At 40.4% G+C, this 142268-nt stretch overlaps 7 protein-coding genes across 12 annotated transcripts in view; 4 read left to right on the forward strand and 3 right to left on the reverse strand.

The window, feature by feature from the left end:
- Positions 1 to 12858: 12858 nt before the first annotated feature.
- SLC7A13 (solute carrier family 7 member 13) lies at positions 12859 to 24183 on the reverse strand. The gene is made up of 4 exons (XM_063327133.1): positions 23343 to 24183; positions 20465 to 20596; positions 18419 to 18783; positions 12859 to 17690 (listed from the first exon to the last, which is right to left on the reverse strand). The coding sequence occupies exons 1-4, from the start codon at positions 24064 to 24066 to the stop codon at positions 17445 to 17447; spliced, it is 1467 nt and encodes a 488-aa protein (XP_063183203.1). The 5' UTR covers positions 24067 to 24183; the 3' UTR covers positions 12859 to 17444.
- A 5080-nt stretch (positions 24184 to 29263) lies between these two features.
- Positions 29264 to 50146, forward strand: LRRCC1 (leucine rich repeat and coiled-coil centrosomal protein 1). Of its 2 annotated transcripts, XM_063327134.1 has the most exons (19): positions 29264 to 29393; positions 29556 to 29761; positions 30108 to 30173; positions 30955 to 31122; positions 32803 to 32972; positions 33072 to 33281; positions 34055 to 34257; positions 35563 to 35749; positions 36090 to 36238; positions 37424 to 37628; positions 40675 to 40814; positions 42120 to 42321; positions 43297 to 43482; positions 44724 to 44898; positions 45647 to 45810; positions 46699 to 46907; positions 47094 to 47231; positions 49148 to 49283; positions 49866 to 50146. In XM_063327134.1, exons 1-19 carry the CDS (start codon positions 29335 to 29337, stop codon positions 49986 to 49988), a joined length of 3096 nt encoding a protein of 1031 aa, XP_063183204.1. In that variant the 5' UTR covers positions 29264 to 29334; the 3' UTR covers positions 49989 to 50146. The 2 variants fall into 2 exon arrangements, with proteins under 2 accessions (XP_063183204.1, XP_063183205.1); XM_063327135.1 differs by lacking the exon at positions 29556 to 29761 and having other exon boundaries at positions 49866 to 50145.
- A 2664-nt stretch (positions 50147 to 52810) lies between these two features.
- E2F5 (E2F transcription factor 5) lies at positions 52811 to 68193 on the forward strand. Its single transcript, XM_063327136.1, has 9 exons — positions 52811 to 53521; positions 59553 to 59662; positions 60349 to 60510; positions 61758 to 61801; positions 63232 to 63296; positions 64966 to 65233; positions 65942 to 66142; positions 66570 to 66614; positions 67959 to 68193. Exons 1-9 carry the CDS (start codon positions 53390 to 53392, stop codon positions 68066 to 68068), a joined length of 1137 nt encoding a protein of 378 aa, XP_063183206.1. The 5' UTR covers positions 52811 to 53389; the 3' UTR covers positions 68069 to 68193.
- A 485-nt stretch (positions 68194 to 68678) lies between these two features.
- Positions 68679 to 73750, reverse strand: RBIS (ribosomal biogenesis factor). Its single transcript, XM_063327137.1, has 3 exons — positions 73594 to 73750; positions 69892 to 70008; positions 68679 to 68813 (listed from the first exon to the last, which is right to left on the reverse strand). Exons 1-3 carry the CDS (start codon positions 73711 to 73713, stop codon positions 68745 to 68747), a joined length of 306 nt encoding a protein of 101 aa, XP_063183207.1. The 5' UTR covers positions 73714 to 73750; the 3' UTR covers positions 68679 to 68744.
- An 899-nt stretch (positions 73751 to 74649) lies between these two features.
- On the forward strand, positions 74650 to 95664 carry LOC134512090 (carbonic anhydrase 13-like). Of its 3 annotated transcripts, XM_063327139.1 has the most exons (9): positions 74650 to 74752; positions 81214 to 81411; positions 81761 to 82549; positions 83108 to 83172; positions 85339 to 85457; positions 88640 to 88735; positions 89844 to 89906; positions 90840 to 90995; positions 93190 to 95664. In XM_063327139.1, coding segments are annotated over exons 4-9 (549 nt in total). In that variant the 5' UTR covers positions 74650 to 74752; positions 81214 to 81411; positions 81761 to 82549; positions 83108 to 83171; the 3' UTR covers positions 93304 to 95664. The 3 variants fall into 3 exon arrangements, 2 of the variants coding, with proteins under 2 accessions (XP_063183209.1, XP_063183208.1); XR_010070046.1 differs by lacking the exons at positions 74650 to 74752; positions 81761 to 82549; positions 83108 to 83172 and adding an exon at positions 74968 to 75130 and having other exon boundaries at positions 93190 to 94508; positions 95151 to 95664; XM_063327138.1 differs by lacking the exons at positions 74650 to 74752; positions 81761 to 82549; positions 83108 to 83172 and adding an exon at positions 74968 to 75130.
- Positions 95665 to 109774: 14110 nt separating this feature from the next.
- On the reverse strand, positions 109775 to 118019 carry LOC134510796 (carbonic anhydrase 1-like). 2 transcript variants are annotated; one of them, XM_063324025.1, is made up of 8 exons: positions 118006 to 118019; positions 117247 to 117359; positions 116843 to 117040; positions 115677 to 115795; positions 113684 to 113779; positions 112715 to 112777; positions 111552 to 111707; positions 109775 to 110356 (listed from the first exon to the last, which is right to left on the reverse strand). In XM_063324025.1, the coding sequence occupies exons 1-8, from the start codon at positions 118017 to 118019 to the stop codon at positions 110246 to 110248; spliced, it is 870 nt and encodes a 289-aa protein (XP_063180095.1). In that variant the 3' UTR covers positions 109775 to 110245. The 2 variants fall into 2 exon arrangements, with proteins under 2 accessions (XP_063180095.1, XP_063180096.1); XM_063324026.1 differs by lacking the exons at positions 116843 to 117040; positions 118006 to 118019 and having other exon boundaries at positions 117247 to 117283.
- A 23048-nt stretch (positions 118020 to 141067) lies between these two features.
- The window catches only part of LOC134510797 (carbonic anhydrase 3-like), an 11093-nt gene continuing 9892 nt past the window's right edge, over positions 141068 to 142268 (forward strand). Inside the window, exons 1-2 of one of the 2 annotated variants that reach the window (XM_063324029.1) lie at positions 141068 to 141121; positions 141199 to 141396. In XM_063324029.1, coding sequence (XP_063180099.1) covers positions 141085 to 141121; positions 141199 to 141396 — 235 coding nt within the window. In that variant the 5' untranslated portion in view covers positions 141068 to 141084. The other variant, XM_063324028.1, reaches the window with a different exon arrangement.

Raw genomic sequence — 142268 nt, forward strand, 5'->3', positions numbered from 1 at the left:
CAATTTTACCAACTGTATAGCAGAGAGAGATGTTTTGTTCTTAGGAAGCCAGTAATTGGTAAGAAATGCACAGGACTCCAAACATACTAATTCCACATCCTATTAATTTGTCTCTGAAAACATTCAAAGCAGCTTCTTCATGTGTCTAGTAATAGAAATTCATTGTCTCTCTGAGAATTCTGCCTTTCTTCAGATACTCCTATCAAGAGTCACCAGGTTCTCTAAAACTTGTTATGTATTCACAGTTTCATAACGAGAGAAATTGCTTTTGGTGGTTCTGTCTTCTTATTAAGGTCAGAGATTATATAGGAGATTACATATTTGTCCCCAAAGAGAAAGTGATTTATAGCCTTTGCCAGTGAGGTGTAAAAAGCTGGAATATATTTTCTTTCTTCTTTCCAATCCAAAGTATTAGAGGAGAGTTTTAAAAAGTGATACTGGATCTGTGGACATGAACAATATTTAACCATTAACAGCAATATAATAATACTACTACACTACAGACCTTCTATATGACAGACTCAGCTTTTCACAACCGAAATGCAAAGCTAATAATGCCCTTTTTGCTCTTCTCTGGGGGTCTTCTTTTTCTTTTGAAATGTTAGTTTTCAAGATGGCATTTTTAAAGCAAAATGTCAGTTCTTGAAGTAGTTACGAATAAGTCGTAACCTATTTATTTCTTTAAATTCTAGCATTGTTCCATAGTCTACGTTGCACATTAACAGCAAGCACATGTGCAGGCATATTAGGTGGAGAAGGCATGACCTGGAAACAGACTGCTGCCTGATGAGGGAGTAAAAGGTGTAGAAAGACAACTGACCCATCCATACTAACAACCCTTGAGGACCTAAGAGATGGCTATATGTTCAAGGCCAGGCTGGATGGGGCTTTGAGCAGCCTGGTCTAGTGGGAGGTGTCCCTGCCCATGGCAGGGGGGTTGGAACTACATGATCTTTAAGGTCCCTTCCAACCTGAACCATTCTGTGATTCTGTGATTCTATAACTACAGTCTGTCAGGGAAGGGACATGAGCACCAGTGGGCCCACTAGGCTCTGTCTGGACAGACACCCCCACACCATGACGTGATGCACAGTGCCGGCACCAGGAAGGCACAAACTCACAGTAGTTTCTGGCTGCCTTGTAAGCCAAACACATTGAATTAAGTTGCTCACATTAGCAAAAAAGTTAAAGCACCTGCAGGAAAAGTATACACGTGGGAGGGCAAGAGCCATGAACACCCCCACACATGACAGAAGCTGCAAAATGGGATAAAGGTGCATTTCACAGTTGCTACAGGGATTAATCTCATCCCACAATTAGTGGGACATCAAATGGAAAGTTCCTTAAGAACTTTAATGGCTTTTGATCCCGGCCACATAGAGGAAAAAACTGTGGGACTCTGTAAATCCTGATTCAGCTTTTGTTTAGTATGCTCGAAGAGTATGGCTTCATATGCTCGAGTTAATTGAAAGCACATAATGTCTCCAAGTTGCCTTTTTAAATTGGCTCTGCTACTTTTATTTAGACGTTTTCACTGAAAAGCAAAGGAAAAACTGTCTCGCCATTGTATTGATAACACAAAAGAAATCACTTTCATAGTGCTGAAGGGGACTATAGCTGATGTAAAAATTGAAGCATGTACTGACCTTAGGAAGAACACTGTCATTTTCAGTATCAGAAACACAGTGTCCCCCAAAAATCTTTTTTGGCCACAGAAAAGCTGTCACCAACTATTCTGAAGCCCTTCCTCTAACTTAATAGAGCTTATAAGCTAAAAGTCTGTTCACGGAAGGGGAAACTTTGCTGATTGTGAACAACAATACTCATAATATAGCAAAAAGGCTAAAGAGATTTCTTTTCTTTTTTTTTACTTCCCTGCAGGAGAGGTTTCAGGAGGATTAAGACAGTGAATCCCTATTCCAAATTGCCTGTTCATAATATCCCCACTGAACTTTATTATAAAGTCATCTCACATCTTCCCATTCACACCACTGGAATTATGAGGTGGACTGGTGTTAACAGGACAAAACTGGTCTTTCTGTGGAGGATGTAGAAAGCCATGTATCATAGTCTTTTGGACTTAATTAAATTCAGGAGAAAAGAAGTATGAATATTGTAAAAGTGATTTTCAGAAGAATCCAAAACATATATATCAGACAACTGTATTGGACCACCAAAGGATATTCTAGCTCCTGGTGTCCGACCTCCAATGCTGGCCAGTGGCAAATGCTTAATAAAAAATATAAAAAGGAGAGCAAGCATGTTATGAATATTTTCCCAGGGTACCTCCTCAGCCTCTAGCAATCTGTAGCACTAGCACTTACTAAAATTGAGATACTACTTCTAATAATACACAATGGATTTTTCTTTGTTAATTTTCCCAATTGTTTTTCTGAATCCTGGTAATATTCCATCCTCCATAAATTCCAGCGGCGAGAAATTCCACAGATTAACTATTCATTGTGTGAAAAACACCTTCATTTTTGCTTCCGCTGCCAACCTATAATATAATTTGATATCTAGGAGCTATTGTCTTGAAAGATACAGAGGAAAAAAATGTTCCCTGTCTACTTTGTCTATGCCATTCATGGTTTTACAAACCTCCTTTTGCATTTACACTCAATCGTCTCTTTTCCAGGCTGATGAATTCTAAACTGCTTAGTATCTATGACTAGTAAGGAGTCAGTCTTTGTTTACCCTTACAACCCTTGTATCTTTTCTCCTCTTAGTATGTCCTTCTGAAACAGGACTGAAACTGCACATACTGTTTTTTAATTTACAAAAGGACATCATGCTGTGCTCTGTTTTGTTCTCTATTTCTTTTCTGATCATTCCTCCAGAATGGTATTTGCTTCATTCTTTTACTGCTGCTGGGCTTGGAGCTGTTATTTTCATCAAAAGGACCTGCTTCAACCCCAAGGTCACTTTCTGAAGCCTGCTCATATCCCGTCGTTTCCCAACATTCTAAAATAAGGATGATTTTTTTACAGTCTGCATCATTTTATTATTCTCATTGTATAGAAGGCAAACTACATACTGGACTCCTTTATGAAGACCGTGGCCAGAAGACCAAGGAAAGCTGCTTGCCTGTCTTCTCAGCTCCGGGGTCCAGTTTGAAGCTCCCCAGTTTAAGAGGGCTGAGAACGGGGCAAAGCAGGGGAGGGCTGTCAAGGGGCTGAGAGCACCATGAGAAGGAGCTGCAGGAGCTGGGCAAAGAGGAGATGCTGCAAGAGCAACCTGCAGCTACTTGAAAGGGAGTCACAAAGGTGACAAAGCCAACAGCTCCTCTGTAGTGGCAAACGATACCAAAAGGGGCCACACATTGCAGCACGAGAGACTGAGGTTGGACAAGAGGAAAAACTTTTACACTGGGAATGTAGTGCAGGTTACCCTGAAAGGCTGTGAAATCTCCATCCTTGGAAATTTTCAAGATTTGGCTAGACAGGCACAGTGGGTTTGGTCTAGTGTTGGTAATAATCCCTTCATGAGCAGCAGGTCGGACCTGATTGGACTGCATGAGGTTCTCCCAAAGAACGTTGTGAGTCTGTGATCGAATGACTTCACAGTTTTTACATTGTGTACGATATTTGCTGATCTGTTTCTTGAGTTAATGGTGTAGCAAAGCCATCTGAATATCTTAATGAGCATTTAGCTTAATTAGATGTCTTCAGTTCTGCATTCTGGCTTTAAAAAGACAAATCCCTGAGCTTTAGAGTATCGTAGAAGCAGCAATGAAAAATCCCGCTGGAATTCCGTATTATTTCATACAGCTCGCTCAGTTGCAGTAAAAATTTGCTTGAATTGACAGTGATTCATTCCTAAGATTTCACATCTTTAAAAAATATTCATGCTAGAGCATTTGTGTCTTTTCGTCTTCAAAAAAGAAGAGAGAGCTCTTAAAAGAAAGTGTGTCTTTAGCACTCAACCACTGGAATTGATCAGCTTGACTCAAACAATGTGATTCAGACAACCAGCCAGGCAGACCAAGGGATCCCGATCCCCTTTGTTGGCTGATTCAGTGCATTAGAAGCATGGGAGACACTGAAGACTTTGAAACCCTCAGGGAGAGATGAAATGGGAGTAAAAAAGTCTCAAATGTTTTAAATATTAGAATATTTTTCCATCAGCTCTTTCCCAAGAGTTTATATTGCATTTAATAAGGTTCATGGACTCATGATTTAAAAATAGCTGTCTTCTTTCAATAATAAAGAAAAGGGACAGTAATATATCAGGTTTATTTCCAGTAATCAGACTTCACAATCAGTTTTATTGTGTCTTATTCACAATATAAAATTTATTTTTCTGTCTTCTTGCTGCTTTTATTCTAATTCCCATTGCAGCGAAGAAGTGACTAGCAAAGCATTTCTATCATAAATTCAAGTGTGAGTGCAAAAAACCCTTGTTCTGGTTTATATCAGTGAAAAACAACTTCTCCAAACATTGATGTGAAGAAAGCAAATTTTACAGAAAATACTGCAAAGTGCATGTTTGAAGATAACTACGTTAAAGTTTGTAAGACACATTTAATGTGTGCAGCTTTACGAATATACAACCAAAAATGTTTCGTAAGTATAAAACTGGCTATATTATATTAAGGACAAAGTAAAGATTTTACTGACCAGGACAGCAAAATATTTTTCAAGGAAAATGTCCACAATATAGGCCCTGTGCCTGTTTGCTTGGAATAGCACTTCACTCCTAGGATCATAATTCATTGTCAATAATGCAGTAAATATTCTTACTGTCTGAATTTTTTCAGCTCCTTTCTTGGTTTCTTTTTTCACACTAATTTCCAAAGTTCTTACAAATTCAAGAAGAGCAAAAAATTGATCATACTAATGTTTTGACTGAGCACGGTATATTTCATTATCTGACTTGATTATTATACCCTTTAAAATTAGGTTCGTGGTGTGAATAAAAGCAGGAGAAAATTCAAAATTCATTTATTAAATACACTGCAATGTTTGCTTAAAATTAGCTCTTTACCAGACAGTTCACTTGCCAGATAAATATGGGAAATGCAAAAGCGGTGCAGATAGGAACAAGACAAAATAACTTAAAAACGAAAATAAAAACATATGATGCTATTCTATTGTGACCTTGGACTCAAGGACTTCATTCAGATAAAAGCAAATACTTCATAAGTACATAATAAGTGGCACTGGCAAGAAGAAAAACTTTAGTGACATGTTATGCTTTCATACTTTTGCAAAATGCAGGAAAGCTATTGCAAAATGATGCATCTAAATGATAAATCCTGCTGTTTCTCAGGTAATAGAGGTGGAAATGGCCCTCAACATAATTTTCGCTAGTTTAAGCTTTACTCTAATTGCGTTATTTCACATAGCAGTGAGATGGTGTGGAAGCCCATGCCGGCATACCTTGGCAGCCAAGGATTCGATTAAGGAGGGGGAAACACTTCTCTATCTCTGCACACATTGAAAGAGCAAAAAACAACTGCCTGCTTTGTTTCTTGTCAAGCGAATGAGCCAGTAATGTGGAGATTTAACAGGACAGTCATCTCACCCACAGTCCCTGGAAAGGGTCTTTTCTCCACCTCCTTCACCCCTTTAAAAAACACATTCTGATGGGAGGCAGCAGTTACCAGCCACACGAATCAAGCCTGGCCCCTTCTACAGGACAGCATCACACCTTCAAGGGTGACGCTGATGATAGAGACGTGGACAAAGGCTAGGAAAGCCCTGGCAAACATGCGGCAAGTGTTTCTGGACCAGAAACGACAGAGCAGGAAAGCAGGTGCAGGCTGGAGGCTGAGGGACCGTAAAGGGAGAGCTCCAGCCTCCGGCGCTGCCAGGGCAGCGGCCTTGGGACTGACCTAGGAGAGAGCACGGGGCCACCTGAGCCACACCGAAGCTTTCTGCTCCATTCTCTCCTCCAAAATACCCCGTACGCAGCGACAGGGCATGGATGATGCAAAACTAGTGAATTTGGCTTTTTCCCTGTGTGTCAGTAGCAGCGGCAGCTCCCTTGGCAGCAGGTTTCCCGCTGGCTTGCAGAAATGAAGCACCTGCAACGGGGGCTTAAGGGACTAAAGGGACACCAAATTCTGCGGGAAAGGAAAGCTCAGTTAAAGCTGCTGCTCTGATTCCAACTCAGGCTGCTGAAACAGTAGGACAGGCCACAGGAAAAAGAAAAAGGGCTCATTCCTGCTTTTTCGTCGTGTCGATCGGTGTGTTTGTGTCACAGGCTTTCAGTTTGTCTGAGAATCCCACGCTGTCCTGCAGTCCCCTTGTTTTGGGAACACATGCACAATGTTTGAAAACTCCCATTATTTATCCAGAAGAGCAGATTACAGCAGCTATTGGTTGCATGAGGATGTCAAAGAACAGTGGTGGAGTAATAAATACGGTGGCAGTTACTGCGGGTCTTCAGTGAAAAGAAGAGATGTTACATGCAAGTACAGTAAGAGGAAAAGAAAGCTGAAAATTCTAAAAAAAATACACTAAGAAAAAAATTCAAGAGACAAATTCTGGTGTCAAAAGAGACTACTGCAATAAGTTAATTTTAAACAATGTCATTTGGATTACTAGAGTATGAAGGGACAAATGCTCTTTTTTAATATGTGAAAATGTTCTAAATGATGCATTTTAATAAACTTAAAGAAAATGTTTTAGAAACTTAAGAAAAACATCCTCAAAGGATCTTCAAGGAGTTAAAATGTAGGCAGGCTGTTCTTAAATGCATTAACATTTATGTGGAATGAAAGTTCAAACAAGACCCTTCCATTCTATGTGTGATTCAAACCAATAAAGAAGTAAAACCCTGCTGGGTTCACGGGAGCCTATCCATTGGTTCCACTGGGATTTCACTCCAGCAAGCCTCAGATATAGTCCTACTTTAATTTAAAGTTGGATTTGCAAACTCAGATCAGTATTTTTTTATCCGAGGAAGATTTCTTATACTGTGCTGAAACAAGATAAATGCTGCTTTCCTGCCTGTCTCACAGTTTTTCACTTTTTATGTGCTTCAGATCAGCTCACAGGCAGCTGCTCACTGATCAGCATCACTCTGTGGTTACCAGCAGGTTTATTTCTGCCTGTTCCTCTTCCAGATCCCTGATCTCTGTTCTGTACTGTTGGCTTACACTAAATTCACCTTACCCCAGCTTGGGTCTGGGGCAGAAAAGCCTTCTGGCTCCAAGGGACTCAACCTGTCCACCTGTTTGACTACCTCAGCTAGTTTCAGGTCGCAATCAGGGAAATGATGTTTCTTATAACAAATGCACAGAGGATGGGGTCAGACACTGCGGCTGCAGTCACTTATCTAGGGCTGCTGGTTCCTGACACTGGTCCCAGGAAACCTCCTCTCAGAGGGCTTCACTGCCACCTCAGCACCCTCACACAAAGTCCCAGACAAGGAAGATGCAAGTACCGATACCCACCCTGCCTTCAGGCTGAAGTGGCTGGAAAGGTAAGGGGAGCTTGGAGAAGTAGCAAATTTGTCCTTTACACCTATATTAAGTAAATTCATTGACTTTAAGGATACATACGTGTTTTTCTGGATTACTGTTAGTGCACTTGGAAAGCACAGCTAAAGGCTGCAAGACTAACATCTAAATGAGTGAGCTTTCCAACCAGTCAAGTGTGGGATGAGACAGGGAGAGCGGCATCTCTGTCCCCAGTGCCATTTAAAAGGAAGAGTGATTCTCCTTTCCACCTTCACCTTGCTGTTGCTGGATTTCTTTGAAGAAAGACCTTCAGCATTTAATTGAAGACCATTATGTTAACCATGGATGAAGGGAGATGCTTCCACTAGACCAGACACAAAGGGAACTGTGACCTGAGACATACCCTTGTCTGTGACAGTTGCTGCTGACACCTCCTACCTGAATGTGCTGGTTTAGGCGGATCAGTCAAAGGTGGCCAAGTTGCACCATTAAGCACGCAGACACTATTGTGGCAGGTTCCTGATACGAGGCAGGTCCTGCTACGAGGCGGAAAAGGACTTGGGGCTACTCATGGATGAAAAGCTGGACATGAGCCAATGCGCGCTTGCAGCCCAGAAGGCCAATCGCATCCTGGGCTGCATCAAAAGAACTGTGGCCAGCAGATCCAGAGAGGTGATTCTCCCCCTCTACTCTGCTCTCGTGAGACCCCACCTGGAGTACTGTGTCCAGCTCTGGAGCCCTCAGCACAAGAAGGACCTGTTGAAGCGGGTCCAGAGGAGGGCCACGAAGATGATAGAGGAATGGAGCACCTCTCCTATGAAGACAGGCTGAGAGAGTTGGGGTTATTCAGCCTGGAGAAAAGAAGGCTCCGGGGACACTTTATAGAGGCCTTCCAGTACCTGAAGGGGGCCTATAAGAAAGCTGGGGAGGGGCTGTTTGCCAGGACATGTAGCGACAGGACAAGGGACAATGGTTTTAAACTAGAACAGGGCAGGTTTAGATTAGAGATTAGGGAGAAGTTCTTTACAATGAGGGTGGTGAGACACTGGAACAGGTTGCCCAGAGAGGTGGTGGAGGCCCCATCCCTGGAGACATTCAAGGCCAGGCCTGATGAGGCTCTGAGCAACCTGATCTAGTTGAAGATGTCCCTGCTTACTGCAGGGGGGTTGGACTAGATGACCTTTAAAGGTCCCTTCCAACCTAACCGATTCTACGATTCTGTGATTCTATGATTTAAAACTTTTTCGGACATCTCCACATGATGGTGAGATCTCAACAGACCTTTCCAAAAACCCACATCCCAGGTCTGCATTACCTGATCAAGATTTTCAGAAGAAATACTGTGACATGATCAAGGACTGGATGCATTTCACCTAACTTCACCAGTTAAGGTTATGAACCTGATACCAGCTTTATAATGCCTTTGCCACTTAAGCATAGGAATCATTCTGTCTAACATCTGGCCAGTATTGTTATGCATGCAAGTTCTGAAAACAAAGAGCAAAACCAAAATGAGTCCTTAATTTAGGCCTCAAATTACGTGTCTGATTTAGAAGAGTTGAAGAAGAACTACAAGTTGCCAAGCATTTTAGGAAATGAGGACTTGTGAGGCTGAAAGATCAATTAAAAATCTGATCTTTACGTTCTCTTTTTTTGCCTTACGGAAAAGCCTTGTCTCTAGGGGTTAGTGTTGATATTGATTATATATAAAATCCCAAAGATTAATTACGGTCATATTGATGATGCCCTAAATACCAATTCTTCTGTTTGTGCAGGTTTTTAAAAGGCTGTAAGGCTGAAGTTAGTAAGGCAGAAGTTAGTACTAAGCAGGGAATGTGTCAGTGGGTTGCAGCTCCAGAGAGTATTTAGTACTTCCTCCAACCAAAAGATCAGCATTATCTCGATTACAGGAAGAAGGCTAAAAAGAGCCCATATCAAAATACCTGGATGCCACAAAAAGGATCAAGAAGCAGCAGAGTTTTTCCTCAAAGTATACAAAGCCAAATTTTTGCAAGCACAATCGGCTACCACAAATGCAATGCACTCTTCTATTGCACTGGGAAGGGGATTATGAACTACGTACAGGATCCCCCAAGTTAAATGTAATAGTAACAATGCAAAAGGCTTATACTTTTTTAAGGTAATTGATTCAGTTTTACTTTATGTTTCAATTGTAAAAACAGGAATTACTCAAAGCTCCCACATGCTAAATGGATTAAAACCCATTAAATCACAAAATGTAATTGTGAACAAAGATGTGCATCCTCAAACAGTTGCATTCCTAGTGGAGTCCCTCATGCATCAACTTTTGGCCTTAGGCTCTTTAAAATATTTTATCTAACCTGGAAAAAAATCCACGAAGCTACCCCTGACATACTTTGGGTCTGACAAAGCTGAGGAAAATCACAGGCAATGAAAAGACAAGCTGCTGCTACAAGGCATGCTGAATAATCTGGACTCAGACACGGAAATACTAATTTCTGTATCATCCATTAAAAACAAGAAATCCAAGTCATGGTTCCAGGACACGGGAGCCTCTCCTGAGAACCCCTGCTTTGGAGCAGATAACAGAAGCCTCAGCAAATAACTAGCTAAGAATAACTCCTTAAAGTGACACTGCAGCCAGACTTGGAATATAATTTATGCAGTCCAAGCACAAATTTCTCGGTTTCACCCTACAAGAACTCTACGTTACATCATTTGACTGCTTCTCGGATATTAAGCCCAGTTTTAGTGTCCTCAGAGAATGCTGATCAAGCTCACTTAAGAGAAAATGAAGAAAGAATCACATAATCAATCTCATTAAATAAACTGAAGAAAATCCCTAATTTTAGTGAAGGTTCCCCCTTGTGAACAAGAAAAGTTCTGTAATGACTTGGTCAGGCTAATAAAATCTATACAATGAACAGAAATTCAATAACAGCAAACAAAGAATGAGCTAAAAACAAACCAGAAAGTCGAAGGAGACAAATTCAGAAGGGAAATACTTTTCCCAATGCATTTTTTAAACACCAGAACAATTATCCAGGCTTAAGTATTAGTGGAAACAAAAACTTAATCAACCAGCAGGCGTAAGATAACAGGCAGTAAACTTGCATGGCAACAAAAGCGCAGAGGAGATGCCATTTTTGACAGCAAATTTAGAAACTTCTTATGCTGGAGAAAAAGCTGAAGACCACAACTCAGTGTCCTGCGTGTTTTCACATTTGGGTGACTTTTTAAGTATTTCGCATGCCCTTGCTGCAGCAGTTCTGCCGAACTAGTGCAACCACTGTTTGGAACGAGGATAAACCACAGATCAGAAAGGCATCTTTAAACAAAGACTGAAATACATATGATCAACTGACACGTTTTGGCAGATGTCTTGTTTATCCTCAGCAGTTTTTGAAAGTAAATTCAAAACGATGCCGTAATCTTTTTGGCTTAGAATGAGCTCAAGACCACGAAGTGAAGTGATTAGACAATTGTGAAAAAAAAAAAATAGAGCTGTCTAAATGCGCTGCATAAAAGAAAATTTTAAACATTGATAGGAATGGCTTTGACAGAAATTTCTGCTGGAAAGTATGTCAAAGGCTGCAACTTAGTTGCTGCTAAAAGGAATGAAGAAGAAATGGGAGAAATAAAAGTTATTCTCATGTTTCCTAAATATATTTTTATTTTTAACAAGGTCTGAATGAACATATTTAGCCTATATATATGTATATACATATATATGTACTTCAAATTTTGTCTGAATTGCTTCAACTTTCAGTTCCAGGATCTTGCTGTATTTTTATCTGCAAAATTAAAAAGCCTATTAGTAATATTTTGCTCTGCATCAATTAAAACAATTTCCATTTGGCTAAGCTAAAATATCCAAGTTCCAGCTATTGTTCGCCGTTGGTTTTGTGTCATTAACTGCCTGCTGTTGGAAAGGATTCAGGGAGAAATCACAGCCACTTCTCCCATTGTGGAGAAGGAACCGGAACCCGTTCTTCAGAGGAGGTCTAAGCATCGCTGCCAATGAAACACAGATAAGCAGGATCTCAGTGAAGCTCAGTTCAGTTGACCTTTCATGACTCTGGACCACTTCTCACAGCCACCGGCAACAAAACTGATCTAAGCGTGCTGCCACGAGAAAGGGGACAGTGGCCTTGGCTATTACACGTATGACCGTAACTTTTGCAGAGCACATCGTTTGCTTCTACCCAGCTGATCACAGAATCCTGATTTTTTTGGCTCTGTGCTCTGTCACCTTAATTTTTATTTTTATTTTTTTGCCATTTTCCATTCTAGTCATATATAAACTTTTTCAGCAATAGCTCCATTTTTACAGACCACTGACAGGCACATGAAAGAGGGTCGAATCAAGGTCTGATCTCTGTGGGGCTGCTTTAGAGATCCCTTTTCACAGGTTAAACTGGAATCTCATTTGCCAGTTTCTGAGGAATTTAATGTGTGTCATGTTGATTTTGTCATTTTCCAGATATTTCATAAGACTTTTCTCATCTCGTTTCAAAGAAAGAAGTTTGAGTATTATACATCAACATTATTATCCTTTAATCAACTAAAATTACAGAAAATATAATGTGAAGCTGGTTTGATAGGATTATTTTCCATAAACACAAATGAACTCACATTAATTATGCTACTTTCTTTTAATTCTTTATTAATTCAGTTTTGTATTAGCTGTTCCATTATTTTTCCAAGGATTTATGTCACACTGACAAGCCTGTAATTACTTAGGTCATCTCTTTTAGTCTTTTTAAATACTGGCATGTTAACTTTCTTTTGCTCCCCTGAAACTCCCCCTGTGTTGCAAGAGTTATTGAAAATCAACATTAACAGTCAAGCTCCTCAACGGTGCCTTTAAACCTGTCGGATACAGGTTATCCAAACCTGCTAATTTAAAAATTTTTAATTTCCTGTTCCAAAGCAGAATAGAAACAGCTGCAAAGTTCCTGAAGCACATACAGCTCTTACCCCTCCAAATCAAGCCAGGAAGAACTGGCAGTGCTCGGGGTCCCCCATCACTTGGAAAAAGTCATAGAGGGCAACGACAAGAGTAATTTCTGACTGCAATAGAGAAGAGAAGGTGACAAGTGAATACACTTAGACCTGAAAGTTGTTTAAATACAATTGTTTCTGTTTTAGCAGAGGTGGAAACTGAGATGTGGGGAACCTTAGCAAAGCCCACATAGAGCACGTATCAAACCTAATATAAGAAGCCAGAAGGTCTGAGCCCCTCCACACCTAACAGCTACAGGCAGCTCCTCACACACCCTCCCCTGTGGAAACCAGAGGTTCCAACCAAAAATCACCACATCAAAGCACAAACAAAAACGTACAACTGTTTATCATTAGTTGATTTTCTTTTTATTGGAATTACAGTTAACAATAACTCTGAAAAGGGAAGTGAATCAATTAATTGCTGATTTTTTTCATTTCTTCTCTAGAATTAATGGGTTTTGCCTCAGAGTGGATTTTTTTTGTAAAGCAATCAGCACACATGGAGTTAGCATGACATATAACCACAAGTAATTTTTAAAATAAGACTGATTATCATTTGGACTTCTACATTGTCTTTTTATGGAGATAATGGGGGAAAAAAATAATTAATGCAGACATACAAACAAATACTGTGTTAAGAGCCGAGAAAAACAGCTTGGGAATTTACATGCCAAACTGAGCCAGTACAGTATTAAAAACCAAATATCCACATTTTAAGTTTATTTGTTGTAAGGTTGGACTTCTGAAACATGCAAGTATGCACGAGCTTAAAAGAATTATGAAGTCAAAGGCAAAAAAATAAATTAAAAATTTAAATAGATGTCTGATACAGTCTAGTACTAAAACAGTCACACTCCTATATAGCATTTTCTGAGATATGTTCAAGTAGGAAGGCAGCTGAGACCAACTAGTGTCACTGAAAACAAGCTATAATGTTAAAATATTGAATTGCTCTTGGCCAGAGTAGCTAATACGAGTTATAAATTTGAATTCTGTTCCTTTATGCTTAGCACTTGGAAATGTGGAATGATCCAGCAACAATGAGAAATCTATATAAATTGAATACTGTATTTGCGTCTTTGTGATTTAGCATTCTAAAACACTCAAGGCAAAAGAAAGGCTGCATTAAGAGAAGTTACATATATTCTGCTATTATCTATTATATATATAATATATATCATATATTTGATTATTATGTATTCAGCAGTTAGGCAATACCATCTCTGAGATTGCTTTTATAATGCTAATTCAGCTCAGCTGTGTGAGTCCCTTTCCAAACAGTGGGTCATTTAATGAGAGCCTTATTTTTCAGAGGACCTCTGTCTCACTCAGATCTGGGAATAAATTGACAGTTTGTGTTGAAGAAGACGCTAAACTGAGGTAGCCAATCCCTTATTTGCTGTAGTAATGGAATTTGATGTAGTGAACAAGGTGGCACTTGCAGAAGGGTTGCTGGATTAAGGAATTTGAATATTGCCCAGAAGAATTCAAACTTTTCTTTCCCTATAAAATTCCAGGGTCATACTGGAATCATTTAAACCACGATTTTTTAAAATGTCATTAAATCTGTTTTCCTCATTTTCTGTACCCCATCTTAAATCCCCGGCTTGATTTGGTGTAATTTTAAACTCTCATAGCTGTAATTTAACATTTCATAGACTGTATGTCTTAAAGGAATTGCAGCTGCCCACAGTTAGTCAGAAGCTGGGTTATAGGATACCTGCTGCTCGTCTAAACCAAAGCGACTGTGATAATTTGTCCTTCTTTCCTTTTTTACTATTATTGGAACTTAATTCCAGGAGACTACAGGCACTTGGAATTTATTAATTCCTATGAAAAATCAGGTCCAAGGTACCTCAGCTTAGGCATCCAAAGTTAGTGAACAATTTCGGCATGCTTCCTTTGTTTCCATCTAAAAGATGCGGAAGAACTGAAATCTGTATATAGTGCCTGAATATCCATACAAGGCGTATATTCACCAATTGTCCGGCTCTTTGCCCTGCTTCCTAAGAAAAAGAACATCCATAGCTGGACCTGAATCTCCATCAATGGCTCTCCGCTGGTGTGCTCGATCTGAATTGAAGGATTACAGGGAACATCACTGTGTAGGTTGCATAATAAATGCATTTTGTGATGTTCCCTGAACTGGGAAATTAAGCAAAGATGCTACCACTGATGCAGCTCATGAGAGTAAAGACAAATTAGTCGGTGAAGTGCTCAGATGCTGGCATGAGGAACACTCTGGAAAAGTCTGTAAGAAATTAATAACGTCTACCAAAAACAGCATCTGAGCAGAGAGTGACAAACACAGTGCAAGGTCACATGTTGAAATGGGAAGAAAATAATAGTGAATTATTTGGGCACCATCCATTCTGTCCAATAAATGAGATAAGGGTGTATTGAAAGAACAGTTTATGATCTGATAGTCAAAGGCCACTGTAAGGTGCTTTCACAGAGGGGGCAGGTTAAGTTTGCACAGGCAGTTTTTATTCTGACCTGTTCTAACTGTTCTCGCCTTTGCTGATCCTTTGGCAATAACCATTGAAACTGTGGGGTATATACTTGCCTGTTTATGTGCCATGTCCTAGATTTTTGTTAGAAGAAAATCTATCTACTTTGAATTATAAAAAAAGATACATAGATGCAATTTATTTCATATTACGTTTCATTGGGACTTTTGAGTTGCCTAAGTCGCCGAAACTGTTAAACCTCTAAATTCAAAGTGTGTATCATTATCAGATACATGGTCCAATTACCGAAACATACCCTGACATATTTATTCACCAGGTACCCAACTCCTTATGGAATTCAAGTGTATAAACAAGCTCAAGTACATCTACTGTCAAGAAATTACACATCCAATTGAGCAACGTCCCCACTGTATCTGCTTTTTCTAACCATGTGGTCCACAACACAGTATTACTGTCCCATACACATTTTTTTTTTCCTTATGACTTCCATTTTTACTTACATATTAAAACATAGCTTTAAATAATGACTTGATCAAGGTCAGTTGAAAATCTGTGGCACTGCCAGGCACAACACCTGCATTTACAAACCCCTGCTTGGTGCTTTTGTCACAGTAAAATTCTCCCTTTCTTTTAATACTCTGCCTAAAATTCACTTCTTAAAATATTACTCCCATAAAATTTTATTGAGTCTTTTGATTTTTTTGAATTTAAATAGCAAGAGCAATGTTTTTCCAATAGCATTATTGGGTGAAATCAAACATTGATTCCCGCCTCGCTTTCAGCAGGACCGAGTCTCCAGCTCAGCTGTACTCACTTCACTCCTTACTTGCGTGGACTTTTCTCCTGACAGCATTTTAAAAGACCTAATTTTACTTCAAATTTTAATTCTGTGTACATCAGTAGCTGTGAGAAAGGACACTTTCTTCATGTACTTGTTTTCCTTTGGGGGCTTGTTCCAGCACAAAGTCAAAACTGGCTCCCAGCATTATTGACGGGTACTCTATACTTTCGGTAGCTATGTATAAAGTCTTTATCTATTATTCTGACCTCTACACTTTTGACATATCAGAGAATTGAATCGTCTAGCAAGATTTTTTTCATTCTACTGTGTTATAATACAGTGCTCTGTAGAACTATTTCTCTCACTAATACAACATCCAGCAACCCAGAATATCACGGTGTAAGAGAGATGTTAGTCTGGAGCCATCTACTGGTTGTATTGCTCAGCTTTAATAGATAGATTTGAAAAATTACTTTACACATGCAATTTTATTGTCATTATAAAAATAACGGCATATATTAATAGATTAATCACCTAAGTATGTGATGGTTCTTGTGGTTTTTGTGTGATGTTCTTTGTTTGTAAGTTTAAATACTCAGTGAAATTAATATGGCCCAATTACCAAAATAAAAAAGAATTTCTCTTGCTTCCATGAACAAAATAAAAATAGGGCGGAGGGAGCTCTCATTTATCAATAACACCAAAAAGAAACCAAAGAATAATGTAATATTAATGCTAAAATGTAAAAAATTTAGTAGAGTAATCCACATATCTTTAGTTTTATTGCTGTGATGAAGAGGATAAATAATTATTACTGCCCTATTTGATGCTTCATAAGGTTTCACCCTGAATTTGTATGTGTTGTACTAAAATAGCTAAGATGCACCATATACAGTTTTTGGGGGATTAAAAAAGTTCTCAGTCAATTTTATGACGTTCTTCAAAGGTTTTTATTAAAAATAAATTCAGACAAAAGAGGTAGCAGATGAAGAAAAGTATAAAGCCTTTAAAGCCAGGAGTTCTAATAAACAAACTACTATAAACTAAAAATAATCCAGACAATTTAGTTTGGAGACCAAAAGCATATTTATATAATGATCATAGAATCATAGAATGGTTTGGGCTGGAAGGGACCTTAAAGACCATCTAGTTCCAACCCCCCTGCCATGGGCAGGGACACCTCCCACTAGACCAGGTTGCTCAAAGCCCCATCCAGCCTGGCCTTGAACACTTCCAGGGATGGGGCATCCACAACTTCTCTGGGCAGTGATCCTGTTAAGTATGTATTTAGTCATTTATTATATGATAATATTGATAATTCTTTGTGCTGTAATTTAGCATTATTTCTATTATTGCAATATATGCAACTTTAACTGTGTCGTCAGGAGCAAGCGCGAGCATTCTACAGATTTACCAGTTTAAGAGAGATTCTTTGCGCCTATTAAGTATACGTGTACATCTAGATATGTGTATGTATACACACAGACACACGAAAATATATACATATTAACTCATTGTGCTATGTCTGTACATACATATGCATATATGTAGATATACATATATGTGCATGTACATCTACATATACGTGCATATATATACACATATATGTATATACATGTATATATGTATGCAATAGATGTATATTCATCTATATATGTGTATACATACACACACATGCATGCACAAGCATGCGCGCCTATATATTACATCTAACATCTAACCTGTACCTTCTACCATCTCAGTTAAACAAAATCCTCTGTTGGCTGCTGGTTGTACTGGGATTAAACATTTGCCATTATTCACATTTGCCCTCAGCAGATCCATCAGCAGGACAGACTTCCAGCAGGAGCTGTAAGTGGCAAGTAATTTTATCAAGAAAGGCAAAACGCAATTTAAAATGTATAAAAGGCAGATAAACAATAAGACTTCCCAGCATAAACAGGAAAGCATAGACATATTGCAGGTTCGGAGACCAGACTATGGGAGCTAAAACTAGGAAGACAGACATTGCCACCATCACAAATGGAACTGGCAGAAAGACCTGCAAGAGAAAGAAAAAAACCAAACATTTTAGGAAATAAACTGACCACCTGTGACTTTATGCCTCATTCATAAAAGTAATAATGCATTCTTTGCCATGCTAGAGTACTGCTTCTCATTCATCTGACCTAAAATGGCCTACAAGATGGGCAATTTTTCTCAAATACTTGTTCAGGCTCCGTCTATTGTCATGGAGGAGGGACAGGAAGGCCCTGAAAACCATTTGTCCACATCTGATACCATGGGCTCCTGAAAGAAACTCAGGGTTGGGGGCCTACAAGAAGCCATGACAACAAGCATATGTTTCTAACCCATCTTTCTGACAGCTAGATTGAGATGAAATTAAACCTATCCTTAACATCTGCGGTCGTGCCAGGAAAGTTGAGAGTAGATGAAGGTTTAAGTAACCAGGAATGGCTAGTCTGGATCCCACACTGTTCTGGTTACTGCTCCATACTGGTATGGTTTCACGTTGTTTGCACATCTGCCCCATTCTGCATATATCCACCTCTTGTTTTGAAGCGCAAGCCCTCTGGGGCAGAGACCATCTGTTTCTTTTCCTTCTACAGTGAGGCAAAGTTTTTGAATAAGGGTCTAAAGATTGTGATTATTACTTGTATTTTATGAGTGACTATCCACTTTTGACTTGCACTTGTTCCATAACTTTTGCATGCTACCCATGACTCAAAAAAAATCTGCAAAAATATTTTATAACTTATTTCCATTTACTTTGTATGGTCGATGTAGATGAGGTTCCCGGTACCGAAGTACGATCAGGCTTGCACAAGTCAATCCAATCATAAGCCAGGCAGAAAATCCAAAGTAATTTGTTAACGTAATAAGGTCAGAGGGGATTATAAAAATGGATGCAATGGTGGTTGAAAAAATCATGGCTGGCGCTGGAGTACAGGTGTGGACATTAAGCATGGATATTAAAACAGGTAAATGTCCTGACTGACTTCCAGCGTAGCTTAATCGACCCAGAGTGAACATGCTGCTGTTGAGGGCGCCGAATATTGAGACAGCGACAGAGAGAGGAACGATCCAGGCAACAGAGGGGATCACTCGATCAGCCCAAGTGACTGCCACAGCAACTGCAAGAAAGCAAAGCATTAGTGGTAGCGTAGGCACCGTGTTCCAAATTACTGACAAACTCAACAGAAATGAAACTTAAAATACACGAAATGCCCATTATTTACCAGTAATGCCTGGTTTTTGTTACGGTAGTCAAACATGACTAATCTAATCCTAAGGGGTATTTAATTCAGGAGCTAAAAATGTCATGGGGGGCTGACAGGAAGAAGGAGTGCTGCCTGCCGGAGCAAGGCGGGTAAACCTGCTGGGGCCAATGCCACGGTAATAGACTGACCAGCAGGAGCAAGCTGCATCTCGCCGCCATGAATCATAAAGGCACATGCGTGGGCAAGGCCATGCAGGGAAAGAAAATGAGCCCATTAGTCCCCGGCGTGACCGCACTGGTGACATGATCTACGGTTAGGAGGAAACTGCCCACATGAGTGCGTGTGACGGGTCAGCGAGCGCGTTATTAATGAGGTTTTGCTTTGAGTGGAACTGGGAAAAGTGAAGGATTGTTCCTGAAGAAGAGATATTCAGTATTTCTTGAAATTAGCTATAGCCCATTTTGTAGCAAAGACTAATATTTAGTGAGTTGTTATTTTATAACCAACTGCCGCAACAAATGTAGGTCTTTTAGTGATCTGCACAGCATAGGAAGTTATTAAAGATTGGGAAAACAACTTCCCCCCCAAAAAACAGTAGTGAAAGAACAAGAACCGCAGCAATGCATAGCAATGTTTGAAACAAGAGCTACAATTTCAAGGCTGTCTCCTCAGCTGACACAGATAAGCACAGCTCTGCCGGTATGTCTGGAGCTGCTCGTGCCAGCTGGGCAGCTGCAATTCAGGGATGCTCTGGTATTTGCTGCCTCGCTCATTGTAGGATGGATCTGCAGATGTATGCATCTCTCCCAACAGATAGCCTGATAATGGCCGAGAGATAATACAAGGTTGCTGAGTGACAGACACACTGCTCCCATTTATGCTATTGAGCTGTTCTCACAGGAAAAGAAGTAATTAATCCATCCAAATGAGGTACGTTTTTTGTCACTCCTGGAGGCAAGGTCTGACAGCTCAGTCTCACTACACTGGTATTTAAAAGGTGCTGTTTGGAGAACTGAGGAGAAATACAGCTCCTCTTGCACCTTTTCATGGACAACTGATTGGTGCAGGATCTGAGAATGGCTTTGCATACATTGGACTTTTGTACAGGCTCTTCTAAGGAATCGCAATATTTATCATGAATAATCCCCCCAAACACACCCAAAATGGCTACATTTTTGTGCCCATAGTCTTTTCTATGTTACTTATCATGGTAGACTTGCCCACCTCCTAAAGTAATGGCTTCATCCTGAGCCACCATGAGGTAAGGAAGGAAGGAGAAGAGAGGATTAAAACCACAGAAAACAAAGGCCTTCTCTATACCTGCTTGATTTCCCAGGTTTTAATATACTTCTGATTTCTTTTTAGACAGTGCAGGTATAAGCCAACATTTTCAACATCTAATAACATCTGTCTGCATTCAGTCCAACCTGTGTCATACAGCAAAATTAAACAAGAATTCTCTGTCAAAACTTAGAATGAAACCCAGACTTCCCAACTGTGAAGTTAGATGAGCAGAAGTAACCCAGTGAATTGGCATCACATGGGTATGCTAATGGACCACACCTTTTTAATTAAAAAAAAATCAAATCCATACCTGAAGAGACAATTTCCTTAGGTGTGAGGACAGTCAGATACGAGATGTTCACCAGTAAGTAAAAAACAATCACTGCCGGAACAGCAGTCATCACAGTTAAGGGGATATTTCTGCTAGGGTTTTTCATCTCCTCTGAAAAATACAATTTGAAAAGATTAATAAAGCAAGCAACACAGCTTCTGCGAGTGCGTTTCAGCAGCGAATCTGCGCAGAACTTGACAAGACCGACAGCAAAGTCCTGCCCAACCGCTAACCATGGCTACATTGCTGTGAGGTTCTACAGTTGTTCTCAAATAGTTTATTATCAAAGAAGTCTAAACAAAATATTTTTCATTTTTTCAAATCTTCTTTCTTATTTACTACTTTTTAACTATCTTGGAAGGAGGGAGAGATAGAGACCTGATAGACTGGTAAAAAAAAAATAATGATAAAAGGACTGATAATTAGATTAGATATTAGAAAGGCATTCTTTCCTGTGAGGGTGGTGAGACACTGGAACAGGTTGCCCAGAGAAATTGTGGATGCCCCATCCCTGGAAGTGTTCAAGGCCAGGCTGGATGGGGCTTTGAGCAACCCAGTCTAGTGGGAGGTGTCCCTGCCCATGGCAGGGGGGTTAGAACTGGATGATCTTTATGGTCCCTTCCAACCTGAACCATTCTATGATTCTATAACTTTTATCCTATTTTACAAATATTTGACTTAGATTAGAAAATTGATTCACTAAGAACTTTTCAAGTAGCCATACTTTTAAGTCACAAGCTTGAACATCAGACTCTACAGTGAGTTTATGTATCCTTACATCACCTCATGAGTCCTGATCTGAAACTTTCTGAGTGTTTTTTCCTATTTCTGCACAAAACCTTTCTCCTTGCAGTTCCATCAGGAAATACAGAAAATGGAAGGGGATGAGACTGAAGGTAGTGACAGAAAAGCAGTAATGCAGTGCCTTTAAAAGAGGGCCATTCCCAGATGGGTTCTGCTGTTGATCACCTTTTCCAGGGCAAAGCTGGCGGAGGAAAACTGTTTAGCACCAAGCCTGGCATCAAACTTTGCATCTGAACAACTGAGGCACTGGCACACATTCCTGACCATGTGACAGTCCCAGCAAAAGATGGAGCCGGTTTCCAGAACACTAATAATTCATCCTCATCTCAGTCAAAAAGGGTCTTTTTCCTCCCTTTCACTCCTTCAACCCTTTCCTCTCGCTCCCTCTCCCCTTCCCACTTCCCTCAGCATTTACAAAAGGCTTCCTGAGTATCACCAACCAATAACTCACAAGGGGGAAGAAGTGAAAAGTCAAATGTGCAGCTTACCCAAGCTTTTTTTAGGAGACAGAAATCTCTTTTCTCCCTCAAATATAATTTGTCTCCTGCCCAAAACATCAGCTTTGAGCCCGCCCCAGCACCGGCTGTAGCACACAGAGCCAGAGGGACTGAATGAGCACAACAGTGAAACTCAGATACGGACTACTGGAGAATTTGGGATTTATTTCAAATGTGAGAAATACACTTGGTAATTTCGAGCCCAGAAGAGCACAATCACCAAAACTGCCAATTTAAATTTGTCTTTCCATTTGTTTTGTTGCTCATTACAGTCCTGCCGTCCAGCTGGCACCTGATGCGTTAGCTGAAGTTCACAGGAATTAAGTTATTGCTGAAGAATAGGAAATTCAGTTCAGAAGAGGACTATTGCATAGGTTGTGTCTGCCTAAACAGCTGTGCTGCCCAGTGTATGGTATTTATTATTGCTGCAAACTGAGCAGAAACTAAATTAATATTTTACCATTATTTTTTTTTTCTTGGGCTTACAAAGCTAAATGTTTGCCTTTAAGGAAGTCCTAAAGTTTCAAAATTATACTTTGCTGATTTATATCCCCTTTTTTGTTGCAGCATATTGTCAACACTGGAATGGCTGGATTGTAATAAGAGTCATTTTTTTAAACATTAACCAAATTTTCACACTGTTCTTACCATTGAACTTTGTCTTATGCATTTCACACATTTGATGTATTTAATGTTTTACATGTGATAGAGGTCAATGGATAGAGTTAAAGATATAAGGGCAACATCGATTTGCTTACAGCTTAATTCTATAAATCTGATTATACTATAAAATACTATTCATTTAACTCGTGACGTGCATAATTAATGTTGTGAACATTATCGCTGCAGCTTTCATGAAAAACTGCTCTATTTATTACTGCCACGTGTGTCATCAGACACAGAACAGGATACATAAATAGATATTCAAAAAGGTTTTGAATGTTCAAAATTGAGCACAAGTTATATGAATGGATTTATGCCATTTTCCTTAGATTCCTCTTCAACTTCTGTGAAGAATCTATTTTCCCAAGGAAGTGACTACTGACCATCCTATATATCCTGTGCAATTACGGTATCTTAACAGAATCTAAATGCATTTGTCCATGTACAAACGAGCTGGGTAATCTCAGAGAAGGTACAGATATTTAAATACAAAATAATCAATTATCTTTTTGGATTTCGTCCTTACTGTGCACATAGTTTGGCATGGATAGCAATCCTTTTCTAAAAATGCACGAACACGGACACTGAAAAAGACAAAATGCAAATTTTTAAGGTGTGAAAAAATCTGTTTATGCATGACATTTTAAATGAACTATTTTGATTTCTCTCGTACTCCTTTGGAAATGTCAGGCTGATTCTGCAGACTGCACAAGAAGCAAGAAACTTCCCTAGAGAGGAACAGCATCTCTTCTACCAGCCCCAACAAACACAGGACCCACGTAAAACGTGACAGACCTTACGGTCTTGAAGGAAAGACAAGTTCTACTAAGATGAGCTGAGGAACGTAAGAATGGCAACTGCAGAACAAAATCTAAAGAAGTGGAGTGAGATACCTGCCATATAATTGAGGGACCACCAACCACCATACGCGTACAGTCCTTGGAAGAAGGCTTCGGCAACCTGTGATGCATTGGGGATCTCTGAGCTGAACGCGTCTTCAAACCTGGCCAGACTCTCCTTTCTCCTGCCAACAAGGAGAACTATGCCTCCGACAGCGATGACAGACAAGGCTATCATCTTCAGCAGGGTGAAAACTGTCTGCACCCAGGCAGACATTTTGACACTGCGGCCATTCAAAATCCCCAGGGACCAGAGAACAGCCAAGGCCAAGCATTTCTTCAGCGTTTCTGGGGCAGGGCAAATGCCATAGAAGGGCTGGGTGGCGTATTCAGCAAACAGCAAGGCTCGAGCAGCATTTGATGCTGGCTTGGTAAATGTTGATGTCCAGATAAAGACGAAGGCAGGTAGGGATCCAAGGCCTCTTTTAATGTGGCTGTATTCTCCTCCAGAGAAAGGCAGAGCGGTTCCCAGCTCCGCATAGCAGAGGGAACCCATCAGAGAAACCAGTCCAGACGCGGTCCAGATCGTTAGTGCGATGCCAACGTTGAGTAAGGAATGCTTTAACACCCCCGTGGGAGACACAAAGATCCCTGCCCCGACAATTGATCCTATAATAAAACTTACCCCATCAAAATAACCGATATTTCTTTTCAGTTGCATGTTGGCATTTTCTTTTCTTTTCCCAACTTTGGGATTGTCGCTCTTTCCTTTTCCCATTTTTTCTGTTTTTTCACAGCAGATTATATGGCTTCCGAGGCTAGATTACATGTATTTCCCTTTCACTCTGTTGTCAGCAGACTGTCACAGCCCTACTTGCTGGTGAAATGTTATGGGAAGCCTGGCTTAATCATTCAGAAAAGAGCATACTTTGTGTGAAGATGATTAACCAACTACTTCAAGAAACACTGGCAAATCATATACATGTTGGTTTAATATGTACTTCAGAAATTATTAAGGTCTGGAGGTATTTTTAAAGAAACCAGCATAAGAAATAATGTGCAGTAAACGCTCATTTCTTGGTTGATCTTCAACAACAGATTTCAAATCTTTTATGTATTTCTTCAGATGTGGTTTGAAGTAAAACAGAACCAATTTTCTGTTCAGTCATTTTACTTCTTAGCTAGGCCTCTTCTAACTGTCTGAAATTAACAGCATATTGTGCTGAAAACAGTCCGTTCTCAGATAAGAGCAACGGTTACAGTTAGTACCAAGGAATGGTATGCAGAAAGGCTCTTGCTTATACTTATTGCTATAATAACCAAGATCAGCTAATTTCGTTACTTGCCCCGTTGGAGGGTCAGAAATGGAAAAGCATAGAGGGGTCCTACCTGCAGGGAGAAGCAGACAGGACAGGTGACCCAAAACTGACCAACAGGGGTATTCCATCCCATCTGCCCCATGCTCAGTGTAAGAGCTGAGGGATCAAAGGGTCAGGTCTCTTTTCTTCAATGGCTGACGTCCGAGGAGGACCCTGTCTGTTCAACTGCCTTTGATCCCAATCCATGTGTTCCTGACTCCAGCTCTGGAATCCAGTTCCCACCCGTCACTGAGTCTGGGGCTTCCCCAGTGCCTGCCAGTGACGTCATCCTGGGAGCTTGATACTGTTCTGTATCTATTTTATTATATCCTTTTTATTTTATTATTAATATTTCATTAAAGTAGTTTAGTTTCTTCTAAACTCATAAATCTCTTTATCTCTCCTCCTCTCCATGTGCGAGAAGTGGGGGCAGAGCACCTGTCACCAGCCATGGGCCAATTTGGCCAAAACCACGACAGTCCCAAAGGTCAAAGCTCAGTAACACAGCGAACAAAACCTGCAGCTTTTACGGGGCCCAACTCGGAAGACACAGTGGTTTAGATCGGTCCCGAACAGCTGGATTTTCACTCAAGTACAAAATAAATTAGTCTTAAAAATTAGCTTCATGTAATGAGCTATCCTGTAAAAGACCTTTAGTTAAAATAGGCATGTGCACAGACTGTTATTTTTTAATTTTTTCAGTGACCTGGTGAGTGTCCATCACCACACAGAAACTATGCAGTGACAGAATTCACAGCTCCAGAGCAGCTTTTAACGGTAAGACAATTCTTCTATCTTTGGCAAATCACTGCAGCACTCACAATATACTTTCACCTTCAAAAACCATCAAGTCCTACAGACGACAGAAAATTTTAGTGCTACACAAAACACATCTCTATTTATAAAAATCTACCTGCATTTTAAAGTGCACTTATTCACTTTATAAATTGCAATATGTATTTAAGTTCAAGTATGCATTTACCATGTATTATGAATAATTCACAGTAATTCAAATATTTATTCACCAGTATTCATGAATTGGAAATTAAGTGTGACAAATGTTTCAAATGGTTAAAATAAATAATCTTCTGATTTACTTCAGTGCCTTTTCTGAGTCTCCTTCTCTGTGAATGCAGACACTTTTTGAAATCCAGCAGTCTTCCAACTCTTTATTTCCAGTGTTTTGACCACATACAGTTGCTTCTGGATTACTATTTTTAAACAAATCAATATTACATTAAATGGCATCTTAAAGCACAGATGCAAATGATTTTGTTTCGCTGTTCACCCTACAGTATGTTAATTTCTAGTATAACAAAGGCATTTCCAAAACCTCCCAAGAAGCAGATTAATAAGGATTTTTTACTTCTGACAAAGCTGCCTGATTTCAGAAAACCCCACTGAGATGGGATTTCAGAAAACCCCACTGAGATTACTGCTTTCTTGTGTGTGCTTTCTGCCTACCTCAGATAAATGTTGCTAGACTTTCAGTGAAATGCTTTGGAGATTTACGCAAAGCGTGCTTTCCATTTTGGTGTGTTGTTGCCAGAGGAGGAGGAGGTAAAAACAGAGATAATGACAACATTCCTACAAATCCAACAAAAAATGACATTCTGGAAATGGTACAGTCACTTGAGCAGCAGCGGGGCAGAACTCGGTAAAACACAGCTGGTTACACAACACCAGGTAGTTTTCAGCCAAACTGCTTGCTTTTTCAATATGTAAGGGCAGAGTCTTCTGAAGAACGTCGTAAATATTCACTTTCCAGGTTTTCTGTAAGACGTCCAATTTCTCCCTCTGGCTGAGAGGATAAATTGCCACAGTCTATACGATTATCTCAAGGCCTCATGTGTCAGTGTCTCCTGCCTCACACCCAACTATGTACTCAATACCTGGTCGCATTCACTTAGATGACATTATCCAGAGACTCAACTGCTGAATATAGGGCAAAGATAAATGATTAAAATAACCTAGACACGTTTGTAAGACAAGCCCAAGACTCCCCTAATAGGTCAAGTAGACTGAGCGGTTATATCATCATCAAAATAAAATGCCAAAGTAACTGCAATTTTTACAGTCAATGGGGAATGACGACATTTCTTCTGATTGTCAACTACTGCGTTCTCTTTGACAGTAAAATGAGGTCAAGAAAGTGCTATATAACAGCTATGGCTGAAAGCTGAAACTTCAGCTGATCACTTCTAGTTCTCCTAGCATTTTGGATTTTCCCTTTTAATTTTCTCTCTAAATGTTTTTAGCTTTCAATGTCAAGTTTTTCATTATCCACTATCTAATGCTTATTTCGACTTATACCTTCAGTCACTGTAGTTTCTCTACAGAGAGAAACCAATACAGAGAAGTAATGAAATAATATTTTTGTTGCCTACAATTTATATGTATTATCTCCTAATTGTAATCAACTGAATTTCAATGTCCTTGGATAAGGAGTCTCAATTTCAATCTTGTCAATAATTTTCCGTGTGTATTCACTTGGTCTTTCCTACGATCCACCCACTGATTAGATGGACTAGAAAGCCCATCTGTCTAAACAATGTCAGATTTCCTTTTCAATTAACTACACAGTATTTTAAGCATGGTTTTGACTTATCTCTGCATCATCCCAAATCCTTTAAGGGGAAAAGATGTAGATGTAGAAAATGAGAACCTAATTTGTCTTGCAAAGTTTCAATAAATAGTCTTCCGTGTTGTCTCTGAAGAAGCTTGCTGCTGCTGACATTCAGCAAGGATAAAGAACAATAGGAACAAAAGAAAAACCTGAAGAGACCTTCTAGGAAAAAGACAGTCACAATTAATCTTCCTTGGCATGTGTCAAGGGACAGACTTTATTTAATATGACTGATAAATTTTATTTATAATCCTCATTTTCTTCCACCTCTTCTTAAGATCATCTTTTGTGGGGAATACGACATTTCAAAGTAGTTTTCATTGTCTTGCCTTCTGAAAGGAGCTCAACAGCTATTCAAGGATTTCTGCAAGTCCCATTAGGTAGAAGCCAGTTTACCATCTGCCACACCAGACCCCATCGTGCACTCACAAACTTTTATTCAGAACATGAGTATGCACACAGAGGCATGTGACCATCTACTGCCTTGATAATATTCCTTTTTTCCTGGTACTCTGCTGAACTTATTATACATCTGCCTGAAGGATCTATTTGTTTTCCTGGCAGACACATCTTTCTACTATTGATCAAGAAACAGACCCACATAGTAGTCAGCTAATGACAAACAAAAAAAACGTGGAGAAAGTCACTGTTTGCTGACATGTTATGATGTTTGCACTTGCATCCCATACAGCTGTTCATACTGACCATAGAGTTTACTTCTCCTAAGTATTTCTCTTTGATAAAATATCAATTTAAGTGTGTTTGCATGTGCTGCTGTACGTATTCTTCATTGGGCTGTAACACATAAAGAAAAGTATTATGGATTTTTTACTGTAACAGGTATTAACAATCAGTGATAACTGATAATATCAGCAATAGTACTCATCTGTGTAAATGCAGATATTTAAAAACAAGGTGTCTAGACTTCATTAGGCTTTTCCTGCAGTAAATAGGAAAGAGATGAGTTGAGATTCACCCAATCCCAGCAAAGGCTATATGAACCGCCCACTGGAAATTACTCCCCTTTTACCTTTAGATGGTTCGATGAATCTACATTCCCTCCTATGGGGATGGGCTTGCATTTGCTACACCAAATGCTCAGTGTTGGACTGAATGCTTACACAGTTATGTTATAGTGCCTTGAAGAATAAAGCCATTCATGAAGAATGTCAATATGGTATTGTAACCTGGCACTACAATAGCACTGATATTAAAGAGCAGCTACAGTGCCTAGTCCAAGTAAGAAGTCTATTAGGACATCTAGTCCGGCCTTACTGAATCGCGTTTAATTGATATTCACCTTCAACTACACCTCTCCTCACAATCCCTGTTGTACTGCAACAGCCAGTGCCTTGTCACCATTTCTAGTCACCTGGAGGCTCTCCCCATTGTGCAGGCAGGCCATGCTGAGCAAGGGCCCACAGCTGTGGCCAGCAGAAACCACTAAGCAGCTCTACAGAGCCCTGGGATTTTCCTGCTCTTCAGGATCCATTGGGGGTCATGCCATGCACAAGCATTGGGCCGGTAGCCCCAGATTTCAGCACACTGACCCTGCGCAGTGAGGCCCATGGGCAAGTAGCCCATGCTCGAAGCACTGCCTGGGTTTCAGTGGATTAGAAAATGCCTCTTCTTACAACCTGAATCTGTGGCCGAGGCAAGGCCAGGCCAGGCCTGCCTGAGCGAGTGGCGAGCTTTGAACCATGACTGGACTAAACTCGTCATACTATATCAGCCCTAAAAAAAAGGCAAAGTCCCCAAACACCTCCCTGAAGCGACTACAAAGCCCTTCAGCTTACAGTCCCAGCCCCTTCGCTAGTCGCGGCAGGGCGGGGGCGGGCCTGGCCCCACAGGCGTCGGAAGGGCAGGGCAGGTGCCGCGCCTTCATGGCGGCCTCGCCTGCCGCAGTGCGCATGCGCCGGCGGGGAAACGGCGGGGCCGCGCCGCTTTGCGGTGGGGCTGTCGTGAGAGTGTTGTGTCCCAGCCGTAAAGCAGGGCGCGTCGGCGTTGAGAGGAGGGAAGTTTGAAGTGCGGCGGCCGTTGGTGCGGGGAGGGGGACAGCGGTATGGCGGGGGACCGCCCCGTCCCCGGCGAGCTCTGCCTCATGGATAAGGGCGTGAAGAGGTGAGGAGAGTGCCGGAGGGGCAGGTGGGGCTGGTGCCTCGCCGCAGGCGGCGCGGGGAGCCGGGCCCTGGGGGCGAGGGGAGGCCGCGGCCGTGTCGGGGCTGGGTCGGGCGGCCCGGGAGTGAAGCTGGCCGGCTGATGGCGGGCGCCTTTCCCTCGCAGCTTGCTGGAGGTGTCCCTGAGCTCGGACCTGCACACGCTCAACATGCACTGTAACCGCATCGCCAGAATCGAAGGGCTCGGCCATCTCCGGAATCTGCAGCATTTAGATCTGTCATCCAACCAGATCCGCCGGATCGAGGGGCTCAGTTCCCTGGCTAATCTGCGCACCCTAAGCTTGTCCTGTAACCTGATAACGAAAGTGGAGGGTCTGCAATATTTGTTTCTGTCCGTTTAGCAACTTAAGGAGTTTTTCTAAGAGCTCTGATAAAGTTTGCTTCTGGAAAGTATGCATAAGGCTATACGAAGTTAATATGAGCTACCAGCCATATTGTTGTGCAAATTTTAAAAAGAGTATGTAGTCTCTGTAAGCTTTTATCATAGCGAAGTGCCTTAATTTAGAAGGAAAACCTGATTATTATATTATGATTATAGTTTATTGTCATAATTTGCAGTTATGATTTTAAAAGGCTTACTTTGCAAGTTTTGGTTTGATAAAAGCAGAGCATTCTTCTGAAAATCTTACTGTTTCTTTTTTTCCCTTATTTTGTTTAGGACTGGAAAAGCTCTTTAATTTAACTATACTAAATTTGTCCTATAATCGCATACATGATCTCTCTGGTAAGTAACTTTGGCATGTGCAGTGCAATAAAAAGCATTTGCCTCACTTTAATTTTGCAAACCTTGACCAAATGTATTTTTAGAAGTTTCTAGTAGTTCAGCCAACTGACTGAGTACCTATTAAAGGTAGCAGTTGCAGCTACTCTTAGCCTTCAAGTTTCTAACATCAAGGATTGTTCTGAACTGGACTTTATTTGGTGAGGCTGAGTTTGCTCACAAAATAGTACAGTAAACACTTCAAACTAATTTCTAAAGTGAAAAATGCAATAGCCTTGAAGATATTTCCAAGAGAGTCACATCTTTCCTTTTTATAGGACAATAATTCAACTTTGGATATGATGTGGAAGTTCTCTTCTAAATCTATTTGTTGAAATGGTCAATTGTTGCTTCTAACTAAGATTTTAAGCTACAGAATCAAGGGAGTTATTAATAGAAAATGAAAAAGAATAGCGGTAACAATTTTCTTAATGAACTGAGTTATAAAAAGGAACTTCAAGTAAAATGTTTATGTTTACATGCTTCTTAACAGTGAGAAACTAACCTGTTTCTGTAAAGTTAGCTCTCATATCTAGCTTAAGCATTGTACTGTGTGGTAGTGTGCCATAGATGATTAATATACGTAGACAGGGATATGGAGCAAAAGTATTCACATCATTTCCAGTTATGATGTATAATTTACTGAATATTTTTTGTTTTTTCAACAAGATGCCATTTTTTCTAAATCCTGTACTCCAAGATTGTAGCAGAAATCATTATTTTGTGTTTTTTCACAAATTTTCAGGATTTCAGTGCCTTCATGGAACCAGTCATAAGATTAGCCATATTGACCTTCACAGCAACTGTGTAAGCAATATGGATCACTTACTTCAGTGCACAAAGGGGCTGCGCTGTTTGACAAATCTGACACTGGAAAAAAATGGAAAGGCCAATCCAGTTTGTCGTGCAGCAGGTATGGGTCTCATGTTAGGTAGGTACTCGGTGCTTTTTAGGCCAGTGATTTCCCTTAAGCTGTCAGCCACATTCTGAAGCCTGCAAATTCTTTCATAAACCGGCCAGCCTGCAGAAGTCTAAATTCTGTCAAAATGAAATTTTTTTTCACAGAGAAATCTCCCCTCCACCCCCCCCCCAGGCATATGCTCAAAATTGTAACTTCTTGTATGCTTTGATAAGGCTCAACTTCTCACTTTATCTTAGGTTAAGGCAGGAGATGGACAAAGACTGATGGAAAGAAAGTGTTGCAGAAATGGGAGGAAGGGAGTATTAATATTATAAGGTTGGAGGTTGGAGAATTTGAAGAATGTACATAAAGATATTGTCCTATATATATAGAGGGCAGACATGGGAGTAGATGGTTGTCCTCTACTGGTAGAGGCCACAAGAGGCAGATCAGTAATAAGGACCATTAGCCTTTCCTCCTTTTCCCACAGCTTCAGTAAGCAGTGACAGACTATAAGATGCTCTGCAGTAATTAGCACTTTCATCAAAATAGTAGGTGGGGGTCTCACTAGGCAGCATGGAGACAAGTTGGAGGAGCGTGTGTGGGTACATCACTTTCAGTTGTTTTGCCTGGAGCTTCTGGTTTGGGGATAGGTTTTTTGCACCATTCAAATGTTACACCCTGTGTTCAAAGAAGTTAAACTGTAGCATCCTGTTTTGGTGCAGGTTTTGTTTGTTTTCTTCATTTGTGTATAAGAGAGGGGAAAATCTACGAGAATGTTGAAGTGGAGGATTGATACTTTTGGGACAGCTCAAAGATGATTTTGGAAGCATTTAAATGTCAGTCCATGACCCTTCATGCTTCCTAAAATACTAAATTTCATTGCCAACTACAAAGACTAAAACAGTAGGAATTACAGTAATACAAAATAACAACCATATCATGAGCATGTGACTGATACAGGTGATAATATGTGTACAATTATAATACAAACCTCAGAGATTATTGAAGGAAGCCGAATAAGTCCTTAGGTAACGTTTTCAAAAGCACCGATGAACAAGTTTTACAAATGCTTTCAGGCACCACAGAAGCAGGAACAGGACTATTAAAGCTATCTTGATAACTTAGAAAATTCCACTAGTTTTCTTCTGTAAGTGTTTACTCACATACCTCTTTAAATCTACCCCTTTGGTGGCACTTTCAAAAGTAACTGCAATGTTTAGAAGCCCAAATTCTATTAATTTAGAGAAATTTAACTTCAATTCCTTACAATTTCGTAACACCTTATTTCATTCACTGAAAGAGGATGAAGGTATCCAAGCCCTTTCAGAACTTGCCTTTCCATTATGCTTGTTTTTCCATTATGCTTGTCTATCCTCACACTTGATAACAACTGTTCTGGTGCAGCGAGCCTGATACTAACAGGTTGTCTGTGCAACTGCAGTGTGCTGCTGATGATGGGGAAATCCCTGTGTAGACCAGGACTAGGCAAGCAGCTTCCCAGTTCATTTGTTTAGTAACGTTGTCTGTTGAAAGCCTTATGGGTGGGGAAAGGTGAGACACTTGTAGATAACTTGCTACTTTTTTTTCTTTGAATAAAAATGCAATTAATAATTTAAGGTGACAAGGTACCTAAAATGCACTAGACGCTTCGGCAATTAATTTCAATTTAAATGTCGCCTGTTCCTCAAGGTTATAGAGAAACTGTTCTTCAGATGTTGCCCCAGCTAACAACTCTAGATGGAAAAAATATTTCTGGTGAACCAGTGGACTCGGCAGAAGAAAACTGTTCAGATTTGCAGTGTTTAGAAGACATTCTGGGCTGTTTGGTTTCATCTGGATGCCCCTCATCCAGAGATCAGGTGCCATAGTTTTTGTGTACTGATTTTAAAATTGATACATTTATTTTTATATCGCATGAAACTCATTAAAGTTACAAGGGTTGTATTTCCTCTTAATAGAACTATGTTACCTTACCGGTGGTGACACCACATATCGACCAGGCATTAGCTCATTTTCGTCAACGTACAAGAGTACCAGTACAAAGTGCCATCAGCTCCTCTACAGAGCTTGTCTCATCTTCAGAAACAGAGAAGGCCGAACTTGATAAAATATACAGTGAAATAAGAATTAAAAAAATAGAAGATCAAATTTCAGAGATACTGCAAAAGGTAATTTTTTTTTTTCCTGTGATTGCACAGAAAGTTTTGTTTGTAAAATGAGGTGTACCTCTTCATAGTGCAAGAGTTTGCTGGGACAGACTGAAGCATGTCTACTGGTATGCATGTGCTGACTTCATGCTAATGTATATTTAATAATTTTGAGAAACTGGGAATAAAATAAAATCAAGTCTTTAAAACTGAAGATCACACTTTGAATCATCAAAACTTTCATACTAAATAAAAACCATAGTTCTCCTAGTCCCATACTATCCGATCATATTACATTAGATAGAAAATTGTTTTCTGGTTTTTACCCTGAAGCCATCAATATATATAACTGAACCTGAGTAAAATATGAAATACAGTAAAATATCTGGATTATAGAGTTGTTGAAAATTAACTTTGCTAAGTAACAGGTCAAGTTAGTCTGGTATGTTTGTCAGGTATGTTTTTGTAACAGTTTATGGTGTACTTTGCATGTTTGCAGGGCTTTATTTTCAAATGCTATAGTTATTTTACATTTTGCACCGCACTTCTATGCCTAAGGATTTTGAACAAACTTCAGGTATTTCAGAAAGATACAACTACATATTCTCATGCATGCTATTCTGTTGGGTTTATTTTATCTTTAAAACAACAATACGTTTTAGCAAGGAGGGAAGGGGTAGTTTGGAAGCAATTATTTACTTCTCTATCAAATTAGCCAATTAGATAATTGCCTGTTACAAATTAACCAATTAGAAATTGTAAAATGTATAGATAAAACTCCTGTCTATTCTTAGGTATCTGATACCTCAAGAAGGGAAGCTCCTCCAAACGTTCTCAAAGCTAAGAGAGACACAGATCCAACTTCTGAGAGCGAAAATGAGAGTGGGAAAGAGAACAACAGAAAGGTTGTGAAAAGAAGCAAGATCCCTACTTACCGTAGAACTACCTCATCTACTAGATGTCATGCAAATCATCTTAAGAACAAAATAACTGACAGGTATCACAGTGTTTGCCATATAAAGCCAAAATAAAATAAGCTGAGCTTGTTGCAATAGGACAAGGGGTAATGGCTTTAAACTAAAAGAGGGTAGATTTATACTGGATATAAGGAAGATTTTTATTTTTTTTTTATGATGAGCGTGGTGAAACACTGGCACAGGTTGCCCAGGGAGGTGGTAGATGCCCCATCCCTGGAAACATTCAAGGTCAGGTTAGACGGGGTTCTGAGCAACCTGATCTAGTTGGAGATGTCCCTGCTCAATGCAAGAGGGTTGGACTAGATGACCTTTATTGGTCCCTTCCAACCCAAACTATTCCATGGCTCTATGAATATTGTCAGAGTGAACATAGTTTGACTTGAAACATTTTGCTGACAGCGGTAAGTTGGGTAAATCAGCTCTGTTGTTAATGCTCTAAAAATTATTCACTCCTGAGGCTTCATAAGAAATCTGTTGATGAGGAAAACAATGTCAAACTTTTGAAGTGTTCCTCCCACCCCAAAGAAAATTAGTTATATGTCAGCTGGCCCTGCTCATAGATGTTTAATATACAAGCCCCTTTTTTCTTAATCCGACTGTTTACATATAACGTTCTGCATCCTTGTTTTTCCATATTAGTCCTTTACGTATGATGTATTATTTGAAACTTTTTGAAGTTCACTCTTCGCTCACTCATTTCCCTATTCGAGCATTTTCTGTCTTTAGGTGAAAAGGAAATTGAACTGAAGATTCCAAAATAAACACTTTCAGAATTCTAACAGCTTACACTTTCATCGTTGTTTTAAATTGTGGAGACAGAAGAATTCTCCACAGACAAAAGTATTGAGTCAAATTAAAAAATAAAAGACTCACGGTGTCAGAATGATGGTCAAGAATATAACTGTCCCTATTTTGTGCTGAAACGAAGGATGCTATAGTAATTTGTTTGATTTATATAGTAAATATCAGAAGTGATGAATAGAAGATGATATAAATTGGAATATATTAGTTTAGTCTGACACTGCAGCTGTATACCTACTCTGCTTCTCTGAAATTATTTTGTATCTCTGTAATAATAAGATGTTTTTCAGATAGCATCTTTTAGTACTACGAATTTTTTTTGCAGCTGAAGATTTGAATTTAGCTATTTGTTTTATGATCAGCTTGCAAATTATTTTCTACATGGTTTTGAACTCTGTACAATTTGACTTCTACACAGAACTGTAAAACTCTGTCCTGTAAAAGTGATTGAATCCCCTGTTACTGTTTAAACTCTGCATATTCTTAAATATGCATGTCCTTAATATGATGTCCTGCTATTATAGAGAAGAAAAGAAGAGTTCCTCTAAGCGTCCACACTCCAGTCAGAGAGACTGTCATCTCGATTCATCATTGGATACTCGAAACTTGGAAGTAGTGGGAAGAAAATCTGAAATACTAACTGGAAGACAGAGCAATATTGAAAAAGTAGAAGAAATTAATTCAAATGCCACAGAAGAATCAACATACCGAGTATGTTTTGCATCACTTTAAGTTAAATATGAGTATGGCTTCACCTGGAGCTAAGCATGTATCTCCTGGTGAAGCTTTAAAATTGGAAGTGACAAAAATAATTGCGTGTAAATAGGATCAAAAAATAGTGGAGTTCTTGTAGTATCAGCTGGAAGAGAATTCATTTTATTTCATTTCTGTGGGGGTTTTTGGCCTGGTCACTTGCACTTTTTACTGTCATCCATGAATTAGAGAAAGAGAAAAAAATCTTGTTCTGCAGTTATGAATGAATGTTGTTTGTCATTTTTGGCTATGTTTGGATGTTTCCTAGTAAGTTGATGCTTACCACATTCTTGCTAAGGCGCTGATTCAGGAACTGGATCAGGAGAAAGAAAGGAGGTGGAAAGCAGAGCAAGCAGAGAAGAAATTAATAGAGCATGTCAGAGAGCTACAAAAACATGCAGAAGAAGAAAAGAATATTCAGAGTATGGCTGTATACACTACAGACAGGTAGGGAAACACACTGCTGTAGCGTAAGAGGTTGGTTTGGGTTTTTTAATTCAAGACAATTCAATTTATAGGCTTAAGAAATGAGGACAGCTTTAAACAATACACCTGGAAAATAATGCATAAAAAGGTAGTGCTAGAATTCTCTTGGTATTACCTAATGAAATTCCATTCTGCAGCTTTCTTGCTGTTCTTGTCTCAGAACAGTATCAGTATGGCACTTACCTCCATTTCTAGCCATTACTTTCCAAGTGGCCTGTGTCATAGTTGTACTTTCTCTTTCAGCTCAAGCTCTCATAGCTGCCTCATATCATGCTTTCAGTGTCCAATTCCCAATCTCCCTTTCCACCTGTACATGCAGCTGTCTTTTTTTTTTTTTTTTTTTTTTTTTTTTTTCCCTCCCCTGCACGATGCACTTGAACAAAGATGTTTCTGGCAGGCCAGAGCTGGCCAACAGGCAATATGTTGCGCAGGTCAGGTCTAGCATATCTTCATATAGACAGTTGTCATCATCCTTGTAAGTTCTGAGCAGTGTCCTTTTTTTCAAAAGTTCTCCCTTTTAACAAAGTAGAAGTATTGTCAGCTGTGATTGGAGGTGTCTGCTCTATTTGTCTTTTTAACTGCATTGCATTTATCAAAGACTCATTTTCTTTCTTGTGAGGAAAGTGCAAGCCAAGCGCTTCCTGAGTTACCATCCATGACTGACTGTGATTATTTCCCCTTTTTTTTCTTCCTGTTTTAGGTTCACTTCCCACGTTTATTTGTTATCACTTTGCCTAAGAGGCTTTTTATGTTCTTTTGACATAGATCTTACATCAAAAATTAATAGAATATTTAAGGATATTGCAAATTTTTCTGAAAAAATTATCAAATTACAGATTATATTATATGTTTGATTTCTGTATAAAGTAAAATGATACTAGAATGTCATTTCTTTAAATACCTATCTATGAGGCTGTCTCTAGCTTAACTTCTTTTAAAAGGGAGATCCATATAGAAATACTACATGTGACTTAATAATATTTCAAATATTTTAAACAGTTTTACATTATAATACTGTAAAAATTAAAATTTAGCAAAGAGCAAGATATGGTGCTACAACACTTACTGATGTCCTCTCTCAATGTTTTTGGCATCAAACTAAATACTAAAATGTTCTTAATACAGCTTTATTGTATTTATTCTCAGGTTAAAGGAATTAATATTGAAAGAGAGAGATGTTAAAGCAAGACTGCAAGCAGATGTCCAACAGTTGAAAGATGAAACTGAAAGACTTACTAATGAGTTAAATCAGGCAAGAAATAAAGAAGCAGAACATCAGAAGGCCATGCAAGCTTTAGAAGAAACACTATCCAAGATGGAGACACAGAGATTGCAGCAACGAACAATAGAGGTAAATACTTTTCATAAGTAAACAATATGATGGCTACTATAGTCCTGGATATTAAGAAATGGCTTAAACTGTGAGCCTGGGTTTTCCACAATAAAAGCTGATTTTTTATTTTTTTTTTACATAATAGTAGTGAATAACGAGTATCCATTTCAGTTGTCAATTGGTGTCTTTTAGAAATAGAAATCTGTCATGTGATACGGTCTTAAGATAAAGGAGAACTTAACACTGAGAGTTGACATTTTCTGAAGATATACAGTAACAAAGACAGAGGTTTTTTAAACTGTTGCTGAAATCAATGAAGATCTTATTAGCGGGATGGAAATCTGGTGGTTCTGTTGTTTTGCTGATCTAAAGAATTAGATGCTTTTAATTGCAAGCAGAACAAAACAGCAATTGCTAAGAACTTATTTGAAAGATTCCGGTTGTGTGGGGGATTATTTGTTTGTTTGGGATTTTTTTTGTTTTGTTTTTACAGCTGGAGAAGATAATGATACTTTTGTTCAGTATACAAATCCATATGATCAAAATGCTGGACAAGACACTGCCACCGTTTCTGACTGAATAATTCATTGGTCAATTTTTCAGTGGCCAAATGCTGCATCCTCCAGTATCTATTTCTGTTGTTTGCTTATATTCCTATATCGGCTCATTCCTGTGTCACTGAACGCATCCGCTTACAAAAGTTGAATCCTAACAGACCGATCCTGAAAAGTCTGTGAACTGCTAGTATGGTGCTGTGGGACATGCTGTCACTCAGCTGCCCTGACAGTTTGTGCTGACAGCCAAACTGCAAGTGCTGTTCAAGTTATGGATTGGCCACCTGCCGCCTTAGGCTCCTGTTTAGGCACTTGAGTGGCTCTTCCATTTTCTTGCTTACCTGTAAATACGCTGGAGCTATTATGGATCTAGAAGTGACCTTCAGTTTAGATCACGTATCTGCTTGTCACTTTGAAAAGTACTGAATTTAGTAAGAAAAAAGTGTTTATTTTTTTTCTTTTCCCATGAGAAAGGAAATACCTTACCTCATACCTTGGTGTATGAGGCTTTTATATTTCCATTAATGAGTTTGTAGAAATAAGTGCTCTCTTTTGATAGTAGTAGTTTTTATTAACTGCAAAACTTTAAGGAAAGGTCTTTGTTCCTGTCTTTTTAAAATCCTGTAGCAAATACTCTTTAATAATTATGTTTCAAAAAAGAGTCATGATGCTCTAGAAACTAAATTCTGTTTTTGAATGTTTAGATTTAATGTACCTTTGACCTATTTTACCAACTCTACTATTAACAAATTCTGGAATATTTCATAGAGCTTTCTCATAGTACACATTGGCAGTTACCTTCAGTGGTAAGTTGTGGTTACTGTAGGTAGTCACTGTTTAAGGATTTCGGTCAACATTTCTAGATTACTTGAAAGGATTTAAGATAAATAAGTTACTATGCACCTAAATGTGTACCCTATTTTCTGGCAGTCTTTAAATTTGCATATGTTCTCACTTGAAATTTTTGGTTTTAAGTTCTTCGCTTTAGGAGAGAGTTGCTTTACTTCATCCACAAAATAACAGGAATACAGTGGAGTGTGTGTAAATGTTACTCATGAAGAGGCTTAACATGTAGGGTGTGAGGACTTGGCTTCATACTCAAGCCTCACAAAGATTTTCATACAGCTGAAGTTACTGTATAACCTTTGGGCATCTGGCATTCTCAAGCTGGAACTTATGACATGCAGCAGCACTTAAATATCTTAAAGCACATTGCAGGAGATGATAAACATTGGAAACAATGTTTTATTTGTCAGTGCAGGGCATATGATACAGCTATTCCTTAATTTTTTATTTTTCATTTTGACTGATTGTTCAATAATCAAGTGAAGGGGACAGTTGTAATGGAATTCTGAAAGAAAACAGATTTGGGATTTCTTTGTCTTTGTTTTGTGGGGGTTGATGGTGTTTTTGTTTGTTTTCTTGTGAGAGTTGGAAAGTAAACTAGGTTGTGTCTCTTGCATTCTAACTCTCATATTGGATAACTGACGCTTACAGCAGCCTTGAGTAGTCCATTAACTGTTCCGCAACTATCAATGATACTCTGCAAAGCAAAGAGATTAGAATTGTGTAAGTAGAGAATGTGGAAACCCTTTGCTTTGCTTAGGAGGACAGGTTAACAAGATAGTTAAGTTACTGCTCACCTTGAGCGCTAAAGGATTGAGGTAAATGCTACAAGTAATGATTAGGAATAAGAATATCTCCATTAACGTCACCTCTGCTGTTTCTGTTGCATGTTCTACCTTGCAGCCTTCTGAAGTGTCTTGATTCTGAGTTACCATTTCATGAGTAATTAAAACCTTTTTTGTAACTTTTTTCATTTGTTGAGTCAGAAAAGACAGCTTTGTATGTAAAAGACTTAAGGCTATAAAATGGAATTTTTCATAAAACCTTGCATCAAATGGAAAAAGTGGAGTATGCCACCTGGTGTTTATACTGATTCTCCATTTTTTGTAAAATCGTTAGAAAGCAGCTCCGTTCAGCAATTTTAAATGGTAAAATTCGGAAAGATGCAGATTTTTGTAACTGGAATGTTTAAAAAAAATATATTGGACAGATCTAAAAATGTTTTGCTTGAAACTAATACAAATATTACAAGAGTTTGTAATTGAGTAAGTTATTCTTGCCAATATACGTTATTATTTAAGTACATGTTCTTGGTTCTTCATGAAAGTTGTGGAGTTTTTTGTTGTACTAAATTAAGCTAAGACTTAATTTTAAACATCTAGTCTTAAATTTCTGCAAATGTAACAAAATACATTAAGGTTTAAAAAAAAAAAAATCAAACCACCAACAAAACTTCCTTTGTCTTGGGCTAGGTAACATAATAAAATTGCATAAAATTTTGTGAAAAGTAGTGACAGTTGTGGCGCATGCTGTAAACTTTATGGCCCAGGTAGACTTGTATAAAACTATAATAAAGCATCTATTCCTTTGTATTCTAATACAAGACATGAAGTATAGCTTACAGTTTTAAGAAAATCTTGTTCCTCTCTACGAATTCTACGCAGATGAAACAGGTGCAAGAGGCAGAGCTTAAAGCATCAGCAAATGAAAGAGAAGTACAGTTACTTCGAATATCCTTTCGACAGCAGAGGGAGAAGGTAAAACAACTACATGAGCTTCTTATATTAAAAGACCAAGAGCAAAGGTATGGGGTCTTCTGTTTTCATTCCACGAGTTAATAGAGATGCTGTGTTGCAAACATGTTTTGTTTAAATGCGTTGTGTCAAGTGTGGGTGTGGTTTTGGTTTTGTTGTTTTTTAATGTGAGAGATGATCTTTTTAAAAATGTAAATGTCGTCCTACCCATCTTCTTGCTCACTTAAGAATATCTTCGTATCTCATAGATTCCTGACTCGCAAATCCATGTAGGCAATTGTGTTCCTCCAGTCTTTCATTTGATAGATTCTTGTCTTATTATATGGCTGATTTTTTTTTTTAAGTACTTGATCTTTAATCCAGGAAATGATCATATAAAAATAAAATCACATTTGAATTATTGTCTGAAGATCTGCATATACTACAATAACACAAGGCATTAAAAAAAAAAAGTCAGATTCTACACTATCTTGCTTTAGGGTGTGTGGTTTGATTGGCTGTTTTCTTCTTTCCTCTCAAAAAAATTTGAGAGTACTTGAATGTAAGTTCTATACTGTTTTGCTAATACAATCAAATATGTGTACAAACTAAAGGAACAAGTGGTGCGTATACTAGTATGTGAAGGAGGTTATTAATAAAATAAGCTGGTGACACTTGCTAAATTTTACAAGGATAAATGTATTCAAATACCAAGATAACTGCAGGGTTAGATGGGGAGAATCCTACAGCTGTATTTTGAGAAGTTCCAACTATCATCTCATAAATCCCAAAAAGTTGCCATGTGAAGGACAGCAGATATATTTTGTGTTTGTGCTTTAAAGCAGATGAACAGAATAGTCTTAAAGTGCAGGGTAATTTTGCTTCAACATTGTCCTATAGGGATGCTTCCAGGCAGGAAGGAGGCTTATCCTAGAACCCTTTAGGTCCCTGTTGCTGCTGTTTTTCAGGTCTGAGTGAGAAGCAACAGTTGTTGGGTGAGGGTGAAGAGAATGACTGCAAAAGAGGGTATCTGGCTATACACTGCTTTTTTTGATTACAGTGTCTCTTCTGGATCTTTGCTAATAGCAGAACAAACAAATAGTAATTAACAGCAAAAGAGGAAATATTCAATTGCTACAAAAATTTGAATTAAAAACTAAGGCTATTCCTTTGGGTCTTTGAACAGTAATCAACACACTTTTCCTCATCCCAGGGCCATTGTTATAGCAGAAAGAAATCTGTCTGTGAAACTAAGGAATTTATCCTATTTATTATGTAACTTACTGCCTTTCTTTAAGAAAGGCTAAGGATATGATCTGCAACAGCATTGTGAGATACTGCAGTTCTTATCTCAAGTGTATGTTTGGTAACTTCAGGAAACAGCTTGAAACCCGAGTTGCTTTAAATGGACCTGAATTTCAAGATGCTTTATCAAAAGCAGTGGCTAAAGAGGAGCAGAGGCATGAACAGCGTGTTAAAGAATTTCAGGAGAAAATTAATATGTTAAACCAGAAGTATGCAGACTTAGAAGATGAATTTCGTTTAGCTTTAACTACTGAAGCAAAAAGGTTTAAAGAGGTAAGACTAAGAGAACATTTCATCTCCAACTAGGTGGAGTTGTAGTTCTCTTAAATGTGTTTGGGGTTGTTTGTTGGGTGTTTGTTTTTTTTTCCTTAAGATCTTTGCTCCAAGGATTCATCTAAAAATACTGATAGTAAGCTTTGAAATATCAATGATTAGAACATAAACACCAAATACCAAGTCAGCACTCCAAAACCCCAGCGTTTTTGTTCATAAGTAAAAGTTAATCAAAAGAAATTAGAAAAACTTCTATCTGGGGGTATTCATTTCTTTTAAAAGATGTTGACCTTTTATTATAATATATTCAGTTATTGTAAAAACTCTTGTGGTGTTTTGATAAGGTTATGGTTACATATATACCAGTGTATTTAATCATAAAGTTCCCTATTGTTTAACCTTTCAAAATTGAGTTTTGGATATGCATTTGAAATCCAAATTCAAAACCTGCTTACTAAGTTCCTTAGATAACAACATAAAAAATAATGTGAGCACTAGCCATAGAAATAAGTTAAGTGAAATGAAATTTTAAACACTCCATCTTTAATTTGAATGTAGTTTCCTTCATTTTAAATCAGTTGGATACATGGGAGAAGAGGGGAAAGAAAAGACTGTTTTTTCACCTTTCAAATCTTTCTTTTGCAAGGAAAAAAATATAGATTTAATTTAAAATTCTTCTTTCCGGATTTTAATGTTAATCTTAACAATGAGATTAAAACAAAGCATTGCTTTTGTTTCCCAAGCTTTGTTTGTTCTGCTTTACAAATTTGTAGCTAAGCAGAACCAGCTTTTTGAGTTGAAGTGCCACCAACCAACTGGTAGAAAAACAGGTTCAGATACTCACTAATTTCACATATTGTTGATGAACTTCTATTTCTTCCTTCATTTTAAATTCGAATGTCATTTGTGTCTATGTATACACACTTTTTCCAAATGTTAGCATTCTTCAAGTCATCTTATCTTACAAAACTGTAGGTAAACAAGGGTTTTGAAAATGTTGCTGCTGATCTAGTTGAACATAAACGAGCCCTCTTTGAGTTTGAACAAAAGGAACAAGAGATGGCAAGTCTGATCCAAGACCTGACAAGTATAGTGAAAGAACAGAAAGAAAAGATTGCAGAATTAACAAAATCAAATGACGAAGCTACGGCAAACCTGAAGGTAATTGTTTCAAAACATTTCAACTACATATATGAATTTTTGTTAATATTTTAATCTATAAAATAACAATTCCACACAAGGTAGATTGACTGAAAGACGCGTATTTCCTGTTGCACTGAAACCTAGTACTCCATAGCAGCCTTTATTCTTGCATCCTGCACGTCTGTTTCTCACAAACACTTTGGTCGCCATATGCAAAATCTGGACTCATTCACATCTTCAGAATTGCACTCCTTGCCTTGTGAGCACTAGTAGTTTGTATATAATCAAGTGGTCACTCTAAACTGAGATTTAAAAACCTACATTAACACCCCTGACCCTCTGTAACTTCAAAGTAATGGAATATGGTTCAGCAGTGGTCACTGTATGTGAAGTAAAATGAAATTGCACAACAATCAAGTGTAGTTATTAGCAGCTTACTATCTCTGAGAGTTGCATAAAATTAGCAGTATTAGTCATTACCTACTAGTTGTCCAATTTTACTGTTAAATACCATAGGCACAGTTGCTTTATCTGACACTACTGATCACGGTATGGTAACGTATTGTAGTAATACATTGTCCATAAATAGTTTTTAAAAATCTTAGGAACATAAGCTTTAAACTGTTGTGTGATCCAGTATGTACCCAGTCCATCTTTACGTTAAAACTTCTGTGCAGTACAGCCCCTGCACAGCTGTTTCTAATCTCCTCCCTACATGTTGCCGTTGGGGTGTCCAAACGTTGTGTTGCTATACAAAATAGGATTCTGCCAGTCAGTGATGTTGCTAAAAACAAAATTAAAAAGTAGCTGTATTTAACAGCTATAATCTGTAAAACAAAAAGTAGCCTGCATAACTGCAGATAAATCTTTATCAAGGGAAGTGAGAGCTCATCCCAGCTTCTGTCTGTTTTCTTTTGATTGGGTTTTTAATATCTTAACTGGACTTTCTGTTTCTCTTTGACTTGTGTATTTGTAATTCTAAACAGCTTTTTACAATGGTATTGATAACTTGAGGTGGCTATTTAGAAATCAGATGTACAGTTCTATGGGATTGAAGTGTGTCTGTTTGAAACAAACATTTTATTTCATTACCAGGAAGAGATGCAGATAGAATCCTGTATGCAAGCAGAATATTCCTCAGTTAAGTTAATTTGCTGTGTATCAGTATTACTTTACTGGCCGTTTTTAGTAATGATTTGACATTTTGAATACTTGTTTTAAAGGACATCACTGTCTTTTTCCAATGTTCATTCGTACAGTGTCGAACTGGAGAACTTGAAACACTGATTGAGGAGGACAAACAGAAAGCTGTTCAAGTCGAGCTCCTGAAAAAGGAAAATGGAAAACTTATTTCTCAGCTGACAGCCCAGGAATCTGTGATTGATGGGTTAAAAATGGAAAGAAAAATATGGGGGCAGGAGTTGGCACAACAGGGTAAAATAGCTTTTTGTTTTTGTTTTTTTTCATCTGCAGAAAAAATGGTGGCATTTAATGTCATACCTTTCAAATAAACACTCCAATATAGTTGTAATCGTGACAGGGTCTCTGGGTGCCTTGTTGATCTTATCCAGTTGTAAAAATGATGAGCTAAAATACATCTTCTGTAGTACGCAGGCCTTTATACTAACTAGGACAGCAGTTTTGGGAATTTGTTATGAATGCAGTTAATCTATTTCCCCAAAATGTCAAAATACCATAATGTCATATGAAGAACTTTAGAATATGAAACTAGGAAAACCAGGATTTGTGAATAGTGTTTTGTAATGCTACTTGTCTATCGGATAAGTCTAATGTGAAAATTTTGGATGATACATTTAAAAAAAAAAAAGTGTTAAATACTGGGTGAAAAGAAGCTTTTTTATTTTTTTTTTTTTATTTTTCCCTGATTCATGTGACTCAGCACCACCTCTTGGGCTCTTTGAGATTGGCTGGGTCTGTGTGAATTACTGTTGACTTTTGTCAGAGGAGTTTTCAAAGGATAAAATGTAGACCTTCAGTTCTACATTTCAAGTGTTACCTACCTACAGATTAAAGTCCTACAGTGTTTCCAGTGGGCGAAATGGTCATGTTTGGTTTTTAAGGTGGTTCTTTCCTTCCCTCCTGCCCTCTCCACCCCAATGTTATACATCTTGAAGTCATCTGTAAAATGAGTGCTGTAATGTGAATATCCTGTTTTATCTAGGAGCTCACCTTGCTCAAGATCGGGGAAAACTGGAGGCAAAAATTGAAGCTTTAACGAATGAGAATGAAATGTTAAAAAAGCAAAAGGAACAGGATAGCGATACTATAAAAATTAAAAACAAAATAGTGGATGATCAGACAGAAACAATTAGGAGATTAAAAGAAGTAAGTGCCATGTCTGATGAAAACTGTGCTTAGCTAAAATTAAGGCTTGCAGTGAAAGTTATTGTGAAAGCTGAAATGAAGCTGCCTCTGCGCTCCAGCACTTATCAATGTGGAAAGCACAATCAGGCTGTTGGTGGCAATTGATTTCACTGGGAGCAGAAAAGGGCCTTGTATTAACTTGATGTACAGAGATGCTACTTTGAATCTCTCATCGAACCATACTTATGTAAAGAGTTTCTTTTCTTTGCCTTGCTTCAAGTTATTATTGATAATGATTTTGGGAGGGGAAAAATCAGGATAGCATAATTCTTCCTGTGGGTTTAAAAGAAAAGGAAAAAAAGAGATTGCTTCAGATTTATTTTACAATGTAAAAAAACTTGGTTTATTCTGTTCTTTGAATCAATATTTTAACAGCAGAGCTGTTTAACATAGCAGAGCTATGCTTTGTTCTATTAGTGCCGTTAATCTTATTTAGAGACTTTAGACTTGAGCTTATTAATCAGAGCAAAGTTTTATAGTATGTTATGTCAGTCAAGGTTAGATGCATTACTCGTAAAACTATATAGCCATGTAACAGAATGTCAGCTCAGTGATTTGTGTATGTAGAATAAGTTGTTGTATTAGAGTTCTAAATAACTTTTTTCTTAACTTACTTTCCATTTTACATTTATGTTTTGATGATTTTTTTTAATTTTTACTTCTTTCATATGAAGCTTATTTAACTGGCTATCACTTTACTCGGTATTTTTCATGGAATAGTACCTTTAGAAGAGTAAACTTTCACATGTCCATCTCCGCTTTGTTCCAGCGTAGACTAAACAGATACTCTTTAAGGGTAACAATAAAATGAAGGGAGCTTCTGTGTTCTAAAATCTTTATCTTCTAAAGGGCTTACAAGAAAAAGATAAACAAATCCGAAAACAGCACGAAGAAAATCTGGAAGCTCAGAAATTTTTTCAAGTACAGTTGGATGAAAAAGCTGCTGAACTTGAAGAGCTAATGGAAAAATTAGAAAGGCAAAATGAAAGAAAAGAGGAATTAAAGCAACTGCTAGAAGAAAAAGAAGTAGAACTTGATGACATTAAGAATGCACACAGGTGATACATACAAGGGGCAACAATTCTTTGGGATCTTAATAGCATGCAACGCTGCTACGTGTGGTCAGAGAGTACTTGCTGTTAAAACCCACAGAAATGTGGAAAAATGGAAGCATGGAAAACTTTATCTGCCCTCTTAAGAAGTGGTAGCGACATTCATTGTAAATATATGCATTTAATTTTCAGTGCACTGAAAAAGAAGTGGCAAGGTAAAGGAGAGCTATTAAGCCAGCTGGAGGTGCAAGTTAAACAAATGAAGGAGAGCTTTGATATCAAAGAGAAGAAGCTGATTGAAGAGAGAAATAAAAGTCTTCAGACTCAGAGGTGAAAACCTTAATATCTTATTTTGTATTGCTCAGTTACTGTAGAGTTGTACTGTTAATAAGTATACAAAAATGTTTTGATTATATGGTGAAAGAATGCATAACACCTTTTTAAGTACTTGGTAAGCTTAGTTGCTGCAAGCTCTGTATGTAGAAGTAATTCTTGCTATGCAGGTGACTTCGTGGAATTAGCGTTCAGTTACAGCACTATTCTTTTAAACTTCTTAGCTATGCTCCCATTTTCTTTTAAACTAATTGGAACCTACGCTTATTCCTCCCTAGAACACCCATTCCACCACAATGCTTTTGCATTACCTCTGTCAGGAAAGTCCAGTGTCACACTTAAACAATAGGGACTCCTACAAAGTCATCACACATGCTGGCTGGAGTCATGCAGGTGACGATGCCTGTGCACGTGAGGCACAGCCTCACAGTCTGTAGCAGGGTTTCTTTGAACACGAGCCTGTCAGCCTTCGGCCCGTGACCAGGATGGAACACAACGCTCGTGACAAATTGGTTGCAAATCATAAGACAACCAACTGTGGGGGGCATTTGAGCTTACAAGAGAGGCCACAGTGCTTCACTAACGTCTGTGCAGGACGACGAAAAGACCTTGTGTTCAGCGCAGGAAATCACGGACAGATCCTCAACACTTACCACAACCTAGAGTAAACACTACCAATAAGTATTTCAGTCTGTGAGAAACGGACTGTTTATAAGTTACCTGTCATTCTCTTCCCATACAAGTAGCAACAGGTTTTTAATTTCTTCTATTATTCCTCTTGTACTGATGATTTTTTTTGAGCAGTTAATAGTAAATATGAGGTCATACATAAAAAAAATACTCATAACCCAGAAAATGGTCGGTGACTTAAATGATGCCCAGTTATTTCATATACATCTGGGTTTACGGAGAAGTATGGTAGACTGCTGCTTGTGATGCGCTTAGATTGTTAATATGATTTTTACTTTATTCTTTGGCCCTTTTCTCTTATTTTTTTCTTCCTTCCTCCCAACTATTCTGAAGTTTAGCTAGTTAATAGACTGCATATTTATCTAGCAGTGATAACCACACTTACTGAAGGAATAAGCTAGTATAACTTTGTTTTTTTGCTTTACATTTTTAAATGAAACACTTTAATTAATTACACCTTTGCTATTATTTTAAGGAAGGTCATCTGAATAATAAATAAAAGTACGTACCTTTATGGTCAAGTTTGTTTATAAACCAGCCCCTGCCCCCCAAAAAAACCAGACAACCAGAAACAAAACCAACAACAAAAAACACACAACAAAAAAAAAACAACCACCTCAAATAGTCAATAGCACTATGTTTTGGAATGGTTGGAAGACCAGTAGTGAAACTGAAGTTTTGTCTGAAATAATGATGGTTTGTTTCAAAATTTTGGTGTAAATTAATCGTATAGTGGAATAATTTGTCTTCCTTTCTGTTGCTACGTATTTTAGAATTATTCTCTAAGCAGAATTTGCTTGGATTCAAGGAAGTGCTTCACCGCTGTGAAGCAGACACTTTTATATTTCTGTGAGACACAGACGTACCGACCATTTACAGGATCGCATAGTTCAGGCGTTGACTTCTCAGGAAGCAAAAGCATGTTAAGTAGATGTTTAAAAATAGGTGGAGTTCTTATCCATGTTGACAGTAGCAAGTCTGAATCTTTGTATTCTTTGCTAGTGATTAAATGCTTCTGCTAAGAGGAATGCCAGAGGCCCTAAACATGGGGCATAAAACTAGAAGACGTTCTTGAGAAAACAGGACGTCTTCTGAAGATAGATACTAAAATAATTGTCTTCGTGCCTGTGTTAATAAAACCTCATCGAAGGCAGAACTGGGCAAAGCAAAATACTTCAGTTGTTTGCACAAGTGTGATTTTATTTTTTCAATCATTTTTTTAGGATTGCCGTGGAAAAGCTTCGTCAAATGGATGACGCTTTTAGAAAACAACTTGAGTCAATATTGGCAGCTCATCAGGAAGAGCTATTGCAGCTGGCAAATGAAAAGGAAAAACAAATTGAAGCAGCAAATGAAAAAGTAATTTTAATACTTAATTCATATGTTTACGTTATTTGCATTTTTATTTTACAGCTGCTACAACAGTGGTGCTTGAAGTCACCTGTTTATATCTATCTGGCCCATCTCTGGATGGAAACAACCCTAATTTAGTACTCAGTCTTTCCACAATAAGAAAATCTCTAGAACTGTACCGTTGTGAGGGTTCTGTATTCAAGCAAAGTAAAGTTGCATGCTATGGTAGCTGTTACCAGTTGATAGCTAAGAATTCCTTGTCTACACTAGCAAAAAGAATGATGATTATGCTAGATAATCCATTTAACTCACCTGTGCCTGTTAATATTTACTGTTCCTGGTGCTATTTCTGTGTAGTAGCTATTTTGGTTTTGGTACATTACTTGCTATCTTCTAGCAAATTAATCCTTTTTATTTTTAAAGCAAAATTCTGCTGCGGCATCCAATGTCAAAAGTAGTGCATTGCTTATTTAAACAAGCATATAACTCTTACATTGATTATCAGTGCTAAAAATTGCCAAGGTTATATGGTTTTGAGTATGTTAAGGAAAAGGAAGAATTCACTTTGATCTCTGTGTGCATTTTCAGGTTTACTATGTTGAAGAAGAAATGCGGCAGCTTCTGCAGGAAACAGCAAACAATAAAAAAGCCATGGAAAATAAAGTAAGACGACTTACACAGGCACTAAATGATATTCAAGAAGATCTTTGAAGATTATGAATGTATACACTAAAAATGTGTATTAGACAAACTTAAGCAAATTCATACACTACAATGCACTTTTCCTTGAGAATAAATTCTTTGTGATATTTTGATGGTTCAGGAATCAGATGTAAATATTTGTACAATATTTTAATAATAAATAGCTATTTCTAACTTTTGGTTGTTTTTAACTGCTTTGTCTAAATGGGTCAAAAAAACATCTATATATGAAAAGCATCATGTGTTTTATAAGAGAAAAGAAGGTAGAATCAAAGGCCCAAAGACAAGAGCTCGAAGCTTTCCTTCACTGGGGTAGAGATTCTTGCAATGAGAGATCAAGAATTTACTTGAAAATGTTTAATCTGCCATGACTCCTGCAACTTTGAGTGGCTTTTTTGGCAGCATAGTTTGGTTCTCTGCAGCAATAGGCTTCCTACGAGGCTTTTGAAAAATAGGAGATAATAAGCTAACAGCTTCTTACTTAAGCCAATCGTAAGCTTTATGTTAATATGATTGTTTTACTTCTTTCATGGTGGAGACTTTACCATCTCCACTGCGCTCAGGCATTTATTTCATTTGCTTGTTCTTAGAAGATCCTAAACTGTCACTGTACTAAACTGTACTCTGAAGGGTTTAATGCTGCAGTAGCAATACCAGTTATTTGGTGTTGCACCAGGTGGAGCTATTTCTTCCCACCTCGCAGTAGCTGAAGCAGAGTCCTGTTACTCCAGTGACAAGAGAAGCTGCTAAGCTGAATTTAATGTCGGGTTATTCAGAATGCAGACTTACGTACGCCGATATGGTGTAACTAACTGTATATGCATTTCTGCACCCAGCAGCCCAATAAAAGCACCAGTGCTAGTAAAAAGCCCCTGGCCTTTGGCTAACTCTGCAAGGCCTCTTGGTCTCGTTACCAACTTATGAGGACTTGCTCTGTGAAGCAGAGCTTGATACCAGCTACCTCTTGTTAAGAGGCGCAGCTTACGTGGAGGCTGTAACAAGGGCCTTGAAAGCAGAGGCCACAGCACCAAAAACAACTCACTGATGGTCAGTGACTGCTCTTTGACAAAGCACAACCTTGAGAGCTGGGAACAGGCTGCTTTTGTTTTAAGAAAGGAAGCAGCAGTGAAGCAAAATAACAAAACAGGCACCTGGAGTGGCCTGGGAAAAGCAACACCCTCGCCCTGCTTCGCGCGGTAACATTATCTGAGGGTGGAGGTGGAGGTCTGGGAATGGTCTAGAGATTGCACGGTCTTATAAAAGGGTAAGATCCCAAATCTGTGCGAGGGCGCAGAGAGCAGACACCTGCTCCAGCTCTGCCTCCCTGCGTCCAGAGTTCCTGCACCCAGCCCCGCAGACCACCGAGGACTGGAGCCATCAGCGCTAACGAGGAGGTATCTGCTCCGTGGTGCCGTGTACTCCCAGCTAAGGGGGGAGAGAGCTGGTAAGCACTGACTGCCTCAAATCACGGCTAACAGTTCATAGTATGTAAAAACTAGTACCTAGTAGCAAGGTGTAATCTAATTAGCACAATTAGATTAATGAATGTCAGTCTAATAAATTCTGCTGTGAAGTTTAAAATTAGCCTAATTTATTGGCCTACCATCAGCCCAGTGATCTCTTGATTCCCTGATACAAATTAACAATGTTACCTAAATGCAGAAGAAAATGACTTCTCATTTTTACCTCCTGCTCTACACACTCCTGCTTTTTCCGAAGCTATGTGAGGTGAGGAAAGACCGGGGAAGCTGTTCTATAGCTTTTACACAGCTGTCACTTGGGCAGAAAGGCTGCAGCACTTCAGAGTGATTTTCTGTCATGCTTATTAAGTGTTTCCTTGGGCGCTTCTTTTTTCTTTGCTTATTATTTGACGAAGCTGCCCCTTGGGGTGAAGTAACTGAATACTTCGAATGCACCAGGAAGGTGAGAAAACTTAACTCTTACCCTGATTCAATTTATTAATATCGGCTCAGTGTTTTTCCTCCAAAATTTTCATTCTGAAACTCTTTTCTGATTTTGTCATAGGGAATTGTTACTGGGTTTTACCGCAAATTCTTTTCGTTCCTTGCTCTTGGCTCAGAAATCTGTATTACAGTACTTGGGTACATACACGTGTTAGTAGTGTTTCGACCGTTTGTTTTTCTTGTGGCTAATTCTATCTTTGGCATCACTTCCCTCTTTATGCTTGTATGTCTTCCTTTTTTAAGAGATACTTAAATGATGGGAAATGGCCTCAAAATTTTAAAATAATAAAAATATAGTGTAGGCCAAAGCTGTGCCAGATTTACCTACTCACAAGAAAAAAAATTTCAGCCCAAGATTACTGAAAGGTGCAAGATAACTGAATGCATAAAATAAGAATCTAAACAAAATGTGAACTCTGATCTTGCCGGATGCAAGGCATATTTGTTCTCTTGCATTAATTATAACAACTTAAACCCGATTCTGTTATTAGATTCTGCTTTGTTTTCATTTCCAGACAAGACAATGGATCTATTTAAATCAATATTGAATGTATAGTCAGTTAGGAAACTCCTCTGTTACCCAAGACCAGGAGGAACGTGATTCAAGGACCAGAGGGAGTGCGCACCTGTTTGCTCCTATATATACATATATTGCCCTGAATGTGCTATGTCCAAAAAAGGTACAGCTCCTGTGAGGCACAGCACATTTGGTGCGATGTCCCTCCATAACGTGCTCCACTGCCTCACGCGATGGGGTATCTGAGGTTCTTTTCCCACCAGCATTTCTTTCTTGAAGTGCATCTCTTCAAGTCTTACGCTGTATGGACTTCAAAAGCTTCTCTACTTTTGTTTGAGGGAAGAGGCGTACCTGGATGGCGGTTAAGGCCGAGCCTGCTCGGACACCAGTGCAAGGGACGGGGTAAGCACCCCCAACTCTCAGCGCCTCTCGCTGGAACATCAGCGCGTCCCGGGCCCTGCCTCAGGCGAGGCGAGAACACAGTTTATCGTTATCTGCCTGGTTTTGCGCCGAATGCAAACGGCGAAGCGGGCGGCGGGGAGCCGCCGTGCGGAGGCGAGGCAGGGTCGCGGGGTCCCCTCCCGAGGCGGGCTCCAGGCCTGCGCCGCCCGCCCTGGGGACGCCCGAGCGACAGCCCGGCTGTGCCGCTGCCAGCCGTGTGTAACTCCCCTCCCGCGGGGCCTGGGAGGGCCGGACCCGCCACCTGTCCCCTGGCGGCCGCCCCGCGGGGCGGGCCCGGCCCGCTCCCCACCGGCAGCCCCTCGCCCCCCGCCGCCCAAACATGCCGGTCTCCAGGCAACGGCGGCGGCGTCACTTCCTGCGGCGCCGCCCCTCCCGCCGCAGCCCTGGGCCCCGGGGCTGCGTTCCGGGCTCGGGCCGTTGCGCGGCGGTCGCCACACGTGGCGCGGCGGGGCGGCCCCGCTGGCGGCATGGCCGCGGCGGCCGAGGCGGTGGGCGGCGGCGGCGGGAGCAGCCGCCACGAGAAGAGCCTGGGGCTGCTGACCACCAAGTTCGTGTCGCTGCTGCAGGAGGCCAAGGACGGCGTGCTGGACCTCAAAGCGGTGCGAGGGCGGGGCGGGGCGGGGCGGCGGCGGCGCCATGGCGGCGGCCTGACCGCCGCCGGCGGGGGGGGCGACACGGAGCCCGCGGCACCCCCGGGGCCTCGCCGGCACCCACGGCCCCGCCGCGGGGCCCGGCCGCTGCCTGGGGACGGCTGTCAGCCGCCGCGGACGGCTAGAATACGCGTTCCGGCTCTTTTTTTTAAGAGTTTAAAATGGTTACCGGGCATAAAATGTAGCTCACTGGGGTTTGGTTCGTTTCTGGTTGGGTTTTTTTGGGTTTTTTTTCTATTTATTTTTCACTCTCCTGTGCCGCCTCAGCGCACGGGCCGTGATTTAAAAATGTTTCTCGCCCGTCGCCCCTCGATGCCCTTTCAGCAAAGGGAAAACGATGTTGAAAAACACACCGTCGCCTTTTTAGTACGTTATATATATAATCTAAAAGATGCTCAATTGGTAGGGTGGGCGGCGAATGGTCGTCACCCGTTTCTGTGGCCTGTGAGCGGCGAAGGCATTGGGGCTTCCCCGGGGAAGCCCTGGGACGAGCCCACCGTGGGCCAGGTCTTTGTGCCGCTGGGTCGCCCTGTAACAGGAGGGACCCTTGACAAGGTGTCCCACGTTCCCTGGAGCATCCTGCCCCGCCGGCCAAGGGGCCAGGGCTCTGCTCGGCTGTCGGGGTGTGCAGCAAATTGAGGCAAAAAGGATATTTTGCCTGGCAGGTTCAGGTCCTCGGTGAGGTGCTGAGGAGTTAAGGAAGGTGCAGTAAGAGACTGGCTTGGCTCTTTGGTTACTTGAAGTCCTTTCCGGTAAACTGACCTTATTTGTTGACTATTCTTATTAATGGGCTCCACGAGGCGACGGGTGTTCTCCAAGCTTTTTTTTGTGGGTGTATCCCTGTTCAGAGAGCAAGCACTTCAGTGATGTTACTGTGGCTGGTGAAACTTCAGGGGGAACTGGGAGGGACACTGATAGGTTTTATATTCCTCTTTTAGTTGTGCTGTGGTCTCGACAAGCTGATAACTTCTCAGTATTTAACTGCCTCTTTCTTTAGTAGAACGGAACTAATCGGTCCGCATCTCAGAGATTGTTGTGCAGCTTACTTTCTTACCTGTCATGTGCCGCGAGTTGTTCCAGGTTGGTTTGAGAAGCAAAACAGAGCCAATTTGTAAGACATCAGGCCAAAAAGCTTAGCTTAAAGAGCCAAAGGGGATGGATTCGAACAATGAAGTTGGGCTCTGTAGAGGGAAGGGATGATGTTTTTCATTCCCTTTTGTGAGGAAGGTATCCGCTCAGAGGGAATGGAAGGGTTGATAGCCAGGGAAAAGTAAGTGGGCATTGCAACAAGTTGTAGACATTTCTGCTCAATGCCTTTATTGGAGACTGGTTTCTGAATTTCAGGGTACCATTTGTTGGAAGTAAATACTAACTGAAGTGAGTAAATTGTCGGTACTTTCATAAACAGTGAGTCAGAACATACATTTCTGTAACCAGTGTTTCTCACAAATAAGCCACATATCCAAGGAAAGATGAAAACCAGCATGCACGTTATGTCGGTGTGCTCAGGGAACTGAAGAACCAGGGCAGTCTTGAAACGGAACAGAGCCTTCCAAGAAATGATTCATGCAGTGAACATCTTCAGATGTCTCCCTGCGGCAGGTATTGACCGTCTGATGTTGTGCTGCTGATTATTATTTCTGTAGCAAAACCAAGCAGTGCACTATGAAGAAAATACCATTTGGAAACATTAAGTGTACTTCTGGCTTTGTGATTTAGCAATTGAGGGTGAAAAGCTTTTCTATAGGACATCTGGTGATTTTTTGATACATCTGTAATTATAGTCAAACGGTCCATAAGAGGATACTTTGGGACATGTGTGCTGACCCATCAGGAAGCAGTAGTGATGCATCATCCTACGTGTGGCCACTGTTCCTCGCTTTAGGAGCAGGGAGCCCCGCAAGGTCTGTATGCGGAACTGTATTTGGAAATGTTTTAGTGCTGGATGCTTCTCTGCTAACATCTGACGGCTCATGGGAGTGGAAGTGAGGATTTTCTTTGCTTGGAATTTGACTTCTGCAGTGCTTACTTTAAAATCAAACAGCTATTCTCCAGTAATTGTGTAACTGTCCCTGAAAAACCCTATACAAACAAATCTAGTTAAGGAAATAAGCTTAAAACATTAAGGGGTGAGATGGAAGGGAAAGAAAACAAAGTTCATATATGCAGCAACCCGTGAATTGCAGGGAAGAGAGAAAAGGAGCAAGGTGAGTGAATAAGAGATAAGCCACCTGAAATGACACCCCAAAACGTTGTGTATTCTTTCTCTTCAGTAGCATACTATTGCTTTTGCCTTGATTTCTAAACGGGCTTGGTTTAGAGCAAAATGCTGCCCCTGCTATATTCAAGGTTAAGTAGTGTTTCTGATCATCAGTGCAAAACATCGGGTACTCTAAAATCTACTTGTTTGCTACTACCTGTAGAAATGTATTGATCAGGAACAAATAACAACTGCCTTACACTTGCCCTATTCCACAGAGGAAGAAAAAGCCTATCTATTAAATTTTACATTCCCTTAACTTTTATGCGTGCAGTGGTATTCAGTACTTTGACGTACAGGTTGCCAAACGCAGCGTTCAGTTTAAAACTCCCATCAAAATGTTGACAGTCCTCTTGGGGAGAAGAAGGCATCATCTGTTATGGGGACGGGCTGGAAGATGCAGGACCTCTTTCCTTTGACACATGGAGAGAAGCAGGTGTTGCTGGCCCTTCAGCTTTGTTAAGCTTCTCAGTAATGACTCTGCGGCCGTGCTCTAGCAAATTCCTCTGCTCTTCAGTGCTACTGCAGGGAATGTGCAGCTGATAATTCCCGCTGCCTTTTGTCAGCTCCCAGGGAGCAAAGAAGTTGTGTGAGAATGCACCCAAACTCTCGATTATCCTTTTTCTGGTTGGTTTTTTTGTTTGGTTTTTTTTTTTTTAATTTCTGGGCAGGGTTTTGTGTGTGTGTGTGTGTGTCTGCATGCCTGCAACTGAAACTGTGCTGAACAGCGCATTTTCTGTATTCCAGAAGCTGCACAATCTGAATGCAAGCAGAACTGAAGCACTACGCTTAGGTGTTTTTCTTCCAGTTCAGAACCTGTCTATGAGACACTTACATAGTGCTTGTCTTGCATACACATATATTCAAAGTATGAGGAGATATAGAAGGAGTGAATAGAGTGCAGCAGCTTTACATTAAAAAAATGTATGAAGGAACTAAAAATACAAATGATTCAGAGGGAGAAATGTGGAAGTTAGTCCAAACATCTTACCAGGGCCATTGTGGTAGATGTCCCTTTCTTGTGCTGCTGAGATCTGCTTCAACAGTTTGACATAGGCTGAGAAACGATGAGTTTTAAAAGTGTTTTTGACAACAGGAGATTTGTTTGAAAGTCTCATGAGGCTTTTTTAATTATTGGAATCATTAGTGCATGGTGTGTGTGGAGGAACTGAATGCCTGAACTTAATTTCTGAGCCCTGTGTCTACCAGAAGGTGTTACATTGGTGGCTGCTGGAGAGTTGGGGAGGAGTTTTTCAATTGGTTTTCAAAATATCTGTGAAACACGCCATACAATTTTCAGACAATAATTAGGTAATAAGACCAGTACCAGAAAGTTAGTTAGTGTCTGGGTTAAACTTTCCAGACTGGCCCCAGTTTGATTTCATTGTTGTACTTTTTGTTTTAAGTAGTTGGACTACTTTGCAGCTATGATTGAATTATATACAGTGCTAGTCAAGCCAAATGGATATGTAACTGTGTCCTTCATTTTTTTCAGTCCCTAACCTGGGGTTCTGGCACCCTTTTTGCAGCAGCAGTGAATCTCCACTGCTGGTGTTAGTGGGAGCTCTGCTTTGGGCATACGAAATGCAATAGAATTTAGAGTACTGACACCACTCCAACTTTGAAACATCTGAAATCAGGCACTCAGTGATGTTTTTTTTTAGTCTTAAACCTTGGTTGAAAATGCATTAAGATTAGTAAATCATTTATATATTTCACAGACAGGCATTTTGGAAAAATCTCATAAGGTAATGAAATCTGTCTCCAGAGCAGTTTCTTCATCATTCAAACCGTGAGCGGTAGACTAAGCCCTAGGTCCGTGTGTTGAGCAATGGGAAAAAAGCAGAAACTAATTGATCAGAATGGCAGCTGATTAAGTGTGTGCTGTCCCTTCCTTGCACTGAATAATGTAGAGAGCTTGTAGAAATTGTGCCTCTGAAGACTCTGAGATATGCAGGGTGTTGGTTAAACATTGCGCAGGCAGCATCAATTTTGTCAGTTCCTAGATTTTGAAGGCTTCTCTTGCAGAAATAGCAGGTTGAGACAGCAGGTGCATACCTGCTGATACAAGTGATTAAAGAGCCTGTTCCCTTGGAGAGAACTAAAGCGTGTGCTTTATATGTATTTGTGTATATTTTGTTTTGTTAGATAGGAAAAGACTTTAACAGGCTGCTACAGAAGACCATACAAAAGATAAATGTTGATAACAGTATCAGTAGAAACACTGGTTAGTAGGTACATCACTGTCAAGGAGAAAGAGCAGTGTTTATACTTCATGGCTGTGAGAGTATTTTTTTTAATCTGCATTCTTTCATTTTTTCCTTTAATTTTACTTCACGAGCAAAACATTCACCAGTGTGAATTGGACTACTAAGCCTTAGTAATTAACTTTTTAATAGGAAAGTGTGATTTCTTTGGAAGACTAGTGAGTTTGTTTATGCTTCAGAAAATACTGTAAAAGGACTTCTATGGACTTTGCTAAAAAATGGATTTGGTTTTCCTTCCTATTTGTGGTTGTCTCCGGTTGTACTCTTCATATAGGCTACTTTACTAAAAGCATTAATTTAATAGATTGTTGGACAAACTGAAATAAACCATTATGTGCCTATACTGGAAATTAGTTGGCTTTATGCATTAGTTCAAATTTGGGACGCAGAAGTCTTTGCTAGCTATCCCTCTCTTTATTTTTCTTCCTTTTTTTTTAATTTATTTTATTTTAATCAGTTGAATACATATAATCCCTTGTAATCATTGTATATGAGTGTCCTGAGTAGTTACAGCATCAGACTGCTCTTTGCTTTCTCCCCTTTTTGCTAGTATTCTTTGGACTTGAGCCGCCTTACAGCATCAAAGAGATGAGCCTGTGGAAGGCATGACTAGCTCAAGTTTGCTTATTTTATCTTAAGTCTTTGCATCAGGTGCATAGAAGTCACCATGGTGGGAGTTACGGCATGAAGCAGGCTGTTTCCTCTGCCTGACACTCTGCTTTGCGTTAAGAGCTGTGACAGCTCTCAGACACAGGGCCTAGCTGGCTGTAAGGTAAAAGTGATAGCGTGGCAGCGGCGAGCATCCCTACGAGCCGTGCCAGGGTCCCGGTGGCTGTGAAACGGCTCTTGGTACTCGGCGTGACAGACTGAGCCAGCCCAGGTGCGCCGCGAGGTGGGTTCGTGCAGTGAAACCGTAGAGGACCATGCTGGCTTGAAGTGTCACAGCTCTCCTTCCGCCGCTCTGTGAAATTACAGCCCTGTCGCTTCGTGTCCCGGCACAGTTTAATCCACACACAGACTGCAATACCTCGAGCGTCAGCGGCAGGGATGATAAACTTAATGTCGCTGGCTTCAGAGGCTTGTTCCACCACTGCAGGGTGTTGCTGTCTGCCTTCCCTACTTTTTCCCTACCTTCCAAAAAGAGCATTGCAAGCTCCTGCGTGCAGTTGAATAGCAGATGCTCCAAATGCCGAACACGGTCTTTGCAACACATGTGGATTCTTCTCTCCAACAAGGGTAGGCCTGCTGGCCTTCAGAGAGGCGGCTCCTCTCAGCACGCTTTGTAGCGCTACGTGCAGGTGCTGAGCTTTTTGAATTCATGATTCTGGCTCTTGAAGAGCCGAACCTTCTCCCTTCAGCATGACGTTATTTGTCATTTTTCCAAGGGAATGGCTTAACTGCATTTTGCCCTCAAGATGGAGGTTGCTGATACTCCTTGTTCTTCTCTTGACAGGCTGCCGATACCCTTGCTGTGAGGCAGAAGAGGAGGATCTATGATATCACCAATGTTTTGGAGGGGATTGATCTCATCGAGAAGAAGTCAAAAAACAGCATTCAGTGGAAGTAAGCCTTGTTAGTTGTGCAAATTTTCACGTGCTTGAGAGCAAAAAAAATTGCCTTTTTCCAGTTCTCCTGACTAGATGTGACACTGTAATGTGACGCGTATCAGTGAGCAATGTGACGTTTTACACAGTAAATCACAGGTTTACGCAGAATCACAGTAAAGTTGCAAATGAACTTTATCTGCCTTCCCTTTAACTTGCGTCTTTGATTCATAAAATCAAGTTTAAAGCATACAGGAGAGAAACTCAGAAAACTTGTACTGCTACTTTATAACTAGTGCTTGTAGTTGAAAAATTTACTCTAGCTGAATCTGGGAAGGGCATTGGGACACAGGCTCTCCACCTACCTACCCTCGCGTAGTCCATGCCTATTTTCTCTTGGGTCGCTGAAGGTGGAAGCCCAAGCTGAAAGTTAGAGGGGGAGGAGAAAGGGCCTGCGAAGGAGCTCCAATGAAGAAAAAGCTACATTCCAAAAGAAAATAGGTAAAGGATAATTCGAAATTTGATTTGAAGTTAAGAATTTTCATTTTTCTGTTAAAACACTGCTGGGAGGGTAAACGCTTATTTCCTTCATGTTGAACATTGGTAGATTTTCAAAATGTTGAAAGTGGTCTTAAGAATTTAACTTCATGTGTTTGCGTCAGATTTTCACTACTTGTGTTTTCATGAACCTTATGCCTTTTTAAGAGGAGTAGGTGCTGGCTGCAATACAAAAGAAGTCATAGACAGACTGAGGTATCTGGAAGCTGAAATTGAAGATCTAGAGCTAAAAGAAAAGGAATTGGATCAGCAAAAATTGTGGCTTCAGCAAAGTATCAAGAACGTCATGGATGATTCTACAAACCACCAATATCCTTTTAAATGAATTGTGTGCATCTTGGAACTAGAATTAAAGCAACAGTTAAAAGTGTAGGTAATGGGTAAAGCACAATGTAGTCCATTTTATACAGAAGCAAGGAAAGGCAAGTATTTTTTTCTGGTTTTGTTTCAAAAAGAAAGAAAATGTAGATCTTATTGATGTTACTTTTAAACCTCTGTGACTGTATGATTGTTAACCTGAAAATAATTTAGCACATGTACATATAGATATATGGCAGTCATTTTTAAGCCCATGGTGTAATCCTGATGTCTTACTTTAAATTCATTGTATCACTTCCCAGCACTTAAATTTATATTTTCTCAGCAGTGCTTTACATGAATCTTTTTTTGTGTTGCTTCCTTCTCATGAAAAAATTTAGCTGTCACTCACAGGATAAATTGAGTTGACAGTGTCCTGAAGCTCGTTGGGTTTGGAACTGGAAAAATATCCTGTGTGTAAATACTCCATGAGCAGAGAGTTCCTGCTACATTACTTGTAACCGTGTGTTTCGCTGGCTTGCAAGATATTGAGCAAAATAGATATCTGAGATTCGGAGCAGAAAAGTGCCCTTATTATATATAGTACCAATGATAAGTACTTAAAAATTGCCTGCAGTTGCTCTACAGAAGCTTCCTGTAAAATGCATTTTGTAGAAAGGAGATTGAAGTTAGACATTAGGAGAAGCTGTCCCTTGGGAGAGCTAGCACTGGAATTGACCCCCCAGGGAGGTGGTGGAATATCCATCACTGGAGGTTTTCCAGAAGAGGGGAAGCAAATGTCTCTCTGGAATGTCTTAACAGTTGATCCTACCTTGAGGCAGGGGAATGGGATGGCAGATGAACTCTCAAGTCCCCTCTGGCAATATTTTTGTGTGATTCTGGGAAGTTCTGATAACGTACTTGAATTCTATAGTGTCAAGTTAGCGAGGTAAATGGTATTCTTCAAAACAAGATTTTACATGTTCTCCTTTTTTAGAATAATCTCTTCTCATTCAAGCTGTGCAACTTTTTTCTTTTTTTATTTTCTTCACAGAAATAGATATTTTTTATTCTTTAAAAGACAGAACTCTGCTATTGTTAACTAGCCATTCTGAAAGCCAAAAATCATGCCTTGATTACACCTCTGAGTAACAGCAATAAGTTTATAGTTTAGGATCAGTTTGGACAAGCTTCTTTTAAAGGGCAACAAATACCAGTTTCATGTTGCTTTAAGAAAAACGTTCCTTGACATAAGTTACATTTTCATATGTCACCCATGAAGATATCTGCAACTGCTTCAATGGTAAGTTGCTGCTAGGCTGTATTTCTTCAAGTGTGGGATTTTCTGATCTTCCTCTTGAGAACTAACTTGCTAACTAACCTGCTTTTTCCCCGTAAGTATTTTGAATTTAGAAGTATTCAGTAGCGATCAGTAGTAAGTAGACGTCTCTCATGATGTTCATTACTAGCAAGTTCTGGCATTTTCTAGTGGTAGTCACAGATTGTACGGAACAGAAGCTCAGCTGTTTTCTGAGTACTGTTTTTGGATGTCTCTCTGTATTCACCCTTAGCAGCAGCTCGCCTCAGGCTGTTAATGGAACCAGGGACAGGGCATGTTGGTCCAACCCACCAGAAAGACCTGGCAGGTCCAAATTTCCTAAAATTTTCTGGTGACAGCCGCAGCCAGAGGGAGCTCCTGGTGGTGTATTATAAATGGGGCCAGCTAAAGTTCAAAGACAGGGCATTGGTACTAAATCAAAAGGATTTCTTCCGTACAGGAGGCTTGAAGAAATTGCCAAGAATTGCTGGCAGAAGTTACTTCCCTTGATATCCTTTCCTGATCCTGGGGCACCCAAGGGAAGTGGCTGGCTCAAAACCATCTCTTCTTTTCCACAAGGGAAGGTTGTGTTTGGTTTTGAATAAAAGTGCAAAATTAGACAACTACTGCAGAGTTTAGAAAACAGGAGCTGTTACTAAAGAGAGACATTACAAAATGTGGAAACACCTAGTATGCCAGTCACATAATACTTCATGTAAGTGTCTCTTAGGAGGCAGAGAAAGAAAAGCATTATTCCAAGGTATGGACAAAGGGGAAATGGTGTGCAGGTAGCTGAGTGACCTGCAGTGTGCGGCAGGTTGTGCCAGTGCTGTTGACGTAATTGTGATCTCCTGACTTTAACCGATACGTTTTAGTGCACATAATCCACAGGTGAGTTTGATAGTCGGCTGTGACATCCCAGTTGTACGTGCTGCAGAAGCTGTGAGCTTAGACACTGGGAAGTGCTGGTACTGAAGACAATCGTGAAGACCTTTTCTCCCTTCTCCTGTTAAATCTCTCTGTCCTACCACCATTTGTCAAAGCCATAAAGTGAGCTGGACCTGAGAGCTGGTTTAGCTGGAACTAGTTAAACACTTTCACCTCATGTTATGTATACAACTAGGAGATCTGGGGGCACTAACAAACAGGTAGAGGAGGTGGAAAATACTGCATTGCTACAAGAAAAGGTTCTTGCAACTATGGTCTAAGTATTGGAATTCTGTGATTTATATTATGGGATATACTTGGATCTTACAGGGAATATGCGTGTCCCACCACAAGTTTATTTATGCTAGAATTACGCAGTGTTTTAAGTGGCCTTAGGGAATTACTATATCTCATTTGAGTGGATATCATGCAAGACTTAAGAAAAATATGCACACTTAACACTTTCTCAAAAATTGCTATTTAACCAGGAGACACACTTCTAGCAATTCAAGCACCTTGTGGTACACAGTTAGAAGTACCTATACCCGAAATGGTATGTACTGGTTTCTTGTTTACCTAAGTGTTCTAGAGGGACAGTGGAAAAGAAAAGCTGCATTAGAGGAGAGGATTTCTCTCTAGCTATGTGTGAGAGGGGGAAAAAACATTAAAAATTGAGATGCTGTCAGTTGAGAATGGAGAGGATGGGTGGGAAAAAATGTATTTGGATACCTGGATAGCCTAATGGTAACTTTGTCTTCTATATATAGTGGGTTTCTTTGCCCTCTCTTCCCTCTTGCTATTAAACGTTGCAGCTTTCCAAATTAAGCATAATTGTCATGAATTCCCTTGACAACTTGTTAGCAGTGACTTTTATGTGTCAAATTTCTCTCTATTGTATTGCTAAATCAGATCTCTTACAAAAAAGCCTTTTAGATTTAGTTGTAGGAATAGTTTAGATTTAGTTTATGTTTAATAACATGGTACTAGACTGGGTAGAGAAACACAGACTGCTGTCTGGCTATAGCCAGAAGGCTTAAACAGGCAGGATTAAAGTAGGAGGCCAAGTTACTTACCTCTGTCCATCTTTAATTTGTTTTTTGTTGCAGTGCTCTGTTTTAAATAGGGCTTACATAGTTGTGGGAGAGCTTTGTATGAAGCATGATAGCCGCTATGCTTGTAGAAGGGTGAAATTCACCTGAGAAGTTTCACAAGCTATTTTTAGTGAGGCTAAACACAGTCTAATATCATGAGAGCATCCAAAGCTAGAACCATGAAGCCGATCCCAGTGATACTATTTGTCCGTCTCTGCTGAAAACAGTGCAGGCAATGGTAAGGTTCTCTGCGGGACCAAAGTTAGCAGCTGTGATGTTGGGGTGTTTTTGACTTTTTGTCAAGGACTGAAACAGCTGATCTTAGTCTTCATCACCAACTTCAACTTGGATGTTTTTGTTTCGGTTCCCTTCCCCCGAGGCTCCTTTCCCACTTTTTTCGTCCTCATTTTTTCTAGAGCATACTTGTTGAAAGCCTGTTCACTAAATTAGCCATTGCAGAGTCAGCGGTCTCACCGAGACTGTGCTAGAGGAAGCTGGTCCTAGCTGTATTGCCTAAATAACTAAAAGGCCTGGCAAATCAGCTAAGGAACTTTTTCTACTAATTCATGATCCTGTGTTCACTCAGTCTGGGTGAGATATTCAGCTGTTTTAGGATGCTTGGGTCCTAACCAGGATCATTCTGAAGCTCCATTTAAAAGGAAGAGATTTAAATGTACAGAAATCATTATTTATCATTGCTGTTATTGATAAGATGCAGTCCTGCTGTAAGTCTTGTGTAACTTGAATTCAAGATTTAGTTAAGTAGTTAAGCACTTTGAAGAACTGTATATTTGTGTATTCTGTAACTGTGTTCTGGTCAGGTAAATACATTAGAGGTTTGTAATCTGTTGTGTTCTTTTGTTTGGGTTTTTTTTTTTTATTAGATCACATGTATTAGTTTTAATTCATTTATTTTCCTGAGTATGATTTGATAAGTTTGTGCCAATTCTCACCTATTACTACTGATCTAACTAGATGAACGCTGTATTTATCCTCTGCATCAGTCTGAGAATTCTATTCAAACATCTGGATTACTTTCTGTGGGAAATGACTCTCTGCAGTTACTGTTACATTTTGTAAAGTTCCGAGTTCTCAAGGAACGGTAACTTTCATAATACACCCCCTTTACAGGGACAGAATGGACAGAAGAAATACCAGATCAATCTTAAAAGTAGTTCAGGACCTATCCACGTGCTGCTTATAAATAAAGAGTCAAACTCCTCCAAGCCCATGGTGTTTCCAGTTCCTCCACCCGATGACCTTGCACAGCCCCCGACTCAACCTGCAGCTCCAGCGACTCCCCTTAAACCTGCCACAGCTCCTCAAAACCCACCAGAGCAGCATGACCTGAATCAAGGACAAGAGTTACCGCAAACATCAGTTGCGGACACGCCATCAGGTGGGGCCAGGGTTTTTCCTCCCTCAGAGGGGTGAGGGAGGAAGGGAAACTGGAGGGAAAGAAGAAACTGATAGAGAAGGTGGTCGATAAAGGAAAAATTAAGAATTTCCATAGCGTAGCAGCTGTCTGTTAAGAAACTACCCCAAGGGCTTACTGACAGCTCTCAGGAGGCTACAGAGAAGCCTCTCAGAGAAGCCTCTTCCTCTTCTGAATGGTGAAACGGATTCTTCCCTTGTAGCTTGTCATCTTATACCAAACAGGTTTTGGATGTGATCCTCTTAATTATTCTGAGGTGCTTCTCCAGAATGCAGTACAGAACGAAATTGCCAGCCTCTGAAGGATTTTATGATTTGAACATGTACCTTTTAATGAGACAGGTAATTGTCCTGGTTTGAGGCAGGACAGAGGCACCAGTTCCAGATTCTGTGCCACAAGGCCTTCTTCCACATAGCCACAGAGAGAGACTGCCTGAATAGCAGGTTTGTTTTTTTTTCATAATAATAGTAGGGTAATATGAAAATACTTAAGAAAATGCTGTCACTGTTGCAGACTGCATTTCTGAGAGGTCTTGAATAAATTGTGCCTGTGACTTTGGAAGGGGGAGACTCCTGTCGCCTCATCCCAAGTTCTCCTCGAAAGACAGAGCCAGGTGCAGCCTTTTGTGTTCCCTTTTACCGTAACAAACTTTACAACTTTCTGTCTTTGTAGACGGCAGCGTGCAGCAGGACAGCGCAACCCCAGCAGCTCCTTACTCCAGCCTCCCGGAGTCGGTGTTGTACCCCAGCCTTTCAGGAGATGTCGCCCAAGCTACAGCTAGCTCCAGTGACTACCAGGGCTTGCTGCCCCTGGATGTTAACTGTATCCTCAAGCCAAACTCGTTCGACATAGCAAAGATGGAGGAGCCCGCAGGTAGGAAGCAGCAGTTACTGTTTAAATGTTTTTATTAGTTTCCTGAGCCCTTGTTTGTGACCAAGCTACTGATGAGTTACGCAGAGGGAAAGAGGCACGCTCTCCCCACAGAGGAAATGGCAGGCCTTTGCTCATCTCCTAATGAAGCCGCTCAGCCACCTGAGTAGCAAACTCGCACTGAGCAAAATACATTTTTCTGCCACCAAATAAGGTTCATATTTTACACGGCTCTAGGGTATAAGGGATCAGTGGGAGAAATATATCGGGAAAAACTGAGCGATACAAAGACGAATATCCTTTACGTGTACATGGCGTGCTATCTCCACAGCTCCGACACTGCACGAGCCATGCTGTACTTTGCAATTCGGTGTTTTAATGCAGAGAATGTGTGTTGACTTCCATAAACACATGCTCCTGTCTTTCACAGGAAATATCAGTGGAGATATTATTGATGAGCTCATGTCTTCTGACGGTAAGTATTTAGCATCTTTACTTTTCTAATAATCACAAGTAGCAGCGTGGGTTTGCGTGAACAGCACTCTTGGTAGGTGTCTGTTAAATCCGATGCCAAGAGTCAGTATGAAACTATTTCTTTCCCCTGTACTGCCCTCCTCTACCTTTGTCATTCTTGTCTTTGCTCCCCTTTCCATTCCCTGCAACAGTTTTATTTAACAATCAAAATATTAAAGCCTTAATCCAGCAAGCACTTACATGCATGAGTAACCCACCAGTCCTTAATTCAGGAACAAAGAAAGAACAGCCTGATGACTAGAGTGCTGCCTTAAAAAAAAATAAGAAGAAAATGTGGTTTAATTCTGTTCTGCCTCAGGTTTCCTGCAGAAGCTTTGAGTAAACATTTCAGATCATATTTACATGCCTGCACGCAGACTGATCCATGGCCAGCTGTGGTACACTGTCAGAACAGTCAAATGTCACCCGTTTCTGTTCTTGCACCTCAGTGGCCCCGTGTGCAGAACTGAACCGCAGCTTGTAAATTCACATGCTCCCTGCTCCATCTTGCTACGGTGCCAGGCGAAGAGGTGAACTCAGCTGGCGTTGTTCCCCTTGCCCTGTAAATATGCTGCCTCTGCTCATATCTGCCCTTCAAGCAGACAACCTCGGGGCTCCTCCAGAAATAACCATGTAATTATAAGCTCTGAGGGGCAAGATGGGATTATGTGACCGTGCCAATACACGGCTAAAATGGAAATGGTCTCCACGTTTAGAGCAGGTACAGCACGCCCAGCTCATCTGCACCAGGTTAGTGTTCCTGAGGGTGCAGCATGAGCACTGAGCCTGCTCTTGTGTTCCTTTCCCAAAGATGGCTTCAAGTCCATGTTTGAAACGCAGCACACAGAGAAACTGCTAGCCTCCATTTTTCATCTGTAAAACAGGGATAACTGGTAAATTCCTTACTTAAAACTATGACTATTTGAAGGCTGATACATGCAATACTGTAACAAGACAAAGGAATACAAATATAAATGATGGCTTTCTGATAAAAGTTTCAAAGCTGCTCAGGAGCTCCTTTGCTGCAGAAGGAGAAATTAAGTCGCTATTCCACAGCTATCACTCCATTCCAGCACGTTCACTTAAAATACTAAGCAAAAAAACGTAGATGTGTCACTTACTGCCTTAATTTGAAGGCAATAGGGGTATTCACAGTGTGTATTCTTGCATGCTTGTCAGATTATCAAGACTGTTTTAATTATTAAAACTAACCCTGATACTTGTGATGACAAACATACAGGATTATGAGAGAGGGCTGATGTTCCAGAAGTGTTTTAATTTAAACTAAACTATTCCTGCTTTACAGTTTTTCCTCTCTTACGACTCTCTCCTACTCCCGGAGATGACTACAACTTTAACCTGGATGATAATGAAGGAGTCTGTGATCTCTTTGATGTGCAGATACTAAATTATTAGATATTGTGTCAACCGGACTACTTATCTACCTCTAACTATAACATTCTAGACTTCTTCATAACCTAAGTATTTGAATAATGAATGTATAACTTCTTAGTTCACTGACTCTGGGAGTATATTTCCTTTTGCTTCCTTTAACTACTTCACAAAACAAATTCAACAACCAGAAAAAAGGGCTTTTATCAAAAGTTCTGGCACGTTTTTTCACCTGATTGTCCTCTGTGTAATCTATTCGGAGGTTTTTTTTAGTAAGAAAAGTGAAAATGCTTTATAGCCTTTTCATCATTTAAAAAAAAATGATTAGGCTTCTTGCTCACGGTTAACAGCGTTTTCTTTGAAGCTTTACTGCCAAGAAGCTTTCTATTTTTTTTTAACCTTTGAATCAATTTTGAAGCTTTCACTGCCAACTGAAAAGTGAAGGATATCAACTTGAGTTATGCTAAACTGTTTCAGTGAACCAATTTTGTGAAGTGCCTTCTGTTTTAGCACTTTAAGTTTCTCACACTGACTTCTGACATTCCACTTTCCTAGATGATAGGAAAGGTCTGTTTGTAGTTTGTATTAAAGTGTGCCAATACTTGTATATTAACAAGATTTTTTTAATAAAATTGTACAAACAAAGCCATCAGTATTTTTGATCTTCATTTCTTGCAATCCCTTCATTGTCCATTATACATTACAATTGAGCTAATAGGCTTGTGGCAGCGTCCACGTTTGCTGGTTTCTCTTCCAGATGTGTGGAAACCTGAAAGAAATGAGTTACAGTTTAAAGTAGAAAGCAGTATCTCTTTACTCTGCTTGAAAAAAAACCCTAATAAATATCTGTCATCTATAGAAGATTAGTTTGTCTTTGTATATTTAATTTAGACTAATTTTGCAGTCATAACTTAATGATTTGGGGGATTACAAAAATCACTAAACGTGACAGATAAGCAGCCAATACTTTATGCTGCAGAAGAAAGACAAAGCATCACGCGAGTAACGTTTCATTTTTCCCTCAGCCTCTCCTTAAGGTATTTGACACTTGTTCTGGTGCTCCAGACATATAGAAACTTGATCACCCCAGGCGCAGTAAATAAAACTCAACTCATGTCCATCTCTCCCAACGGTCAGGATGGATTTATCTGTACTTTGTCCCAGCCCGCTGCTTTCTCTCTCCCCCAAACTGTGCCCAGTATATCAGGAGGAGCATAAAGAGCTTATATGGAGGAGCTTGTCTGCAATTAAATTCTGTGAATTATTTCTTGCTCAAGACTGCATGTAGCCCCGTTTAATAAACTAGACAAAGGAAGACGAGTGAAACAGTGTCTTGAACTCTTAAGCGCTACAGGCAAGAGCTCCAGTACAGAAACTGCTGTTTCAGATGTTGGTACTTCTGAAGAGGCAATATGAAGCCTTAGGAATTGGGAACAGAAAGAGGCAGAGCTGTTTGGTTCAAAGCACTATCAGGTGCTTCAGGTGGGGAACAGCAAGGTTCACCCTTACTTTCTGTGTCTATTCACGTTGAGCATAAGTCTCAAATCAAGGGACTGGAGCTGGAATTAACTTTAAAAAAAATAAATAGAACATAATTTAAAAATATGTTTTGGAAGCATGCTTCAGCTTGGCTGTCCACCCTCTTCTCTCTTGACTTTAGTAGTTATATAGCGCTTGAATATGCTAACCAGATTTCAACATTACCACACAACTGAAATTAATAAAGCTGGATTTAAAGCTTTAAAGCAACTGCATGAATTGCCTGCAGTCTTAGAGCCAGAATATAATGCTTTGAACATGCATTTTCCTTTCATTTACCTCCTCAAATTTTTACAAAGGGAAATTACCTCATGACTCTTCTGAGGTTCTGCTGCAGCGCTTTTTGATAGCTGCTGTACTTCTTTCTGAACTTCAGCAAATGCTTTATTTATTGCACTAACTTTCTCAGCATTTCTAATGTTTATCTGGGCAGGGGAAAAAAACACACACATTAGTATTTTTAACTGAAATTCCATTGGCATGTGAAATTGCACCATTTTTGTACAACTATTATACAGCCAGTGTTATATGCATATCTTCCAAAATTGCTTTTTAGTAGGTATGTTTTTAAACTTGAGTTTATATGTTACTTAATTATATCATCTAGTCATGTACTACTAATGTTCTAATAAACTGGAAATTATGAAAGCAATTAAACTTGTACTATTGGAATGGGAGCCCAGAAACTGAACACAGAGAAAACAAAAGCCAGGCTGTGGACAGGCCCCGCTGTGTCACCCTCAGCTTCTCTTAGCTGGAGTGGAGTTCCAGGAAAGGCTCCTTCCTTCATTTGTAAATGATCTTACCATTTTGAATTTCTTCCAGTAGCTTGCCTTTCAGCATCACACCTTGCATCCCTGCTTGTTCACACTGTAGGTCTGGCCAACAACGTCTATCAAATTTTGCTATGGTATTTAAAGAAACATCTGTGGCTGTATCAGACCAGAAGTGTATCTGGTCCCTGGACACCGCAGCCTCACTTACTAGCCCAAGTCTGCCTTCATAAGCTATTTCAGCAATGATGCTTGCTTTCAAAGGAGAAGAGCTAAGACATAGATGTGTGCTGTGCTCTGGGGACAATAATCTGTCATAGAGGAGCAGGGTGGATGCATGGGGCCATCAACTCTTTCACCACTGCAGCAAATTAAAATTCAGCTGATCTCAGCCCTAGCACCTGTTGCTTGTGAAGCACCACATTTGGAAGAGGATTGTAGCCAGATTATGGCCTATTACGTTGCAAATATTCCAGAAGCACACTCGTACTTCTTCAGGCAACCCCAAATTTCAGGATACCTACTGCTGTTCCAAAGGCTACCCCTGTAATTCACCTCTCAGCAATTTACATAAGCAGAAGCAAAACGTGAACTGTTACACGTATTCATTTTGCTCTCAAAGCCTCCATAACTTCACAGTGTGTGTACATTAACAATAATTCCATTTATTCTGAGTGAGTGACCGAGAGAACCAGTAGTAAGAAAGCAGTGGCAAGAGGCTGATAAAAAAAGCCTATTCAGATTAGCAGTTCAATTCATAATAACCTGGATGGTGACTCCAGAAACACGGACTTAGCTCCTAGCTCAAATCAGAGCGGATGAGACAGTGTGCAATGCAATTTACAAAGAGCTCAGGTTTCCCATCGGAGCTTGTTACCATTTTCCAGCTTCACAGGGGTGCTGAAAGGATCCAGTCAGTTTTAATACCTGATATCCTCAGCTACTCTGGCAGGAGTCCTCCATAAAAAGAGGCTCTGTAGCTAGCATGTGTATCTATATCAGAAGTTGTTTGAATAGTTATAATGAGCTTTTATCTATTAGAGAATAAACCTATTTTAATGATTTTTTTTATCATTTTCCTATACTGCTTAATGATAAGTACATCCCCAAAGGCTTAATGAATTAAAGAATACGGCTTCAAACACACAGAATAAAATTTTACTCCTAATAAGCTACTGAATATGTTTTTAAACCTGTTTCTCCCTTTATTATACAGAACCCTCTAGACTAAGTGGAGATGTGACGCCAGCAATATGAAATTGTTTTGGGGCTCCCTGTTTATTTCCAAATTTAGTTTTGTTACACTCCTGTCTGTCTACCAGATGAACTTGTCAAGTGGCTTTAGCTTCCAGGAGAAATCTGAAAGGGCCTTTTTTCAGAGCTGCTATTTAACTCTGTTTGCCCAGCGGACTGCAACTAAATCTAATGGGAACAATACGCCACTAACTTTCTGCTTTTATTATCAGATGCTCTTCTAGACTCTCAGCAGATCACACAGCTCAGGCTGGAGGCAGGGTTTAAGAAGACACCGTAAAATGACTTGCCGCTACCAAAAGGAAAACTCTTGCTTAGATACCCCCATCCCTCTTCCCCTGCATCGCTCCCTGCCACATGACCCACTCTCTTCCTCCTCTGGGCTGTGGTGCTCTCCAGACACAAAACCGGCAGAATATTATTTTTGCTCATTTACTTTTCCATTGCTTTAGAAGGGTCTACGGTGCATCACAGCCCACCTAAGGTGTTAGAAGAGGGAAAAGAGGAATTAAGAGTAAAACAGAAGGCAGGGTGCTCTTAGATCTGTTCAGTGCATCTGACTGACACAGTTTTACTTGACAGCAGAGACAAATAAACAGCTTCTGGATCAGAAAAGGCTCCATCCTTTCTTCCTCCAAAAAAAGTTTCTCTTTACATTCATTCATAATTAAGTTTGTTGAACGCATCAACCCAACAGAAAAAAAATGCAAAACACATTTTTAATTGCTTTTGCTGCTGATTTAGCAAGTTGAATGACCTAGTATGTGATGAGTTCCTGGGCCAGCATCAAGGCGAGCTGTGGGAACACAGCCCGGAGCCTGGTAAGGGGCGCTGAGGCTGGGAAGATGATGGAAAGAAGCAGGACTTCCCCTCACAGTGGGCACACATCTGTGCCCAGTGCTTTGGATCCAGCCATTTTGTTAAACCGTAGCCTGAATTACACCATCGGTGATGCTGCAAGCGTTGCCTAGAAAAATGTAAGCTCATTAAACAACTAATGTCTTTTGCACCCCACTCCCCAGGACATACAGAGTTGCTACCCTGTACTCGGCACTGGTGAGGCCCCATCTTGAGTACTGTGGGGCCCCTCACTACAAGAAAGACATTGAGGTGCTGGAGCGTGTCCAGAGAAGGGCAACGAAGCTGGTGAGAGGTCTGGAGAACAAGTCTTATGAGGAGCAGCTGAGGGAACTGGGGTTGTTCAGCCTGGAGAAAAGGAGACTGAGGGGCGACTTTATCGCTCTTTACAGCTACCAGAAGGGAGGTTGTAGGAAGGTGGGTGTCAGTCTCTTCCCCTGAATAACAGACGATAGGACAAGAGGAAATGGCCTCAAGTTGCTTGAGGGAATGTTTAGATTGGATATTAGGAAAAATTTCTTCATTGAAAAAATTGGAACAGGCTGCCCAGGGAAGTGGTGGAATCGTCATCCCTGCAGCTATTTAAATGATGGGTAGATGTGGTGCTGAGGGACATGGTTTAGTGATGGTTTTTGTCAGTGTTAGGTTAATGGTGGGACTCAATGATCTATAAGGTCCCTTCCAACCCTTCCAACCAATTCTATGATTCTGTTCCATTGGGTATTTTCTAAATGCATCCCCCTCAAGCAGAACAGCTTTAAGTCTCATGTGGTGGATGCTTGCAGATCAGCCAAATAAACGTTTTGTGCCTCTCTTTTTGAGGACGACGACATCAACATATAAACCAAATTTTCAGGTGGAAATCATCTACTCCGCGATCTCGTACCCAGAAGAATGCTGTCCGTAAAACCCCTGTACCCAGTCCCTCGCTCACTAGCGCTTCCCCCGCCCCGCAGAAGCGGCCCAAGAGAAAGAAAGGCCGCACCAGCCCGGCCCGCCGCCCCGGCGTGGGGCCTACGGGCGACGCGGCCGGGCTGCGGCCTTCCCCGCACCGGGGAAGCCACCGCGCCACTCTCCGGGCCAGCCACACCCCGCCCGGCGACCCCCCGCCCCGGCGCCGCTCACCTGCTTCAGCCCGGAGGTGACGGGCCGCGCCTTCCCCTTAGCCTTGGCCTTGACGGCGCCGCTGCGGGCGATGCTGAAGACACTCGCTGCCTTCGCCGACCGCGACCGGCTCTTCCCCATGGCGGCGGCGGCGGCGACTGACGTCACACCCGCGCGCCGGAGAGGCCTCCAATCCCCCCCGGCTCTGTCATCGGGCGGCGGGGCCGCGCGCGGCCGGCAGGGGGCGCTGCGCCCCCCGGCAGCGGGAGGGGACACGGCGGGGGGGCGGGGGACGGGGGGCGGGATATGGATGATAAAATCAGCCCAGACCCAAACTTTGCAGTCTTCAAGTGCAAGTTCCTCCGTCGGTGCGTCATTATTGTGTAATAGCGCGCACACACAGGTCTCAGACTTCGCTCAACCAGAGCGGCTTCAGTGCCTGCGTTTAAACGGTGGCGTGCGGTTTTATGCAGCTCGTGGGTATAGCTAATTAAAATACGTACCTAAAGTGCTTTTTGTAGTAACAAAATAATGGAAAAAAACCTGTATTTATACATTAGGGATTGGTTGGTGTGTTCCCCTTCCCAGTGACCTGCTGAAGGTGGTTTTTATAAAATATTTTAATGAGTATAAAAATACTGAAAATATAAAATAGCCGAAACGCTTTGGGATCTAAAAGTGCCGTTAACGCTCCCGCCGCTGGCTGAGACGCTTAGGGGAGAAGTGCGTCAGTTCCAGCTGTTGCTCTGCTCACCGCTGGCCGCCACCGAGTGAACGGCCACGGGGAGGAAACGCGGGCCGGCCAGTCCCTGAAACACAGGGGTTTAAAAAAATAAAAAATTAAAAAATTACGAGTGGGTTGCAGGAAACCCGGAATCACGGAATCTTCAGAGTTGGAAGGGACCTCTAGAGATCATCTAGTCCAACTCCCCTGCTAGAGCAGGATTACCTAAAGCACATAACTAAAGCACATAAACCCTTCTGCCTTGTGGGCTCCGCCCGTAAACGGTGAATCTTTTTACGGCCGGTTCCAAAATTCCAAAGGGAATTGTGCAGCGGGAGCCAGGCAGCCGTGCCCCCTGTGCTTGCCTTTCGGGGGCCGGGGGGGGTGGTAACCCCGGGAACGGACACTTATTTCCCCGTCTCTCCTTGCCGCCCCACTGACGGCACTCGCGGCAAGGTGGGTGGCTGTCGTGGGGGGGGGGGATTAACTTTGTCGCAGCGGTCCCCTGTGCCGCTGTCCCCCGGCCGCCCCGACGTCGCGGTGCCGCGGGGAGGCTGGGCGGCGGAGGGCTGGGGAGGGGGCGGGGGGCGGGGAGGAGAACCGACAGGGATGGGCCGGGGGGCCGGAGCCGGGCTGGGCGGGCGGGGAGCGCTGGAGGCTCCTTATCGGCGCCCGAGCATCGGGGCGTCACCGCCCGTCGCCTTCAAAGCGGGCGGCGGTGACGGTGCGGCCGCCTCTCCCGTCCCGTCCCGTCCCGTCCCGTCCCGTCCCGTCCCGTCCCATCCCGGCAGGAGACCAGAGCCATGCTGCACTGGGGATACGACGAACACAACGGTAGGGGGGCGGCGGGTCGGGGGCGGCCGCGGTGCTCCCCGCGGGGCCGTCGGGGCGGCGGCGGCGGCGGCAGCGGGGTCCCCCCCATCTCCCCCCCCGCCGAGGGCGCCTCCGGCGTCTCCCCAGCCCCGGAGAAAGCTGAGCGAGCGGAAACGCTGCCGAGGCTTCGCGACGTGAGAGCGAGCAGATTTTTGTCTGGGCAGATTTTTGTCTGGGCATGATGCAAGGCTGGCTGCTGAGAGAGGGGTTTGGTGCGGGCATCATCGCCTGCCGGAGTTGGGTCGGGGGTTGGCTCCGGGTGGGAAAATTGTGCCATCGCCTTCCCCGTAAGGATTTCGTTTGCCCTCCGGTTGAACAGTGGCATGTACATATCCGTGGCTTCTTAGACGGTCACACTGGTCAGAGATGCTGTATGGCAGGGCCGCCCTGACTCCGGCTGTGTTCTGCTTCTGTTGGATGGTTGGGAAATACTGGGTACTGGAATCGGTCATTTGAATGTGTAACTATGCACCTAAGAGGAGATGCTTCTGGATTTTAGTTGTTTCATGGTTTCCTTAATGTTGTCGGTCTTTGAAGTCCCAAGGTGTGCTCATCAGCAGGCTTAAAGACTTTCCTCTGTTTTGCATTGTAAGTCATGCAAACGCTGCTCCTGTGTGCAGACGGGCTCACAAGTCATGCAGGTAGAAATGAAAGCACTTTTGTAAATTGGAGGCTCAGCCCTGATAAAGTAAATGGAATAACTTACATTGTCTGTTATAGTACACAGAGAAATAAAACACCATAGTAGTAAAAGGAGAAAGCTATATGTTTGCATACACTCATGCCTATAGGAGTACGCTTCATTTATATGACTACTTGGAGTTTGGAATACTGTTTGCGCAAGTACTGCCTTTCCTTCCTGGTCCTTTTGTTGAATCTTTTCTGGATGGATATACTTTTCCTGAAAAACTGGGTGGTGGATCGCAGTGATGTTGCAATGATTAGGTGTGTTATCTGCTGTTGTGCAGTCTGCTCTACGCCTCCCCTAAAGACGTAAATGGGTCTTGTTTTTCAAATTTGTTTCTCCATATGTTTTCCAAGAGTGCTGTGGACTTCACCTGCACCGTACAGATAAGAAGCTCACTTTCCCTCCCTTATCCTATACCTTCTCCTTTGCTATTCTCAACTTCTAGGAAGGGGTGGGCACCAGAATTTCTATCGGGGTAGCCCTGGACCTTGTTTGAGGCCCCATTTCTCCTATAAAACTCTGTTTACTGGCTGATAACATATTTTGGGTGGAGCTTGACTTTATCCCTCCCCTCCTCTCTTGGAGCCCCCAGCAGCTGAGGTGGGTAATTCTTCATCAGTCCATCTCCTTTCCTCTGCCTCCTACAGGAGACTAAAGGAGAGAGGCATGGATACCCAACACTTCACTGCTCTTCCCTAGCATCAGTTTAATTTCTCAGATTTTTCTCTTTTTATGCATTTGTGTTACTGGATTTGCTTGTTTCTTGTTTTGCTGAACGGCAAATGCAGAAGATTGCTCTGATTCTTGAAAAAATTTATTGCCTTGCATGGCCCTGAATAGCTTCCCTGAGACTAAGATTAGCTTTTGCAATTAAGGAGGTAGCAACAAAGTTAAATTAATTAAATTTGGTACAGTCATATGTTAAAGCTGACTTCCTGAAGAGTTGGAAAGACATCTGCATTCGTTCTGAGTTCTGTGTTTGTTACTTGCAGTGATAAAAGCACCATTTTTCTAAACTGGGGGAAAACTCATTTGCCCCTTAGCAATGATAACCGCAACATAAACCATTTTGTGCATAAAGTAAACTGTCAAATATTACACATACATGTCTGCATATATGGTATATCTATGTATAAGGACATGGTCTGACCGGCATACACAGAACTAAATGTTCTCCCCTGCTTTGATGTACACATTTCTGAAATGCAAAGAGGCGTTATTTTATTTCTATGCAAACTTTGGCCTTTGCTTTCTTGCCACTGTTCTTGCCCCACGGTTTTGATGGCGCTCGTGTGTGGAGGCGTAATACTGAGATCTTGAAAACTGGCTTCAGTGTGGCATCCTGCAATGCTTTTCTTTGCTGCTCAGGGTTCCTGTGAAGAGGGGAATGTTCTCGCCCCTTCATGGGAGCAGTCCCCTTAGTTAACAGGGAAATTGCTTTAGTTAAAAGACAAATCAAGAATCAATTGCCTTCAGTTTACTATTTGTTTAATAAAATATATGGAAAGTACCTACATGTATTGTGCTTTGCTGCAAAAATGTGTCTTGGTGTAGTTACTGCTATAACACTGAGGTGGTGTATAAATAAAAAGGGATAAGAATTCCTTATACTATTTTTTTTTTCTCCCTGAGAGTAATTACATAATTTTGGTGTCTATTTTAAAAAACAGCACATAATTTTACCCATTATGAGTTTCCAATTCTTTTTATTAGAGCTAATCTTACTGTAACCTAATGTGCAACTAAATTGCTTGCAAACTTAACTTTATAAATTTAAGCACTTTGTATATGATAAACTGGGTAGTGGATTCTTTTTAAGGATAAATGAGGATATGATCCTGCGAAGGTCAGACCATACCAAACTAATACACTTTCTGCATATAGTAGCAAACTGTCCAAAACAGAATTCACTTTCATGTACGTGCTGCTCTATTTATGCAAGTATAGAGGCTCCCTGCAACTCAACCTTATTCTGAGATGTCTCCGCTAGGCTTGTTTGTTGCGACTCTCACCTTTTGATGAAACTCATCACTTCTAACTCCGTCTGGGTAAAAAAGCACCGTTGTTGGGTGCTGTGGTGAGTTTTATTTCCTGATAAACTCATAATTGCCTTCCTTACGTGATCTAATTCATGACCTCAATATGTGCAACGCTGGTGGGTACCATAAATAGCGATAGTCTAATCTAAAAGTGACAGCGGTGTGTATCACATTTGGTAACTCTGTGTCTAAAGTAAAGGCATGCAACCTTCAGAGCTGATGGTTCCGTTTTTTGTCCTAAATCTCGGTCACAATGGCTTTGATTGTTAATAGCTACTAGGTAATCTCCTCCGACAAAAGAACACTTGCCCATCAACAGAAGGGAATTTCCTAAGTTCAGCACCTGTTATATTTAATCAAGTTCCTTCAGTAAATTAAAACATGAAAGGAGGTGAATTGTTGAGTTACACATTCCTGAGCATGTCTTAAAGTACCTATCTAGGAAACTGAACTGTGCATTATGCTGAGACAGAGGCATATAATTCGGGTCCAAATGCAGAAGAAATTTGCACCCTGGAGATCCCACTGGCTTAAATCTGGTTGTATGACATGCATTTGAGCATCGTGTCCGTGTTCTTCCAACTGTAACGTGTTAATTTCCAACAGTCATGCACAATGTTTGCTTTGGGATGGGGTCCACAGTGACGCATTGAGCCACAGTTTTCCTAGACTTTCCTGGCAAGAGTATAATTGTATTAGATTGCTGGTAGATAATCCAATAAGGAATACCTCTTGATATAATCACACGGTAAAAAATTAGCTGAAATTTCTTGAAATTTTCCTGTATATTTTGAAAGGTCAGATTTCTGTCAGTCTCGTGTTACTGACAGATGTTTAATCACCAAAGCAAAAGATGATTTTGGTCATCCGAGCTAAGGACAAGTACAAAAGCAGGTACAATGCCTCTTTAGAACTGAAGTTTATTGTTGAATAATTAGCTAATGCCAGAATCACAGCCTTGGGTCCTCTTCGTGGCACGTTCGTATTATTTACGAATGCAAATCATTCATATTATTTACTGTACAATAACTATAGTTATTGCGGAGATGGAACGATAGGACCAAGTAGTTAAGCACATAAATATATTTTGCCTTTCCTCAGTTTAGGAATGTCCTAAGGATTAAAATTAAGTGTCAATAAGCTTTTCCTAAGCATCCTAAATCGCAGCAGTTAGTTAGGTATAAACGATGGAGCGGTGCTTCTTCAATTATTCAATTAATAAAATTGTACATTGCATCTCTAACTACAAGGTACTAGGAGCTAAACACAATTAAAATTATATCATATGCTAAACTGTATGTAATTAAAATATTGAATAGCTTTGATGAGCATTTGTGAAGTGAGAAGAATTAGGTTTAAACAGCTTTATATTTCAAACCAGTAGGATTTTTATCTTTTTGTCTTAGAAGTGGTTTGCTTAATGAGCTTAGTTAATGAAGTCATTAACAAAAGGACTTTTTAAAAAACTCAAGACTGAAGGCCCTTGCCTTTGTTCTGCCTGAGGTTTAAGTCTGAGGCTGGTCTTTACAAGCTACTCCTTCCCTCTTCCATTTTCAGGTGCTGCTCAGAGGAGAGTCAGGCTCTGCCCAGGTGGCTGAGCAGGCGGCTTCCCCACGCTGCCGTGGGACATTTCCCTCCCTGATTTATGGCCGGGGCACTTGGGTTATTTTAGCACCTGGGAGTTTCGGAGCTATGTTCACTTCTATTGAAGTCGAGGAGAGAAAACCATCTGACAACTTTTGATGTTAGGTCATTAATCACAGCGTAACACACTTTAATCCTTTTTTGTCATGATGTTTATTGAAGTGCTAAGCCATCCAGGAAGACCCAAATCAACACACTGATCAGTTACCTTCAACATAGGGAGTTAGGAGGATTTCCAGTTATGCAGATTTTACAAGATCAGGTTCTGATGCTCATATTTAAGTTTTTCTTATATCCAGTCTCTCTTGGTTGATTTATTATGCTTCTTACCCATGACAAGCCTGGAGGAAAAACAAGTGCTATGCTCTTTACAGTACTGAAAGTTCATTAGCCCCACAGACTTTTCCCTTTTCCCTTTTCCCTTACCTTACCCTCTTTTCCATCCTAAACCTTGTTTGCTGTCTTTACCTTGTAGAACATATTCCCCAAGCAATTTATTGTTCCTATTTTTCTTCTATGGCCTCTGTCCTCATTGTTTATTATTCAAATATGGTTCAACAATGGCACATATATTCTTGATGAGGACTCTCTGACGTTTAATAGATAAGAACAGACACCTCACACATCTCATCAATGAAGCTTTTCTTACTATTTTAAAATTATGTTTGTCAATTTTCTCATATCCATATTGCTGTTTTACAGACACAATGGTTTTCAGCTGACTTTTGGCTTAGCTTGCATGGGTAGAGGAAGGTTAACTCGAGATCACCAGTATAGATTAACAGCTTCTTTAGTGTTTTAATTTCTAGCTAACTCTGGTGAATGGTAGTGCAAATCTGTGTCTGGAAGATCTACTTCCATTTAGCAGTAGGAGGTAATAGAAATCCAAACCTTGTGCAGGCATCATTGTCCTGAGTGTTCCTCCTCTTTGCTGATTTTGTCAGCACTACACTAGCGCGCGTGCGTGCGTGTGTGTGTGTGTGTAGACTTCATGGTTAGAGGGTGACTCTATTGTGTTGTGACAGCTGGTTTCCAGGGTTGGTGGTTCGGTGGAGGTGATGGGTTGTGCAGTGATGCTTAGGTTACAGGCACTGCCATCAGGCCCCAGGCGAGTCCACGCACCACTCAGCCTTTTTATCTTTTTCAACATTTCTCCATCTTACTCAGCGTAGTCAAAAGAAGATGTGTTCTCTAGTGTTTTGCAGCCAATGGCTAAGGTATAAAAAACCCCTTAAAGCAGGGATTTTGGATAGATAAGAGGTAATCCTTAAACACGTAATGAGACATGATATTAGGCAAAAATGGCATGTCAAAAATTTATTGGGGCACAGTACCTGTGGGATACAGGATGCTTGATTTGAATGAGCATTTGTTGGGTATGTCTTGTGCATAGTGGAGTCTTAACTGTGAATAAATAAATATCTGCCTACTGCATATGGCCTTGTTCAAAGGCCAAATACAGTTATATACATCATGCAAGGTAGATAAAGGGGTCCTGAGAGCTGCTGTTGCAATGTGGTGCAGCAAAATTAGCTGAGTATTTTGATCTGTGTTTTTCTGGTGCACTCTTTTTGAATTTAAAAGATGCAAAAAAGAACAGTTCAAGCAGAGTCTTCTTTCATATGAAGCGGGGAGCTGCCATCAATTTAGACTTCTCTTCCAATGCATTGCAGGGCCTGCCCACTGGAAGGAGGTTTTTCCTGTCGCTAATGGAGACCGTCAGTCACCCATCGACATCAAAACTGAGGAAACCAAGTATGATCCCTCTCTCCGTCCTCTAAATCCAAATTATGATCCCGCTTCTGCTAAAATCATCCTTAACAACGGGCATTCCACCAGTGTTGAGTTTGATGACACCGTCAACAAATCAGGTTTGTTCCTTTTCTGTTGCACTGTGTCTTCTTCCACCATTTCCTGAACAAAGTGCATACAGCCTGGGCATGTCTCACTGCCGGGTACGAACTCCTCGTAAACAGTAAGGTTTTGCTCCTCCAGATGCGAGATTCCTTTTTTTCCCTGTCTTTCAACATGATACAATGTGGGAACATATTTGGACATGAGTTCCAGGTTGCATTTCTCAGAAATCCCTTTTCACAGGGATGGTTTGATCCACCCCAACCAACTAGATAGCGCTAGCCCCCCTGTTTGAACAGTGTTGTGTACAATTTTTCGAATGCTGCTCTCTCTCACTGCAGATGAATCCTTTGTGTCTCATTACAGGTTCATTCCAACCGAATCGCTCAAGTCTCTTATCTTGACTTTAGCTGCAGGTTTGGTTATATATTTTTTCCCTTTTTTAGAATCCGTACCTGGACTTTTTGTGTCAGGAAAGAGCCAATACAGAACAAATGAAATATACCCCACGTGATCCTTTTCTTCTCTAAAAAGTGTTATTGTCCCAGTCTTTTCTAGGGGTATGTAGCTTCCATTTTTGCAAGCGATAATTCTTATTTGGAAGTTCTCTGGTTTAGCATAGTCTTTGTAATGTTAGTGCCTTCATCTTTAATACCTTCTCTTAGATGGTAGGCAAGCTAGCACACCTCCCCTTGGAACTGTAGGAGTTTAGATTCTTCAAGCAATAAAATCCTCTTGTGGTTTCACGAGGCTTAGCTGAGGATCCAAGCCCATGTGATGCTTCCACAAGGGTCAAAGCCAGAGGAGGACTGATTTGTGATCACCCTGTCCGTTAGTCCTGAGGACGTATTATCTTATGGTGGCAACAGGGAGAGACATAGATGGAGACAGCATCATACTTTGCTTTCCTGGACTGTCTTAGTTTAATTCTTAAATTTCCTGTCGATACAAGCAACATTGGATGTTGCCTGAAAGCCATCAGCTGACCGCCAGTGATCTGGTCTGACCTCACATGTGTCAGATGCCACGGGACTTCCCAGAATTAATCTCTGCCTCAAGCCTAGGAGGCGTGGGTGAACTAAAGCACATCTCTTAGAAAAACATAGAATCTTGTTTTCAAAATTTCCAGCGATGATGAACCTACTACAGCCTTTGGTAAGTTGTTCTAATTATTCTCCTCACAATTAAAAAAATCAAAATCACACTTTATTTCTGGTGTGAGTTGGATCAACTCAGCCTTTAAACTCCTTTCTTTAAAAAAAAAAAAGTAATAAATACAAATATGAATATGAATACACTAAGAACCTCTTCCATGGTCTAACTCCATCCAGTGACAGGGCCCAAACATAGTGTTCCTATAGGCTTACACTGGTACCAAAGCCGGTACCACCAAAGTGGTAATGTGATCCTCTTCTTACTGCTTTCCTCAGGCCATATTTCCAAGGGTATATAGTTCATGTCATGGCAAAGCACTGACAGATGTTGTTCAGATAATTAACAAATGTAATCCCCAGTCTCCTTCAGGAGACTCCGTATCTTCTATGTATGGACTAGATTCTTCAGTCCAGATCATGGCTTTACATTTTGGCCATTATCATGCCTTACTTATCAAAGAATTCAAATCCTTCTGTATCCATAAAGTGAGTTATTCCCTATTTCCTCTAACACTTGTCACTGGCAAACTTTATCAGTAATGTTTTTGTTTTCTTTCAGGTCATTGATCAAAAAATACTGAATTTTCTAGGGCCAAAATTTGGCCTCTGGGGCACCCATGTGAAGTAAGCACTCCTGCCATATGGTGGTTTTATGAAAAAAATAATCAAATTATATTGGTACTAAATACATTAGCATCTTTTAATACGTTATTAACTGACTTCCATATCAACTGTTTCTTGACTTTGGCCAGCGTTGAAACTGGGCTGTCAAGTCTGTAACTGTGTAATTCTGTTTAACCTCTTGGGTACCGCACCACCTCCATTCTCTGAAATCTGTATATTGATGCTTCAAAGAGCTCTTCTTCCAGCTCTTTTCAAACTTTGAGATACTGATATTTGCCTTAAATAGCTTCTGACTAACCTCTTCCTTAATTACTGTTGGAATGGAAGAGTTTTACTATCACTATATGGTGTGGTACACATACATCATCAGGCCATTTTCCACATTTTTCAGCGGAAGTATTTGATTGAATGCTGATGCATTTCTACATGATTGTTTTCCCTTAGCCAGTTAGAACACCAACCTTTACACATTTCTAGGATCATTTGCCTCCAAGTTTTCAGTCCTTGAAAGAAGGAATTTGTTTTAGGAGTGGCACTTCCCAATCCCTGTTGTTCACTAGGTTTATAGGCTCTGTAAAAGCAGATTTTTGAGTTGAAGTTTTAAGGAGCTCACATATTTTTTTCCCACAGATAAACAGCTCCAATTTCTTTTCATTAGCCAGGCTACTTGTGTTAGCAGATAGGCAACTTCTGCTAAGTTGCCTACTTCTTCTTTTATCTTTGCTTGGTTGTATTTTGTTTCTAACAAAGTTTAGGTTTTGGACTAAACCTAGAAGAGTGAAAAAATTACTATTGTCCTCCCCAGTGCTCTTAATTTAAAAAATGTCTGGTTAAAGCTCCCATCCTTTCCCCTTAAAATGTCTATAATGAGCCAGTAAACCAGTCCAGACTAATTCCCAAACCCTCACAGGAGATATGGAGCCGAGAGAGTGGGGTGATTTGTTTTGTGGTAAATAAGGAATCTTTCTGAATGTGGTTCGCATTCAAGTCTCTGTGCAGAGGTGGCTTGGTTCCAGCTCTGATTAGCAAAAGACGAGCACTTGCAAAAGCAAAACAATGAAAAGCCCACCCATATGCATTAAGTAGAAAATAACAGAATAGAATAGAATAGAATAGAATAGAATAGAATAGAATAGAATAGAATAGAATAGAATAGAATAGAATAGAATAGAATAGAACAGAACTATTTCAGTTGAAAGGGACCTTCAGCAATCATCTAGTCCAACTGCTTGACCAATTCAAGGCTGACCAGAACTTAAAGCATGTTATTAAGGGCATTGTCCAAATGCCTCTTAAATACTGACAGGCTTGGGGCATCAACCACCTCTCTAGGAGGCCTGTTCCAGTGTTTGACCAGCCTCTCGGTAAAGAAATGCTTCCTAATTTCCAATCTAAACCTTCCCTGGCACAGCTTTGAACCATTCCCACGCATCCTATCACTGGATACCTGGGAGAAGAGCTCAGCACCTCCCTCCTCCACTTCCCTCCTCAGGAAGCTGGAGAGAGCAATGAGGCCTCCTTTTCTCCAAACTAGACAAACCCAAAGTCCTTAGCTGCTTCTCATAGGACATGCCTTCCAGCCCTGGCTAAATAAGTGTCAGTAATATTGCAGTTGTACAATGCAAATGTGGTGTTGAGTTCATTTAATTTATATTAATATAAGCTCCTTTTTCTCAGACTTCAATCTGATGTAACTGGATCTAGTTGAAAATGAAGGAAAGAGCCTTGAAACTTTTTTTAAGCTCCACCTACTTTCCTCCAAATTTCAAAGAGGAGAAGAAATTATGTTCACATTATACTTTTTTGAGCCTCCCCTTTATTCATAAAACCTATATTTTAGGCTTAATTTCCCAGATATTCTTTTAAATACATTCAGGAGAGGAAACTACTTGCAAAATAGAAATACTTTCCCATCTTCTGAGAAATATCCAACCCATAGCAAGACAAACCTGGTGATAACAACACACCCTTTAGTGAGCCATAACCCACTAATCTATACGTAATTGCCATTTTGAAAGTCCTATCCTGGACAAGCGAGGGTTTCTGGACAGCTTTTGAGAAGGAGCAGGGGACTGTCCGAAGACTGAAGTCTGGTGTGAGGTTAGAGGATGTGGGTAGTGGCTCCCGTTCCTGCAGTGAAGCCTTTCCCTCTGCTTGGGTTTGCAGTGCTGACCGGGGGGCCGCTCAGCGGGACCTACAGACTGCGCCAGATTCACTTCCATTGGGGGTCCAACGACGAAGCCGGCTCCGAGCACGCGGTGGATGGGATGAAGTACGCAGCAGAGGTAAGGCTTTACATGGAGTCATCTGTACCTCTAAGCTTGTGACTAGTTTTCCGTTGTAAGAATAATGTTGCCCCTCCGCTTCACACTTTTCATTCTGCCCCCCCATTTTATCAAAAGACAAGCGGTCTTCCTGAAGTGTTGCATATTTGGTCCTTTCTCAAAGGAGAACCTATTTGAAAGCTTTGGAGAGGATTAAAAGAGGAGTACAGAAGACAAGAGCTTGATGAGAGCAAGATTTAATGTTCAAGAGTTATTTTAAACTTTGCCTTTCACTGTCTCTTCCTTGGAGAATGTTTTCAAAGTCAGCTTCAGTTACAAACCACAGAATTACTTGATTTGGGGCCTGTGCAACGTAAAGCTTATGCCAGCCTTAGGAGTGTTGCATTTTGCGGTGCATTTAGCAATGTGATGTTTATGAGTGCCTTTGAGAACCGCACCGTAGTATCTGTGGGGTGCCTGCTGGCTGTGGAGGTGCTGCGTTTCCGTGGAGGCAGGGTGCCACAGGGAGAAGTGCACCGTCTGCTCTGGCACGGAGAGGTTGCTCCTGCTCTGCCTCCTTCGGTGCGCTTCAGTAGTCTTCTGGGGTTAAAAAGAAGTAAAAAGTATAAAAATAAATGTTGATGGAAAAATAAAAGACATGATACTAAAGAAGAAAAAAAATGAAATGTATGCACAGTGGTGTGATCAGATTTTACTGGAAATGCTATAAGAGATAGTGGTCAGAAAAAAAATCAGTTTTCTAACACTAATGGGGAAAAGTGACATTTGCAGTGTTTAAAGGCTTATGTTTTCCACAGGAACCAGGTGAGATGGAATATAAAGAATTAATAGAGGTGCTTTAAAACCATTAAGTACCAAACCCAGATTTCTAGCTGAGAAAATATATATATGTTTCCCATCTAAGAAACCAAATGGAAGGAGAAAATATCTCTGAATTTCTAGCCAGTCTAAAAACCTTTCCGTTACCTGTTGGTTGGGTAACCCTCCACAAGAAGCTCTCTAGATGTCACTTTGGCTTTGGGATAAGAAACCCAGAATTAAGATCAAGGCTTCTGAGCACTGTTCACACAAAAGAAAATACCTCAGAAAGAGACAAGAAGATGGTTTCAATGCTCTTCTTCATAAGGAAGACATGTAAGATTTCAAGAAAAAACATCGACTGAGTCAAAGAAGGAATTAGTGTACAGGTAAAGAAGACGGCAAGGTTCAGCCCCCTAAGCCCAGCGGGAAGCAGAAGGGATCCATGGCTCCATTCTTTGTGACAACGTATGGTCTGATCAAGGTCTCTTCACAAGCTGCAGTGACAGAGCGGTGGTAAGACGGGATATATTCCTTAAAGAGAAGTCACAAGCCCTTGAGAATGGGGCAGTACCCAAAAGCGTTTCACAGCTCTGTTTGTGTGGGAGTTTTTGTCGGGGAGGGGGGTGGTTTGGGGAGGGGGGTGGCAAAGCTATGAGGGAGTGGGTTTTATTTAGTTGTGGGAATTTTGCTTTTTGTTCTTTATTGTTTTTTTTTTTCTTTTTTAAAATCCATAATAAAAGTCATTTTTGACTGAGAGTATCTGTTTCCTTTTTGTGTATGTGAAAATGTAATTGTTTAAAAGTTGTTCAATGTAGCTCTTGTGAACTTATAATAGTGAGTGGTGCAGGTGCTATAGCCTCCGGGATACTAATGCATCAGAGAATGGTTTAGTGGACTGTGTCTTCTCCCAGTTTAATTTATAATATTATTAGCAACTTTCCTTCAAGGATCTCTGAAGCCGTGAGCCAGCATGTGTTTCATCATGAGCATACATGTATTATTATTGATTTCAATGGGATTCCTTACTTGCTGGAAGTCATGTTTCAGCACTTTAGAGTCCAAGTGCTTAACAAACATTAATTATACCCTGTAACAGTGAGTAATGGCTCTGTTTTATAGATATGGAAAATTAAAACTCATAGAGGTCAGGCAAGGATTGAGATTTTGAGTCAAAACTTTCGTACTCCCAGATTTCTATTCCAACTACGCAGCTATGTTTCTTCCCATAGAAACTCTTTAAAGCAAGTTCCAGCTTTCCTGAATTGCTCTTACTTTAAGGTCTTCAAGTGCTGTATTCCAACAGCAAGCTTTTTTTTTCAGGGGTTCATCCCAGTTTAAGTCATTCTGTGGAGCTGCTTTTTAGCACTCCAAAAGATGCTCACCGATTTTAGAAAAGCCAATCCCATGCCCTGTTTCTGACCCTCTCCTTCCTTATCTAAAAACTATGGGTAGGAAGATTTACTAATCCACTGAGGACTTCCAAGAGTAATTAATGTTTGTGAAGTACTTAGTCTTAAGCGCTGTGTGAGTGTTTGTTCTCTCTCCAGTTTGGCAGTCGGATCGTTGCTCAAGGCTGGGACGACCTGGCGCTTCCCAGGAACCAGGAGCTCCCGCTGTGGAGCGTGGCCAGGATTTAGGAAACCTGGTTTAGCAGGAGGGACTGAGGTGGTATGGGGATAGTCATCACAGGCTTTTCCTTTCCCCACCTGGCTCGATGGTGTCTTTAAGCCGCTTAAGCAGCTACCACAGGACAGTTCTAGAATAATGCATGTTGGAAACGCAAATACTCAAACCTGAGATTCAAGCTGCTTGTAAGTGCCTGACTGCTGGTAATTGTAGAAAATCAAGTATCAAAAACGAAATTTTGATGTTCAGCTTAAACTAAACAAGGGAAAAGGGGTCAGTGCAAGTTTGATGTGTGTTCCTCTGCCTGGTTTCTAGCTATTTGTGTGGCTGATTAGTGTTACTGAAAGCTTGATTAAGGACAAAGAGGAGCAACGAATAACATCCTCATGATTTTCAATCACTTTTTAAAGTCAGCTGTACTAAAAGTGGATTTAAAAGCTTTAGTTATATAACCATGGGATATCTTGCCTTAGCTTCTCTGTTCAAAATCTGGGGACCCAACAGCAGTTTGCCAGGCACCGTAACGTGTTGGTCGCTGCTAAATTTTGAATAAACCCAGCCACTGGAAATGCTTCGTGCCATTTGTGTGAATTCAGTATTTACCAGTTTCAAAAAAATAATTGCATTTAGAAAACTGGATGTCTCGGAATACAAAAGAGCAAAGTAGAGTATCAAAACCAGTGAAGTTGTAGCGTTAATTTGTGACTATTCGAGTTCAGCGGGAGTTGATGCTGTCTGCGTCTCTTGCTTTTCAGCTTCACGTGGTCCACTGGAACTCAGAAAAGTATTCCAGTTTTGTTGAGGCAGCTCGTCAGTCAGATGGATTAGCAGTCATGGCCGTATTTCTGAAGGTAAGATAAAAATGCCTCAGCCTTCCTAATAAATCTGCATTATGAGCCCAAAGGGATAACGGTGATGGTTGGTATAATTATCGCTAAAGAGATACTTGTTTTATATGGGCATTAAATGATACGGTTTCCTTCATACTGTTTACTTTCCATCAAAGATTAAAAATAACAGATTAATAGATTTTCAAGACAGCCAGTCTCTTCAGTTCGCCTAGCCTGCATTCCTGTACAACATAAGATGTGGAACTTAATTCAGCTGCCCCTATATGGATCCCAAAAACTTGTACTTGACTAACAGGTTTCTTTAGGAGGGCAATCTGAGTTGGTTCAAATGCTTCTTTAGCTGTTTCTGAGATGGTCGTTTCTTCTTAAAAATAATAATAAAAGAACCCCAAAACTGGAGAATTTCCTTATATACCTCTTTGCTTTCTCTACCTGTTCTAAGATGACATTAAACTCTTGCAGCAGCTTCATTGACTTCTGAATGAAGATGCAGATGGGGAGTTCACAAAACCCGTGACGAAGGGTAGGGCTTTGGTCAAATCTGTGATTTCTGTCTGGCTGCCGCAGCCTCCTGAGCACAGCTGGTGCTGCTGCCGGCGCTGGCGCCATCAGGGAGCTCTTACATGCAGCAGTTGCAAAGAACTGCTTCAATACTTCTGTCTTTCCAGTTTACGTTATAATGATTCAAGGAAAGTTTCCCTGGATTTCTTCCTGCTTGGGATACATAAGAACGATGTTTTGACTGTTTTAAGCAACTGAAGTTTCAGATGTAAGCCCGCAACTTTTAATATCCTGCATATAAAACATGAAAAAGAAATTGCTTTTATTCCCCTGCAGTGTAAAGTTTGTGGGTCTTTCATGGCTGGAATAATTACTATGAGTAGCCAGAATAAATACTGTCAGCAAGGAATTGGATCTTCTTAACAAACCAGTACTATTTCTAAGGACCAGCTAGTCACAGGCACGTACTCACAAAATCCGTCAGATCTCACAGTCGCTTAAGTAAGGTTATGTAAAACAGTTTCATTACGCATTTGCTTTTTGATTATTTAGGTTTGCTGTTTTTCTCTGGAGCTCAAGTATTTCTTTTTTTCTGTGGTGTTAATAGATTGGTGAATGCAACCCTCAGCTGAAGAAGATTACGGACCGCTTGGACACCATCAGAATCAAGGTGAATGAATGCTTCCAGAAGACTACTAATATTGGTGGTTATTTTTGTTGTTTCGTTTTATTGGTAACCTGGCTGCTACTCCCTTCACCTTCATGTTCCCTAGTCCCTAGTTTCATAGCTATCCATATCTAACCCTGATTTGGGACAGTTTAGGAGCATTCTTGTTAGGTAAAGTTGAAAACTAAGCAGACAAAGAATAATTTTTATACAATAAGAGATCAGAGGAAAAGGCTAATTCCTCACAGAACCTAGTCTCTGACAAATTTGTTGCTATGAGAATAGTAACAGCAGTAGAACATACTTTATGGAAAGTTGTGAAAAAGATGAGGGAAAGGTTTCCTTCCCTGTTTTGCTTGGGTAGTGGGTGAGAAATAAGCTATTGTTTGCATGAGAGAGATCAGCCAGACTCACAACATCATGTTTCATACAGGCAGCTCTTGCCTGATAGCCGGAAAAAAGAGAAACCCATGGGCCTGGGAGGAGTGAATGGGGAGGGGAGCGGGTGGCAGTAACCTGTGGGGTCACTCTACCAGCCCCATAGAGACCCCATTGAAAGCCTAACGTCTTCTCACCTCTCCCTCCAACTTCCATGTCATGGTCATTTATAACTATGGGGAGCCTATGCCAACATGGCACCTTTGATGGGGTCCTGCTGGCATCAAGGACAGCAGCAGCAAAGCTGTCACCGTGGTAGGACCTCATCAGAAGGGCACAGGCTCACCTGCTGTGATCATCCAGGATGATCCACCCCATAGTGGAACAAGCTCTACTGCCTTTGGCATGATTTATCTTGGCCTCTAACTTTTAAATAATATCGCCTTTTTCTTTCTTTCTTTTTAAAAAAAAAAAAAACTTTGTGTAAGAAATACATTTCTAAACATATTTACTTTAGAACGACCCTGAGCTTTTTTTTCTTCTGTTTTTAATTTCCAGGGCAAAAGAGCACTATTCACAAACTTTGATCCTAGCTGTCTGCTTCCCAAGTCCCTGGACTACTGGACGTACTTCGGCTCTCTCACTGTTCCACCTCTACTTGAGAGTGTCATCTGGATTGTTCTGAGAGAGCCCATAAGTGTCTGTTCTGAACAGGTATTTTTTGATTTTTCACTGCTGTAGAGATGTTGCTTTTATAAGGCTTGAAATTGTAAATGCCACACCAAAAAAAATTTTTTTGCAGATCTTGGCATTGCATACCTTATCAAATTTTCAGGACAAAATAGTTTATCCTGTCTTCTTGTTGCCTGCCTTTGCGTAACAGCTATTTACTATCCATTTTTTAAAAAGAATGTGCATACTCTAAAAATTAACAATCAAAAATAACCCACAAGGAACTTATGGGAAAAAAAAGGTTCTGGTGACACTTAGAAATTCCACTGGAATTTCCTGGAATTCCACTCAATTTGATTATTTGAATATCCTGCTCAAACCTTTTCTCTGGCATTTTTATTTGGCAGATCAATAGTAAATTTCTTTTTGCATTCTAGATGTGTAAAACTTCGTGAATTTACTAGAATAATAAAAAGCAAATACAATTTTAATAAGTTGGGGTTTATCTTAGGCTGTCTTAGGAAAAGTGTAATACTAGGTAGCAGTCTACTTACAGTTCTTGTTAAATTAAGCTTCATGCTGTATATTAATGTTGCAACAGTGACACCCAGTGGGCTGATCATTTTAGGTATAAAGAGTTTTTCCTACTGGAGACACTGAAGTATGTCAGATTAGAGTTTCTAATGCTGGATGTTGCTAATTACGTCGCCTGCAATATGTTATCAATATTCTGGGCACACTGTAAACCTTAAGATCTTTGTACCACAACGTTTGTCTCATTCATGGTCAGTATTACAGATACCTCCGAAAATTCAGTACCCTAGGCCCCATACTCAGCAGAAACGGTGACTTCAGTCTTTGTGCAAAATGTTAAAACAGTTCATTGAATAGGATGCTTGTTAGTCAGGAGACCTCAAATTCCGTTTGTAACGGATTCGAAGTCATGTATTTGCTCAGCGCCTCCATTTTTCTCATCTGTCTCTCTTCCCTGCTCCCCTCGATGTGGCTTTGTCAGACTCGCTGCAATGCGTATGGATCTGGGATTGGAAATTTGTGTTGAGATATCAACTTCCCCAAGACAAGCCATTGTTCAGGTTAAAAGGTTCTTATTTGAGCTAATCTATAAGTAATACATTTTAAAATGTGAAATACTGTATTCAGACACCTGTGTGTAACAGATTCGGAGGACATGGTGTCAGAAACAATGTCAAATACAGTCGTTCTTTACTAGTAAGTGTTTGTTTCCAGTAATGTCCACCATTGTGATTGATCAGTCATCGCCACGACTGTTTTGGCATTTAAATTTATCCTTTAAGTTTGTATTTCTTCAGGGCTTTACAGTTTACTACCTACTTTTTGGTGCATTTTTCAGGCTGAAAGAAATGAAAAATAAATTTTAAGTTTTTAGAAACTCACAGGGATCCTGAGTTACAAATATTAGCATTAGAATGGGGTGAAGAAAGATAGCATTGACTTTTTTTGCTCTTAATGCGATTAAGATGCAATGTGCCGTACAACTGAATGCTCAGTTATAATGGAATGATTTTTGTGCTGTTCTCCCCTTGGTAGCCTAGAAGGGGAGTAAGGTGGTATATAGAAATAGTAAATTCTGGAAATATTAGAAATTAGACAAAATACTAAATTTCAGACGTGGAGCTTTGACCTGGGTTTCTGCTGAGATCAGCTTAAGCAGAGAAGCTTATGCTGAGGTATGAAAAACTGCTGGTTCTGCTTCTTTTCAAGGGGAAAATTTGGAATCTCTCCTGGTTTGAGTACATGTTTAATATGTCGAAAGTGCTAATTACAGAAACTTTCTATAGCACCACACCTACTTTTCCAGGCTAATGGTGAATACACTCTTTAAAAAAGAAAATATACACAGGTACACATAAGAAATCTAATTTTTGGCATGAAACATTCCAGAATCTCCAAACTATAACATCAAACTAAAAAAATATAGAAAAACCTGGTTTAGATCAGGTTATGGAAGACAAGTGTGAATATAGGAAACAAATAATCCTTACGTGCAGTTTCGTTCTTACACATATTTTGGGAGATTTTCTTGGTACTCATCGCTTTTCATTTGCAAGGACAGAAATGGTGGAATTGCCATACAGTTCCATTCTCCCTGGTGGACAAAAAAAGGTGACAAGTACCTTTAATATTTACTACAGGCTTTTTCATTAGTATGAGCGTGAGGGTTTTCTGCTGAACCTTATGTCTCTCTTGATTGCAGCTAGCCAAATTCCGCAGCCTCCTGAGCACTGCTGAGGATGAGGTCGCCTGCTGCTTGCTGAGAAACTACCGGCCTCCGCAGCCTTTAAAGGGACGAGAAGTCAGAAGGAATTAAAGGAGTAAAGCCAGAGTAGTCTCCCTCTGAAACCAAAGGCTGAATTAATTTTAATAGTTAATGTACTTTGTGATTTTTTTTTTAATTTTTTTTGTGAGTTGTGATAACAAGTGGGTGGTGTTTTATTATTGGTTACTATGCAGTCGTTTCTTACAGACAAGTGTGTCCCGAGTTGTTGCAGGTTCATTGATGTTAACAGGTCTGACTGTGTTTGAATGCGTTGGTTTGGGAGCGTTGAGGCGTTGGTGTTGCACGCACAGAGGGCACTGCTAATCATAAGGGTCAGATGTGGTGAAGGAGTTGTCCAGAATTTGCCACTAAATTACTGAACAGGATCCCCGATATTAATGGCAGTAAAGGACGTTCTGGGATTGTTCTCCTGGTCTCTAACATAATACTTAGCTTCTATTACTTCACACTGTAATTCTCAAGAAAAAAAATATTTTCACGGCTGATATAATTTCATTGCTACTGCTGCAATACCATGCTTACCTAGGACAACAGGGGAGGTTTAGATTGGACATTAGGAAAAATTTCTTCACTGAAAGGGTTATCAAACATTGGAACAGGCTGCCCAGGGAAGTGGTGGAGTCTCCATCCCTGGAGTCAGTTAAAAGATGGGTAGACGTGGTGCTGAGGGACATGGTTTAGTGGTAGTTTCTTCAGTGATAGAATGATGGTGGGGCTTGATGATCTTACAGGTCCCTTCCAACCTATTCTAGTCTAGCCTAGTCTAGTCTATTCCTACCAAAAGCAATAAAGCAGTAATGACTAACAGCATTAAAGTAAAACAGGTATATGATCCTGTTGTTCCACCTGCTTCGTAGTAGTAATGACATACTGATCGATATTTTTTTAAAAAGCAAATAGTAAGGATTTTGTATATTATGGGATCATGTCAGGTGGATTAGGTATTCCTGAATTCCACCAGGTATACTGATGAAACTGTCCTGAAACCTGAAACCTGACAGGTGGAAGGGCATAGAGGGAGCTGTTCATTCACGCCTAAACTCAGTCTGTTGCATTTGGTGAACGATAAGGGACTGTAGCGCTATATCCGTGCAGCATCAGACTCCCACTGCTCAAAATCATGAGGCAGGAGTAGCAGTTGCTCCAGACTGTTTCGTACTAGAGACGTGTCATGCTGCAGTGGGAGACACACGTTGCACACCTCACCTCTCGCAGTAGAGCACAGCACTACGCAGGTATGTAATGTCTCCCAGGTACTGGCTGAAGTTCCGCCGTCATCGCTGGACTTGGGTGGTTGCACTTACATTCCAAGACCAAAGATAGCATTTATAGCTAAAGCCAAAGAAATAAGAATCAAGTCAATATCTAATTAAAGATCGGCCCTCAATAGCGGTGTGTTTAAATGTCTGTCTTTAGGAATTGACTTGAGCCTGTGTTCCTCTCAAGAGCTTTTGTTATCTGAATGTAATTGTTTGTTTTATGCCAAATTTATTTTTGATATTTTTAATGAACTTCCTGTAGGGTGTAGCTTAGTATAGGATTAGATTTACCCTCAGACTCTGAGAACCACAAGTGAAAACCAGTGATACCTGAAAGAGGCAGCTAGAGGTTTCCTGGGCAGTGAGTACTACCAGTCTCTGTAGTACTTCTGACCAAACTCATCTTCCACAATTACAATGAATTTGCTTTTTCATGGGTGTTATAGGCTGTGCTTCTTGCCTCAATGGATCTTTTGTTCTTATATGGACAAATATGAGGGAAATAGCAAACAGGATTGACTTTATATACCTTCTTATAATTGAATAAATTAGACATAGAGACATAGATACTTTAGCTTCGTTTAAGATAGGTGGATTTTTTTGTTTTCTCCTCCCCAGAATACAGCTACTATCGCTGCAAGGCCTCTCAGTGCCTTCTGAATGTTTTCTGAAGGATAGAACACAAACAGACCATGGAAGAAATAAAAGACACTTGGCAGCGGCAGCAGGTACAAGTATTAACCAAAGGGAAAAAACCTGCAAGCACTTTTTGTTTTCTGGCATAGGGAGAAGAATGCAGCTGGAAAGACCTCAGGCTGGTTCGTTCTGAATGAGGACGCCTGGAAAGTGTGCATGGAGAGAGTGAGAGTGTGCTGCGTGTTTTCACACCTTTTTTTAGACTTAGTGTTGGATCTGATATGTTTCCCTGTCATGGGAGTAGCTGCAGAACATGAACAAAATGTTTACAAATTGCACGAAGGCTATAAATGTCTGTTTGCCTGAGAAGAGAAAGTAATAAGGCTTCATGTCAGAGACAAAAGTTTTATGTATTTTTTACATACTTAAAACAGTGAAGTTGATCAAGTGCTTTGATATTTATAAGGATTTTATCAAAATAAAAAAATGGACTTTATTAATGTGTCTTGTATTTTCTATCAAAGAGATACACATTTTACAGAGAAGGCTGCAGTTTTATAACTAGTGCCTGAAGCTCTAGTTTTGGAAAAAATAGTCACCCCTCATTTGAAGTCTGTCTTTGGACAGTGTAGTGTTATGTATCTTTTTTATGTTCCGAGTAAAATTACTTTGGCAGAGGTAAGACATGCAATCAATTGTACATAAAGTTTCTGATAGCGCTATTTTGAACTATTGACTATTTATATAGAGTTATGCAAATAAGTTTTAGAAGAAGACATCATTCACAGTAATTCTCCTAATGTGGAGGTGCTGTGTTCACGTTAGATGGACCTAACACGGTACTACATCTGGGCGGAAAACTAGTGGTGGCATCTGAAAACGATTAGAAGTCCTCAGATGCCTGAAATCCTTTGGGAACAGCTTCCCAAATTGCTTCTCTGCTGCAACTGCAAGGCGAGAGCATGGACCCAGTCTTGACACTGAGCACTTGGTTGCATCCTCAGTCACTAACTTACTCTATGCCCAAGCCACATTGAATCTCAACCAGGCTACGTGACGTGCTCCCGGGGAATTAAATCTCAATCGTGGGTTCTGTGCTGTATTAACATGACTCTAGAGCAGACAAAGCCAAAATATATCCTCACCCTGCAAGCTGCAGGTCTCTTTGATCAACTCTTTACCCTCTGACATAACTTGGAACCTTTGTGTTAAGAAGAATGAAATGCTCACTGACCAAGAAATATATAGGGTATTTGCTGAAACTAGTAGCTGTCAAGTATTGGATATGGCTGGATAGTTGGTCACCCATAAACCTATTCTCAGAATTAAATAAACTGCAGCAGAGCCTTGGGGTAAGCTCTGCTGGTTTTGGCACAGGAGGGAAGCAGCGCGTTCTGCTGTGTTTCTAGCCTTCACCAGTCATGCTCATGGTGTCTTTCATGTTGCAAAGACAGAGTTTAACGCCAGCCTGGGAGATTTCTTTATGTCAAAGAAAAAACCTGGGAAGCAGCTGTCTTTCATTCTCGAGTAAGGTGGGCTGAAGATCAGGCAGATGTCTGTTTGCTGCCATACACCCACTGACTACGTACCTGTGCTTTCTCTGCCCCTGCAGAAATTGGTTTCTCTGTTTCTTCAGCAAACGGAACTTTGCTGGCCATCCAGACCTGAACTGGGACCTAAAAGAATTCAAGGAACCAATTCCAGGAAAAAACCCTGAGTCTTCCAAATACTCAATTTTAAAATAACTTTTCTGAAAAAGTGAAATATGGCATATAAATGAAGTGACATAATAGAAAGAAATAAGTAATACAATTTTTATAAACTTAATGGAAAGGAAATTTGGGATTCAGGTTCTTGGAGCTTTAAGTAGGCAAAACAGATTGCTAGAGATGAATCTTGCCTAGCCTTCAGATGTTAAAAGTTGCAAATCATTGAAAGAACACCTGCAGCCTCAGCATGAAGGTACAAATGACAGAGGAATGCCGCTCTAGAGAGGTTTTTATCTTTTATTACCTATGAACTAGTATAAAAAGCATTGTGACAATCTCCTTTATCACTCTGCTGCTACATAGACTCCATCTAACTTCTGGCCAAACTTTTATATTTTGTTGTTCCCCCTGCAGTTCTGAAGTAAAGAGTTTGTTCTGGTTTTGGTTTTAACTCCCATTGCTTGCCTATGCTCATTTTCCTTTAATTCTTCTTCCCTGGCATCTTTTTAGGACTTAGGATAAAAACCTTAACGTATAAAGCATCCTATGAAAATCCAGCAGCGTTATATTCCACTAACGTTCCGCACAAGCCTGCTTGTTTTTCATATTAAGTCTTGTTATTGTTTGTTTGTATAGGTCTAGCCTAATAGAGATTTGGCCCATCAGCTAAATCTCTTAGATACTGTTATTTCCGTACCTTTTATTCATGAAGTGCTTACTCGATGGACAGATGGCCTTTTCTGGGTGTCTGCTGTCTTTCTTAGACAGGAGATAATGCTGAAATGCTTGAACAAAGATGTTTCTAAAATAGCGGTTTGTTTCCCATTTCTGTCAACCTCTCCAGCATTCATCCCAAGTACAAGATTTCACTGTGGTGAAACACTTGCGTGTGTGACCTGTGTTGGCTTCCAGTGCAGCACAGTTTGGGGACAGGGGATGTCTCTGGCAGGAGAGTACTGGATTGTCCTGTGAAAACAAAGATTCTCTGCCTTGGCTTAACAGAACTGATGTGCTTCACAGTCAGTTCCTGTGTCACTTCTATTTTGTCAAATTTCACCCACATACTTGGGTACATGACTTTGAATAATTTGTAGATGCTCCTGCCAGGTTTGGTTTTCAGATGTAAAGCATACATGCAACAGGTAGATGAAATGTATTTTTTTTATGAAGATCTAACATTTTTTTTCTGTCTCTCTCATTTGAAAATATTCTGAATAAAGCCTCAGCTGTTTAAATGTCAACATTCTGCTTCCAATTCTTCTCTTTCCTACAGTTGTATGAACAGCAGACAGAAATGTGCTAAATAAAATAGTTCAAAACAAAACAAAACTAAACCAGCACTTTGGTTGTTTTGAGGAAAAAAAGGAACCCATTCATCCTTGGTGTTTTTGAAAAAGTCTGTTCTTGATTTCTGTTTTCCCTTTGTCCTGTTTAAACTCCAGCTTCTAATGTAGTTTGTGATTTCAGAAATAAACAGTTTACCTGGAAATCACCAAAGATCTCAGCATCCAAACTTATATTCCAAAATTGCTTTAAAATTCTCATGGTTATGTAGAAAGCACAGGTGTCTATGTACGAATAGCTGAAAGAATGCTGTGTTCCCAGGTCTGCAGATGGCAGCAGCAATCCAAAAATTGCTGAAGATTATTTGAACAGTATTTGTTACCTATTTCATTGCAAATACAGTCATAAATAAGAGCATTATCTTACTGTTGTGTTGAACTAAAGAATACAAGAGTCATAGTACTGTGCTATTCAACAACATATTAATTTTGAAGGCTGTTAAAAATGTCTGCAGAGACTAGCCAAAGAACTTCCAGCCTGTTGGTCCAAAGCCCCAAAGAAACCTTGAATCTCTGAAAACAGTTTAGCTCATCTTCATGACCAGTTCAGGGAACCTTCATCAGATGAACAAAGCCAGAAGCAAAGCCCAGAAACAAAGTCCCTCACGAATATCTGCTGCAGCAAGCGTGTTTGACTGAATTAGTTTTGAACTGTCCGATGCATAGCAATAACTATATATGGCAAAATCAAAGCAAAACTATTTATTAGTTAACATTATTTGAGTAGCTGTAACACAGCGTGTAGTATTTTCAGCAGATATCCTGAGCAAATCCTTGAAATATTCTCTTCTGTACTCACTGTCTGATGGTGTTAATGTAATTACTGTTCCTAAAATGTTTAGCAACTCTACTAAACTATCTATATACATTCTCTCTGTATATATGTTTATCAATATATACCCAATATACTATATACATGTTATGTATGAGTATATACACACACACACACCATAGAATATACAGGAAGAGCTGGAGGATGACTCTAGAGCACAGTAGATTCTGCTGAATGCTATGGAATCGAGCTGCTACTGGACTCCACCAGCCTCCTGATGTCTACAGACAAGGTCCTGTGCCCAGAGAGTCTTTGGTTTTGGTGGGTGGGCGCTGTCAGTGAGAGCTACCTCCAATAGGTAGGTGTGTGGGAACGCTAAATATACGATGTTGAGACGATGCTACCTCAACAGAAGCTGTATCTCCTGGATGTTGGAGATGACCAGCACTGGCAAACAGTGCTGATGATACAAAATCTTGTTCTGTTTTGAGATATGCTCTGGAGATAGATGGATGACTGATTGAGGATGGAGATATTGGGTTTGAAAAGAAATAATCTAAGACGTTGAACTGACTGTGAACAACTGAGTGGTGGGATGTGAAGAAAATGAGCAAAAATGCCAAAGGTAGAAGCACAAACACACACACAAAAAAAACTAATAGAAAAAGAGGCCTTTTGCAGATGGCTTTTGCCAGTAGATGTCACTGTAAATAAGGCAATGGTCTGGGTGTCACCTTCACACTGACATGACAGCCTGAGTAACAAGCAGGGTGTCTTGAAGTGTCAGCCTGTGGAAGGGTATGTAATATAACTCATGTACTAAGAATGTGCTGTTGATTATGACTTGCTCCCTTTCTTAAATGCAAAACAAGGATTATGGAAAAGAAAAAGGATTATTTTCAGATACATGACAAAAGATGTTCAGATTTAAAAGATGATATCAAGGTGAATCTGTGCATTTAAATGCACGCTGTTTTCTGTTTCTGTTATCGTCACATAGTTCCACACATGCTTAAAATCCACGTGCCAGAAACAACCACTATAGAAGCAAAGTAAGCTTTCCTGTGTTTTCTTCTAACTGGAAGTTTCCCCCGGCATTAAAAAAGGAGTATTTAAGTCATTTGTGTACAGAGAGCCTGGACTACGCATGGCCACATCAGCGCTACCAAGCAGGCTGTGTAGGTCTGGCATTTTCTGGCTCAGCTGGACTTCCCTGAGCATGTGGAAAGCTGCTGGGCAGAGCTTGTGCCAGCGCCCGAAGCCCTGGGAGCAAGCTCCGTGCAAGGACACATTCACACCTGCATTAAATACAACTGAGCATAGGTGATCATCATCGAGCGGGTTTTTTGCAAAGGGAACAGTAAAGATTCATATGGAAAATCTGACCAGTTATTTGAAACCAATTTCTGCTTCGGTTCCCTGCCAGATTCAGGTGAACAGTGGTGTTCACTTCAGCCACGGCACCGCTTTCACCTGACTCTCAGGGTGAGGTTCCAGAAAGCATTTGCCTACCTGTATCTCTCAGTTACAGCATATCTTAATATCACTGCTAGGACCCAAGGCAGGTTTCTTGGTTTACACAAGCACACTGCAAATGTGCGTTAACTGGAAATAAATCTCTGTCATTACAGAAAGAGTTGTAATTGTGGGCAAGACAATGGATTACTAAAAAGTTCTTTTCCGGCCTGCCTTTTTTTTTTTTTTTTAAATTTATTGGATAACTGTCATTTTTACTGGTCTGGATTTCACCCACTGTGTCAGTGTACAGCGGGTGTATACAACCCACACTACCCCCATCTCTGGCTTATGGCAATCAGGAAGTAATCTAGTAATCTAGCCCTGCAACGTGGCCATCTCAGAGTGGAGTGGGAACACCCAGGCTATCAGAGCTAAACAGCACTCGAGTACACACACTGCCTAGGGGTGATATTGCTTAAATAATACTGAAGTCTCATGATTGTGCTTCACTTTTCTCTAGTGACTGGCGCAGGTGCGTTGCATCATGACAGTGTGTTCAGAGGTGTTTGTGGGGTTACTTGCACTAAACTGCTAAAAACGGGTTTGAGATTTAAAAAAAAAAAAAAAAATCAAACTAAAGAATTTCCTCTTGCATCTTGCATCCAGTAATTCATGCAAGAAAATGTGATTGACTGAACTGCTTTGTATTGAAAAAGAGACCTCCATTTCTCTTTCTGAAAAGTGTGTATTGCTGTTTAGTTGTGCTTTATACGCTGTTACTTATGTGTCTGTTATTCTTAAGGCTATGTTCAGTCTCTTCAGAGTCAGCAGTCGTCCCAGTCTGGGCACTGGGTCAACTATTCAGCATGCAGGTCTTTGAGTGCTAAGATGTGCTTCACTTCTAATACTTAGCACTCTTGCATTGGTAGGCACTGTACAAACATTAGCTGCTGCTTCTTACTGGCACTAAGAACTACCTTCCTCATTTAGCAGGGAAAAATCTACCCAGCTGAGGTATAAAACCACTAACCAAATGAATGGCTAGATAGTTAAAAAGAAATTATTTAGTTGCATATTCTTGCTGCTATCACTTTATTTTCTGAGTTTAAAGAAGCACATAATATCACACCCACAATGTAAGTACTATCCAGTTGCAACAGTGAAGAGTTCATGTTAAAACCCAGTGTAGCAGATGCCACCTAACAGGCTGGTTCAGAGCCTGCCCATCAGGGCACTTGCAGAGGAAACAGGGATCCCTCAGGCTGCACAGGAAAAAGCCCCCTACTTCTTGATTCAGTGTGTTAACTACTAAAAGTCCCTGCTTTTCCAGAGGGAAATTGAGTGTATCTGCTGTGCTTTGTGGTGTACTTAATAGCTGTGTTTATCATGGGAAATAAAACAAGCCAGGGCCCACTTTCTGGTCCTGGAACAAGGGCCATGAGACTCAAAAACATATCTTGAGTCTGCACAGCTGAACTTTCCTGGGTACCTTCCTCCATATGGTCCATTGGGAACCATCACTTCACCCTGTCTGGTCTCTCTTGCAGAGAGCTCTAGCTGACATTTGCCAAAACCACTCTGCAGAGCTTCCACTTGACCGTGGCCAAGTCCTGTCCCTCTCCAATTGCCAGTATAGGCACAGCTAACACTTTTGGTGTGTGCTAGGAGCGCCATGTGCAGCAGTATGACCCGGGGCTTCGCCAACGCCTCTCTCCTTTCTGAATCCCACTGGAGCACCTGTGTGACACCTTGTCCTCACTCGGTCTGGACACTTAAGTCTCCATAAGCTGGGTGCTGCTTGGGCACCACTGCACGCGGCATTCCTGCGCCACAGTGGTATTTACATGTCTCGTAAATGAGAAAGGCAGGCTGGCATATGCTTTCTGGAGTTCTCTACTGAATTTAGCTACTGACATTCATCCTGTCTCATTTTAGTTTCCAAAATGCATTTTCTGAATCCTATTGTAAGCCTTTCTTGTGCTTCTCCTTATTTACAACAAGGGTGTATTACTGCTTGTTCTATTCATAAAAATCTGTTGTCTTTCAGCAGAAATTTAACATTTTTGTACCACAGAAGCCAGCACATAAGCAAACGCTGATTTAACTATGGAAATAACCACTGTCTTTGTTAGGTATGTGGTCAAACTAGAAACAACTTGGCCTGTGGACAAAGCCAGGAGCATGTGGGTGACATTAAGGAGGATGGGAGCAATTAGAAATTGGGGCCCCCTTCTTCCAAGGAAAGAGGAGCTTTCTGGTTTGCAGCCTGGAAAAAAGGGTGTGTGGGAAGAGCTGACTTTAGCCCAGGGGCAGGTCACGTATCTGTCTCAGGGAGAGCAGTAGAAGGTGTTTTTGAAAACCTGTTTTAATGGTAGGTCTGCTCTAGTGGGTTAAGACACCTCTAGCATGGGCAGAAACCTTGTTCCGTTCCTAACTTTGCACCATTTTTCTTTGTGGCTTTGCAGTAGTCACACCACATCAGTATTTTCAAACTGCTACTTAACCCCTTGATTAACCATTTAAAAAGAAGCTTTTAATTTCCTTGAAGTATGACTACCTGAGAGATCTAATTAATGGTAGTTCCAGCTCTGTGGCAAGTTGGGTCACTTCTGTTGTGATGCTTTGAGATTTCAAAGCTTTTGGGAACAAGGGTTCAGGAGTGGCTGCTGGATCTTAATATTACCCTAACCGTCCAGTTGGAATAACTATATCCCTTTATGCTTGGAGATCTACAAAAGAACATGATTATGAACCCTGCGTCTGTGACAGCCTTGAACACAATTTGGTTTTAATATATACTCCTTTATACCTACAATATTTTTCTGTTGAACCATTTATTTGTATTCACTCGACACTCCTTTAACAAGTGGCCCAACTTGTGGTATTACAGAACTGAGATTTCAGAAATAGATCTCCTGTACATAACTGTCTGGTCTTGCAACTGCTTGAGCCAAATATCTGTTCTCCACCTTCTTCTCATCAATCAGATATCCTCAAATGAGTTAAAATGTCACATGAAGAAAGAAACAAGCATGCAACAAATACTTGGAAGGAGGGCTAAAGGATCACAGGATAGGTCAGCAACATTCATACCAGGGAAACCTAGGAGGCCAGAAGCAGGGTACAGTGAGTGAAACAGGAAAAAATTTTGTAGGTCTTGGCTGAGATTTCATTTGTAATAATTACCTAAATCTGTTTGGAGGCTTTCCCTGGAGTCTTTCTCTCCCTTGACCCAATGAAAAAAGAATCCTTGTTACAAACTTTGCCGTGGGATATGTAATGGAAGTGCAAAATGCAACATCATTAGCTGGCAGCCTTGTAAAATCCTGCCTCATGTGAATCCTACAGGGCTCGTTCAAGGGCTCAAAGCGCTCTGAATGAGTGAAGGAGTGTGACCATTTCATTCATCCCTCTTACATACGTGCATTTTCACAGACAGAAGACACAATGGTTCCATCAGATCACGCCTCCAAAGTATGTTGCCATCGCAGAAGCAGCCTGTATGGTTCCACATTGATAATTAAGAAATAAGGTTCTGTGAAAGGATATTAGACCACACTTCACAATGGCGTGAATCAATGGGAGAGCACACAGTTTAGCAAAGGAAGGAGGGGTCGTGCAGACCTGGCCTCCCCCAGAAGACTGCAGGGAAGCCCAATCCCTTGCACAGAAGGGGCTGTGGATGTCCCCCTGCTTGCTCTTCCTCAGGGGGAACTTCCCGATAAGAGCGGGGTGGTCCTATTGCATCAGTTGCTGACAGCTTTTTGTGCCTCTACTACCAAATCCATCCTAACACATTTCTCAAGGGTAAATCTAAACATTTCCTGACGGCACGCTGTTGGTGTGCCAAGGGTTAGTGTCTCCTTATCATGAGGAAGCAGTTTGGTTTCAAGGGGCGGCCCAGATGACCAGATTGCCCCGGCCCTCAGCTCTCTCCTGATTAACGCCCCTCCAGCCGAGGGAGTGAGTTTACAGCAGGGCAGGAGAGGGTATGTTCAGAGGTACCATTTATAAAAGTGTTGGCAGTGCACAACTTGGTCTTTTATATTGATTCATGTTATTACATTGCTCTGGTAACCGAATGTCACAGACAGAGAGGCTTTATTGCATTAGATTTTGTCATGCCAGACACTACTTACACGACTTTTTTCCAGTCTTTCTGCCTCATTCACCGCTTTATTCTGTGTAACTTCAGCCAACGGCCAGTTTGCTGAAGACTTCAGTAAGAATGAGAACAGGCCAAACCATCACCACAAATCAAATTTGCGGGTTCTCAAAACACCGCGTTCTCGTGCTGCTGGGATTCCTGTGCGGATCCAATGCTTTTGTGACCAGAATGTCAAAAATGCTGCTTAGGAAACTGTCTGACCCAAAGTCAGAGCTCACCCACGCAGGGGCGAGCCCGGTGGCCAGCGGGCTGAGCTGGGGCTGGATTCAGGACATGGCTGCAGCCGGGGCCTGGCGCAGGTCACACAACAGCCGAGCTGCAGGCCCGTCCCCAAGCCATGCTCTGCGGCAGCTTTTGGTGAACACACTCTGCCCCTTGCCCCGCCGTATCCCATTGCTGAGGGGTCGCCCCAGCAGCCATTGTCCTGCCCGGAGCCGCCTCCAGGGGTGCGACACAACAACCCGTGCTCAATCACCCCTCAGCCATGCTCACTTCCCTCTTGCTTGGGCAGGATGGATTTAACTCACGGGTGTCCTGAGGAGGAGTAAATGCTGTTCAAAGGGTATGTGAGGAATGAAGCTGAGTCCCCCCTGGGGTGGGGAGAGAAAGGGAAGCTTGGGGCTGTCCCCAGCTCGCTCTTAAATTTCCACCCTGGAGAGCGTGTGTGTATATTTATGAGTAGATTAAGCAGACACTACATATTGCCCAACACAGTGAATATCAGAGCTAAGATATTCCAGCCTCTTGATTTCACAGATTTATCCTATGTGAGGCAGTAGCTCTCCCCAGACAAAATAGGAAGTGAACGTAATGGGTATCTAAAAGGGGATCATCAGGTGGGGATAGTTTGGTGGTGAGGGAAGTGCTCGTTTCAGGCTGCAGGAACAGAAAGTGCTGCCGCCGTCACTGCTCCTAAAATGGCACAGCTTGGTCCTGCATCCCCTGGGGCTACCGGACCCCTCAGGGCAGCGCCCGGGCGGCTCCTACGCTGGAAGCCACCGCGAGGCCTTGGAGACGGAGGGCACTCAATCCCCCGGGAGACCAGCTGCCTCGTTGACACCCGGGCTCCTTTAGCACCCTTCCGAGAGGAACCTTACACCTTTGGCTGACTTAGTGCTGCAACTGATAGCCCTTAAAGAAATTAGTCACAGTATACTGTACTGGCATGAACACAGTCCCGTAGGTGTATTGTTCCTACGCATATACTATTTGAACTGACTTGCCTCTTGCTACACTATGGTGAACTTCGTGGGACAATTTAGTTTGTTGATTTTCAAGTTTTTATGGTGTGATCTCTTGGTTACCTCCGAGCATTGCAAAATGCTTAATGGCTTAAGCGGTCAAAAACTGAATGCATTTTATTTGAGGTTGGTGCTAGTGCAGAAAAAGGTGAATAAGGGATGCAAGGAAGCTATAATGTATTACCATAATATAGGCAGCCAGTACATCATTAATGCTGGTGGGCTTTTTTCAGGAATTTTTTTCTTTTCTCTGGTAAATAATGCAATGAAGAAATTCAGAATAGCTAGGCAACATATTCATTTTGATAAGCAGTTTTGCTTGAAAAAACAATTTTAAAAGTTTCAAGATATAGTATAAAATCTGGACGTTTTCAAAATGGTCTGCTGCAACTGACTTCAATTTTAAGTGGTTTCTTCCACTGCCCAGCATTGTTGCTAGCTGCTTCCAAGCCCCACTTTTCCCATCCTGTGCTTCTGGGCCTGCTCAGCACCGTAGCACTGCATTGCTGCGCCTGTGATAGATGGGAGTAGAGGTGCAGAGGATTCCCAGAAAGAAGTGAGACTTCTTGTACAAAGTCTTTCCTTTATCAAAAGATCCACAGACTCTACAGTAAAATCCCTAAACTTTATCAGGAGCTGTTAACTAGGCCTCCTCAGGCTATCTCATCTACAGGGTTTTATCTGGGCATCCTCAAAGCACGCTTATCAGGTTGGAAGGGACCTCAAGAATCATCTGGTCCAACCTTTCTTGGCAAAAGCACAGTCTAGATAAAATGGCCCAGCACCCTGTCCAACTGAATCTTAAAAGTGTTCAATGTTGGAGGATCCACCACCTCCCTGGGGAGATTATTCCTATGGCTGATTTTTTTTCATTATGAAAAAGTTGACACCTTTGTGGTTATAACAGTACCCTTCTTCCCTCAACATGAGGGAAAAGTCGAATTAGGAAGGATTTTCTAAAGAAAAAATGAATATGGAACATTAACCAATCTGATTTTGTCTTTTAACCCCAACAAAGTAGTCCTAGTTCATGCACCCAGCAGAGAACAACATGGAAGGTGTAGCTGGAGCCTGACCTGAAGCCCATTCTGCTGATCTGATGTTAAATGTTAAGTGTTAACTACTTTTTCACAGCTGTGGGGCTACAAAAGGGAACTTTATTTTAGCAGACTTCTTGTATTTTGAAAGTCTTTTCAAGATGAGGAGAAGCTTAGCAGAAGTTCTCTAGGTGAGTTGTGTCTGCGGTAGCTTACATTTGCCTGTTTCTCTGTCATTTCGGACAAAAGGTGATTTAGTGTGGGATTTGGCTATGGATGCACAGCACACAGATACCAATATTATTATGTACAGATGAAATACTGAGCAGGAAACAAGAAAACGATTCATTCTGGTAAAAGGCAGAAACGGTATTCTTAAAATAAGACATAAAATATTTATGTTTTTCTGTGTAATTTCCTCAAGTCTTTGGCATTGAGAAGTCACCCATTCAAACTACTACACTGGGTAATTTTTCTGTCCATCTCTTTTATATTGCCAGCAAGTACCATTAGATGTCAATATAGTGATAGCTTTATGTCCTAAAATAAAATTGTGTTTGTATTTTGTTCTCATTCTTTGCTAGAAAGATAAGAGATTTCTCCTTCACTGGTAGTCAAAGTCTAGAAATACTATGAAATGAGCTTGCCTTTCCTTGATCAAGTCAAGGACATTTCCTTTGCCTTACTGTTTCCTAGACTACGAATTGCTTATTCATTTTCTTAGTCATCATAATCAGGTCAATTTGATTTTCACAGTTGTTGCTACTTGACTTTTTCACTTGTATTTTGTTAAAGTAATTTTCCAAAGGAGTTACACAAAAAGAGGCAGGATGAAGTAATTTATGTTAGAGATGAACTTGAGACAAAATAGTAAATCCAGCTGCCCAATTCCTGTCACCCTTGTGCACACATGTAAAGGTCTCCAACTGATTGAACCCACAGCTCTGCAGCTCAGGCCCACTCTAAATCTGACATATTACAAGATAAAGCTCAGGACACCACTTAGAGAGCTTTTTAAAGAGACCCTGAATGAAACTGCTCTGTAGAGGAAGCTGTGGTTCTGCCTAATAAGATTTGTTCCCATTTCACAAATGTGTGCCCGTTGCGATCTCTTTGTGAAGTTTAATTTTTTTGCCTTCACAAGGAAGATGCCTCCTCTGAAACCAGTCGAACTGATATAGTTGTGTCTCTTTTCTCACTTTTCCCACAAGCACCATCAGATTCTTTTCTGGAGCACTGAGAGGAGTGAAAGTGATTATCTTCCTGTTCACGGCTGTTAAAGGGATGATGCAGTTGTTGCACTAAGGCAGAGAAAAGTGATGTTGTTTCAGGATCGCTCATTAAGAAGGTATCAGTTACCTGAGGGAATTATTGGTCTCTTTGTAATTGTTTTTGTGAGCTTATAAACAGGAAGACGCATTTTACTATCTTTGCTTAATAAGGTAATAGGAATAGGTATTGCTGATGAGGATGGCAGGAATATCTCGCTGAATGTTGATTTGTCTGCTTTTTAATTAGCACAGAAGTGGAGACTGCTTTTGAATACTGAGCTCCTCATTCTCATGCTCGTGGGTGAGCTCTCATTCTGTTAATGATTCTGCATCAGGGGTAGATATTATTAGGACAAGAGGCTATTCTGGCAAAAGGGAGATTCTTGTTCGTAAAGGTAGAGGTTTAAAACTAAGATGAATTCCATTTTATTAATTTCATTTTACTGCCATGTGCTTATTTGCAGTTTATGCTCACTCTTCTGCACTTTCAATTAACATTTTTTCTTTCAGTTCCAAGCTAGTAGAATAAGACTAAATGACCTCTCCTTTTTTTCATGTGTAAATGTCTTGTGATATCGCAAAACCTATTTCATACAGAAAGCAGCACCTGTTTTGGAACAGAATAAAGAAAGATCTTGGTATAAATTTATTGTGTTTCTTACAAATCCATTGCATTGGATTAAGTTAGAGTCTTGACTTCTGTTATTGTGCTTAACAGGCTAATGGCACAGGGCAGCAAGGGTACACAAGCCAACCAGGCATAAAATAATTTGATTGAGGCCAGTAATTAGTTATTCATTTCACATGTTCTGGTATGATAATTGTTGCCACTACATTACGGTGACGAGTCACAGACCAAGGCCATATTGAGTCAGCTGTCGGATACAAACTCTGGTTAGCTGAAAAGTTGGACCTAGGAGCACGTCCCTCTGAACGCAGCTGACTGCCGCAGAGGTGGTATTTTGCATTTAAAGCAATTCAGCTTTTGAATATGTTGGGAACATGGGTTTGAAAATTTTCTGTACTTTATAGAAGTGTGAGGAACTGTAAATGTTTACAGCACTGCTTTTACTGTACAAAGGCATACAAATGTTAAAGAAGAAACTATATCTGTAGCAACATGTGCTGCAAAGCCCCAAAAGATAATAGTCACTTACATAATTTAATGAAGGTACTTCATCATTTTGTTCAAATACCATTTAAGTTACATGATAGGGTCGACTGGAAACCTAATTTCTGTTCTAATGCTTTATGTTGTTCCTTGTAGCGTGTGGCTTTATCTTCTTCAGACCTTTGCCACTGCTGGCTATTAAATAATTCAGTTGTCACTGCTGAAGCCATTTGCAAAGCTGGGTACTGCTCTGCTTGAGAAACAGTGAATTTGGTGCCATAAGTGTGTGACTTAAATGTATAGTCAGACCAAGGTGCTTTATTTTTCCATGGACATATGTCTAAAAATTCTTTATTAGATCTGCAGGTGCAATGAAATGACAATTATCACACACTTTCTTTTAAAACACTGATAGCATAGCACTGTTACAATACTGTTTCATTTCAAAGCGCTTTCTTTATTAATTTAATTTTAATCAGGCATGTATCAGCTGAACCAGAAAAGTAAACCATTTTTATTAGCCAAACCAACAATAACCCATTAGTAATTGCCATTAACAGTAGCAATTTCATTGCAAAAAACAACAGACATCTCATACAGTTGCATAAACTTCCTTGTGGGAAGGCGAGTACTGATTAATTTCACTCTGAACAATTACTCTCCTTCTTATCACCATGGTTTACTTAGTACCTGAGAGGGAATGTGAATTTTAAAGTACATTTCACTGTTAAAATTCATGCGTTAAACCAGATTACTTGCCTACCACGAAAAGAATATAGATTAATTCCAGCAAAAGCACTAGCCAAATGCCACAGTGAATTACAACCACTTCTGGCAGGCCAGGAATATTGCAGCAAAGAACACATGCGCGTTCTTACTTCTTTGGTAGATTCTTCCGTAGTCTTTGTGTGGATGTGTTGCTCTTGATGAGCAGACTGTGCTCCAGATTTCCTTTGGTTGTCTGGAATTAGCCTCTCACCACTCTGCCTTTCAGCAGCTGGGGTTGCCGGTGATTGCTCAGGATGGGACAAGGTGCTTCCCCTTCATCAGAAGACAGGATGGTGCGGAATTGAGCCAGCTAAAGGGGGCGAGGAAGGAAGGGATACATTTAGCTTTCACTTTCATCTTGCACGTCAGTGTGAAAATGTTATACTTCCCAAGTAACTTTCTATTTTTTAAAAAAATTAAGCTTCATAATATTGAGTTAATCCAGTGGTGAGTCAGGATTTATGCTGCCACAGAAGTACTGGAACGAACAACCATCTTTGAATATCCTATTCACCGCTATATCCAACTAGCACAGAAACTTTCAGGCACTGGCACCACTGTGTTATCACCTAAGTTAAAAAAAATGGGGGTTGATAAATTAAAAATATCAATTGTGAAAGCAAAAAACAATGCCTTAGAATTAATTCAACTTGGCTTTAAATGTTGCTTTTTATGTCAAACTATTTGTACTTAATTTCTGTCCCTTATCCATTGAATAGCCCAGTTAATAACATCTTGAACAAATGTTAAGGATCTTCATAACACCCAATTTATTTCTACAAGTGTGCCTTTATTTTCAAAGATTCAAAGTACTTAACTAGCCTTGTCTGTAAAGTTATTAATTCAAACACCTTTGGAAGAACAAGTGGCAATAATTTAACTGCATAAGACAGTTTCATAATAGTTTAGAACAGAAAGAATACTTACCTCAATAAGGCCAGTGAGGGATATTTAGCTTGTTCTACAGACATTATTAGGAAATAATGCAACAATAAAGCAATTGGTACAGCTCCTAACCACTCTAGGATAGCACTGAATGGAGAACGATACTCTGCCTGTTTGGTCTTGTGGCATGTGACAAAACTCCCTGCTCGGGCAGGTTTTTGTCTGAGATTTGATGAGAATATGAATTTATTTTGGGGAGTCTTGTAGGAATGAAGACGGGAAGAAGTTAGCTTTCTGCCTGGCTTCTGCTTTGGGAAACACAGCACCGCAAGGAAGTTTAAATAAGTGAATCACCTTTCCTGGAGCAATGGAAGCAACTCCACCGATCTGAAGTCATCTTATCTCAATTCCCACCAGACTGTGTAAGATACAAGTAGCCTTACCTGGCTGAGGCAGAATCATAAGTGTTTATCAAGAGCAATAATGTGGTGTAAAGGTACGACTCATTTTACAGTAAAAATGAGACAAATAAACCTAATAAAATGCAGTGATAAAATGTAAAGTGATAATGTCCCTGAAGCTAAAAGACAATAAGGGTCTTATTCCTTGTAATACTGTACCTGCTCTGAGCTGATAGTAATTGGCTCTTTAAGGATAATCCAGATGACACTCTCGTGGAGGGGAGGATGCATCAGAGAGCCATTGTAGGTCCAGTAATCCAAGGCTTCAGGCAACAGGCTTGAAGGATCAAAATCAGAAAAGGGAGCTTGCTTACCCTGTGGAAGATACGCTGCGTTAATGAAACCCATCAGTAAGACAGGATTAGTGTTTCGGGCTGCAAGGGAGTGTGTTCCTAAATCAGAGGAGGTGCTTTCAAAGCACTAGTGTTTCCTCATAGCATCAGAGGCGAGTTGCTCACCCTGATGATAAATTTGACACTGAGATACATCTAGGCTGGCACCACAAAGAGCAGCGTTAATCAAAAAAAAAAAAAAAAAAAAAAAAAAACCAAAGAAAAACCAACTTCCCTCCCAAATGGTGTCAGATACCAAAGAGTTAAGTCATCACTGACTAGAAGGTTGTGTTGTGTTTTGGTTTTTTTATTTTAAAATACTGAACTCAGTGCTCCAGGGCAAGAAAAACACTTCAGTGTATAATTAATTTTCAGCTGTCTGTTGAGACTGAAGGGAGGATTCACAGATGTTGATACTGTTTGCATGTTCGGGGTCAAATTCTTCATTCCTTTTTAAAATCCTGTGGAGGAAGCTGTATTGTATTTTTAACATGCTTCAGATATTCAGATTCTATCTCTGCTTATCTTGTGCCTTTATGAGAGGTTTAGTGGGAATAGTCACTGCTTTACAAGACAGCTTAAGAAAAGTGCAGTTCTGGTGTTATTTCTTTGCCCTTTTTTTCCTCCTTCAGCTGAGTGAAACTTCAGTTCAGTTATTGTAAGGCTGTTCTGGTGAAGGACACCAGGAAATGTTAAATAGATCGATGGATGGAAGCGTAGGATTAGGTAGGAATCGGGAACCGTGTACTCTGACTCTTACACAAAGAGCCCATAGCTGTCTACAGGGTGGAGGTCTAACAATACAAAATATTTTATGGGAGCTCATAAACTCGTGTCCAGGATCATGCTTTCAGCTCCCACGTCTCAACAGCCTCCTTCAGCTGAACCCCCACATTACTCTGAAGTCTTCAAAATGGCAGATAAGAGATTGCGTGGATTTTAATTTAACTACTCTGTATATTATCCTGATCAGGCTGTGATGTTGTTTACCTTAGTCTTTACTGAATCCAAGGCCTTCAAGACACCCTTCAGGTTTTCATTGCATAAGCCAAGCTGTAAATAAAAAAATACTTCAAAATCCTAAATACGTAACGATAGTTTTTTTTCAACAGAATCAAGAATAAGAATACTCTTTATAAACGTTGATTAGTTTAGCTTTGCAAACCCACTATGAATGAAACAAGATTTAGAAATTTTGAGGAAATATCAGGTAGTTTTGCTTCTGCTTTGTAGAGTAATGCAAACAGTAATGCGAAAATAATCTGTGGTTCAGAAGAATATGACTGCGTTGATCCTATGTGCTTATCCTTGAAATTCACTTGGAAAGCATTCAGAGAGATGGTTTTGCTGATATCTTTTTTGCAATGTGAACTACGAATAATTATATTTTAGGAGGATATAATAATATATAATATTATTTTATGGTATTTCCTTAATATAACAAAGTCCTTAATAATATTAATAAGGAATAAGGAATAATAAGGAATTCTTTTTCCTGCCTCAGTTGGTTTTGAAAAGCTAAATATGTCATGTGCATGGATTCAAGATTTCTTGGAGTTCTGATTTAGAATTTTCTTTTCTCATTGGTAGACAGTAACAGCACATGTGACTCCAACTGTCTTTCTGTGAAAGTTCACATCATTGTAAATGGAGCAGAAAGCAAACACAAAAGCATTGCCTGTTACAAAGATGGGTAAAACACTACAAGCTCACTAGCACCCATGCCTCTAAAGCACAGCTCTTCTTGAAGGCTCTGTGGATGAAATGGGGATTTGGGTAAAATATCCATGTAGTAGCATGTTGCCTACTTAGGCAACATGGGCTAAATCAGGATAAGAGACAGTCGTCTCCATAGATTTAACACAAAGACGTGGTTTTTCCTAGTCCTCATCACTGACTGCAGTTTTGATAAGTAAAGGCAAGAGAGACTCACGGGTTTTTAGTGTGTCAGTAACTGACCTTCAGGAAAACAGTGACAATTGCCAAGCCATCCGGCTTGTCGGAAGCCTCAGCTGCATTCGAATACTTGTCCGCGTTCCAGTGAATGAAATGAAGCTAAAAAGCAATTGACAGGATCATTTTTTGCTGGTTCTGCTACAAATAAATGCTGCAATTCGTGTAAAATAGTTAGAAACACCACTCTGCACGCTTAGGGTCTGACTGTGAAACTGAGAAGGTGCTTGTGAATGCCTGCAGATTTATGGTGTTCTGCTGAATTGCCCCGGCATTGTCAGGACTCATACCCAGGCTTTACCTTGGGGTAGGCAGAACTGCACATATCCCTGAAAGCAATTTAGGGGTAAGTACGCAGAGCTGCGGAAAAATCACAACTTACAAGGGACATAAATTTTTCTAACTCTATTGCTAACAGTCTCCTGTGCATGCCTGTGTTTCCATGTCTTTAAAAATGTTATACATTAAATAGCATTTTGAGGAGTGTAACCACTTTGTTATACACGGTGCAATATTTATTCGCAGTCATCCCATTTACTGCAAAAGATTGATGGTATGGCCATGAAGACCATGTCTGTGGATGGTTTATATTCAACATAGATCTTTCAACAAGTATTTGACAGTATTTCCTTTAACAGAGTTTTAAGGAACTTTTGTTCAGCTTAATATGTTGCATGTTATATCTTGAGATTTTTTTTTTGTGAAATAAAATTTCCAGAATTTACAGAACTTGGAAATCTTAAGAATTAAATACCTTCCCACCGATGAACATGCTTAGCAACTATGTAACTCTATGGCAATAGTCTGGATTATTTGTATGTTTCAGCAACGTGGTCACAAAAAATATCAAAACTTCTTGAAATATAAGGAGGAAATTCTTAAAGTATAGAAACAGAACATAGACATTATTATATAACGCACATTATCTTAAAATTCCAATTTAAATATTTTTTTTTTAAACTTCCGGTATTTTTTAAAGCTGAATTGCTGTCTTTTCAACTTAACACCTTTACTGTTTCAACGTATTTAAAGCTGTTGATTGAAAGCAAACTAATAAACACTTGATCATGTGCTGCTTAAACACAGCTTAAGTGCACTATCTCTTTATGGCAGAAAGCAATTGTAAAGGAACACCCCTTTCTTATCTTGGCTGTATCAAATGAGATAGCTTTAGCACTCTCAACAGCGGAAAATTTCCTATTAGGAACACACTTCTGGCTGCATGCTCCGAATGCCTAAATTAAAAACGAATAATCCATCTCATTAGTTTGTCATGTAATGTTCCTAAAATCTAAAAAGCTGCCAAAGATAACATTACATGAATTGAATATGAACTGTTTGTTGGCACGTCGATGACGTTGACTATTAGCAGGACACTGAGGCACTGGAAAACAAATAAAATCCATTACTTTAGAGGTGGTTTTTAATTTTTGTAAAACAGACCTTGCTTCATTATCTGAATGTACTTGACAGCTTCTGGGGCCCTTACTAGATAACTCTTTTACCTCTTTCTCTTCATTAATTTCCTCTGGGTTTCCTTCTTATTTGCAGTTCTTGAAAAGCCAGAAAAAAACACCTCACAGTGATCAGCATGCGTGTACCCGTGAGAGGCTTCAGCTACAATTACAGTGGGGCACTGGGTGATCAGACTCTTTAAAAGCAGCTGATTTAGTCTCAAGCTGAATATACCTGTACAGCTGACCATTTTAACATTTAGCATTACTTTAGCATTTTAACATTTCACATTACTTTTGTACCTGCACCTTTCAGCCCTGTTTCATTATCTAGATAAGGATTTAGATTATCTAAATTTAGATTAATAAGCACTGACCACAAAACCCACTTTGCTCTTGCAACGTCAACTTTGCAGAGATGGTGTTGTTTTTGCAAAATAAAGTAACTATCGAAGCTATCTACATATGCTTTCTTTTTCCCTAGGGATGATGTATGTGATTGAACTTTGAAAACTTGACTTTAACTTTTCTTTCATTGACACTACCTCTGAGGCATATTTCTTGCCATCCACTGCATGCTCTGAGCCCTGATCATCGGTTTGGCCCCAATGGAAGTGAAACTGCCGCAATCTGTACGTTCCAGTGAGAGGTCCACCAGTCAGCACTGCAAATGCATGAAGAATGGTAAAAATGTCAATCAATAAAGTCTTCCTGACAGGCAAGTTATAGATTTCAAAGATTTTATAGTGTGCAAGCAGTTTTCTCCATGTTAACATGTTTTGATATTAGATTATTCGTAAACATCTGGAGAAAAAAGTCCAACAGTTTGCGCAGTGAAGCCAAAGTTATTGAAGGTTTTCATTCTAGTTATGTATGTGAGTGCATTGGTTTGCCAGAAACAGTGACTCGATTTTAATAACTGCAGAACAAACTGTCCTACCTCATGGAATTCACTTCTCACTAAACTTCGTATTATTTATGACAGCATTTTAAATGTCTCTTTCTTCACAGAAGTAACAGTTAAAGGTACTTCATATTTTCCGAATTTAGATTACAAGATGCCACAGGTGTATTCGGATGATATTGACACTGTTTGTCGGTCATTATCATTAATTCCTTGCTTACAAGCACATAAATGTGCATTGATTGCCACTGTAAAGACAGGCACCTGTAATTGTGCACAATGCTCAGAAATATGTGCCTGGAGTTCTTGCAGCACTTGCAATATTACACATCAGCACAAATAAATCTCCTCCTTCGCTATCAAGGTAATAAGACTCTCTGAGGGAAAAAACCCTTGTCCAGAGTGATTCCATATGGAGTTATACTGTGAGTAACTTCTACATATGTATAAACCTCCCCCACAATGTTGATTAAAACAAAAAAAGCACATTTGAATAACTATGTTTAGAAACTCTCCTCCTAGTTTATCCTTTCCAAATCAGTGATTATCCTAGAGGTTTCCTACTGGGAACTTACCAGTCCTTTTGCCATTAAGACAAGAACACTTGCTAATGAGTCTTAATTTTAAAGAACATAATGTGGAACTTCTGTGACACTTAAAGGGTGTTGCCAACTAGTATAACAAAATTAGCAAGCATACCCTAATCTGAAAGGCAACTAGCATTGTTTTCTATATAAATTAGAGAAAAAGAGAATGAAAAAAGAAAATGTCTCACATCCCCCCTCTCCAGATCCCCCTTTTACTAACCTGATTGATTGTCCTTATCCTCAAAATTCACATGGAATGAATGTCCAACATTGATGATCTCTTTGCATGTGGAAGGTTTCCAGGTGATCCGGAGAAGCCCCAGAGATGCATCTTTTTTGACTTCCTTGGTTTGAATATCAATTGGAGATTGATGGTCTCCGTTGGCAATAGGGTATAATTTATGCCAGTTGTCAGGTCCTAGGTGAAATAAATAAATGATTGAAGTTTCCTACTTCTAATTCTGTACCAGTACTGAATTCCTGTCACTTTCCCTTGGAACCAATTGTACACGTAATACTTGATATGTTAATAATCCGTGTAATTCTGAATTTTTTATAAGAAAAAAAAAGAAAGAATCAATATATTATAAATAAATCTGATTTTTTATTAGAGATAGCTTTTACCATTTCTGCCTTCATAACTCCAGTTCAAACTTGTCATTTTTTTCTCCTTGCAAGGTACTGTCTCCTTTAAAAAGAATCTACTGGTGCTGACGAAAGCTGTTAAAACAAGATTTCTGCTTTGATTTTCTTCTGAATTTCTGACTTACGGCTGGGCTTTTATGTGCCTGCTTAAACAGTAAAGACAGTAATATTTTTCTAACCAACCTTTATTGATTTCATATGATTTCAGAATGGCATGAGAAACTGTGATAAAAGAAAGGATTGTAATAAGGAAACAGTGTGATTTGCAATCTGCTTACTTTTTGATATTAGTTAGATGCAAAATTAAAATATACATCATGTTAACTACCCAAATGTTGTCCAAAGTCCTTTACACTAAATCTTCACAATCCAAAGGATAATTATGGTATAAAAGTGCAGACCACACAGAAAGCAATGGATGCTCAGCCTTTTTGAAAAACCATGTCAATGATTTAAGACATCTATGTGTGGATTTGAGAACATTAATTTTGACAATCACTAAAAAATAGTCAATCTCAGTAGCTTTTAGTGGCAGAAAACAAGCAACATCATCAGTGTGAAACAAAATGGTCAATAAATTATTAAATATTATAGGAATATGACTAGCAATGCTCTCATTAATAAAAGAAGATGTCCAAAGCCTGCTAAGTCCTACCAGATTCAGACATTTTGGGAATGATCTCAAGCCATTTTTGTACTGCTGGGAATCTTCAAGGCCATCTCCTTGGGGACTGATACCTGATTAAGTGCATGATTGAAGTCCAACTTCCAAAATTTTCTCCTAAGTAAGTCCTATCTTGTAGTGCAAGAATTTTTACACACAATCACCTATTTCTTCAGTAATACGATACCATGCCCTGACTCTCTGTTTTAAAGCTAATTTCTACTAATACATATGGGATTTTGGCTGGCTTAAACTCTGTCTCACATGTGCTTAAGAGCAGGATTGTATTTTTAGGACCATATGCTTGACAAGTAGTGCAGCATAGTTAAATAGTTGTGGTATTATCTATATTTGTAACCAATTGAAATAAATGTGTGGAATAATTATTTCTATATAAAATAAGGTTTATCATAGACTAAGTAAGCATTGCTTTGTCATCCTGCGTTGCAAAAATGGACCCTGTTGACTTTTTCCTGTTTTTCTTACAGACTATTCTCAGTAATAGGAAACTACTGATATCTGCCTTCGCAGATGTCCGCAGATGACGTCAGGAATTTCAGATACCATTGTGCAAGTAATGTTATAACCTGTAAAACTTCTGGCATTGATGCCTAGGAATATGACAGCTTTTAGGTGTGTCCCAGTCATAAGTGGATTGCAATTTTCTGTTAATTTTTTGTTGTTGTTCAGAAACTATGTTTTACCAGAATGCAAAATGTTCAAAGGAAAATTACCACCACACACTTCTGATGAAAGAGAGACAGCTTCACCTGCTTAGTCCCTGACCAATTTCCTAATCAGATTACTAAAATGATATCAGCGCTTCACTACATCATGACATTTCTGCTTGAAGTGAAGGGTGCACAATTTATGGTCCTTGGGCAGCCTTGCTATGTAACCTATGGGAGAAATTAAGACAGCCAAACTAATAGATCAGTTGGAAATGTTGGGTACGCTGGAACTGGCCAGTTATTAACTTTTAGATCTCCAGCAGGGAGTCTGAAGACCTCAGTAACCTGGCTTGTGTCAAGCCATCAGCACCCTGTTGGGGCAAGGGAGGCCTGTCGCTGTCTTGGCTGCTACAGTCTGGAATGGCTGCGATACATTACTGCCATATTTAGCGCCAAAACAGACTCAGGCTGGTGTTGGTGACTAAGTTTTGAAGCTTTAGAAACCAAACCTGGCTCCAGACACCAAAAAGATTCAACCCACTGCTCTGGAGACCCAAGCCATAAGGCAAGCAGCACAGGAGCCCTGAAAAACCCACTTTCATCCCAGGCACTCAGGACTTCCAGCCTCTCTCCTGCTGCAGAAGAAGATTTAGGGTTTGAGTCCAAGTTACAAGGTAACTAGTGACATGGAAGCAGCTCAGCTTCCTGCCGGTCCCCTTGGAGGATTAGGTGTCCTGGAGGGACAGATAAGCCTGGTACATTGGGGCAAAGGTGTTCATGGCTCAAGAGTTTTCACTTTGAGAATCAGAACTCTTTTGAATGTATTTGTGGGAGGATTTAGCAACTGTCAGTAAAATTTAGAAATTATTTAAAGAACTGCTCTGAAACAGAATGTGTTTCTTGCAGAACAGAAATCATGACTTTTGACCCAATCTGATGTCGATTATCATCCTTCCTTTGGAATAATGTAGGGTAAATTCCTTCAATCCTATGAGAGCCACAGCACCAAATCAACTGCAGTTGTTCACACTCAACGGAGGGTGAAAGAGCCAGAGACCCCTTGATTGCTTGTCTTCTATCAGTCACCCCTAGACAGTGTTGGTCACTGTGAGTTAGTTATATAGATAATATCAAGGACCTTCTGTCAGTGGTCAGGACCTAGCAGCTGGACCACTGAAAAAAAATGAGTGACCAGCTAGATAGGACTAATTCGGAGAGATCCGAAATTCGGTGTGTGGTTTGAGTGAAAGAGATGGTGTGTTCCAGCGTGATAGGGGGACAAGATAATATAAAGAAATTCAGTGACAAAGAATACAGAAGTGTGGGACAAGATGATTTTGAATTTTTTAACAAAGAAAGTAATGAAGTTTTAGGAATAATAGCCAAAGGAAATATAAATCTTGCCTTGTTAGACAGATGTAATGGGAACGTAATGTGGAAAAATTGCCGTAGTATCTTTTGCTTGATCAGATAATCAATGTCAATTTTCTGACTATGAAAAATATTCTTTCTGCGCGAGGTGAGCATGGCAGAGGTTCAGTAAAATGATCTCTTGGAAGAAGAGCCAAGATTTCAGAACTGTGACCTTTTTACTGTGTCATCAGCCAGGCTCCACAGTAATTCTAGACCTCCGATTTAAATGCAGCAGACTCTGTGTGACTGACACAACAACTGGTTTGCTTCTTGAAACCCAACACAACTGGTTTATGATTCCTCCCATTACCCCCTTTTATACCTCCCTAAGTGCACTTCAGCTTTTAACTATGAGCCTATCACTGTTGCTAAAATATTTAATTATTAGTATTTCTTAATTAAAGTCTAAGCTGCTGGTTCTTACAACTTTAAATTAAGATCTGTCTAAAACAACTTTTTCTTTTTTTTCCTGCATGAATATAGAGAATAAGGTTAATGTTATGAAGGAGCTCTTGAGCTCATGAACCATGATTCAAAGGAAAAGAATTCAGTATTTCTTTGAATAGAATTACCGCTTTTTTTAATTCCTGGAGTTACAATGTGGCTGTATGGGTCAGTCTTTCTCCAGGTAACAAAGAAATTAGATTTGACTTTAAACAAAGTCCCGGGAACTAAGTTGATGCAACTTAGGAAGGGTGGCTGATATCTTACTGCTTGTTGCACAGCACTTGCCATTTGGGCAACTTCTTTCGGTTCCCTCTTCTACTTGACAAAAAACATTTCAAGGCTTTTTATAACTACTTCATGCTAGGAGGAAAGACTACTGAACTCAAAGAGCATTGAACTTTTTTCCAAAATACGACCTTTTTACAAATTGCAGTAGGGATTGAAATAAATTATCTATAAATGTAGGTTAAAATAATATGATTTATAGCATCTTACAATTATTTTTGTGGCTCTCATGTATTCCTCCAGAGTAGTTGTAGTCCAGACATGGTCACATTATACTAATTCAGTAGAAGTATGGGAATAATTGCTGAGACAGCAACCACAAAAAATATCCCAGCAGCACAGGGCGTAAGAAGGCTGAGGATCATGGATGGTAACAAGCTTCTTAAAACACAAGCCTGTATTCCATCAACCACTGATTAGTGCCTCCACATTTTAGGCTATCCACACTCTGCAGGGAAAGCGTTAGCACCTTTCCAGGAAACTGGGATTAAAGAAATGTGATATCCTTGGCAAAACCTTGACAGTATAAATAGAAGTGGATCCCTGGCTTTCCAGATGGGTGTGGACAAAGGTCTAATGTCTAAAGCTCTGAACCTGCAAACCCCTATAGATGTGTCTAACTTTATGCATGGCAGGACACCTATTGACCTTATTTGTGAGTATGAAATTAAAAATGAACATAGTATAGGAAAGAATATAAAATAGCCTTATTTTAAGGACACTGGCCAGAAAAAAACAGAAAACTCTTCTGAAAAATATTAAATTACAAGGATTTTTTTTTTAAGTGTCAAATACTTCATATTTTGATAGTGAATTGATTTGTGAAAAAATCCTACAAAAACTTTCAAAAATATTTCACTCGCTCTCATAGTGATCCTTTTTAGTTAATGTTCCCAGAGAATCAAGGTATTGTTAATTGTAATGCTCTGGTCCAAATTAAATAAGCTGTATTAGATGATCTTCCCTTATAGCTGTTGTAAGCAAACTAGTGGGAGGAAAGTTGCAAAGTTATGAAAGTGTTGGAGCGAACTAGAAGGCGGGTGCTTCCAAGCCATCAGGCGTCGCTTGATTTGAGGAAGCTCAGGCCGTGCTTGTGCAAAGTATTGCATAGGGTGCAAAAGATAAAGATCGCCTTAAAAATAAAATATTGACCTGTGGCATAAAGGTGGGAGATAATAGGACCCCCATGGCTGTAAAAGAGGTATTGTCTCACGCTACGTTGTGCCTGCTTCCTGCACCGGGCTTTGCTAATGGGAGAGAGCGAGCTCCGTTTGTCTATGCAGGGCTGGTTATTGTGGATAGGATCAAAACCGGTCCCTCTTTGTGAGGTGAAAAGCGCCAGCTGAACTGGGGAGTTTTATCTGCTCTGGGCTACAGCTTCAGGCTTTTAATGCTAACTGGGCATTTAAGTTCAAGTGATGAAAGATAATACATCTCTATTTTTATTTGCAGACAGACATATAAAATATAAAACTCTTGTCCTATAACTCCATGTCCCAGTTATGGGAACAGACAACATCTGAAGCAAGGTAAAAAGGTCGTGTCCAAATAATGAAGGATCCATAATCTTTTCTTGTTACCAGGTGTTCTTTGAGCCCGTGTAGTCCATATTTTCTAGCAAATACTGACAAAACATTATAAATGTCATTATGCACCTCATATTCGGGGAATGTATTGAATTTGAACTAATACATTTAAATATATGCAGAGGGGGAACAACGATCAAAAATCAACTTCATACAGTGGACGTGGCATGGTAATAAATAAAAATTTTATTATTTGCAGTTACACTGATACAACATTAAACAATCTATATCAGAAATGATGGGGTACTTTTATGGGTTTTTTTTCCCTTTTAATTCTGTACCTTCATATGAAAGAAGGATATATAGCTGCAACAGATTTAATCTGGTTTATAGATACAACATATGAAAGAGAAAGATAGGCTGCTACGATGGTACGTTTTACTTGCACTACATGAGGGGTTTTCAGCCCTTTGATTATCAGATGCTTAAACATTTACCATCAAAGGTACAGAAAAGCAAAGCCTACTGTACTGAAAGCAGGTTTGCTCTTCTTGGTTGTCTTTCACCTTAAAAGAACCCATAGACCCCAGGACTTGGGGGGGAGAAGTTGAAAATCACATTGCTGTGCCATGAGACTGCTGAGAATTGTTACCTGCATGATACATTTCAGGATTTGGACCCTTCAGTTGGAGCTGCTGATAGGTTTGGACATAGTTTCGCCAAGTATTAACTGCTATTGCTTGTGAACAAATTTGAGCTGTTTGTATGGAGCAGACATTTGTCCAAGGTAACCAAACATATTCAATTTTTTTAGTTTCCTATAAAACAGTATGTAAATAATTATAATTCAGTGGTCTGTGGTAACACCTGTATTCTAGAAGTTGCATTAGGCATAACTAAATCTCATGATTTTGTACAGAACTGACAGTTGGATAAATGTCGAAAGAGAAATGCCTCCTTTCAGAGGTGTTAGACTGTGGAAACTGCAGTGTTTTAATCAAAACATCGCTCCTGATGGACAGAAACCATTTTAAGCAGAATGAGGCAGTCACACAACCTCCTGGCTGGAAGGCTTTCCGCGGGGAGCTGTGCCCTCTGCTGCTTGCTTGAGCACAGTGAAGAAATAGCAATAAAACTTGGCCAGTGTACCTTTCACCTGAAACATGGGTGAAATGGGGCAATTCAAAGACATCTTCTAGCATAACTATTTTTATAGGGTAAAGTTGTTGTCCGAAAGCAATTTCTGATGTCAACATTTTTGTCAAAATGCTACAGAAGATTTAATTTCAGCTTTATTGCAAGCTGCATTGGCTGGTTGAAAATATTTTTTTGATTCCGCTCTCCTAAGAGACTAATCAGTGAATAACGGGAGCAGCAGAAATTCTGAGACATTTCTTTTTCTTTTTTCAGGGACAAAGCATTAAGATTCATGGTTTCTTCAGAAAGAGTGAGTAAAAAAGCGCTAACTCTTCTATCAAAACAGCAGTAGCAAAACAAATGGTATATGGCTACTGAGAAGTTTATTGTTCTTTTTATCATTATTGAACATTTTTTCATCAAATGCTGCTTAAAACTCGATTCGGGGCTTATTTGGTTATATTTCTGGCTGGGTATTCTGACTTTAATTTGCCATACCTTTTAGTTTTACTGTCTGCATCAGTGGTAGTCATGAAGAATAATTTCTGTGAGCCAGTTAGGGATGCAGTACTTGTGTCACAGTTTCTCAAAAAGAGTTTTTCATCACAAAGGAACAGGGAAAAAAGCATAATTTCCGTGTCAGCTGTTTGTTTGTTTGCAAAAGTATTTCTCTTTTTGAGCTACTGAACTGCTAAAAAAATACCCGCACAGGTAACACATGCAAGTTTTGTTACAAATGTAAAATGCAGATATATACCTATGCAAATAAGCATATTTATGTACCATAGATGTAGTTTCAGTGATTTCCATTCTAAAGATACTATTATGCTAGCAGTATTCTCTCTTTTTATGCTCAGTGTTGAACTCCACAAGCATAGTGCGAGTTGTAGAAGCATCCGAGTGTACCCAGCTGCCTGATGGCACGTAGGCAGCCTGGCTGCTGCGCAGTGCGAATTCTGGACCTTTTTCACTGGGCCATGTTCGAAACCTACTGCAACATAACAACTGCAATCTAAGAATCGTATTTGTTAAGAAATAGAAGTGGTTTGAGGAATGCCACAGAATTCACAAGAAACACAGAACCATTGGGCCCCTCACCACAAAAAAGACATTGAGGTGTTGAAGTCTGTCCAGAGAAGGGCAACCAAGCTGCTGAGGGGTCTGGAGAACAAGTCTTATAAAGAGCGGCTGAGGGAGCTGGGGTTGTTCAGCCTGGAGAAAAGAGAGGCTGAGGGGAGACCTTATCACTCTCTACAACTACCTGAAAGGAGGTTGTAGAGAGGTGGGGGTCGGTCTCTTCTCCCAAGTAAGAGGTGACAGGACTAAAGGAAATGGCCTCACGTTGTGCCAGGGAAGGTTTAGGATGGATATTAGGAAAAATTCCTTCACCAAAAGGGTTATCAAACATTGGAACAGGCTGCGCAGGGAAGTCGTGGAATCAGCATCCCTAAAGACACATTAAAAGACGCATAGAAGTGGTGCTGAGGGACATGGTTTAGTGATGGTTTTTGTCAGAGTTAGGTTGATGGTTGGACTCGATGATCTGAAAGGTCCCTTCCAACCTACGCAATTCTATGATTCCATGATTAGACCAACTCTGCCACCTACAGACACACCATTTCTGTATTTGCACTAAAAAACCCCACCTTAGCCCTGTGTAGAGTTCTTACAGAAGTGAAACTAGCAGGCATCCCACTTGGGACATTCCAGCGTGTAAACCAGAAGTACAGGAATGTGATGAGTGATCAAGATTCAATGCAAGTTGCACAGAAATTGAGCAAAGTTGTTGCAAGAAACTGCACATATTTACTCTATAGACATCTTCACTGCTGGACATTTCACTGGAATGCCGCTGAGCCCAGTGATGCTAAACAGGACTGAGAGGTATTAGTATATTTTTAATCAATAAATCATGACATCTTTTCTATTCTTAAATGAACAGCAGCTTTCCCAAATTCTTGATAAAAGCCTGATGTGCCTGAAAATGTCAAAAATAGGACCTGCTTGCCTTGTTTCCCCTAGTTGCTCTTGCAGTTTAGATTAACCGCACACTCCATGCTCCCTGCCACCATGAAATCGCACTCTGTACTACCTAGTTATCCTACTCCTCTGACAGAGGCAACAAAAAAAATAAACTCTAGTGTACTGGCAAAGGATCAGAGAGAATCGTGTGAGTCCCAGGTCAATGGAGCAGACTGCAGGTCTCCTTTCAGTTTAAAAAAAGAAAAGTTTTCCAGCCCTTTTCTGTGCAGACGGCCTCGAGAACCTGAAACAATGTAAACAGACTGAGATGGAGGAAAGGAGCCAGTGAGTTGATCTCAGCTTGACAACAGACAGAAAGCAAGAGTGTTACTGAAGGGAGACAAGTGCACGATGGCGCACTCGCGCATTCATGCTCTTACCTCTCCAGACAAGTTAAGAAGAAATCCTGAAAAAATCTCCCTATCCCTTACCATCTCCCTGGCCGTTGCCTATCCCGCTGCATGCTGACAGAGCAGGGGTGTGGGAGACCATGAAGAGTCTCCCAGCTATTTCACTTCCGCTCTGAAGAACATCCTCGCCTGGCAGGATAGATAGTAAAAAAAATGGAATTATTACTTTTGTGAAGAATTCACATTTTGTGTGTTTCTTCGCAGTTTTGCCCAATTTCGCACTTCCCAGTAGCAGTGTCTTTAAAAATGCCTGCTCTAATTCAAAATGACTCTACCCTTGTGTTTCTTTAGTGGAAGATTAAAACCACTCAGATGATCTCAATAACAGCACTCTTTGACAGCTTTCTGAAGTGACAAGAAAACAGCTCTAAATAAAGATATTTTGGGTTCTGTGTTTTAGAAACTGAACAAGAAATTGTGAAGAGTCTGGGGGGAGGCTGTAAGATGCCAACAGGAAATGGAGGACCTGCACAAGTGTCAGGGATGCAGAAAAAAATCTGAGAAGCACAGAGTAACATGGGGTCAGACTGTAAATGAAGATGTGGGAAGATGGAAAGGAAATCTTTCCATCTCCAGTAGGAAAACCTGGTGGGACAAGAGTTCTTGCCTGTGGCTCCATCACACACCTTGAGTACCTCTAATGCATATACATAGAACAAGGCTATCTTAGCACTGCTTGATGTTAGCAATAAAATATCTCTGTCCTTTATAATAATCATTCTGTACGTTGATGGAGATAATAAAGTTAAGTGAAGATTAGTCCTTCTTTTTCTCATCTTCGTATTGCTCTCTGTCAAATACAGCAACCACAGAATTTCTGTTCACTATTTTTCTTACAGAAGTAGGGCTCTGAATGTTTTCTTAATTTTCCCTGTGATGATGCTGTTGTCTTTGCACTAAAACCTGCTGTCCTTGTAAGAAGGTTAACCTTATCTAATGTAAGACTTTGGACTTCAGATGTATTATTTCCCCTTATTCCTCTTACTGAACATCACCAGATGGTGTACCTGGATGGTTCTTTTACATTAAACCTACACGTTTCTTTATACACGCCAACCGTTCTGGAGTATATTTATTTCATCCAGAGACTACTGAGACCGCTAGTTCTACTTCTTTCCAAAATTTGTACTAGTAAGTGAAATGAAATTTTAGCAACCGTTTTAAGAATAGATTTTGCAAGCTGGTCATGTGCTAAGTGAAACTAATATATGTCAATTTAATATATGTTCTGAAACATATGTGAGATACTTTGGGGTTGCTATTTGTGCAGGAGGTTGGACTAGATGACCACCTCAGGTCCCTTCCAACCTGAGTGTTTTTATGGTTCTGTGACTGAAGTTTTGTCTGGAATGTTATAAAACATTTCCCTGTCACTATGAAAAATATTAGAACACTAGATAAGAATTATATTGAGTTTCAGCAAAGCTGGTTTATTTTCTGTTTATTTTCTATGGCCAGATATAGGAATCAAAGAATGTGTTGTGTAGAGAATATGTCAGGAGTTAAAGATAAGAGGAATGAGTCAGAGATGTGGGCATCGCCTAGGGAATTTTGAACATTGTTGTGCAGTGATTTTTATAATTCATTACATTTGGATTAAGACATACATAGATAATGGCTGTTCTCTGAATTTTTATCTGTGGTGAAATCAATCATATGAATAAAGTAAAAGAGCAAACAGTCCAGAATCTATCACTTTGTTAAGATAAACTAATAGAATGAGAGTTCAGAGATGCGTATTTGTAGGAAAAACAGAGCATCCAGCAAGTGGCTGTGTGGGATGTTGCAAGATGGGGATGATCTCAGCTATTACAAACAGGAGACTAGTTCTAAATGAAGGGGATTAGAAAAGCTATAATTAGCTAATGCTTCCTAAAAGCCTGACTAAACTGTTGGGTTTTTTCCATTCCAAAGTGCAATACCATAGTGAGATCAAGTATCATGTAGTAAGTGCAGGGAGAGAAACAAATCTTATAAACGCAACATCGTCTGCCATTATTTCAGGACAATCTTGTAAACTCTCTGAAACAGATGTTTTTCCTTTAATGATGCTATGATTGCTGAAGGACTGTCTACTTATTATACTGGTACATAATAAGCACAACACAATTAATTGTCACCAATTTAGGCTAATTTTATTTACATGTTCACAGGTGACACTTCTTTAATCTCTAATCTGTGCAGTAAATTGTGAAGAAAGCAGATGGATTGCTGAAGGCAACAGAATCCCTTGTCTCTTAAAAGCAAGCTTACTTTTCTCAGAAGTGGTTTCATGGTTTCATTGCTGTTTTATTTACTGTTTACAAGTATTCACGATATTAACATAATAATCTGATGAAGGATGACTGTGTCTGTTCTGCATGAATCTTATTCTCTGTCCCCAGAGAGTTTTCAAAGTACACCACAGTTCAAACCTTGATGGAAAACAAGAGAAGGGGCAGGGAAGATCCTTCCTCTCATAGAGGACCAGCAAATGTAGCTTGGCCTTTGCTGTCGACACATGGGCAACAAAAGGAAGCACCAGAGAAGAAGTAGGACTACTAGCAACGTGAAGGCTTTTCAGGTGTGGTTAATGCTGTCTAACAAAGGACAGGCAGTTTGTACCGTCTGCTCGCGACGCAGGAGAACACAAATAAAGTGCTTTGCTGAGACATGCATTGACTAAATGGGGAAGCACAGGCTTGATTCTCCTAAACCCACCCCAGCACATCCAAAGAACATCTGGTAAGCTAATTCCGTAACAAGATCAAGTGACATTAACTCTTGAAACAAATTCATAGTTTCTTCAAAACTGAAATTTATGTAACTTTAAAAACAGGCCACTTTAATTTAAAATAAACCCCCAATATCTGTAACAAAAAATGTTGCTCATCTGAACTGTGTCTATAAAGCGTACAAGCATCTTTAAAGTGTGAGCACTCCAACTGAAATCAAAAGAACTGGTTATAAATGTAAAATTCTGCATGTTTTTAAATTCTGCTAGGTTGGGGTTGCATGCTAGATGGCTTAGCTGGGCAGCAGCAGCCCTTTTCTCTAATTTCGGGGGCAGAGGAAGGTCTGAGGCTATCTTGCAATCACCTTGTACTCCACAGCACAAATCTGTCACTGTGACAATGTATCAGTGGTGTGTTGAACTCCTGTTTTCTTCCTCATTGCATTTAGTTATTAGGCCATAGAAGCAAACGACTCACTGAATATCTAAATGACTGTCCAGTAACAGCAAATCTTAGTCTTTCTGAGTCAATGCTAAGAGTTATGACCTGTTTGGATGATAGATCATAAGTATATCTGATGTGATCCATAAGGAGGTTTTCCCCACAGGGAACGTAACTTGCCTTCACCGAGACACTGGAGCTACAATGGTGACTGCCGAAGGAGAGGCATCACTTTCTAATGCACGTTCTCTCTGAAAACCAGCAAAACTCTTGCAATACCAAATGACTCGCGTTTAGCATCACTCCTGCAATTGGGTTCTGTATATGAGCATGACTGACTATTAAAACATAAACCTTTGGTGGAGAAACTCTTTTGCGTGTGACCTTGAGCTTCCTGAGCCACAGCTTGAGGTGAGTACGTTTGTATGAGGAGGACCATCAACACCAATAACATGCTGAGTTGACTGTGCAATTAGAAAACCCCTCAGCAGCAGGCTAAGGAGAAAATTAATGCTTCCTTAGGCATTTCCATGTATGAAGGATTTTAAGAAGTCGTTCCTAAAAACAACCAACCCCCCCCAAGACAAAAAAAAATCTTCAGTGGGTCAGGAGTTAATCCAGCACAGCCACGCGGTGTCCTCCTGTTGCCTCTGTGCAGGGCGTAGGCAGTAAATGCAGAAGTCCTGCACTACTGATCCGCACGTGCACAGCCAACTTGCTGTACATCGAATACAGTAGACAGACCAAACGTGTGCAGAATGACAGTGCATTGTGTGGGTATCAAATTGTGATGCGCATCCAGAACATCCATTTTCCAGTATTTCAGGATTCTTAGTAGCCAGCGTTACCAGATGTTAGTCAGTAGACCACCACCTCAAAAAAGGAAAGCCATATATTATTACCAAAAGCAAAAGACGACTGCCAAAGCTGATAAATTGAGCAGGGCTTAATGAAGGTGTTGTCCTGCGCATAGTGAATCAAGGAGACTTAAGGTAAGTTGTTTTTTTTTAAAAAACTTTTGGGATTAGAGCACTGCTAGGTCATATGAGATGGCTTAAACCCTCAGTTTAAGATTGTGTTGGGTAAGGGGTACTTGGCTTCACAGACTATGCATCCAGTTATTTAAATGAATTTCTTTGTATTTTCTTTTGCGGTTTGGGTAGATTATCCGTTATTTTACCGTGCTAAAAAAAAACCAAGTTTTTTTACAAGATTACAATTTACCATTTTGTTGTACTCAAAGATGTAAATGAACACAGACCTCTATTAAACTAAGAGAAGTAGAAATAAAAACTTAAGAACAAGGCATTGGATACTGAGATTAAACTTTTTTGTTGTTGTTGAGCACAGCACAATCTGGAGTACTGCAGCAAAATAGCTGAGTAAACCAGAAATTATTTACAAAGCTAAAATACTGCCCCCCCCCACTCCTCCCAACAGCGATCGTGTTTATAGTATCCTCCAACACTCCAGTTACCAGCCCAAGGTCCAGGGTAACCACCTATTGAACAAAAGATGCAAGACTGGGGCTTTTTAAATGTAAGACAAAGGTGATCTTATGTTTTTTTTGTGACAAGGTAACTTTTATCAGGTTTGGTTTATTGTCCTTTTGCATTGGGGAGATCAGTTTGCTGGAATTCCGGATAAAATATTATCGTTCGAACAAATCATAACTCTTTTATTGAAAAACTGTTGTTAACATTCTTCAGGCTTATCTGGGCATCAAATTTTCTATTGATAGTATAAAACTCTCTGCTGCTACTCTTTTCTGCCTTGGGTTCTCTAATTCTTTGCAGACTGAGAAACTTGTTCAGAACATAAAGCTTTTGAAAAGAAGGGTGGCAGTACAGGGCGAGGATTTTCTTCAGCCCTTGTGAGACGTGTTTTTAAGTCTCACAGTAGTAGCGCTCCATGAAAGCATGATTAACTGTTTACCGTTGCAGCAGCTTGCAGTTATACCAGCTGATCTAAACAGCTGATCTGAAATTCTTTTTGACTGATTTTCAAGCAGGAAAAATCCCTCTTAAAAATCATTAACAAGTTGCTGACGTGAGCACTGTTTGGCTGATAGAGGAAAACCCTTGTCTGCCTTTCCTTCCCAAATCATCATAATTGAAGGCATATGAAAACAAGTCACTGGACTTTGCAGTTGAGAAAGGGAGTTATCTGTGGGTGATAGGATGATCTGGGTAAAGATTAAGAGCCTAATCACTAAGTCTTGCCTTTAGCAGGTATTTGAGTTTACAGACCTTCATTTGTTTGCAGCACCTAGAATGATAAGCCTATTTGGAATCTCATACAGTTCCCTGGGTTTCGTAGTAATACAACTGAGAGCAGCGCTGAACAAAATTTTTTAGGCAGGTAGGTTATGCAGTTTCTCATGAGGGGTTAAGAGGAACCTTGCAATAGAGATTGTTAAAAGAAATGAGAGAAATACTAAACCTTTTGTTTTGACACATGCATTTCATTATGCAACACTGTATTTTCAAATTAGATTTATTTTTAAAAATTCAAAATAAATCAAAGGACGAAAATTATATCAGTGACAGAAGTGGATTTAAAAATTGGATTAGTTCAAAATCCCTTTTTTCTTACCTTGTTTTTGTTTTCAATTTTCTGTTTAGCAACTGACATCTGACATTAATTCAGAGAATTTGACTTATGATACTACTTCTGGTGCCACTAAGTTTATTCAAAATTTTATATTTTTCATTACTCGGGATCTAATATTAAGAAGTTACTTGTACACGCTTGCAAACATATTTTGGTTACAAAAGTATGTGTGTTCTCTGGGTACGAAAATTTGTTACCAGGAAATGAAGACATATCCACATTTAAAGATAGGTTGGCTCTACCTTTACAGGCGGGTACATTCAAATGATAGAAAGATAAAAGCTAGAGGCAGTGATGTTATCCAGTTCTAGCATCCGGAGGAATTCAAGATGTGTCTTGTACTTTACTCTTGCTTTGTCCAAACTAATACTAAGCAATCCGGGTGAGAGCTGGAAAAGACATACGTTGCATGACTGCAATGTTCCTCTCATGTCATCTCTTCCTTTCCTTCTACATAGTAGTAAGATGTAAGAAGGCTGCTGAACTGGAAGACAAATAATGAGTGCAGTAGCACGTGCTCCCTTCTTGATCTCCCATCAGAAATACCTGATTTTATTACATTTTATTAGGTTTTAGTCTCTGGAGTTTAATTGAGAAGTGATTAATTAAACTATTTTGAGAAAGGGTTTAATCGTGGCACGTATTCTCCCAGTCCTGACAGAACATCATAACTTACAGCATCTCTGAATTTATAGCTAAACAAATGCTACTGGTCCTGGAATACACAGATATGAAAACTGGTGGCTTGCTGCCCAATTGTGTGTGTAAGACCTATAATTGAAACACTGGGTTCATTGCCTCAGTCAAGAAAGGTATAGTGATGCAAGGTTAGAAAAATATTTTCCATGTCTAATGCCTTAAAATACTTTGCTATAATTTCTGTAGAGAACTTTTGTAAAAAGCACGTAGTTAAAGCTGGGAAAATGCCCAGCCAGAAGCACCCAGAAGACTGAATAGTGAAACTAGCTTTACAAACACTAATGTTTAGGGGTGCAGACTGAGAAATACTAACATAAATTTCAGGTTGCTGTGGGTTTACAATCTGCTGTTCTTTCCACCCAGCATGCTACTTGCAGAGTGTAACTCTACAAGAAAACAATGAAATAGACTGGTGATGCTGTGCTGCGCGGACACCCAGAACACACCAGATTTCCCCCCTTCAGTAAAGGTATTCCTGTAGCAAGTAGGTAGCTAACATTCAGCATTTGTGCGGCTGTTTTGATGAATAAAAGAGTTGGCAGTAATTATGTTATTCATCTTTAACACAGTCTTGTGAGACAGTGAGTAGGGTGCTGCACTCTGCACAATTACAGTAATGTGAACACTGGCCGGGGATTGCCACCCACAGGTCCTCAGAGGACATCGGTGTTAGAGACAGGACTACATTTAACAGCTTCTCATTTCTTGTCATATCCCTTTCACTACAGTTGTGCTGTCCTGGAGGAATTTGCTTTCTGAATAGCTGGGAAATCTTTGGTGTATCCGTGTGGGGTGTTTGAGAAATTGGCAGATCCTGCTTGGTTATATAAACCACTAGCATTAACTGGCTTGAGACTTCTTATAGGTATTTCCTAATCTGTGATTCTTCATTATCATGTATTTAGTCCTCATTTCTCTGTATCAGCCTAGCATATTGCTTTAAACTAACCAATAAGATCTACTAAGGAATTAGGTTGGTTACATTTTGTATCCAGGTTGTGTAGTAGTGAACTGGTGCATCATTCGTGTTCTCAGAGAACGCGCCTCGGTGTGCATCCTGAACACAAAGGTTTCATTGATCTTAACTCTAAGCAAACCAAAAGCATTTCTAAAGTCTAGAATGATTGCTTGACTATGTAGAAAGGAGAGTTTCTTGAAATCACTAGAACTGAGGGAAAGACAGCAATGCAGCACCAAGCAAATATGAAGAGTCAAAGAGAATTATCTGTGTTCTCAAGTGCTTTCCACAACCAAAATTGTGTTTTTCTATGATGACACTGATTAGGATCTCTGCCTGTGACCTGTGACAGTGTTGGGAGGATGTACAATCACCGCTGTTAGGAGAACCAAATTCTGTAGTTCCAGTTCACACGTGTGGGTACCGGCAGACAGTGATTGCATGCTCTGGGTTAGGGGTCCCAGCTAGGGTAACAAAAAGAGTTTCAGTGTTGACTATTACTGAGCTTTTTATTTGCTGATTATAACCCGTGACCCTCACTGTTGTGGCAGAAGCAGCAAACACCAGAGGGCACCTCTCAGTGTCATTCCTTGGCATGATGCTGTTACTGATTCCAAAAGCGCGCGAAGTGCAGCACAATCTAACAGTGGTCGTTGTCTTCATTGTGAGCATGAAGCATCATGTCCTTATTTACCTCTAGCTTATCAATCACATCAAGGCCCTCACTGGTCTTTGCAGACAAGTTAGGAAGATGTGGAGTGTTTGTGCCAGAAAATATTTTGTCCTTGTCTAGGAAGAATAGTTCCACGGGGACATAAAGGGTTCACTAATAAAAAAAACTCAATTAAAATATCCAAAAGGTAAGTATTACATTGATATTTTTTACTGCTTTTATAGGTAGCACAGAAGCATTCTTAAGGTCAAGAGTCAAGAGTTTAGTTCTGAAAAGGCCTGAGTACTTTGGCTCCATACTTCAAACATATTTCTGTACCTCAGCACTACTGCGGGTATGTGAATAAGGTCAATGAAATGACTACGAGATTTGAATGGCAAAGTTTGATTGGATCACATGAAACACGTCTAGCATCGATCATCAAAATCAGTCATGAAGTCTTGGCTCCACTTAGGATGACAAGAGGAGGTTTTTTTTTCAAAATACATAGTGCAAAGGTTGCATTGGGTAACCAACACATTTGTAGAGAATGGAGAGTAACACCGCAGAAATTTGAAGAAAGAGACTGAGGAGCGGAAAGACACAGAAAGGTAGGAATGGAGGGAGAGAAAGGAGCAAAATCTTTTGTGCTGGACAGGCCACTGCACTGAGTCACACGGAACTGCCAGACCAACGGCATTTCAGTTACTTGTGCTGGCAACTTTAAAGAGCAGAAGTGTTGTAGAATCCATAGCCCAAGCTTGTAAGTGGTCATGCTAGAGAAAGATGAACATTGTAGAAGAGCCCATGGAGACACATCAGTATAAATTCATAGAAACGAGACATAGAATGCAGAGGATGGAATCTGAGGATTTTGTCCGTAACGTCCGTAGCATACCACCAACTACAAAATGAGGTACTGCTCTATTACTGTGTTCTCAGGCGGATTTTTAAAGATTACATTTTAGGATCACTGCATATCATTTTTTTAGTCTGCTTCTGCAGGGTTTGTTAAAAAAACAAACAAACAAACAAAACAAAAAACCCCAAACCAAAACAAAAACCAAAAAACCCCCTTTTGATATATTATTAATTTCTTAAACTGTTCTTTTGAGAATACTAACATTTCCAGCCAACATTGTTTCTCAGTTACTGAAGGCTTTTTATTATGTACTTCTTCCATCTCTTCTGGTAATACCTGCTCTTCAATATGTGTTGCTGAAATCTGTGTATTTGACAAGCATGGGATTCTTTATACTGACTCCTTTTTATTTACATACTTCTTACACTTGCTATACAGATACAAATGTTTATACTTCCAAACATCAAGTTATCTTTTTATGACCTACAGATGATGCTTTTAAAGTTGTTTTGTGGTCTCAGAGTGAAATCTTGACTCCCTTAAAGTGAAGAGAAGCACAGGTGTTGATAGAAATGGGATGCTGTGCTCTGACCTTTCAAAGTGCCCAAATGGTATGGGTTCATAAGGACTTTCTCAGGGCTTTGGGAGACGGGCATCCTAAGGGATTTCTGGAAGATGATTTAGAGTTGAAAACTCAGCTGCCTGCAGAGGGCATATTTCAAGGGCTGGAAACACATCAAATGATTTTCTTATAAAATTCTCTTTCAGGAGGATGTGTCTCACTGGAAAATATGTCTGAAGTATTTCTGATTTGCCGCATCATTAACTATGTGACATACATCACTGAGATGTCTTTTGTAAAGCTCTTATGAACTCCTCTAGCCTTGTCTTAACATTTCTGTGGTGTGGTTAGGACTGTTCCCAGGTAGATGTTAATGCCAGAGTATCATGCAAAATGAAGGTCATACATAAAACTCTACCTTGATATGAAAGACTTGCCAAAAGGCTGGAATTTCCAAACAGACACGTCCAAAGCTTATAAAAGCAAACAGTATAGGTCAGATTCTCATACTTGGATTATTTCAAGTCAGACTGTGCCAGTGTGTATAAAAGGAGACAGCCCAGCTCAGATTTGGATGTCAGTGTGAATGCCATACAAGCAAATAAGAAAATCCCTATGGGAAAAAGAGAAGAGTCATCTTCCTGCAGAGTTATCAGTTTAGGTTTTCAGATCTGGAAGATATATCTTAAACAGTCTGTATATTTTTGTAGTCTCAGATCTGCATGTGATATTTAATATTTTTTTCTTTTTTTTTTTTTTTGCTATTGATACTCTCTTAAGTCTATGCTCATTTTAACAGATTGCCACAAGGAAAACTTGTTTACCTTTTAGTTTGTTTTGCTAAATCTGAAGTCTGGCTTATTGTTTCCATGTTTATTGTACCTCATGGACTGAATATTAAGTTCTGCAAATGGTAATGTGGGTTCTGAGCCACAACAGGAGATTGTGGGGGATGATGGGATTTTGCAAGCAAGGTCCTAGGGTCCCAACTGCAGACTGCTGAGTTATATGCCTTCTGAAATGGAAAGGTGCATTAAAAGTCTGCCTAAGGTTTATCTAGACATGCTACATTCTACTTTTCATCAAATAACATAAATGTAGCTAAAGAACTCATCGTGTATAAAACCAACAAAACTGACCAAATATGCTGCTCTTTCGCCTTTGGCTGATCTTCCAACATCGATCTGGCCGTCAATGGGGGTTTCCATTCATGCCTGCAATGTTTTCCGTAGCATGGCATCTCAGTAAAGTGGAAGGCATATGACAATTTGGCTTTTTGGCTACGGCATGCCACCCTGGCATCCCTCAATCAAAAGCACTGAGTGACATGCCTTTCTTGCACTGCCTGGCACGCAATGTGCAATATGTCAAAACACATTGCTGCCCCTTCCATATTGTGTATTATCAGATTCCTTTCTGTTGCATTGTTTTCTTCCACAAGCTATTAAATATAGTGGAAAAAAATTATATTTAGATTGGCCACAGGCATTGAGTAAATTCTTTTGCTCATTTAACAATGTCCTCATTGTGGGCATGTTCTGTGCTCCGGTAGAGCCCTTTGCATGAAATCACCCATGGGAAATAGCCCTGAGCATGGTGGAACCTGGAAAGCTTAGCTTCAAGCAGGAGAATTCTTGAATTGCATCCTGCTGGCATATTTACTTCTGTGTGTCTCCTTACAGTCAGCCATTCCTAGCCGTCACACTGGCCTCTGGAGACTGCTGGAAGTTGGCGTGCTGAGGTGGAGCAGCGCTTTGGTTGTTCTAGTTATGTCAAGGCATTGACCAAGCCACTCAGGGCTGGCAGAGCCCAAGGCTGCTGTAAGTCACTTTTCCATGCATCATTCTCTCCTGTATGTGCTGTGCGTGCTCTGGGTAAAGCCATGGCTCTGAGCCATTTTCCAGACTCCTCTTATTCCTGCTTTCCATTCTCAAAGAGAGTGTCGAGCTTTTAAAGTAAACTGTTCTCACCAGATGCCCAGCTGTGATCCTGTGATCGGGTACCAGTTTCAGACAAAAGCGTGCCTGCCGTGGCCATATAGGCTAAAACCTCTCACTTTCGGTCTCATTTCATCCCACCACATTTCTTTTCAGTTACAGGCATGTGTGATGCATGTCCTTGTCCACTTTACATGGGTGGTTTTATTACTATAACAGAGAAGCAGCTTACCATGAAGGTTTATTTCCACTGGGTTTGGGTTATGCTACTTTTTGGTATGACATTTTTACAGATACAGCAGGGGTAGGAAGCTCTCTGGCAGGTACCTTTCAAAGCTGAAACTTCAGCTGCGTTCTTTAATGACATCACTTTCCCTACTATGTCATTTGCTTTTCACTTAAGTCCTTACATTATATGTGCTGTATTGTTGGATCATTCTAATAGGACAGTCTGAGAGATGCCAGATTTAGTATTTATTCAGCCTGCACTTCACCCAGCAACTCCATTTGGCACTCAGATCACTTCCACCATTAAGGACAAAATCAGAACACTATGAACAAATGCACAGCTTTTCTTCTGCAACCAAAATCACGGATAATGACTTTATTAATAATTTTTAGCCTCAGCCATTAATGAAGCTGCTGATATCACTTTGGTCAGTTTGATTCAATTTCCCGGTTTTCCTCTTACCTTTCCTTCCCTGATTTCTCAAACATTTTTCTGATGAAACAGATGTCAGCTTGCTACGTCTTACAGTGCTACTGAGTGTTACTGCATGCAGATATGTTCCTGAGCGAGTATGACCTGATTAAAGCATAGAGTAAGGAGGGCTGTATTGGATTCCCTGCTGTTTTTCAGTCTTCTTGCCTACTCAAACAATTACAACCAGGATTTTTCAATATGTATAAGAGATGTAGGATGACTTTTATGAATGCAATCCTTAAAAATATTGTACATCAATCGTACATCTGAACAATGGTATAATATCATTTCTTTTCAAAAGATATTGCGAAGATGATTAGTGGCATACTGCGATACTGTGGGTGAAGGTACTGCAGCTGGGCTCGCAGAAATCCTGAAGTTTTTCAGGAATGACGTAGGCTGATCTTGTTATGCTCTCGCTTTTGCTATTCCTGGTGGCTGTTGCCTTTCTAAACATGTCAGAGTTTTAAAAAATAGAAACAAACCACTGCAATGCAGCTATGAACACAATAGGTAACACCACTCGTCTTAATATTTAAACCTGTGGCCTTTTCTTAGTTATAATGGCTTTTCCATAACAGAAGAATTTACTTTCTAGAGAAAGCAATGTCATGCAAATTAGATGATAATGAATTTCTGAGCCAATATCAGAAGAAAAGGATAAATGCAAAGGTAGGTCCTAAGGGATGCAAAAATAATTTTATTGTGATTATCTCTTAGTGCAGATAAAGCTACTACATTCTCTTTTTGCTCTACTTTTGATGATGAAAGCAACAGGAAAAGAATACCACCCCCACCAAGTCAGTGGGACACTGCGATATGACTCAGCGCCTGGGGCTGACTCCAAGTACCTTCAGTAGTAGACTGTCGATCCATCCTAGCATTCGTCGCTTACGCATAAGTCAGTGCCTTGAAGCCACAACATGCAGAAGGTGACAAAGAGTCACTCCTCTGGGTGCAACAGGACCAGCTCACTGGAAAGCTAAAATATGAAGACTTTTGCTCTAGGCATGGAGATCCTTAACAGAGAAGATTGTGTAAATTCTCACGTAGGGCCATGAATTGAAACACTAGGGAAAGAACTGACTTGCACCTTTTTCTGTGTTATGCAAATTGCGTCCCTTACCCCCATCAATGGCTCCAATAAGCATTCCTTGTGTATATAAAGTAGATTAAAAGTGTCTCCGAGCCTTCAATAAACAAGCCCACTAACGCTGTCTGTTTATACAGACAGAAAATGAGCTGCTCCAATTAGAATTTCATGAGCTCACAAATGTTTCTCTCTAGGAAGATGAGGTAGAAACCATTTCAAAGGATTAATGTCTAAGCTTTCTGAATTAAAATTGCAACAGGTGTCAATTTTACATGCCTGTCCTTGCAACAAACGTGACATTAACCTTTTGATTGATGACAGAGTAAAAGATTGCATTTTCTTTTCTTTCAGATTTCTCTTTTGAAAGTGAAAAGATGTCATTTTCCATACCATTGCACCTGAATCACCTCCTAGTCTTTTTTTTAATTGAATTCTGCCTAAGGAAGATATGAGGAACTACATTTTCTGAAGGACACTTTGATATTGAGCACATCTTTGTATCTTTAAATATAGTAAGAGGAATGCTTCTTATGATATCATGCAAGTTTCTAAGGTTTTGTGAGTTTTAATCTGACATATCTTCTCTATATAAAGATACTTCATACTTCTCTATAAATCTTCTTGCACGCAGATTTCTCAGTGAGAGATCTTGTCCTACCTTTCTCTCAAAGGAGGAATGTCTATTTATGATTAACCTCAGAGCAAGAAGATTTTACTGAACAAGTTTAAAGAAATCATTGTAGTTACCCTAAACAAAGTCCATATTTTATTACTTATTAGCCTAGCGATATAGGTAAGCTAGAAGGGGAACCTTTATCTTTCAGCTGGTTTTGGGACATGAAATACGACCAAATTAACCTTAGGCTCTGTATATTGCAGCTTCTCAACCTTTTCCCTGTACCTCACCAATACAAAAGGTTTACAACCTCTTGAAGCTGCAGATTTATTTCGATGCTACTTTCCAGTGCTGATGGGTACAAGGAGCATTTGAGCAGGTTCACTGCAACTATGTTGGAAATCTCTGTGGTTCACCATGCTTCCTGGCTAACTCCCAAATATTTAGCTTGGGGTATTATTTAGCTCGAGGTATGTAGTTTGAGGTAGTATTTAGCTCGAGGTAGATACAGTTGCAGCAGTGATAACACAGACTGACAAGGCCAAGGGAGACTGCAGTGAAGCTGGCATTTGAAAGAAAAGCTTTGAGTATTCAACATAGATGTGGAGTCAAAGCCAACTAACACAACCATACCAATCACTAACTCTCCATCAACTCAAAAACAGCTGTTTTCCTGACCGAAATATCAACTGCTAAGTTTCCTAACACGAGAAACGCATTTGGTGTAAAGCTCCCTGCACAAAGCAGAATCGACTGGACAACGTCAAACCCGAATTTGACCAAATAGCCAGGAACTGGGGGCAGGTGGAGGCTAGTTTTGCCTAATGGCATGGTTTTGCAGGTTATGAGATTTCCTTTCAGGTAGACAAAATGTCTTTTGGAGCAGTTAAACGGGAGCATTTGCGAGAGCAGCAAAGCTGGAGCTCTGGAGCCTTCCTGCCCTTGGAGCTCGCCCAAAAAACATCCCAGGCGGACTTCACGCCTGCGGCACAGCCCTCAGAGGGGAACACACGGCTGGAGTGTTGAGTTCCCTTCTGGCCGGCTCCCTCACACAGCGGCTCCTCCACCCGAGCCCTGGCTCTGTGTCCCTCCCTGGGGGGGACTGCGGGTCGCTCCCACCATTTCTGCCGCTGGTTCGGCCCCAGCTGCTGCGCAGCCCCCTCCTTCCCACTCCTGGGGAAGGGGGATGAAGGGAGGGGAGCCGATGGGTCCCGCTGTCATCCCTCTGCCTCGTCCGGCGGAGAGGGGGGAGCCGCCCCCTCGGCTGCCCACCCCCCTGCCCACCCCTCCGCGGAGCCGTCTATAAAAGGCACCCTGGGGCGGGAGGGAAAGAGAGAAAGAGGGAGGGAAGAGGAGGAGGAGGAGGAGCGCAGCACTCAGGGCAGCGGCGACATGGCTCACTCCGTGTGGGGCTACGACAGCGACAATGGTGAGTGGGGATGTTGGGTGGCTGCCGGGACCCTTGGGGGCGAGCCAGGGCGTCTTCTCCTTGTCTTTCCCCTGCAGGACCCGAGCGCTGGCATGAAAACTACCCCATGGCCAAGGGAGACAATCAGTCACCCATTGAGATCAACAGCAAGGACGTGCGGTACGACAGTTGTCTCAGCCCTTGGCACGCCAGCTATGATCCCGGGGCGGCGAAAACCATCCTGAACAATGGGCGCACCTGCCGAGTCGTCTTCGATGACACTTTTGATCGATCAGGTTAGTTTTTGGTTTGGCTTTCAGGGGTTGTTAGGAAGGGAGGTTTGCAAAGCGCTGGGAATTGAAACGCATCCTTTGGTACCCGGCCTACACAGGCTAGCAGAGAAAAGCCATTTGGGTATGTAAAAAAGGTGGTTCTGGAGTTTATTCTGGTGGACCCATCCATTTTTAGGTCCACCACAGGTGGGACTAGACTGATGGGGCATTCCTGAAATACAGGCTCAGCTGGAAGGTGGACTTCTCCACAAGTCACCTCCTTCAGTGCAGACGCAGCATCCTCACGTTTTGTCTAAGGGGAGAGAGCATCACCCAGAGGGGTATAGTGCCCTCTCTGAGGCGTTTTGTGAACACAAAACTCATATGTTTCCACCCACTGATCTTAATTTCTTCTGTTTGGATGGGAATTCTCCAGATCCTCCACAGCCTGAAAAAGCTATGAAAATAACATTTATGAAAACAGCATTTCATAGCTTCTGGAAAGCTATTAAATGGTTTTGTTATTTAATTGAGAGAGAGCAGTCTCACTTCTCAAAGTCAAATTTTTCAAAACATGACTCCAGAGCTGTATCAGTGTCTTGCTCCAAATGCAGACAGGCAACAGTCAAAATGAATACTAAATCCGCAATACCATATAATGTGAAGACATCTCAAGAGCATGCAATACTGATCAGTCCTTTATGAAGACACAAAGCAGTCTAATTAATGGAAAACAGTTATTTCCCACTGTGTTTTTCTGCATCTGGTTTGATGGCATTTGTATTGGGATTTTGTTCTTAGTAAGCTATATAATTAATGAAATACATCTGCAGTACATTGAAAGATCACTATCTGTCTTGTTTATCCTGATGGGCTCATTGGTTCCTTGAACTCCT

This window comes from Chroicocephalus ridibundus, chromosome 2 (genome assembly GCF_963924245.1).
Source record: "Chroicocephalus ridibundus chromosome 2, bChrRid1.1, whole genome shotgun sequence".
NCBI classification, from domain to species: domain Eukaryota; kingdom Metazoa; phylum Chordata; class Aves; order Charadriiformes; family Laridae; genus Chroicocephalus; species Chroicocephalus ridibundus.

What these genes read in the sequence shown, in the direction of transcription:
- SLC7A13 (XM_063327133.1), bottom strand. Translation starts at nt 24,066, where the DNA reads ATGGGAAAAGGAAAGAGCGACAATCCCAAAGTTGGGAAAAGAAAAGAA. An exon ending in GTCCCTCAATTATATGGCAG is followed by an intron (nt 20,597 to 23,342) that starts GTATCTCACTCC and finishes TGTATTTTTCAG; the next exon opens with AGGAGATGAAAAACCCTAGC. An exon ending in TAAGGAAATTGTCTCTTCAG is followed by an intron (nt 18,784 to 20,464) that starts GTATGGATTTGA and finishes GCTTTCTTGCAG; the next exon opens with TTGCTGTGGCAGTCACTTGG.
- LRRCC1 (XM_063327134.1), top strand. Translation starts at nt 29,335, where the DNA reads ATGGCGGGGGACCGCCCCGTCCCCGGCGAGCTCTGCCTCATGGATAAG. An exon ending in AAGCTACGGCAAACCTGAAG is followed by an intron (nt 43,483 to 44,723) that starts GTAATTGTTTCA and finishes TCATTCGTACAG; the next exon opens with TGTCGAACTGGAGAACTTGA. An exon ending in GACATTAAGAATGCACACAG is followed by an intron (nt 46,908 to 47,093) that starts GTGATACATACA and finishes TTTAATTTTCAG; the next exon opens with TGCACTGAAAAAGAAGTGGC.
- E2F5 (XM_063327136.1), top strand. Translation starts at nt 53,390, where the DNA reads ATGGCCGCGGCGGCCGAGGCGGTGGGCGGCGGCGGCGGGAGCAGCCGC. An exon ending in GCGTGCTGGACCTCAAAGCG is followed by an intron (nt 53,522 to 59,552) that starts GTGCGAGGGCGG and finishes TTCTCTTGACAG; the next exon opens with GCTGCCGATACCCTTGCTGT. An exon ending in TGAGCTCATGTCTTCTGACG is followed by an intron (nt 66,615 to 67,958) that starts GTAAGTATTTAG and finishes CCTGCTTTACAG; the next exon opens with TTTTTCCTCTCTTACGACTC.
- RBIS (XM_063327137.1), bottom strand. Translation starts at nt 73,713, where the DNA reads ATGGGGAAGAGCCGGTCGCGGTCGGCGAAGGCAGCGAGTGTCTTCAGC. An exon ending in TCACCTCCGGGCTGAAGCAG is followed by an intron (nt 70,009 to 73,593) that starts GTGAGCGGCGCC and finishes TCCCCTGCCCAG; the next exon opens with ATAAACATTAGAAATGCTGA. An exon ending in AACCTCAGAAGAGTCATGAG is followed by an intron (nt 68,814 to 69,891) that starts GTAATTTCCCTT and finishes CATTTCTTTCAG; the next exon opens with GTTTCCACACATCTGGAAGA.
- LOC134512090 (XM_063327138.1), top strand. Translation starts at nt 75,100, where the DNA reads ATGCTGCACTGGGGATACGACGAACACAACG. An exon ending in TGACACCGTCAACAAATCAG is followed by an intron (nt 81,412 to 85,338) that starts GTTTGTTCCTTT and finishes TTGGGTTTGCAG; the next exon opens with TGCTGACCGGGGGGCCGCTC. An exon ending in TAAGTGTCTGTTCTGAACAG is followed by an intron (nt 90,996 to 93,189) that starts GTATTTTTTGAT and finishes TCTTGATTGCAG; the next exon opens with CTAGCCAAATTCCGCAGCCT.
- LOC134510796 (XM_063324025.1), bottom strand. An exon ending in GCAAGAAATATGCCTCAGAG is followed by an intron (nt 113,780 to 115,676) that starts GTAGTGTCAATG and finishes ATTGCTTTTTAG; the next exon opens with CTTCATTTCATTCACTGGAA. An exon ending in TTACTATCAGCTCAGAGCAG is followed by an intron (nt 110,357 to 111,551) that starts GTACAGTATTAC and finishes CGCCCCCTTTAG; the next exon opens with CTGGCTCAATTCCGCACCAT.